Source organism: Pelophylax lessonae (genome assembly GCF_965119305.1).
Source record: "Pelophylax lessonae genome assembly, chromosome: 1".
Taxonomy (NCBI): domain Eukaryota; kingdom Metazoa; phylum Chordata; class Amphibia; order Anura; family Ranidae; genus Pelophylax; species Pelophylax lessonae.
Genome location: NC_138768.1, coordinates 275,874,433 through 276,018,611, shown reverse-complemented (window position 1 = coordinate 276,018,611; position 144,179 = coordinate 275,874,433). Strand labels below are relative to the sequence as shown.

Genomic DNA, 144,179 nt, shown 5'->3' with positions numbered 1-144,179 from the left:
TGCGCGGGAGTGACGTCATCGCGGCTCCGGCCAATCAGATGGCCGGATGCCGCGATCCCGGAAGACGGGCGACTGGACATGTCGCCCGTCATAGAGGTGAGTGAGCGGCAAGGCGGGGGCTCGTTCTAAGGTAAGTATTGCATAATGAGCTAGTATGCGATGCATACTAGCTCATTATGTCTTTCTCTTGCAGGGTGTAAAAAAAACCCAAAAAAAACAAACGAGTTTACAACCTCTTTAAGAGGTTCTGCTGTGCTTTGCAGAGGTTTAGTTGAGACTTTTTGGTTTATGTCTTCCTCACCAAAATATATTTGCTTATACTTCCCCATAAATTTTCAAATTTAATGTAATAAAAGTGGAACTATGCTGTATTTGATCACTGAAAACCAAGTATGCTATTTAGCAAAGGGGTGTGTGTGATTCCTGCGCTGTCCGGAGTGATTAGAGACTCCCTGATGCTGCACCACTGATATTGATACTACACAGTTAGACAGATATTGTTATGGGGGTGGTGGTGCGCTTCAGGGGCTAGGTGTTTTATATATCTCTAAATTTGATTGGTGAGTATGTATAAAATATGGGTGTGTGTCAATAAATACTATTTTGAGGAAAGTGCTGAGTGCTGAAATGTTACAGATGTGCTATATTGTTGAAAAAATGATGAATCAAAGTGCGTTGTGTTACCAAAAAAATCTGTGAAACCTCGATCGATATATATATCAACTTGATATCCAAATACACTGACAGTGTTTGTTACACAAATTCAATGAATAAATATACCATCAATACATACATCATCATAAAGGGGTGAATAAATCAGATAAATCGATCGATAAAAATTGGATATATATAGGTGCTCATTTAAAGTGCTGCATGCCTCCTACAATCACCGTATAAAATCTTCCAAAGTGCTCCCAATAAGTGAAACTAAAATGAATAAATACAGTAGAAATACATATATACATATATAAAATCGTTTCCAAAAATAAAGTCCAAAGTGTTCCAAATTATAATAGGCGTTCTTCCTCTTTATGGACGTGCTTAAATGTGAATAAAGTGACTTGATATCCTCCACCTTGTGTGTCACCTCTATGTGCGCTAAACTCTCACCTTAAAGGCAAGAAAGATATGCCTCTGGTATATATCCAGACTATGGGTAGATGTTGCTCCCTTTGGCCTCTGTTCGTTTTGAATCCAGGTCACCGGTGCTATTTCCCCTTAAGTTAGAGTATCCTGGACTCCTATCCGTAGATGACCGATTTGGTCCACTTTCTTTGTACTATCCTCCTTGTTTGGCTCAAAAACAAAGGACTATCATGGTGCAGTAAATCTATACTTTTATTGCCATATACGTAGATATGCACTTACAGTATTTAGAAGATCAATCAGCCTAAACCACAACAACCGCCGCTGTGGAGATCGAGTTCCGTTCGTAACGTCACTTCCGGGTATAGGGCTCCTCCTTTTTAATACTTAAAGAAAGCTCACCCATTCATCCATGTCTCCATAACTTACTGTGCTGAAAAAAATCACTTTTAAAAACACCCCCTAGCATTTCTGGCCGTGGCCATCTTGAGTAAGGCAGAAGATTCATATAGCATTTCTTTCCTGGAATCCATCTGCCCATAGCTCAGGCATGCAGACATGAGGGTGTGCTTAGCTGAGGACATCCCCTCTTCCCCTTCTAAGGACTCCTGGAATGTATGACATAATTTGCCTAGTAATAGAAACCAGGAAGTAACTAAAGTAATGTAAAAAAAAAGAAGTTTAAAACAAGTAAAAATAAAATATACTTTCCTAGCTAGCTAGGAGCATCAGGATTAAAAATAGTTAATGTTGATTGAGAGAGTGAAGTTCCACTTTAAGACACACACACCAACTCCTGTTCTGTAAAATAAACCATAATGTTTTCTTTTATTGCAAACTCCTAAAAGTGATTGTAAGCGATCACCTTGTAAAACAACTCATTCAGTTTAAAATAGAAGTGAAAGGCAAAATATGTGTGTATAGATATAAAGAAACCATTATAAATACTTTTATTTTCATTTTTTATAAGTGATCACATTCCCTCTGTTCTGAGCTGCATAAGAGCTGGAGGGAGAAGAAGCAGCAGCAGCAGAGCAGCACGCTGAACTTTCCAGTGAATGGCTGTGCAGAGGGGGGGGGGGGATGTTAGGACAAGTGTGATCATTGGAGGAGAGCACACTGAGTTCCTAACTGACCACAATGTGCTCTTCTGCTAAGTGTGGTCAGTTTTTAATAGGAAAGCAGAGAGCCTAGCAGGAACACCAGGGATTTCACACAAAGGAAGCAATACAAAGAGAACAGGATACTTTTTTATTCAAGCACATGGTAAAGCAGGCACATATTAGTAATATGAAATGCTGGGGTAACAAACACTTTACCCCTATGTAAAGTTGACCTTGCAGTTAAAAGCAAGGTCCTTTAAATATAGCTGGGCTTCCTCCCGCATAATACATAGTAGTTTGAAAGTAAAAAAAAAACAACTTTAGATTAGATTAGATTAGACATTAGTAGATTTTCTTACCTTATCCCCAGCTCTTATACAAATAGGGTTGAATCAATATTCCTTTTTGTGTGATTGCGGAGAGGCCAAATACCCAAAATCTAATGAGATTTGAAATCCTAAACACTTTTCCATCATAGCTTTCCGCTAAACATGAACTGAACAGAGTAAGCACAATGGTCATTGTATAGATCAGTATTCCGTTCTGTTTTAACCACTTGCTGACTGCCCCATAGCAGATTTACTGCTACAGGGCGGCCACACTGCGCAGGATCATGTATATATAGGTGGTCATGCACTTCCGGGTATCGGGTGTGATTTTACACAGCGGGAGCTGATCAGCGTGTCCTGCGCACCCGATGTCTGCTGGGACTCGCTGATCGTTCGGTACACTGACAGAATTCCAATCTGCCAATGTAAATGTAGCACCCTCCTAGGTTGGTGCTAGAGAGAGAGAGTATAGTTTTGGATCTTTTCTGCTTTCCAGAAGGATTTCCAGGTAAATCTATATTGCTCTCTGCCTACCATAAAGCAGGATCTGCTAGTGAGGTCTGCTCAATATGCTCAGGTGCAACTCAGTCTGTCTGCAGAATGTATCACACTGATCCAATAGGGAGGCATATTGAACAGTTGGAGGCAGGGCCGGACTGACCATTGGGCACACCGGGCATATTCCCGGTGGGCCACGGCGCCGGCTCTCACTTAGTCCGACTCCTCACAGTAGAATGTAGAGAAGCCAGACATTCATTTTCCCTCACTGCGGCGGCCGCGGCCGGTGTTCTTGCCAGCTACACTGGCTCCGCGGCCAATCAGCCTTCTGCTCAGGGGGGGTGTGAGTCACACCCCCCTGAGCAGGAGGCTGATTGGCTAGGGAGCCGGAAGTGAAGAGAAGTTCGTCTGTGTGTTCCTTCCCGCAGCAGCCGGTGTCCTGCCCGGAGCGGCCAGCAGCACAGCCCGCACTCGCAGCATCGGCCATCGAAGCAAGCAGCTGCAGATGGCAGCTCCTTCACTCTGACTCCGGGCTGCTCGCGGGGCAGGAGCGGGGGCCGCGACGGGCCGTAGAGAGAAGGTAAGTGCAGCTCCTCACGACGCCAGTGTCTTCAGTGCTGTGCAGCCCCGGTGTCACCGGCCGTGTGTACTGCTACTAAATAGGAGGGGGATGGGGCGGCTTCATATAGAGGATTTGATGTTTCCCTCTTCCGGATCCTGCTGCCGCTGGATGGATGCCTGATTCTCCTCCTCCCTTCTGCAGGCATTCTGCGGCTGCAGGAGAAATATCAATTTCTCTATATGCAGCGGAGCTGTCCCATCCCCCTCCTATTCAACTTCTTTTACTGCCCCCCCCAGTGATCTTAACCCTCCCCCTGTGCTCTTTAGCCCCCCATGCTTTTCAAGTTCCCACAGTGCTTTTCATCTCCCCCTATGCTTTCTGGCTCCCCTAGTGCTCTCCACCCCCCTGTGCTCCCTGGCTAAGTGATTTCCAGTTCCCCCCAGTGCTCTCCAGTCCCCCTACCCCGTGCTCTCCATCCCCCTGATTTTCCCTGCCCCCCCCCAGTGCTATCCACACCCTGCGCCTTCCTTAATTCTCTCCAGTCCCCCCCCCCTTGCCCTTCAGCTCCTCCAGTGCTATCTGCTTTCCCTGTGCTCTCCAGCCCCCCTAGTGTCCTATCTTCTATCATGTCTGCAGTCTCTGACCTTCTCTTGTATCACATCTGCAGTCTCTCAGGTATCATGTCTGCAGTCTCTGACCATCTCCTGTATCATGTCCGCAGTCTCTGACCATCTCCTGTATCATGTCCTCAGTCTCTGACCATCTCCTGTATCATGTCCGCAGTCTCTGACCATCTCCTGTATCATGTCCGCAGTCTCTGACCATCTCCTGTATCATGTCCGCAGTCTCTGACCATCTCTTGTATCATGTCCGCAGTCTCTGACCATCTCCTGTATCATGTCCGCAGTCTCTGACCATCTCCTGTATCATGTCCGCAGTCTCTGACCATCTCCTGTATCATGTCCTCAGTCTCTGACCATCTCCTGTATCATGTCCTCAGTCTCTCAGGTATCATGTCCGCAGTCTCTGACCATCTCCTGTATCATGTCTGCAGTCTCTGACCATCTCCTGTATCATGTCCGCAGTCTCTGACCATCTCCTGTATCATGTCCTCAGTCTCTGACCTTCTCTTGTATCACATCTGCAGTCTCTCAGGTATCATGTCCGCAGTCTCTGACCATCTCCTGTATCATGTCTGCAGTCTCTGACCATCTCCTGTATCATGTCCGCAGTCTCTGACCATCTCCTGTATCATGTCCTCAGTCTCTGACCATCTCCTGTATCATGTCCTCAGTCTCTGACATCTCCTGTATCATGTCCTCAGTCTCTGAACATCTCCTGTATCATGTCCGCAGTCTCTGACCATCTCCTGTATCATGTCCTCAGTCTCTGACCATCTCCTGTATCATGTCCTCAGTCTCTGACCATCTCCTGTATCATGTCCTCAGTCTCTGACCATCTCCTGTATCATGTCCTCAGTCTCTGACCATCTCCTGTATCATGTCCTCAGTCTCTGACCATCTCCTGTATCATGTCCTCAGTCTCTGACCATCTCCTGTATCATGTCCTCAGTCTCTGACCATCTTCTGTATCATGTCCTCAGTCTCTGGCCATCTCTTGTATCATGTCCTCAGTCTCTGGCCATCTCTTGTATCATGTCCTCAGTCTCTGACCATCTCCTGTATCATGTCCTCAGTCTCTGACCATCTCTTGTATCATGTTTGCAGTCTCTGACCATCTCCTGTACTATGTCCAGTGGGAACACTCTGCAGCCACACCGTACAGCACACCCAAGGTAAGTGGAGGACTGGAGAGAGGAGTGACTTCTACTTAGGGATTTCTTTTGCAGATAGGCTGGACTGGCACTGGCAGCAACAATTTTATTCAAAGAAATCAGGATTTCTTCTGCAAATTGGCTGGCACTGGCAGCAACAATTTAATTCAAATCAGGATTTCTTCTGCAAATAGGCTGGCCTGGCACTGGCATCCAGGCATAGTACTAGTCTAGTACTATGCCTGCCAGTGCCAGGTCAGCCTATTTGCAGAAGAAATCCTGATTTGAATAAAATTGTTGCTGCCAGTGCCAGCCTACCAGGGGCTGATCTGAGGTGTGAAGGTGCAGGAATTGGGGTGATCTGAGGTGTGAAGGTGCAGGAATTGGGGGGATCTGAGGTGTGATAGTGCAGGAATTGGGACTGATCTGATGTGTGATAGTGCAGGAATTGGGATTGATCTGCTTCATACTATTTTTAGGACTCAACCATCAAAACAGGATTTAAAGTAAGACAAAATAAACAGCATCATATGGCAGCTCTGATCTAAATTGAAGATTAAACTAAAAAAGGTACCATAATCGAATCCAGACATCCTGGAACATTAAATCCTGTCATCAACCATCTCAACGAACGCCACGCCCCGCCACGCCCCCCCCCCCCCCCCCCTCGCGGGCTGCTCAGTCCAAAATGCCCGGGCCTATTTTTTGTCCCAGTGCGGGCCTGGTTGGAGGAAACCTGACAAATGAGTGCATAGGCATTTAGTACAGCCCTTGTTATTAGCAGAAGAAAGTGCCTCGGTGCATGCTGGGATACTGTACAAATGTCAGGATCACATGTGTTTGGGGTCTTTCAGCTGGAGAGCAGAGTCCCAGAGGGAGGGGGAGGCTGTCTCCTACTCTGTAGAGGTGGCATGCGGCCTCAGGTGATTGACCGGAGGGCCTAAAGAGCTAGAGAGGAACTGAACCTGGAGGTCCTGTAAAACTGACTGAAAGGGGAGACACTGGAGGATCTGACTCTGCATACAGTGAGTACAGATCTGTGTCAAGAGGCCTGACCTGAGGGGGGCCATCCCTGTAGCTAGAAGAGTCAGTGGATGGGTGTCAGTAAAGGGGATGCTAATGAGAGTCCTGAAGAGAGTATAGTTCACCAAATCTATTGCTGGAGAAAGAGCAAGGAGACTTAACCCTTTCCATACATGTGGCAGTATGGTTCAAGCAGTGTGGCTGCTTCCACAAGCAACCCGGTGAGGCCAAGTGAGAGTTGTCCTTATCAACTGTATATAGTTCCAGTTAGAGTATCTCACTATTCCCTTTTCCCATCCAAGTACCACAATAAATACTAAAAACCAAATACCCTGGACTGTTTATTGACTAACAAGCCATCAGGAGTAAGGAGGGATGTGTGAACTGTCCCTAAGTGACTGTCGGCAGGTAATCAGAGGAGGCCTAAGAAGTCATCACACAGCAAGCCCTACAGGGACAGTGCTACATAAACATAGCAGACTGCCGTTCTGTCAGTACAGAAGGCATGTATCCTGTGTTTCTGTAAAGCAAAAGCACCGATCCATGCCCTCCACTAGTAAAAGCACCTCCACCACTACACTGAAACATTAGCTAGGCACACAGTTAACCCTATGATCGCCCCTAAAATTAACCCCTTCCCTGCCGGTGTCATTAGTACAGTGACAGTGCATATTTTTAGCACTGATCACTGTAATAATGTCACTGGTCCCCATAAAAGTGTCATTTAGGTGTCAGATTTTTCTGCCACAATATCCCAGTCCCGCTATAAGTTCCTGATCGCCGCCATTACTAGTAAAATAAATAAATAAAAATATCCCATAGTTTGTAGACGCTATCGCTTATGTGCAAGCCAATCAATAAATTCTTGATTTCTTTAACAAAAATATGTAGCAGAATACACATTGGCCTAAATTGATAAAGAAATTTGATTTTTTTTTTTTTTTATTGGATGTGTTTTAGAGCAGAAATTAAAAATACATATACATTTTTTTTTTTCAAAATTGTCAGTCTTTGTTTATAGCGCAAAAAAATAAAAAATTGTCAGTTAAAGTAAAGCAGTGCTATATCGCAAAAAGTGGCCTGCTCAGGAAGAGGGGTAAACCTTTCCTTAGGTTGAACAATGACATTTAGCAATGGGTTGAATTTTATTCGTTAAGGCGCACTCCAGGCTCAGGAAACATATGCTTTATTGAAGTATAATCATAACATGACATACAAGACAAAAATAGAACAGAACAATCTGTGACATTGTATTTTAACAAGAGTCATCATTGGCACATTGATATATACAGAGGTCCGATCCAGGCTCACTTTTCATTTTGGAACATACAAAACTCCTTACTGCCAAGCCTGATATAGAAATGCCTGTACTTGGATAATGCTCACCAGGGGTTGCAGGGGTTGCGATTGCAACTGGGCCCCATGCTCCAGGGGGCCTGTGCTGTTCCCCTGTACACCTGGATAGGAGGGGGCAGCATGTAGAGAAATCATTGTAGCTGCAGGAGGAAAATGAAGGAGATTGATTCCCTTGTACGCTGCCTCCACCACTCCTCTCATCCAGTTCACTTGTGTTCTGCTGTCTCTGGGCCCCTGTGTGCTCCCCTGGTCCCCCCCCCCCCCCCCCACCACCACCACTGTGCTCCCTTCCCTCTCCTGCTGTCTGCTGCAGGGGTTGTGTCATGAATGATAGAGAACCAGGAAGGGTCGGTAAATATGTAATTTACCAGCTCCTTCCTTTTCTGAATGGACAGTTATAATCACTGACTTTGTCAAAAATAAAATAAAATGATAAAAAATAATACAATTAAAATACCAAAAAATAAAAACTACTGACACCAGTGGGTGAACTTCCAGGATCGCAAAGATCACACTTGCGACAGGGCCCTGGCATTCCACCACCGTGGGGAGTCGCCAAGATGGCAGAAAGGGTCCAGCTGCAGGACCAGTAATAAAGGGCCCAACAAAGAGAGTAAAGGGCCCCAGGATCAGTGGGAAGAGCCCCAGGCTTGAAGGGAAGGGCCCCGGCCAGGGGTCCGGGGGGCACTCATGGTTTTTTGCACCGGGGCCCTGAATGTTCTAGTTACGCCTCTGATGCTCACAATCACCACTCAGATCCAAACCCGGCTTGGAAGATGGAATGTGATTTTTGTTGCCTGAAGCAGAGAAAATGGATGTTACACAGTACTGCCTACAAGAACTGCACTCCTACTACCTACTGTACCGGTTAGGCCGTCTATATAACTTGGCTGCAGTAGACTATATAAAACTCTTGCCAGGGCTTTTTTTCTCCGTGAATAGGTGCAGGTACTCCCCTCTTCAGAGTCACTCCTTCTCTCCACTTCCTACCCACCTCCGAGCGCTGTCCTTTGGTTTCACCCCCTACCCACCTCCCAGTACCCCCCCCCCCCTTTTAGAGAATACAGAACCAAGTATCATGTTGCGGTTCTAGGTAATTTGTATAGAATTTGTTAATGATAACTAGAAAAGCAGTAAAATAGATCCCCTGGAATCAGCAACAATAGCCCCCCCCCCACCCAAATAATAGTTCCCCCAAGCAACAATAAATCCTCCACTGCAACAATAGCCCCCCACACAACAAAATGCCCTCCAGCAACAATAGATTCACCCCAGCAGCCAGCATCAATAGGCCACTGACCCCAGCACCCCTTTGCCATTGCATACATTCAGACTGGAGGTGCCGGAACTGCGTTCCCCCTCGTTCCCGCTGAAAAAAAGCCCTGACTCTTGCTAAGGTAAACTGACTGAGTACACTTGTTTATTTTAGCAAATATATGGTGTTTCCTTCATATCAATAGTGGCCCATTTCTGGTGCTTATGGTTTTACCATATGTTCAGATATACTTCTAAGTTAATGCTATCCAGAGGAGTGACAGCTCTGCCCCTAATGTATCTCATCACTCCAACAGAGAAATCATGAAGAGTTAAGTTGTGTGAATTCTGCTTAGATCAGAAACGTCATTGACTGGTAGCATAGCATGAAAACTTTAGAAACACCATAGTGTAACTGGAGTGAAAACTTTTTTTTTTCATTTTGAATAGAGTAAGCTCCCTGAAGAGTTAACCTCCCTGGCGGTAATCCCGAGTGTGGCTCGGGGTTAATTTTCAGTACCAAAAGCGGTAACCCCGAGCCACACTCGGGATTACCCTGAAGTGAAATGTACCTTGTGCCTATGATCCCCCAATGTCCTCCAGCCGATGCCGGTGTTCTATCAGAATACCGCTACCAGGGCTGCTGTTAGAAATCACGGGGCCCTGTACAGACTACCTGGCAGGGCCCCCCCAAGAAAATAATAAAGATATATTTAGCTAAAATTACAACAAAATCACTATTAGCAGACACAATTATAACATAACTCGCATAATTCCTGCTAAATCTAAAAAAAACTATGTTAAATAAAAAAGATGAGATGAGAAAAATATACATGCTTGGCAGTTGGAGCTCAGTGATCAGAGAGATAGAGAGAGAGAAACAAAGTTACAATTTACAAATAAACTCCTGAGCAGAGATAAGTGCTGGGAGGGGGGCCCACACAAGGGAGGGGGATTAGTGAGGGACAACTGTCTCTTTCTCTACAGATAATAGCAGGGAGAGGGACAGATCAGATTCAGGTGCTGGAGGAAGATTTCTGTATTTGTTATCCATCACTAATCCCCCTCTCTGTGTGGGCCCCCCTGTGTGCTCGGGCCCCCTACAAGAGGGCTGGTGGTCCCCCCCTATCAGCGGCCCTGACCGCTACCTATCAGTCTCTGCAACTGTAAGTGGCGTTGGGATGAGAAAACTTACTGTGCATGCGTCAAGCGTTCCAACATGGGCACTAAGCGTTCCAATAGGTTTCCTAATGTGACAGAACATGAAGTAGCAGCAGACATGTTCTTACACCCAACCAACTTTTGAATTTCAGACTGATTTTAGCAGTAAACTCACCTTTTATAATGAAATAGACTATTTCACAACGACCGAATGAAATAGTCTAGTCCACTAAATAATCAGTTTGTCGTTGAGCAGTGCAGGGTGTACCAAGATGGACGCCGCCACCTTCTACTTGCAGGTTACTTGCTATATTTACTATATTACAATAATAATAGACACGTAATACTGTTTTTCAGTCTATAAAGTCAGTTTACTGGTAAAATAAATCTAAAATTCAAGACTTGCATGGGTGTAAGAAGATGTCCACAGCTGCTTTGTTTTCTGTCACATTAGGAAAGCTATTGGAATGCATAGCGGCCATGTTGGAATGCATGGAGTATACGCAGTAAGTTTTTCTTTCCGAACGTCACTTTCGGTTGCAGAATCTGGTAGGTAGCGGTATTTTGATAGAACACCGGCATCCGTCCTCCGGGTTCCCCTCCCTGCGAGTGACGCGAGTGGAAAATTAAAAAAAAAAAGTACACAAAACATGACAGGACACATTGTAATCTGCTAGGATTACATTACTGTATTAAACCATTTCACCTCAGTTTTGTCCCTAGTGCTTTGTCCAGTGCCCTGCCTGCAGTTTTACTGTTTTTTTTCTTTTATTTTTATTAATAATTTTTGATTAATAGTTTATTCATTTAATTTATTAATTCATTTTTTAATCAATGTTTTTCACTTTTACTGTTTTATTCCTAAGAATTACAGGCCTACAATATAAAACAACAGATTTCCATGCAAATGTACCACTTTGACATTCAAAAATACTGACATAATCAGACCGCCAGGAAGGCTAATGGTGTTTTCATGCTGTATATTCATCTCTATTATTCCTGCAATTATGCCTGATTTATAGTCATAACATCTTGTTTGCTCGGCTATGTCTGACTGCAGAAATTGTTTCACATAAGAGCATCTTGATAGGTAAATTTGTTATGGGAACAGTTTAAACTTGTGTTGTATGCCAAAAAGTTTCATGTGATCATGAGTCATACTGAAACCAAGCCCCATATTGCAAAATAAATTTTTGTGCTGTTCTAACTTTATATATGCTCGGGACATTACCTGAAATAAACGAACATGCTTTGACTCTACCCTTGTGTGTCTCTGTGTGTTCCCGAATATTCGAAGGGAGCCCATCAAGCTGTCTGATTCAAAAGTCCCTTACACTCCCGTTCATATCTGCACGGTTTGACATGCGCTTTGACAGGTCTAAGTGCATGTCAAATCGCAGCCTATTGCTGGCAATGGCACCGTCCCAATTGGTGTGACGCAGACTTTATGGAGCCGCGCCGATTTCTAAAAGTAGTTCCTGCACTACTTTCGGCTACTTCAGGGGTGACTTCAAAAGACATCTGTGCATGAACCAGCACAGATGTTTTTCAAGTCGCCTTCGAAGTCAGAATGAAATGCAGCTTTGATATCGTGCGAGTTCAGGTGAAGTCACACGATTTCTAAGCCATGTTCAATGTGAACTAGGGCTTGGGGAGGGTTATAACCCCTGTCAGTTTTTTTTGCCATCTGTGTCCCATTGGGAGATTTTCCTTCACTTCCTGTTCCATAGCCAAAACAGGTAGAATCCCTCTACTGTGAGAGAATCTCGGCATGTCACTAGGACCACCAGAACCAGTGTCCCTATTGGAAGTTTTCCCCTCTATTACTGTTCTGGTGTCAACCCAAAACTTGAGATCTTTTTTTTACTTTTGATGATTCCAGTAAACAGGACAAATGGAGAAGGTAAATCTCTCTAACTGGGTCAAAGACAGCAACAAAAACTGGCAGGTGTTCTTATTTTTCTCCACTCTATTCAAAACTAAAAAAAAAAGTAAGTAAAATGTCTGATATATGACTAAACTCACAAAATCCTATGTAACACTAATGCTGTGCAGGCAAATGCAATCTACCTTCTCCATTGCAGGTGGCACTCAACCACAAACATTGCAGAGGGAGAAAAAGTCAAGAGGAACATGGTTCCTCTATGGTTTCCAGGGTCACTGGGAAAGCTACCATCCCATGTTACTCTAGCAACCATCTTGGGTCGGGCAGAGCCTATATAAGACCCTGGCTCCCAGGCTTGGTGCGCATTTTGCATGTAGGGACTGGTTACTCGCCTGAGAGGGACAGTGATTAGCGGCAAGGAGAGGTTCCAGACGCGTAGGGAAAGGATAGGGACACGCCATCCTTCCTGGAGACCTCCCCAATTGGGTTTGGACCGGTCGCGCTGCAATTCAGCCCCTCAAGACAGATGGTGTTGGCACAACTGAGACCTGATCTGCTACACATTGCTGTTAAATGCTGTGAGTGTTCCCAGGCTGGTGCCTTCCCGCCAGGTTTGTTGTGAATTACTGAATTTTACAATATTACAAGTTCTGTGCTCTGCAACCAGACTCTAAGTGTTTACTGCTGCCGCACCATGCTGTACCTCCCCACTGATGTGCTAAATTTCAATTGTCTTGTTCAATTGATAGATATCCCTATACTTAGTTGTAAATGGTAGAATATATGGAATGTTATGTAAGTATTTTTATTTATTTCTTGTTTTTGTTTTTTTTTGGTTATGTTATTCTCTCTATTTTCTGTATCTTTACAAAATGTAATAAAATAAAAAACGCTTTTTAACAGCATGGATTTTCTCCTGGGTGACATCTGCCCTGATCTGCTTTCTCATTCTCATTTCTAGTAATTTAACACAGAGTTCAACCGAGAGTCACACTACTTGTGATAGAATGGATATGCCCGCACAGTTATTTTATCTCCACTGTAGCATCTATATGATCAGATGCAAGGTAAAACAAAATTCACCAGTATTATTAACCTGTCATGGAGGTATATCAGTTTCTTAGGAGGAAAAACGATATATGGCAAAAATCAATGCCAATACTTTACAGAAAAACAGCCAAGACTGTGATAATAGAAGATTCACAAACAAATACTGACATTAAAGTTAGTTCTGCCATCACTGATATGCAAAACCAAACATCTCATAGCGGCACATTCATATAGCACAAGGTACACCCTTTACAGAAAATTAAGTTTTTTTTAATGGAATCTAGAACGTTGAGCTCAGCTTTATAAATAGCAATGGATAAAACAAAATGGATGATTAATGGAAATTAATTATTAGCACAAACATTTGTATCTCAGTATGCATCTGGGTGTAAAACGGGGGTCCATTTTTATTTGGGGGGGGGGGGTAGAAAAATATACAGTGAGGGACTAGGACTAAGCAGCCTGTGCATGGCAAACAATAATCTTTTAGCCTTAATTTTCAAAGTTTAAAGTGGATGTAAACCCACACATATACCCAGTGAAGTGAACAGCCTCAGATGATACACAGAGATGAAACAAATCTCCCTACATAAGTTTTACTTGTATATCTGCTGTGTTCAGCTTTCTAGACTGTTTAGAAAGTGCACACCTGGTTAGAATTTTCTCTTCCTGATTCACCTGTGGGTGTGGATTCTTGCCATACACTATTAGACAGCTGATTGGAAGAAAAGGCATAAACCCCCTTTCCACATAGACAGAAACACGAAGAGCTGTGCTGTGAATAGACCGGCTCTCTGCTAATCCATTTATAACACCCACCCTGACACAAAATTCACCCTGGTTTTATCTCAGTTGACTTGTCAGAAGTTATCATGCTGATAACAGAAGAACGGAGCAAGAGAAAGCTACAGGACTTAGGGCTTTGAAGAGAGATAAGTAAACACTACAGATAGATGTGCCCAGGTCAAATTTCATGAATGGGGTTTACATCCACTTTAATTCAACACTTTATTGAATGGGGTTTACATCCACTTTAATTCACCGCTTTATGGTGGCAGGTCAGCCCATACAGGCACATTCACATAGCAGTACGTCACGGCTTTCTTCCGGGACCCAAGAAGACTGTGCTGTTATTCGCTACAGCACAAGCCGATCAATGTGTCCCAGTAAATGATTTAAAGCCAGGACCCGCTGATCGGCTGAGCGAATGACAGAAGAGAGCCCTGTGTTGATAAACAACACAGGGCTCTCTTCTGTCATTCTCTACAGACAGCATCGATGTGCTGTTTTTCTAATCCCTGCAAAGCAGATGATAAAAGCTTGCACATTGCTTAGTGAAATCATCACACAGTACATACACTAAACATTTCCTAATGATGCCTCTATAGGATGAAATGAATAGAGGTCAGGTTGCTGCCTGAACGCGGTGGATAACCATTGACGACATTTCCTGGGTAGTGGTGGAACGCACGTGGGTTGGGGAACAGGAGCTAACGATGAGAGACTGCAGATCCACCTCCTACGAGGGCTGGATTGCCGAGGGGCATAGTGCAGGCTTATCGAGCTGGGGCTGGTCTAGGCACTTTTAAATGTAAGCACAACTACTGCAGAGTTGTTTTAATCTTTAATTTTTAATTTATTAAAACGGTGTTGCATGATCACCTTGTCATTTGTTTTTTATGCCATTTACTATCCATTGCCTGAGGGGAGGACACCTGTTTAGGTGGATTGCATTTACTGTGGAAGAGTTCTATAAGTCCATATCTCTTGTATACACATAAAGGCGCAAGTGGTCCCTGTGACCTGGGGGCTCTGGTGAGTGCATTTATTTACCCGCATGTGGTGGAGCACTGCATTTATTGGAAGAAGAGCAATTAGATTGCACAGCATGGGTTTTTGGTTACAGAGACTGTCACGATTCATAGTGAATTGTCACCATCCACAGTGGACTGTTTAAAGTTATTTTTTTCTGTCATATATTTTTTGTTTTATTGTTTGATTTTGGATATACACATGTATGTTAGTGATCTCATCACTGAGGTCACAGTTTTTGGATTTTCAAATACTGGTGTCGTAAAACACGCATTTGTATCTTTTATTTTTTTTTAGTAGATCAGATTAGACTGTAGCATATGTAGTTTATACTAGTTTTTATTGACATTTTGCACTTTATACGATATTTTATAAACAGGGGTTTTGTATATAACACGTCTTACTTTACTAGAATTAGATAGTTAGGCACACATTTAACCCCTTGATCACCCTAGATGTTAACCCCTTACCAGCCAGTGTCAGTGTATAGTATTAGCGCAGGGATCACTGTATTAGGTCACTGGTGATGTCAGGGTCAGTTAGTAAGTCGTCCCCCCCCCCCCCCGCGTCATTTAGTGCCAGATTGTCATACATTGTTTATAGATGTTATAACTTTCATACAAACTAATCAAATTACACTTATTGGGATCTTGTTTTTACCAAAAACATAGAATGCATTTTGGTCACAAGGTAAATACACCTGTATATTTAGGTCAGAAAATAAATCAGTGAGTTTCAATATTTAACCTGTTTTCTGCAGATACATATTTGCCAATATCTGTTGTGCAGATTCCTTGCAGTTCCCATAGACAGGTGACATAAGAACACATAATGTTGAAATAGAAAATAGTAGTTCCAACTGTTTGTGAAGGGTGTGTGAATTACAAGAATGGCTGAACAGAACTGTAAATCCTTTATCAGGGTAAAGAAATGTTTAACTTCTTCCTGCCCACGCTATAGCCTGAAGACGGCTACAGCAGGACAATGGTCTCGTACACTCCAGACCCACTAATCAGTGCCCACCAATGCCACATACTAGTGCCCACTAGTGCCACATAGCTTATCAGCACTGCTAAGCAGTGCCCACCAGTGCCACTTATAATGCCCACCTGTGCCACTTATTAGTGCACCCATCAGTGCTGCCTATCAGTGTCCCCTACCAGTGCCTATCAGTGCCCTTCAGTGCTGTCTATCAGTGCCCATCAGTGCCACCTATCAGTGCAGCCTCACCAGTCCTGCCTAATCAGTGTCACCTTATCAGTGCCTATCAGTACAGGCTATCAGTGCCCATCAGTGCAGCCTCATCAGCGCACACCAATGAAGGAGAAAAATTACCCGTTTGCAAAATTTTATAACAAACTATGAAAACTTTTTTTTATTCAACATTTTTGGTGTTTTATTGTTTGTTTAACAAAAAAAAAAAAAAAAAAACAGTGGGGATTAACAGCCCATTCAGACTGGCGCGACACGACAAAAATGTAATGTGGGTACAGTGTTGCATGACTGCGCAATTGTCATTCAAAGTGTGACAGCGCTGCAAGCTGAAAACTGGCCTGAGCAGGAAGAGGGTTTAAGTGCCCAGCACGTGGTTAAGTATATGTATTTCACACTGAATTTGCATACAGTTTTGTATACAGTTTCTTTTGCTTTTTGTAGATTTGGCAGCACAGTATTGGGCTTTCAGGCTGACCTATCTTCTGCAGAAACCCATAAATGAATCCCTTTTGTTTTTCGTAAAACTAGCGGCTTGAACAAAAAAAACCTGACCATATTATCCCATCCACACACTCAATGTGGATGAGGGAATCCTCCTACTGAGCTATTGTATTCCGACAACTGGGAGACTTCACCGCTGTCAGAATACGCTGATCAGCGCTGTTGACTTTTTTTCAGAATTGTCGCTTTTCTTTGTTTATAGTGCAAAAAATAAAAATCGCACAGGTGATCAAATACCACCAAAAGAAAGCTCTATTTGTGGGAAAAAAGGACATCAATTTTATTTGTGTACAGTGTCACACGACCGCGCAATTGTCCGTAAAAATTATGCAGTGCCGAATCGCAAAAAATGGCCTGGTCATAAGGGGGTAAAACCTTCCGGTCCAGAACTGGTTAACAAAGCCTTTATTTATTAATTTTTTTAATTCCTTTATTTAGTAAGAGGTTGCAATACAAACAGTGTGAAGGCACATCAGGTAAAGATGAAACAGTACAATCTGATAACAGCATCATAAACAGCGCTTCACCAAGGTTACCATAGCTGTAAAAAGAATATAGTCCACTGGAACAGAAAGGTGGGATCAGTCCCCCCCCCTGGATGTGCAAGAGAACAGACATGCCAAATGTTATAAAGGATGGCAGATTGGATAACAAGGAAACAACCTCAATTTATAACAAACTTATGGGTGTCAGGTACCAGGGTAGTACCAACGGACAGGCTCCTGTACAGAGCAGGAGCAGGAGACGGTAACTTCAAACCATGGAGTCAGTCAGGGAATGAACAGGTAGCAGGGATAAAAGCTATAGAAGATCCCAGTCTCTGGGAGAAAGTGCGAGTAGGTACAGATGGGAGAGAAAGAGAAAAGGAGCAGGAAACGCAGGGTTAAAAGAAAAAAGGTAAAAGAGAGAAGAAAGGAGGAAGGAAGGGAACAGGAATGAGGTTGAAGAGGCCGGCGATACCCGGGTCCCCAGTCCCCGTTAACCCCCCCCCCCTCCTCGCCCCCAGAGCCCTAGTCGAAGACAGAGAGCTCCCGCAGGTAAGAGTTTGTACATGTGAAGTAGTCCCACGGTCTCCATTTGTCCCGAAAAGCTTCTTCCTGATTGTACAAGGTAGCCGCTTTATTTTATTTTTAAATTATCCTGTCAGCACTTTTTCTATAGGACAGTTTTTTAATATCTGTTTTCAGCACTAAGCTCATGCAGTAGATAGGGTGACATTTCTAACACTTCTACTATGACAGGGAGAGAATACAAGTAAATAAACAGCAGCACTGATATACCAGGCCAAAAATGCAGAAATGCCCGTTGGTGATTGGTTCTTTTACACAGATACTAAGAACTGATTGCATTAAGGATTATGATTGCTAGGATTGATCACTTGTCCAAGAACATAACTGGCTTATATTAAATTATGTGCTGTCAGTATACATCTGAAAAAATATATTTTGAGCTTAAAGCGGAGTTCCACCCTGGAATTTTTTTTTTTTTTAAATACCCCCGGGACAGTCAGGGCTAGTGCATTCCACAATGGCTAGACTCTGATCTGTCCCGGGTTGCACTTACCTGTTAGGACAAATACTTACCTTGAAAAAGTCTTGTCCAGCGCTGCCATCTCAGATGTGGGCAACTTGAAGCCAGCGCGATCCTCTTCGGAGTCTTCTTCCGCCTTCTTCGGTTCCACGATGCCCTTCGCCGGCCCCGCCGTCACTTCTGGGCGCGCGCGTCATCCCTCCACAGCTTCTGGGCATGCCCAGAAGCTGTTTAGAAGGGGATGATGCGCGCGCCCCGGAACTGACGTCGGGGCCGGTGCAGGCGCAATGATTCCTGGGAGCGATGACGTTCAGCTCCCAGGAATCATTGCAGAGCCAGGAAGTGACGACGGGCCGCGGCCGAGGAAGGAGGAAGAAGGAAGTAAGGTAAGTATATTTTCTTTGCTACGAGGTAAGTAAAAAAAAAAAAAAAATGCGATTAGCCATTTGTTTTTCAGGTGACCCGGAGCGAGAAGATGGAGGTAAGTATAAAATTATTGTGGAACTCCACTTTAAGGGTAAAGCTGTCCATATACAGTAATATCAGGCTGCTGGACACTTTTGCACCTCAGCTGCCTGCGGCCTGATCTGTAGTAGATTAGGTCATCGGTAGTGATGACCAAATGTGACAGATATGGATGTCGTGCATGATTGTGAAATGCCCAAATTATACAGGGAAAGTATAGACAATCAAAACCAGATATACATTATATTGTCAAAAGTATTGGGACGCCTGCCTATACACACACATGAACCTTAATGGCAACCCAGTCTTAGTCCATAGGGTTCAATATTTAGCCCCCCCCCCCCCCTTGCAGCTATAACAGCTTCAACTCTTCTGGGAAGGCTGTCCACAAGATTTAGGAGTATGTCTATAGGAATGTCTGACCATTCTTCCATAAGCGCATTTGTGAGGTCAGGCACTGATGTTGGACGAAAAGACCTGTCTCACAGTCTCCGCTCGAATTCATCCCAAAGGTGTTCTATCGGGTTGAGGTCAGGACTTTGTGCAGGCCAGTCAAGCTTCTCCACCCCAAACTCACTCATCCGTGTCTTTATGGACCTTGATTTTGTGCACTAGTCAGAATCATTTGGTGAAGGTGGGGTTATGGTGTGGGGTTGTTTTTCAGGGGTTTGGCTTGGCCCCTTATTTACATTAAAGAAAACTCTTAAGGTGTTAGCATACCAAAACATTTTGGACAATTTCATGCTTCCAACAGTTTGGGAATGGCCTCTTCCTGTTCCAACATGACTGCGCACCAGTGCACAAAGCAAGGTCCATAAAGACATGGATGAGCGAGTTTGGGGTGGAGGAACTTGACTTGCCTGCACAGAGTCCTGACCTCAACCTGATAGAAAACCTTTGGGATGAATTAGAACGGACACTGCGAGCCTGGCCTTTTCATCAAACATCAGTGCCTGACCTCACAAATGCACTTTTGGAAGAATGGTCAAACATTCCCATAGACACACTCCTAAACCTTGTAGACAGCCTTCCCAGAAGAGTTGAAGCTGTTATAGCTGCAAAGGGTGGACCAACTCAATATTGAACCCTACAGACTAATGGCACTTTTCCACTGCAAGTACCGGCTAGTACCGACTCGGCTCTACTCGGCCCGGTTTGCTTTTCCACTGCGGTACCGCATGGTATAGTGTCGGAACGGTTCGGTTCGGTACGGTACGGTATAGATTTGCTTTTCCACTAATGGCACTTTTCCACTGCAAGTACCGGCTAGTACCGGCTCGGCTCTACTCGGCCCTGCTTGGCCCGGTTTGCTTTTCCACTGCTGGTACCGCATGGTATAGTGTCGGAACGGTTCGGTACGGTACGGTATAGGTTTGCTTTTCCACTAAAGTAGTACTAAAGTTAAGTGGGTGGGATAACAACGGGGTGGGTGTGATTCTCTGACCAATCAGTGGCTAGTAGTGACTGCATGCAAAGGATTGTGGGATATGGTACCAGTTTGGTACCTGTTGGAACCACAATCGAGTAGGTACTGTTTTTTCAGAGCCGTACCGTTCGGTTCCATGCAGTGGAAAAGCAAACCTATACCGTACCGTACCGAACCGTTCCGACCCTATACCATGCGGTACCGCAGTGGAAAAGCACAAAAGCGTGCCGAACTGGTACGGTTCTATGCAGTGGAAAAGCGCCATAAAGTAGTACTAAAGTTAAGTGGGTGGGATAACAACGGGGTGGGTGTGATTCTCTGACCAATCAGTGGCTAGTAGTGACTGCATGCAAAGGATTGTGGGATATGGTACCAGTTTGGTACCTGTTGGAACCACAATCGAGTAGGTACTGTTTTTTCAGAGCCGTACCGTACCGTACCTTTCGGTTCCATGCAGTGGAAAAGCAAACCTATACCGTACCGTACCGAACCGTTCCGACCCTATACCATGCGGTACCGTAGTGGAAAAGCACAAAAGCGTGCCGAGCCGGTACGGTTCTATGCAGTGGAAAAGCGCCATAAGACTGTGATGCCATTAAAGTTAATGTGTGTGTAAAGGCAGGCGTCCCAATACTTTTGACAATACAGTGTATGTGCCTATGTGGCTTTGTGACATGCCTATATTATATGGTGACAGTAAAGACAATCAGAAACATATGTATACATGTCTATGTGACTTTTGAGCAATCACAAAAATTAATGTGTTAACATTACTTTTTTATATTAAAATGGTTTTATTTTATATACTTCTCCCTCTTGCATCCTTCTTTACTCTGTATATTTACAATAATAAAAAAAAGACCATTTAATTTGATTATTTGCAAAGTGTGTGTTAATTGGGTTCATGCACAGATATCTGGAATGCCCAAGGGTCTGCCCTCAACACCACTAGCAGAACTAATTAGTCAGTCAGCACTGACAGCAGTTATTATGATGACTGGACATGTTACAATGTTGCCCTACTTCTGGAAACATGATGCAATCAGGTAACCAATCACACTGTACTGGACTGGAGACATGAAGAATAATCACATTACAATAAATCAGACTACTTACATAACTGCAAAGCATTCTTAGCAGTGAAACAAATGTATCTCTAACTATTCACTTTAGACAATGTGTCAACTCTAAGGTCACATTTTTTTTTTTTTTTTGTGGTGCAATACCACATGCACATTAATGTGCAATATGTTGCTCTTTCCTTTTTTTTTTTAACCATGCATGGTTCACATTTGTGCATTATGTAAATTTCCTTTTTTTTTTTTTTTTAACCATGCATGGTTCACATTTGTGCATTATGTAAAAAAAAATTGAAAATGAATGGCATCGCAATACAACACCATGTTTAATGCATAATAAGCATTCATTCACCACATTTCTTTCATATTAGCATTTTACCATGTGTTACTGTATTGCAAATATTTGAATCTAGCCTAAAGCAAACCTGTTCTAGGCCTATTTAGGGCACAGCAACTAGTTTGCTTTAAATCTCCACCACCAATCTCAAGCAGTTTATACTTACCTTTCCTTTGCTTTATTCAGTAACAGGAGCCAAACGAAATACCCAGAACTTCCAGCTATGCAGGAGTATGTGACTACATGTGATAGTACTGGACCCTGACCCTGTGTAAGAAATGACTTCAGTGACTTGTAACTTACACAAGACTTTCTTTTTGCCCCCTTCTGCTCCATCCAACACCGTCATGGGGGGTATGTATCTGCTGCTGGAGGGGTTTGCACCAATGATGGCAGTAAAGGGGTTTAAAAGAATGAGTGCCGACTGTTGGCTTTTGGATGAAAGTGATCAGGTGCCTCTACAACCAACTGGTCGCTTTTACAGACCACCAAAAGTGCGCCTCCCCCCTGCCATGCATACCAGGCTCTGTTTTCTCACCTGTATGCCAGGACCCACATGTCAGGTGTCACTGGGTAGAGGGGAGGGAGATCAGTGAACATCCCTTTGCTGATCTCCCTACCTAGTAAGAACCTGGAAGCAACATTTATATTGTCACTCTCATTTTCATCTGTCACCTTCCCCAGACGATGGAGCGTCAGTGGATGGCAGGTGGGACATCAGGGATCTAAAAAACTCCTGATGTTTCATTGTCACAACATTATATCACGTAAAGGAACTTTTGGTCCCATGTGTAATAGAAAAAAAGTTTTAGCGAAAAGGAACACCACTTCGTTAGCTTTAGTGGAAGGTAGGTGGAACATCAGGGGTCTAAAAGACCCCTGGTGTCTAATTAAAGTGAACCTGCGAAAACTAGTGGTGCACCGAAATTTCGGCAACCAAAATTTTCGGCCGAAAATGGGCTAATTCCATTTCGGCCGAAAATGGGTTAAAGATGCCGATACTAAAGATGGCCGCCGCGGGCGCAGCGCAGGTTTCAAAAGACCCGCCTCTGGCCGGCGGCCCTCCTCCCGGTGATGTCTCTACTACTACGATGTGTATGAATGAACTAACACACTGGGCGGGCGGGCGGGCGAACGAGCGGCCGCTAATAGCTGTAACTATGTGAGCGCTTCACTTCCCTATCAGGCGGGAAGAATTACCAACTTACAGATAGCTAAAAGGAACAATGGTGTCATTGAAAACTTATCTGAGAGGCAGAAATTGCCCATTGCTCAAGGAACCCCTAGCAACCTCAGGAGGAATACTAGGATTCCACAGAACCCTGGTTGAGAAACCCTGCACTAGAGTGAGAGCAATAATTCATGGTTCAGATGCTCAATATTCAGGGTTAACTCTGAAACTTTAAAGTTAAAGTGATGACCTGTAGGAGCTTTTAAAGTTTTGCCTATGGAAACATTTAGGGTACTAAAGCTTTGTGCTGTTTCAAGGACACACACAATTTTAAGGCTTGACATTTTGGGTATCTATTTACATAGAGTGCAATCTCATCTAAAGATTGAGTGTGTTTGTGTGTCCTTAAATTAACTTTGGTGGAGTTTTTTTCACTGAAAATTTGTGATTGATAAACCATTGTGCTAATGTTGTGTGCAATAAAAAAAAAAAAATTGGAACAATAAAAATATATAAACCCTACAAATATATCTTGATATCAATTCCTACCACCAAACGCACAAAAATAAATAACATAAACATGGTAAAAAATGATGTTAAAAGGCCAAAACATATTTTCTTTAGCAGCTGGGGTTAAATGCTTGGCTCTCTGCCTCTGCTCTTTCCTCCTTTCTTCTTCCTCAGTAACTCAAAATAAAAGAAATCTGACAATAGTGTATACATTTTTTTTTTGGAAAAAATGTTAAAACCACTCACATACTCACATTTAAAAGCAAATCTGAGTGTGCACCAAGTTGTCAACACAGAAAATGTGGCTGCTTTTCCAAGAGAGCACCATTAACAATCACTGCTGCCTATCCTGGATTATCCAGCAAGATAATATCACCAACAGCTCCGCGGTACACACCGCAATGAACTTTAAAATGTGAGTAGTAATTTGTGATGTCAGAAGGGGGTGTTGTCCCCGGGTGACGTAACCTGGTGGCCCTGCCCCTTGCCTATAAAAGAACTGTCAAAGCTCAAGAGCGTCATTCGGTGGGTATGCCTCAATTCTTTTCTATTTTTCAGATGCGACGAGCGTCGTGATTGACAATGGATTTGTACGGACTGTACATTGAGGGAAACTATTTTTTTATTTTTACTTTTGACTAAAGGACTTGTCAAAAACTGTCTTTTGAGTTTATTTTTTTTTTTGTACACTTTTTTGGTGAATGGCTAGGGGTACGATGTACCCGATACTCATTCACATGGGGGGGGGGATCTGTGGGCCCCCTTGTTAAAGGGGGCCTTCAGATTCCGATAAGCCCCCAACAACCACAGCCCAGGGTTGTCGGGAAGAGGCCCTTGTCCCCATCAACATGGGGACAAGGTGCTTTGGGGGACAAGCGGCCTGGTATGGTTCAGGAGGGGGGGCACTCGCTAGTCACCCCCCTTTCCTCGCCCACCAGGCTGCATGCTCGGATAAGGGTCTGCTATAGATTTTGGGGGGACCCCATGTCTTTTTTTTCCCATTTTGGCATGGAGTTCCCCTTAAAATCTATACCAGACCCAAAGGGCCTGGTATAGATTTTGCGGGGGACCCCAATGCGTTTTTTTTTCAAAAACTCTGTTATAGGGTTCCCCTTAATCACTTAAATACAGGGCACTTTCACTCCCTTCCTGCCCAGACCAATTTTTAGCTTTTAGTGCTCATTGGCATCTATGGGAAATATTGGTCAGCTTGACATGGCACTGCTCCCTGTCTTTAACATTGGCATCTATGGGAAATATTGGACAGCTTGGCATGGCTTCTGTATTGCCAGGAGCCAACAATACATTACAGACGAGCAAGTTTGAATTACATATTTTCCTTTAGAAATGTCAGTATTGCTGCAACAGGCTCCATCGTACAGATGCGCCACTTTACAGACACATTAAAGGGACACCCCCAAGCCCAATATTTAAAGGAATATTTCATTTTTATTGTTTCACTTTAAGCATCATTAAAATCACTGCTCCTTTAAAAATGATTGTTTTAAAAAACATTTTTTGCATTGATACATGTCCCCCAGGGCAGTACCCAGACCCCCATACACTTTTTATGGCAATAACTTGCATATAAGCCTTTAAAATTAGGATTTTTGATTTTTAATGTTCGTGTCCCATAGACTTTAATAGGGTTCGCATCTGTTCACTAGAACTTTTGCCCTGTTCGAGATGTTCTGGTGCGAACCGAACAGGGGAGTGTTCGGCCCATCACTAATGTAGAGTACACTATGCTCGGATTTGTTTTATTTGGATTTAATGCAATGGAAAAAGAAGTAAGAAAGAGCCCAAGCAGAGAGGCAAGGATTTAATCCCAGTTGCTGATAAAAACGTGTTTTGATCTCAGTCTTTTAACATAAGGTCCAGCTTAAAAAGTGAGCAGGTTTCCAATTTTAGGTGGAGGCGTAATACCTTGTCACCTAGGTGGCATTGCACAGGATTGCAAAATGAAGCTGGCATGTGTAGGGCATGAAAGTATCTCAGTCCCAATCAGTGGCTGCCGGTATACTGAGGGCGCCGCCCCCCATCCATGCATAAGGCCCCCTAATCTGCATGCAGGGGCACTGGACGCATGGAGTTCAATGGGGATTTTTTTTTTTTTGGCATCCCCTGATTAGAGCCAGAGGCTCTAATAGGGCGATGCAAAGGGAATGAAAATTAGCTATTGTCACACCGATCCTCCTCCTAGCCAATCAGGAAGCGCGTCCGATACGCGCTTCCTGATTGGCCGCAAGGCAAACCCCATGCCATTGGCCGAGGAGGAGGCGGGGGCGGAAGAACTGGAGGAGACGCGCCGCCGGTCACCGGGACTGAGGAGAAGCCGCCTGCCCACTGCTGCTGCTCCAGGAAAGTAAGGGGGCATGCACGCTGATCTCTGCATTGGAGGCAAGTATGCTGGTCACTACATTGGGGGCACGCATGCTGATCTCTGCATTGGGGGCATGTATGCTGGTCACTACATTGGGGGCACGCACGCTGATCTATGCATTGGGGGCATGTATGCTGGTCACTACATTGGAGGCATGTACACTGGTCACTACATTGGGGGCATGTACGCTGGTCACTACATTGGGGGCATGTACGCTGGTCACTACATTGGGGGCATGTATGCTGGTCACTACATTGGGGGCATGTATGCTGGTCACTACATTGGGGGCATGTACGCTGGTCACTACATTGGGGGCATGTATGCTGGTCACTACATTGGGGGCATGAATGCTGGTCACTACATTGGGGGCATGTACGCTGGTCACTACATTGGGGGCACGCATGCTGATCTCTGCATTGGAGGCATGTATGCTGGTCACAACATTGGGGGCATGTACGCTGGTCACTACATTGGGGGCATGTATGCTGGTCACTGCATTGGGGGCATGTACGCTGGTCACTGCATTGGGGGCATGTATGCTGGTCACTGCATTGGGGGCATGTATGCTGGTCACTACATTGGGGGAATGGTATGCTGGTCACTGCATTGAAGGGGGCATGTATGCTGGTCTCTGCATTGGGGGCATGTATGCTGGTCACTACATTGGGGGCATGTACGCTGGTCACTACATTGGGGGCACGCACGCTGATCTCTGCATTGGGGGCATGTATGCTGGTCACTGCATTGGGGGCATGTATGCTGGTCACTGCATTGGGGGCATGTACGCTGGTCACTGCATTGGGGGCATGTATGCTGGTCACTGCATTGGGGGCATGTACGCTGGTCACTGCATTGGGGGCATGTATGCTGGTCACTGCATTGGGGGCATGTATGCTGATCTCTGCATTGGGGGAATGGTATGCTGGTCACTGCATTGAAGGGGGCATGTATGCTGGTCTCTGCATTGGGGGCATGTACACTGATCTCTGCATTGAAGGGGGCATGTACGCTGGTCACTGCATTGAAGGGGAATGTACGCTGGTCTCTGCATTTAAAGGGGGCATGTACACTGGTCACTGCATTGAAAGGGGGCACGCTGGTCACTGTGCATTGAAAGGGGGCACGCTGGTCACTGTACATTGAAAGGGGGCACGCTGGTCACTGTGCATTAATAGGGGGCACGCTGGTCACTGTGCATTGAAAGGGGGCACGCTGGTCATTGTGCATTGAAAGGGGGCACGCTGGTCTCTCTGCATTGAAAGGGGGCACGCTGGTCTCTCTGCATTGAAAGGGGGCACACTATACCTTAATTACTGAAGGCCCCTTTCACACTTTTGCGACCTCAAAGTCACGCAATTTTTTACAGCGTTTTTTTCCGCAAAGCAATGCCTATTACATTTTTCTGTTTGCGCCCCCCAAAAAATTTTGAGCACCAGTCGCCACTGGTCCCAATATAGAAACATACAAAGAGAAAACTGCCCAGGGGACTTGAACGAGACACAAAACCAAGAAAAGATTTAAAATATACAAAATTTTCTTCGACATTTAAAAATATTCAACACATACTTTTAAAATTGTTCTGATAAACATCGGTACGGAAAACATATGAATAGATATCCATAGTTACATAGGTCACAGAATACAGCTGATAATCCAGAATGCTGATATTCATATAACAAATTCCTCTCTATAAAAAAGAAAGAGTTACTATATTTGGAAGTCTTTCACTGAAGAGATTTGATGCAGGGAAAATGCATGAAAAGGAACAGTGTTTGACATATGTTAAAAGATGTGAAGGAGTTTTGGGACATTTGAAGCACTTCTTGTTTTTTTGTTATATTAATGTTATTATATTTTGTGTGTTTGGTGGCAGGAATTGATATTAAAGTGGTTCAAGGTTTTTTTTTTTACCTTAATGCATTCTATGCATTAGGGTGAAAAACCTTCTAATTGCAGCTCCCCCCAGCTCTTTCCTAATACATACCGGAGCCCCAATCTCGATCCAGCGATGTACATGAGAGCAACGGGTCTCTCTCTCATTGGCTCACACAGCAGCAGTGAGCCAATGAGGAGAGAGCGGGGGGCGGAGACCCATTGCACAGAGCAAGTAAGTTTAACATTTTTTTCTTTCTTTTAGAATCGCTTTAAAGCGTAACTCCACTTTTGTGGGGGAAAAAAATAGCAAATACCGAAAAAAGAATATACAAGTGCGACTTTTTCTAAAAATGACCTTTCCTTTTCAATCTGCAGCTCTGTAATTTTCTAAAAATGCAATGTAATATTGCAATCTGGAGGTGTTCTAATCACAGAATGTGTACAGAACAACCCCCAGAAACATCATGTCCTGCTTGTATGATTGGCTCACCAATTTACCCAGAAGTCTACTCTAAGATACAAGTCAGATTGCAGGCATTCCCTGCAACAAAAATGTCATTTTTGGTGAGATACTTCTAATAGGAAATCATGGCTAAAGGGATGCAGACCCAGCAGCTTTACTCATTAGAGCCCTGCAGGTGCAGCAGCTGACTGATAATTATAAAACCACTCCCATTAGACTTACTTTTCCACATGGACACAGACAAACACAAAGGGATTTCTTTAGAATAACTAAAGGTAGGAATCTGCAACAAAGTTTGTTAAAACCCTTGTAATGTACATAGATCACCTAGAGAGGACTGTTTTTTTTTCCAACAAAAGTGGAACTACGCCTTAACTACTTGCGAACCGCACCGCCCCCAGTGTACTGCAGACAGGGGGCCGTAGAGGCAAAGCGACGTACAATATGTCAATGCCTGTTTCTGGGTTTAGAGTGCCCCCCCCCCTAACGTGACACCCACTGTCATTGGTGTCTGCAGGTAGGGGCAAGGGGGGAAGATGCCCCTCCCTGGAATCTCAACTTCTCCTTTCAAGTGGTTGTTAAGCACTTTTTATACCATCCTGTCTGGTCTGTTTAATAATCCTGTGTGCCTATGTGTCTGTGTATGTGTTTTAAACAATAAGCTGTTCTTTACCAGTTTTCACAGGGCCGAGCACCGCTCAGGTGACCCGTCAGCCCTCTCCTATCCCTGTCTGACAGCTGCCTGCAGCAGGCGGGGCCGAGGATTGCTTACTAATGTCAGGACGGGGGGGCGGGAGGAGGGGAGGAGGAGAGGATGAGAGAGGCGGCAGGTCACGTGAGCAGCGAGTGGCGCTCTGAAAACTGTTTGAAAAGATTGCTTATTTTTATAAGACACAGGGGCACACAGGATTATTAAACAGACTGTAGACAGGATATGAAACTTTAAATTAAACTACAGCAGCAGGAGAGAGGGGGGTGGGCACTGACACAGGAGCACACAGGCAGGGAGGGAGGGGGGAGAAAGGACAGAGGAGGACAGGAGGGCTGCGGATGACGAAGGCATGTAAACTGATCACAGTGTCAGGGCTCAGCAGCCATGGTACACCGTGGTCAGTTTACAGAGGGGAGAACATAGCCAGGCAGGATCAGCCAGGTATTTTAGGTGATAGAAGGGGCCAAATTACACAGCACAAGCACTGTGCTGTATAACATTTTTTAGGTTAACAAATGCTTAAAAATAAATGCTGCTGTTTGCTCCTTAAAAATAAAAACTCAAAATAAGTATAATGACTAAGCCCCTCCCCTTCATGGCATTGTTGAAAAGGGGCAGAGCATGGGTGACCTTAAAATTATGCCCCCCTGAAAAAAGTTCTGCGGACACCCATGCCCACTGTGATTGTACACAGTGGGAGTCTTTCAGCAGGTCCTGGCCAATAATTCATGTCTAATCACAGCCCAGAGCCCTGTGTTGACAATCAATCTCTACGTCTCTTATTCCTTATAAGATAACAAAGAGATTATTAGTAAAAAGCAAAACATATTGCACACATTCCACATTTTTAGGCACACAGTTAACCCTTTAGTCCCCCTAAATGTTTACCCCTTCCCAACCAGTGTCATTAGTACAGTGACAGTGTATAGTATTATCACTGATCACTGTATTAGTGTCACTGGTAATGTCAGTCTCAATTAGTCAGTTCCCACCCAGTGTAAGTTAGTGTCAGATTGCCCGCCCCACATCACACCACTATAAGTCGCTGATCACCGCAATTAGTAGTATATAAAAAAAGGAATTCCAGTATATATACACTATTGTTGGGATTTTTTTTTACCAAAGACATGCAGTAGAATACCTTTTGGCCTAAATTTATGAGAAATTAGATTTTTTAAATTTTTTTAATGGATATGTTTTATAGCAGAAAGTAAAAAATATAGATTTTTTCTTCAAAATATTTAGTCTTTTTTCTGTTAATATAATAAAAAATAATAAACCCAGTGGCAATCAATTACCACCAAATGAAAGCTCTACTTGTGTGGAAAAAATGATGTAAATTTCATTTGGATACAGTTTTGCACGACTGCGCAATTACCAGTTAAACAGGGCCAGCCCTACCATGGGTCCCGCTGGGTCCATTGGACCCAGGCGGAATTTTTGGAGGGGCACCAAATTGACGCCCATGATTTTTTTCCAGCAGTTTTGTGTGTCATCCAGGAGCAGAATGGGCCAGGGGGCAGGGTGACAACTGCCCTCCTGGCCTGCTTGGCTGCCCTGAAAAAAGGGCGCCCTGCTGCCCTCATCACGCATACTCATAATTGCCGGGCACGAGGGTGCTCGTACACAGTCGGCAGTTAAACACCCGAGCACACATGAAGAGCTCAGGTGTGTGTGTTCCGGGGGGTAGGGTACCCAGAGGAGACAGAGAGCAATGAAAGATCCCTTCCCCACCGCCTCTGCCAGCAGCCAATGTTCGGGCGCAGCTTGTGAGGCTTGCATTTCTATTGGGTGGAACTGGAGGAGGGGTGCGGCCGGCCTTGCTCCCCGCCTGCCTTCTTCTGCTCTGGTGCATGCCTAAGGATAGGCACTGAAGACTGTGGGAGCACTGGGAGAGAGGAAGAGAGAGGTAATATAAGTTAGTTCTGTGTGACCATACACAAAGGGTGTCCATCATTTTTTCTAGTAGTGGCTACTGATCTGCTGGATGGCCAAATGTTGCATAACCTGTCATGCTCAAAAATCACTAGATAGCCCTAGCTTGCCATTATACTACCCTAGCTGCCCCTATACTACTCTAGCCCGCCCTATACTGCCCTAGCCTGTTTATATACTACCCTACCCTGCCCTTATACTGCCCTGGCCTCTCTATATACTACCCTAGCCTGCCCTATACTGCCCTAGCCTGCCCCTATACTGCCCAAGCCTGTCCATTTACTACCCTAGCCTGTCCATTTACTACCCTAGCCTGTCCATTTACTACCCTAGCCTGTCTATATACTACCCTTGCCTCTCCATATACCACCCTAGCCTGCCCTTATACTATCCTAGCCTGTCCATATACTACACTAGCCTGCCTATATACTACCCTAGCTTGCCCCTATACTGCCCTAGCCTGTCCATATACTACCCTAGCCTGTCCATATACTACCCTAGCCTGTCTTTATACTACCCTAGCCTGCCCCTATACTGCCCTAGCCTGTCCATATACTACCTTAGCCTGTCCATATACTACCCTAGCCCGTCTTTATACTGCCCTAGCCTGTCCATATACTACACTAGCCTGCCTATATACTACCCTAGCTTGCCCCTATACTGCCCTAGCCTGTCCATATACTACCCTAGCCTGTCCATATACTACCCTAGCCTGTCTTTATACTGCCCTAGCCTGCCCCTATACTGCCCTAGCCTGACCCTATACTGCCCTAGCTCGCCCCTTGGAATTGAACTTAATGGGGTATCATATAATTTTGCATATAGACAAGGTGCTGTTGCATGTAAATCTGACTTCCTCATAAATTTGATTTTTAATTTTAGTTTTAATTATCATTATATAAAATAATGGATGTAGGGGCCTTTTGGTGGGTGTGATTTTTATTTTTTTTTGGGTGGAGGACAGCATTTTATTCTTGGACAGCACAATATCCAATGGCCAGCCCTGCAGTTAAAGTAACAAAGTGCTAAATAGGCCTGGTCATGAAGGGGGTAAAACCTTCCAGAGCTGAGTTAGTTAAGCTCTATTGTTGGTGTTTATATATTTATATGGTTGAGATGGATTGATTATATATGTGCTATTTATATATGAGTGTCATGTTTGTTTTATATAATTACACATACAGTATTTACTGTAGATATATATTTATTTTAGTGCTGCACTATATAAGTTTAAAATATATATATTTTTTTATATAACTAAGAGTGCTGACGGCTATGGCTGCAAAGGCAAGAAGGTAGTGCAGATTTGTTTTAATCTTATTGTAAATGTGTGAAAAAAACCCCTGCAAAAAACAGCTCTGGCAGTAAAAGTAGGGCTTTTTTCTTAGAGAATATGTGCAGGAACTCCCCTTCAGCAACATAAGGCCCCCCACTAGCAACAATAGACCTACCCAGCAACAATAGACCTCCATGCAAAAATAGATCCCCACCTGCGATAATAGATCCCCCAGCAAGAAGCTTTATCCCTCCAGCACACCCCAGCACTCCTTGCAATAGCATACATTCATTGCTGGAGGTGTCGGAACTGTGATCCCCCACATTCCTGCTAAAAAAAAGCTCAGAGTAAAAGGTTTAAAGTGAACTTGGTGCTTTGCCCTACAAGAGAAAAGTAGAGGTCCACTTAAAGTGATATTAAAGCTTCCCATATTTTTTTAATTAAAATAATAAACATGCTCTGTACAATGGTATTGCATAGAGCAGACACGATCCTCTTCTTCTCAGGTCTCCTGGCTCCTCCTGTAATTATGATATGTTTGTTATTAAAAAAAATAATGACTTTACAATCATATTAACTTTAGAACAATAATGGAACAATCAGCCATACAGGGTTATGGCTGAACAATACTTGAACAATGTTTTAGCAGTTCCAAAAATACAGAGATAAGGAGAGAGGAGAGACCTGTGCTCTAGCAGTGGGTGGAATATAGCTCTAGCATTTCTCCCTGGGGGAAAATGTAGCCTGTTTTACATTCCCCAAGTGGGAGAGGTCCATTTTAGTGCTAACACTAAAATTGCTTCTGCCCAGGGCCATCTTAACACATGGACACAACTGGGCACTGCCCAGGGGCCCCAGGTGCATTGGGGCCCTAGGATAATCTTCGGAACATATCATATTGGACAACTGTCCTGGATTTGCTGGGACAGTCACGGTTTTTAATAAGCTGTCCAGGGATGGCTGTGTCCCAGGCAGCATTCTGGAATCTGAGCTGCGGGTACAGCAGAAGCCTGTCACTGGGCTAAATTTACGTTAGGAATAACATCTCCCCAACTCTACTTTCCTCCCGCAGTTTCCTTCGCTCTTCTTGGGCTTTGTAGGGATTAAGAAAGAACCCCCAAGACAGAGCATTTTACAATTGCTACAGCTTGTGTGTAATAGAAGTGGACTGCTGGCAGGGATAGGACCCCAGTGAATTACTTTTCCCAGGGACCTAGGATGCTATTAAAAGGGCCCTGCTTCTGCCTACTTCGTCTGTCCCAAGTGGGTCTAAGATACTCTTTGCTCTTGCTGCTTATTTAACTCTCAAGGAACACAAATGTCTGGTAGGGCACATTGACCAAAAAACCTAAGATGTAGTACCACCTTAACCACTTGCCGACCGCCGCAAGTAGATATACTGCGGCGGTCAGCCCCGGCCAGGCAAAGTGACGTATATATATATACGTCACTAGTCTGTGACCGGCTTGTGAGCCAATAGCGGGTGTTCGCGCGCCCGCTGAGGCGCGCGCCCGCCCCGGCTCGTTCACTGAGGAGTCCGCGCGTGTGACCGGCGGACCCGATGTCCGCCGGTCACACTGCAATCGTCGGTAGAGCGGGAGAAAGGTGGGCGGCTTATGTAAACAAGCCGCCTGTCATTCTCCCCTGTGTAAAAATGGAGATCAGACGGTTCTACTATGTAGAACCGTTGATCTCTGTTTTTACAATTGTAGACATGTCCCATCACAGTTAGAAGCACGCCCCTAGGACACACTTAACCCCTCCCTCTCCAATACAGTTAACCCCTTCCCTGCCAGTGTCATTTTTACAGTAACAGTGCATATGTATAGCACTGATTACTGCAGTAATGTCACTGGTAACCCCAAAAGTGTCAAAAATGTCAGTCAAGGGTCCGATCTGTCCGCCGCAATGTCAGAGTCCCGAAAAAAAAAAAAAATCGCAGATCGCCGCCATTACTCGTTAAAAAAAAAAAAACACCAAAAATGACATAAATCTTTCCCTTTGTTAGTAAACGCGATAACTTTTGCGCAAACCAATCAAAATACACTTTTTGCGATTTTTTTTACCAAACATATGTAGCAGAAAACAAATTGGCCGAAAATGTTAAAAAATTTTGATTTTTACATTTTTTTGGGGGAATTTCATATAAAAAAATGTGAAAAATATTGTTATTTTTGCAAAATTTACGCTCTTTTTTTGTTTATAGCGCATGATCAAAAAATCGCACAGGTGATCAAATACCACCAAAAGAAAGCTGTTTGTGGGAAAAAAAGGACGTGAAATTCTTTTAGGTACAGCGTCGCACGACCGCGCAATTGTCTGTTAAAGTCACGCAGTAAAAAATCGCAATAAACCCCCTGGTCAGGAAGGGGGTAAAATCTTCCGGGGGGCTTAAGTGGTTAAAGGGCTCCTATCCCAGTGACTGCCCAATATACAAACACTCATCACCACTGAAAAGGGACATCTTGTGGTGGCTAGTAGAACTACAATGAGGGGGGGGTTCCATGTACATATCACACTCCCCTACATTGCTACACCCCCTGGTCCCCCATGGCTCCTGGCCACAGCCAGCAGTACTGGAAAACCAAGGCTCAGGTCTGGTTTGAGGTTTCCAGCTAGTACTAATCCATATCCCCATTGCACACGTTACTGGGGATAGCTCTAGGATACTGGGTGCTGTAGCAACCACCAGCTGGAGACTGGATTGTGAAAGCCACAATGAATATATTTGCCAGCATACCACAGATCTTGAGTCCAAACGTTTTTTAATTAAAGCATGATCACATCACAAGCAAGAGAGTGCGACATTTCGGAGTCATGCAGGACCCCTTTGTCAGGCATTTGATGAAAACCGTTTGGACTCAAGATCCATGGCATGCTGGCAAATATATTAATTGAGGATTCCAGCTAATGACACCCATTCTATTGCATGCTTGCCCCCCAAACTCATATATTATGGCCAAGAACAATATGGTCTATTTTATAAAATAAATTATACAGTATTAATATTTTATGGAGGATTTCATTCATGTTTGCACCACGAATACAAAACATACTGTAATAAAATTCTTCCAGACAAACTGGGTCACTGAACAACCTTTTTTATAAATTAGCATAATGCTGAAGGCACTCGGTAATTAGTAAAAAAAAAAAAAAAAATCAGTGTAAAGCCTAATATACGGTGTTTCAGAGCACACGTTGCGTAATCATTTTCTTGTTCTTTCGTGACTGACTCATTTCTGTCCCTTCTCGTGTCTTGCACTACAGGTCTGAATATGTTAAACTCACTTCCATCCCTCAAGGCCTGAGAGTGTCAAAAGCGGAGCTTTATTTAGGGGGTGGGGAACTGGCAAGCATGCTATTTATAGAAAACTGCGCACAGGTTCAAGGCACCCGTGTTTGTGTGTTCCCGCGAGTGTCTACACAGCCTGCAAATATTTCCGCACACCTGAATGCTTACGCACATGTGTCTATGCGATGACAAAGGCACAAACATACATTTCTTTGTCCGCATGGTTGCATGCTAGACTGTCTCTGGCAAATGGAACTGGCATTCTGCCAAGCAGTCTGTGCTTTTCTACAGATAATAACACACTAAGGAAGACGTGATTACATGTAGACAAATCACATAACTATACCCTCTGCATGCGTCTTCTCTCTAATTTAAGGAATTTTTCACTTTTTCCAGAATTAGAGTCTTAATCATGAGAAGAATAGGTTAAAGTATTTAGTTGGATAATTTTTCAATCTAGATAATACCTTCTTACACACTAAAATTCTCCTTTTATGATAGGTTGATATGCTTTTATAGTATATTTTCCAGGATTGAGATACAACAGTACCCCATCACATTCTCCACCCTAATAAATCCCATGCAGTCAAGTCCTGCCCCAGTTACATGCTTCCTAAAGCCTAATGCTGGCCATACACTATACGAAAAACTCATTTCCGAAAAACACTCGGCCGTGAGAGAGAATGATAGTGCCATCATGTAATGACCGATAAATCGCTCAAAGGACAAAAGAATTTGTTTTTTGTTCATTTTTCACATTTACCTAGTGCAAACAGTTTGGACGAGAAACAAATTAACCTTTTAATTTATCATTTATTCAGCAGAAAATTTCCAAACTTGTCCTTCGCTTTTTCGACTCAAAAACGTCACAACTGATTTGTGCCCATTTACTGGTCGAAAACGAACGAACTGTCCAAATGATTGAATTTTGGCCGTTTTTTTCGTATAGTGTAGGGCTGTGAGAGTTAATATATTGAGCTAGCCCTTCAAAAGGCACTTGTCAGCAGCGCTGACTATGTCCACCCTTTCCACCCCCCCGCCATTCATTGAAGTTGTACTGTAGTTTCCACCAATGAAAAGCTTTCTATGAATAGAGGTCAGACGGATAAATGAAGTTCCGCCTCCTACATTCATGGAGCACTTTGAATTCATGGAAGCTATAGTAAAGTTTCTATGACTAGAGGAAGGGGGCAGAAAGTGTGGGCACTCTTGAAGAGCTGCCTGGGACAGCACCACAGCACAGGAGGATTATGGCTGTAAGCAGTGGCGTAGCGTGGGTTGTCAGCGCCCGAGGCAAGGTAAGTAATTTGCGCCCCCTACACAAATCTACTAGACCACTACACTGACACCTACACAGACCTACCTGATTACTACACAGACCTACCTCACCAGTACAGAGACCTACCTGACCACTACAGAGACCTACCTGACCAATCTTATTCCTACACTGACCTACCTTATTCCTGCACTAACCAACCTGATCACTACACTGACCTACCTAATTACTATACTGACAATTACACAAAATGAAATGAATGGGCTGCCTACATGCAGAACACAGGTAGAAATGTTATAAAGCTAGCCTCATATCCCCCCCCCCCCTCTTCACATTACTGTCCTCAGCAGCCCACCTTCATATCCCCCCCCCTTTACATTCCTATCCTTATGCCCCTTTATATCATGCCCCTCCTCCTTCACATTTCTGTCCTCAGACCCCCTCTGCATTCCTGTCCTTAGCCCCCTTTATATCACCTCTCTTCCGCCTTTACATTCCTGTCCTCACCCTCCCACCCATTTACATTCCTGTCCTCACCCTCCCACCCCTTTACATTCCTGTCTTCACCCCACACCCCTTTACATTCCTGTCCTCACCCTCCCACCCCTTTACATTCCTGTCCTCACCCCCTTACCCCTTTACATTCCTGTCCTCCCCCTCCCCATTTACATTTCTGTCCTCACCCCCCCCTACCCCTTTACATTCCTGTCTTCACCCCCCCATCCCTTTACATTCCTGTCCTCATCCCCACTACCCCTTTACATTCCTGGCCCCCACTACCCCTACATTCCTGTCCTCACCCCACAACCCCTTTACATTCCTGTCCCCCACTACCCCTGCATTCCTGTCCCACACTACCCCTTTACACTGCTGTCTACCACCACCCCTTTACATTGCCTTCCCCCACTACCCCTTTACATTCCTTTCCTCACCCCACTACCCCTTACATTCCTGTCCCCCGCTACCACTACCCCTTTACATTCCTGTCCCCCCACTACCCATTTACATTCCTGTCCCCCCACTACACCTTTACATTCCTGTCCTAAGCCCCCCCCCCCCATCCTCAGCTCCCCTCCCATCTTCAGGTTCCAGTCCTCAGCTCCCCCTTCACAGCACCCTCAGCTTCCTCCACAATCCACATTACTCACAGATAAGACAGCAGCTGGACAGCTCTGCATGGACGGCGGCAAGCAAGCATGAAGCTGACATCAGAAGCAGGACATCTCTGGAAGGAGGGCGGTATCTGCATAACTTTTCCAGGTAGCCAGCTTGTGATTGGTTGCTAGCAACCAATCACCTGCGGGTAACTTGAAGTCCCGCCCTACACTGGCTCTGATATCAGCCCCCTGCCGTCCATGCAGGGCTTGTTCAGGATGGCTGAGCAGGCTCTTAAATGGCAGCATGACACTGTGCCCCCCCCCCAGATTTTGCGCCCGGTGCGGTTGGCCCCCCCAGCACCCCCCACGCTACGCCACTGGCTGTAAGGGGCTTGGTGAGATGGGGGAGCAGCAGAGAACTTCAGATTTTAAAGCCGGGCTAAAGTACCTCTGTCACAAACAGTGAGCTGGCAGGCTCTATATACACCTACCTGCTTGCTCACTGTTTTCTCTGGCATGTAAACTGAGCTGCACATGTGCAGGAGAGACGTTATCCTGCGTCGTCCAATGAAGATGGCTGAAGAATGACACAAAACAGAAGATATCAACACCAGCAAGGGACAAGCCTGCTGAGACAAAGGTAAGTTTAGATCAGTCCAGCTTTAAAATGGTAGTAAAGTCCTACTGTTAATGTTTTACCTACAGGTAAGTCTATAATAAGGTTTACCTGTAGATACTGTAAATATCTCTTGAATATGCACCGTGTGACAGTACTCACCATCACTGGGATAGAAAGACAGGTACTTAATGAACACTGAGAATATGGTTTGGATTACTTCAAATGGAACAGTAATATTTATCAACCATATATCTCAAGAAACATATGAAGACTGCTTCACACAGTCAGACCATAGCAGATGCTAATATCATCAGCTCAACCACCTGTCTTCCACACATTGTTGAATATGCGGATTTACTCATCTGCTATCTACAATGGGTTCTGTGTTTACACTTATGATAACATGTATTATATTTCATGAGCTCGATAACGGCAGTCTGCTAGTTAATTGGCCCAGGTTGATTGAATCACTGTCATCTGTTAGCTGCTGAGTGGAAATAGTATACTGTTTGTGTTGGTTGTTCCTTAGATATGTTAATTATATTTCTGTATACAATTTCATCTGCATAGGATAATGTAATCAGGCACTTGACCTGGTGGGGTAATTTTATCAGAAGGGGGATTTCCTCATGTGTGTATAAATTGTGTGAGACTGTTCAATAAAAGAGAAGGTTCCAGAACTTGTACAAGCTATGTTGTTGGCTAGTTTTGTATGGGGGTGGCTAGAATATTTGATATTTATGTTCCAGACTGGAGGAAGCAGTATACTGACGGAATCCCACAAACACAGTGTGGGTCGCCGATCGGTTACATTGGTGGCAAGCAGTGGGATGCTTCCTGCAGTCTGGGACATGCAAACCTCCACCGGATCCACGGTCCGGATAGCAGAAGAGGAGAGGTACAGATATCAGCCACCATGGAAGAGGAATTTGGAAGGAGGTTGCGAGAGATGCAGATACAGCACAGGGGACCAGTGTCAGAGCAGGTCCTGCTAGGATGGTATGATTCTGTGCGCTTGAATCTCTGGAAGGAAACTCTAGCCCGTAAGCAGCACCACCAGGGAAAAGTCCTCCACTCCATCCAGAAAAGGTATTGGTCGCGGTATGCATTGCGTGTATTTGGGAGGTACACCGCACAAGGAGAAGACAGCTGAATTAAGCAGGCTGGTCTGGGCAGAGATGCAGTTGGAAGAGAGCTAACATGCCCTTGGATAGTGGATGACAGCCCAACGGAAGGCTTTGGCTATGGCGACTGTTGTACGAGAAGCTGTCAGGGAACCCTAACTTTGGAGCTATTTGGAGCGGTGGTTAGAGGAAATTATGGATTAAAGAGAAATAATTCTGAATATCTCAGAAGTGCTCTGGGCACTGGAAGATATGGAGTTTCTGGCCGTTCAGGAATGGTAGCTGGAGATCGCCTACAGACAGCTGCTAGACTCTGCTCAGCGCCAGGCCTGGGTTCCCCTTGCCTGGGAATATCCAGAAGTACCAGCTGACTGTCCAGGAAATTCTGGATGAAGAGTTGGCAATGTGGCACAGTAATAGCGTGCTTTGCTCACCTGCACCCACGATTTTGGATGCGGAGGTCCTATGGCTGATGCAGCAAGTGTTGACCCACCTTAATGAACCTGTTTCTGCACAGGACGAGCTTGGATGGAGGGATTCATCTGTTCAGCAGCTCGATAAAGGTACAGGAGAGAAAACAGCCAGCTCATCTTCCCAACTGCAGTTTAAGAGCTAAGGAGAAGAGCCGTCCTCATTCCCCAGCCACAGATCACAGATTTAAGTGACTTTCTAACGGAGGATGATATGGATGATAAATCACCCACCAAAGTATTGGCACTGGGCCCAAAGGCCACCAGCCCGTGCCATGGACTTTCAGCAATTCCAGAGACTGGGGATTTAACAGACTTTTCTGCTGAGGAACATCCCAGTGAGCCTACAGCAGAAGAACAGGCATCCAGGCATAGTGCTTCTGACCTCTGCCTGCAACAATTGGTGACCCAGGAAGATGTGTGCAAGGCCACTGACTTTTCAGTTTACATCCCTGCTGAACAGCTGGCATTAGGGACTAACATTACTGATCTCTGCCCAACACCAACAGCAGCTTCAGCCTCCCTGAGAGAAGAGGCAGCTGACCTTTCTGCTACACCACTGACAGGGACATGGGATTTCCTGCCAGAAGCATCTGTGAAGGTACAAAAAAACGTCTTCAGCTGAAGCGCCGACAACTGGACAGAGGGTCCAAGATCTCTGCCCCACACCTGCGGCAATTCCAGAGGCCCAGGGTGAGAAGGGAGAGGACGTTGTTGTCCTCCCTCCTCAACAGTCAGTCAGAGGGGAGGAAACTGTCTTCCCTCCCCAGTCAGGATCTGTACACCTTGGAGATGGTACCAGAGAAAGGTTGTGCCAAAAGCCAAACGAGGGTAAGGAAGATGGAGCAGCTGACTCCCCTTCCCAGCAGCAGACGGCGCCCCAGAATGATGACACCAACTTAGCAGAAGAGATGGCAACAGAGCAGAGTGCGGCTAGCCTCTGCCCTCAACTAACAAAAGATAGAGTTCCTGTGGTAGTGGATGGGACTGCGGTCTTCACCTTTATAGCCCAGGGATGCTGGGCAGTGGGCCCATGTCCCCAACAGCATGAGGGAGTGAGCCCAGCCACCCTGTTTTCTCTCCAGCGGCTGAAAGGACTCCAAGGAAATGGGCCAGTCCACGCTTCTCCCCCACAGCGGGTGTGTTCTACAAGAGAGGCAGAGGTTGGCTGGATGAATAATGCTCTGTTCGGGACAGTTTGTTTGGGGTACTGTGTGGGTACAGACATTGGGGGACTGGAACTATAGACTAACTTCTAAGTCAACCCGTTTGGGGTCCCCTCCTGTGTTAGTCTCCTTCCGAAAGGGGAGAAATGTGACGGGAGTCACTTTGGTTGGGGGGGGGGGGGGGGGCGGTGGAACACAGCTTACTTTAGAGAGGTTGGAAAATCCCTCTCTCAGCCCCCTAGGCCCCTCTTATGTGTAAGTCACCCTGTGTCTATTAGGGACACAGGGTGACCAAGAATCCCAGTCTGGCCTGCCCAAACCAGACTTCTGCAGACTGATCGGCTATAAGAGCTCCATGCGCCCTGCTGGGACAAACTTACACACTATGTGGAACTTTGTCAAGGAGGCTGCCATGATGGATTGACTCTTTGGGACTTGTTACCCGACTAACTCTGATTGGAGGTCTGGTACCTGGTTAGTCTACCTTTGGGGGGGAAGATATGTGACGGTACTCACCATCAGAGAGAAAGACAGGTACTTAATGGACACTGAGAATATGGTTTGGATTACTTTAAATGGGACAGTAATATTTATCAACCATATATATCAAGAAACATCTGAAGACTGCTTCACACAGTCAAACTCATAGCAGATGCTAATATCATCAGCCCAACCACCTGTCTTCCACACATTGTTGAATATGCTGATTTATTCACCTGTTATTTACAACTGGTTCTGTGTTTACACTTATGATAACGTGTATTGTATTTCATGAGCTCGAGGGCGGCAGTCTGCTAGTTATTTGGCTCAGGTTCATTGAATCACTGTCATCTGTTAGTTGCTGAGTGGAAATAGTATACTGGTTGTATTGGTTGTTCCTTAGATATGTTAATTATATTTCTGTATACAATTCAGACTGTTCAATAAAGAAGAAGGTTCCAGAACTTGTACAAGCTAAGTTGTCGGCTAGTTTTGTATGGGGGCGGCTAGAATATTTGATATCTATGTTCTAGACTGGAGGAAGCGGTATACCAATGGAAACCCACAAACACAGTGTGGGTCGCGGTTCCGTTACACACCGTTTAGGAGATATTTACTTTTGTAGCAGCCAGTGATGTCACCGACACGTGCGCTCTGGAGGAACGGCATACCCGTGCCAAAGCTCTGTGCCATAAACAGTGACTCCTGTGAGCATGTGCGGGTGTGACATCATCGTGGCTCAGCAGGGAAATATTTTTTATCTTTCAGTATACTACTACTTTAATCAAGAGAGCAGCCAGCAGCACAAGGGATATTTTCATTCAATGTAAGTAATGTAATCCTTTGTGCTGATTTTTAAAAAACAAACATTTTACCATTTTACAACTATGGCTTTTTTTTTTTTTTTTTTTTACAGCTTTGACTTTAAATATCTGATTCTAGATACTTTCTTTGACTATGTGTCACCAGTTTATCTTTTTTATTCTGCCTATTACAGTACCTGTAATTTTAAATCAGTGTTATTTCAGCGCTCATCACAAGCTGTTATGCAATATGCATTCCATGTCACCAATCACTATTGTCAGTCATTTATATGACCTTGTTATTCTTACCGGTACAAAGCTGTACACAATGAAAATATTTCTCTGTGGATGTCTCTTTTTTTGTTAATGCTTTTTACACAGAAGAGTTTTACTTATTTCACACTAAAATAATAATGATAAATTAAAGTGAATCTGTCATCAAAGTTCACAATAAAAAAAATAACAAAAATCAGTATTGCCCATATCTCCATAAAAACATAATAGAAATGCCTTCCTCACTGAATGAATAAAAAAAAAGACAGATATTAAAGCTGAACTGCAGTAATTCATTTTTTTTATATACTTATGTAGTCCAGTCTGCAGTACTGTCAGGAATAGGATTTTGTCTCTGGCAGCTGAGGAGACTTTTAGGCAGACACAGCTACAATAGGGGACTCTTATTGTAAAGCTGTGTACAGCCAGTGCTGAGCCTTCCCTCTACCATGTAGGAAAGCATACACAATGTGGACTGCAAGGACTGTGGGAGGTGTAGTTCTGACAGACTGAGCTGGATTTGTGAGCTGGAACAAGTAAACTGCTGTAGCACCCTCTAATGTGAGTGCTAGAAGTTAGTACAGGGTGTGTTAGAAATTAGAGTAGGTAAAATTTAGTTTGGTTCAGAGCTAATTCTGAGCCATGGAATCTGGGTCAGGATTTAGTGAAGTTCAAGGATGGGTACCTCATCCTGACAGCTCTCTGGTGCTTCCCCCTGGTCTAGAAGGTTGGAGAATCTTCTAAAATTAGTCGGTGGAGGTTAGGAGGAGCTGCCTTGAATATTTATGGAGCCTCAGCCATTCCTCAGAGGTAGGCTGGCAGGGAGCTGAAACCACTCCATAAATAGACATGGGCCATGCCAGAAGGGCAGTCAGATGAAAGATAGAGATACAGTGTTGAGGAGGCTGTCAATGCGGTGGCCCTTGAAGTGAACCCCCTAGTCTGGGGGGGAGGGGGTGTCCTGCCTCGGGCCGGGGCTCAGGTGCTGGAAAATCCTGCCATAACACACAGAAGGAAACCCTTCCTGAAGGCATGGGTGCAAGAGAGGACAGAGTGAGTGGAACAGCACTGTTGGGGACTGACATGGGAAGACTGCCACATGTAGCCAGTCCCCCCTGAAGACAGCAGTGTGCTTAAGTCTTCATTCTTCCCTGACAGATCTACTGAGAGTGAGCCGGGTGGACTCTGAGAGTCAGCCGGGCGAGCTGGTGATGAGTCAGTCTTGGAGACTGCTGTGAGAATTAGCCTGGAGGGGTAGTGAAAGGGGCAGCTGCACGGGTTGGCAGGGCCTGAAGAGGTGGCGCTGGGAGCAGTGGCAAGATGTTTCACTACATTTTTTCTACACAACAAGGGACTACAAGTTCCTGCCTGTAAAGGACTATTGCTAAAATCTGACTGGGAGCCTGTCAGATTATTCCACAGTGATTCACCTGGAGCAAGCAAGCAAGTGTGTGCAGGAGGCAAGTGAAGGAGATTGTATATAGACTTTATATAGAAAGATGTCCCAGAAGTTGTTGTTGAAGTTTTGCTGAAGTCAAGTGGGCATCCCATAACCTCTCATCCATATCCAAGTTATTAAACCTCTAATAAATGAATAAAAAAAAAAAAAAGTCACGGATTGTTCTCTGACCCTGGGTGCCTATGAAAATTCAGTGTGCCTGGCTATGCAGGAATGGGGATCCAAGTTCATCAGCAGCCCCTACAGGGGTGTGCTACACTAAAAATCCCACAAGGCATTGGGGCATAGAGGAGAGGGGGTATGCTGCTGTTTTCCCAGGCTGAGAAGAAGAAGTGTGGAGGCTGCTCTGAGAGATATGATTGCACATTAGGCTTCTAACAGACCATTCACCCCTGCACTTGAGAGGGAGATAAATACAGCAACAGGCATTTGGGGACATTGGAGAGTGATAAAGATTCTGATAGAGCCCGCTGCCTGATCAAGGGGTTAGGATGTTGCAGACACTGACCAGCGGGACTTTCCAGAGTGAGAAGGGGGAAGTTATTAGTTGCTGACACAAGAGTTGGTGGCCAAAACCACATTACACTTTGACCACAGAGGAACAGTGTTGTCTGCAAGTTGAACAGAGTTAGTGCCTATATCAGTTCTTAAAGGGACCAGTGTCCGTGCCATTATCAGTGCTCAAAGGAACTTGAATCAGTACCATCATCAGTGCTTAAAGGGACCAGAGCCAATGTCATCATCATACTTTCCAACTGTCCCGTTTTTGCAGGGACACTTGTGGCAAATAGGAGCCTGTCCTGGGTAATTTACATTGTCCCGGCAAGCGCCCGTTAATTGGGCTGCCTGTAAATGCCCGTTACGGGCAGCCGCTGCCTGTAAAAAAAATGGTTGCGGGCCGACATCATATTTGCGCATGTGTCGTTCTGACGCCTGCCGGGCTCGGAAAGGCTCATGCAAGCTCGGCCGGGCAGGCGCATGTGCAGTTACCTAATGGTGCCGCCTGGCGCCATTAAACCTAACTATACCAGATAGTATAATTAGGTTTTATCGTACTTATATACACCTTGTACTTTATTTATATTTACATATTACATTTTTTGTATGGTCACACCTGAGCACATTTGACACTTTAGATTCGCAGGGAATTGTGATGAGAATTCTAAACTTGCGGCAGAAGTAGTGCAGCTGAATGGGAGAATTATTCCAACTCTGCTACTTTGGCCTTAAGTTTGAAATTCCCTTTTCGATTTCCTGTAATTCTCTCTTTATTGAGTAGACGCTATAATCCGACGATAAGTAGGCGAAGATTAATTATGCGGAGTGGGCGGAGCTTCAGGGAAGTAGGTGTGGTAAGTAATTGATAGCTGTGCTTCAAAGTGTCCCTGGAATTTTTTTTCAAATGTTGGCAACTATGCATCATTAGTGCTTAAAAGAACATTAACTGGAGTGCTATGTCAACAATTGGGCCCCAACCAGCTGGCCAGTTGGCAGAAGTATATCACTGACTGCTGAACTGTTAGAGCGGCACAATTCTCCTTAGTTAGGATTACCCCAGTATAGAGATTAGGAGAAGTTGCTCCGTTCACCTATTTGCAATATATTCCTTTGTTATAATTGAACTGTTTGCTGTATCTTAGCTGTTGTTTCATATTGCTTTTGCTACCAGGGCGCTGCACTAAATATTCCCCACCCAGCCAGTTGTGTCAGAGTGTGTAGTGTTATTTATATCGTAGGCACAGGAACAGGGAATCCAATCCATCCACCAGCTCCTTCAGGGTAAGCACTATACTTACATTGGGCCAGCTTGCATTGGTGTACTGTAAATATCCAAATCTGATACTTTGAAGGCTGCTGAGGATGCTGAGCTACATACAGCGAGATTCATGATGATATTTCAGATCTTTCATGTGCTGTTCCAGCAGTTTTTCTTCTGCACACTGAACACAGGGGGTTGCTCGCTCAGCACCTCCACCATTCAGAGAATTTCTTGTATTTTTATTAATGAATGAGGATAAGAGATGGGTAGTAACATCACAAGGTCCTCCTTATCCAATCTTGGAACGCCTTGTATTCATTGAAAAAAATACAACTCTATGAATTGCAAAGGTGCTCAGTGTGCAAAGGGGAAGCTGCTTGCACAGAACCCGAATGATAGTGCTTTTCAGTATATAGCACAGACTACTACAGTGACTTTCAGCTTCCTCAGCAGCCCTCCGGATATCAGATATGGATACTTATATTGAGCCAAGATGATATTTAGTAGTGATCAACCGATATCGTTTTTTTAATGCCGATACCGATATTTTGGTCATCGGATATCGGTATCGGCCGATATCTGCCGATATTTTCAGACATTAAAACATTTTTTTTTTTTTTAGGTTCTCCTTGTTGAGGGATCTGGGGGTTTACATGGAGACCGGCGCATGCGTACTTGCGGCAGGGATACCAGCTTTCACGGGGACACATCTTCATGCTACACCGGGTCTTCTCTTCGGCGGCAGCGGTGGAGGTAAGATGCCCGGGTCTCCGGGTGAGCCGTGGAAGGTGGCGGGAGGAGAGGGACGTCCCCTCCCGCTCCTTGTAATGACAGCTGAGCGGCTTCTCAGCCGCATCAGTTGTCATTACAAGTCAGCCGACCGTCGGCTATGGACACCGGTACCGGGGTGATGCCTCTAGCTGCAGGCCTTACTCCGGTACAAGCACTTTCCCTAAATATCGGCAATATCGGTAACCTCAGGGGCCGTATGAATGAATGAAAGTGAATGTATCACTTTGATAACAATTAATATATTTAGGGAAAATGTGCGTTTTGCGTGGTTTTTGTGCGTTGCTGCACTGCATTCAAAGGACAGCCCATTCATTCCAATAAGCTGCATAACGGGATAAACGTGGCAAAGTAGCTCGTGGATCTTTTGTAGCCTCAAGCTTGGCACTTTGCCTCATGCACACTGCAGCTTGAAAAAGATTTTTTTCACTGATCTAAAATGCAGCTTATTGTTTAAAATGTGCCTATGTATACACAGGCAAGTAAACAAGCGCTGTGTATTCTTGAGTAAAAAAAATTAAATAAAAAAAATCTGTGTTAGCAGTCAGTATTTTACACCCGTACGCGGAAATGCGCATATGAGCATAAATATGAATGCATTTTCCCTATTAATTTATTTATTTATTATTTATATATCGGGGAAAGTGCATATCGGCCCCCGATATATCGGTGTTGCCGATAATCGGTCCATCTTTAGGTATGCAAAAAATATAATTCCTAGAGTTCAACTTTAAAGTTTTTACTTATTCTCACCATGCATTAAAGAGCTATACAACAAGCCCTACCTCTCTAGCTGATTGAGCTCCTCTAAGAACACAGTAAAGACTCAAGTTAGGTTTCAGTCACTTTATAGCAGCTTACAATCACCTGCTTTGTGCTTACATTACAGGACTGGTAGGCTGCCAAGATTCTGCTGTGCATACTGTAGAAATTAAAAAAACACATCAAAATACCAGGAATATGCTCTGATCAGGTAAGAATGCAGGTTAAAGGGTAATTTTTAATTGCCTATGTTGTGATTTTTTTTTTTAATACACGTTTCTCTACAATGCCTTTAGCTACAGAGGTGATTGAGGATGTGTTTTCCATTTACTGCTTGTTTAGAATAGTGTATGTAAATACTTTAATGTGCATAGTCTGGGCACATGCTCACTGTAAAGAATGTATCACTTTGATAACAATTAATATATTTAGGGAAAATGTGCGTTTTGCGTGGTTTTTGTGCGTTGCTGCACTGCATTCAAAGGACAGCCCATTCATTCCAATAAGCTGCATAACGGGATAAACGTGGCAAAGTAGCTCGTGGATCTTTTGTAGCCTCAAGCTTGGCACTTTGCCTCATGCACACTGCAGCTTGAAAAAGATTTTTTTCACTGATCTAAAATGCAGCTTATTGTTTAAAATGTGCCTATGTATACACAGGCAAGTAAACAAGCGCTGTGTATTCTTGAGTAAAAAAAATTAAATAAAAAAAATCTGTGTTAGCAGTCAGTATTTTACACCCGTACGCGGAAATGCGCATATGAGCATAAATATGAATGCATTTTCCCTATTAATTTATTGTGCGCATGAATGCATGACCGCACATATGTGCACAAATATGTGCATAAATAGGCGGGAATACTCACAAAACAGATGCCTGAAATTACGTTTAAACAGATGCCCAAACATCAGAATCGTGCGCAAGAGGCCTTTGATGTATTTGTTGCATTTTTCTTTAAAATGAATAGCAAACGACTGCTGTGTTTGGGGTGCTTCTACCAATGAAGGACACCACAGGTGCGACATGTGTTTTTATTGCGTTTCATAAATTGTGTGATTTTGGGCATGTTCACAAAATGCTATAGTATAGTTAAATAAAAGCTATTTGCAGAGTATAATAATCTGAACAAACCACATAACAATCATCATTTATCAGACTTAAAAACTTGGAAAGGTAAACACTGATTGGTTGATCAGAACATTGTACATAGTCGCTCCTTGCACTGTCTTATTAAAAAAGTGTAACTATTATCCACAGGTAGCTCTGTGAGAGCTGAATCATTAGTTAGCAGAATATATCAATTCACTTACAGTTTTTCTCTCTGTAGGATGAGTCACTCTATGTTTTATGCCACACTGATGTCACAAGTCTCTAGAGACATGATGGGCTGCGTACACTGTAATTTTGATTTAAAGGTACATTCAAGATCAGACATCCCAACCTGCAAAAACTCATTTTAGGTAGGTGGCACTCCGTGCCCCCCCTCCCCCCACTAATTTAACACAACTAGAGGATGATCAAATGAAATGGAATCGGTATACAGGTTTACGTCTTCTGAGAGATATTAAAGGAACACTCTAACCACCATGACCCCTTCAGTGATTTGAATCATGGTGGTAGGAGTCAGAAACACTGCACATGCTGGGATATTTACAGTTATGTGCTGGGGGCTAGTTGCACCCCTAGCACATGTGACCTAGGCAGCCAGAAAATGTCATGTCCTTGTTCATACATGTATGAACAAGGACTTGACATTTTATTATGACAGAACACAACTAGTTATTAAAAAGCATGCACAGACCGATTGTGTGAAAGAAGCCTAAGGCTTCTTTCACATGGATGCACTGCAGTTTACCTGCACCTTAACTGACTGGTTGACACGAGTACTGCTGGTGAGTACTGCTGGCAGGTACTGACGGTGGGTACTGCTGGCTGGTACTGCTTGTGGGTATTGCTGGGGGGTGCTGCTTGCAGGTACTGCTGGTGGGTACTGCTGGCGGGTACTGCTTGCAGGTACTGTTGGTGGGTACTGCTGGCTGGTACTGCTGGCAGGTACTGACGGTGAGTACTGCTGGCTGGTACTGCTGGTGGGTATTGCTGGTGCGTACTGTTTGCAGGTACTGCTGGCTGGTACTGCTGGCAGGTACTAATGGCGGGTACTGCTGGTGGGTACCGCTAGCTGGTACTGCTGGCAGGTACTGATGGTGAGTACTACAGGCTGTTACTGCTGGCTGGTACTCCTGATCGGTACTGCTGGAGGGTACTGCTGGTGGGTACTGCTGGCTGGCACTGCTGGCAGGTACTGATGGTGGGTACTGCTGGTGGTTACTGATGGCTGGTACTGCTGGCTGGTACTGTTGGTGGGTACTGCTAGCTTGTACTGATGGCTGGTACTGCTGGTGGGTGCTGCTGGCTGTTACTGCTGTCTTGTACTGCTGGCTGGTACTGCTGGTGGGTACTGTTGGCTGGTACTGCTGGTGGGTACTGCTGCCAGGTACTGCTGGGGGGTACTGCTGGCGGGTACTGCTGGTGGGTACTGATGGTGGGCACTGATGGTGGGTACTGCTGGCTGGTACTGCTGATTGGTACTGCTTGTGGGTACTGCTGGCTGGTACTGCTGGTGGGTTCTGCTGGCTGGTAGTGCTGGCTGGTACTGCTGGCAGGTACTGATGGCTGATACTGCTGGTGGGTACTGCTGGCTGATACTGCTGACTGCTGGTGGGTACTACTGGCTGGTACTGCTAACGGGTACTACTGGTGGGTAATGCTGGCAGGTACTGCTGGCAGGTACTGATGATGGGTACTGCTGGTGAGTACAGCTGGTGGGTACTGCTGGTGGGTACTGTTGGTGGGTACTGCTGGCTGGTACTGCTGGCTGGTACTGCTGGTGGGTATTGCTGGTGGATACTGTTGGCGGGTACTGCTGTTGCTATATAAATGTCAGGGGTTTTTCTTGCATACTTAGAGCTCTTAAACATGGCGGAATATTTGGTGTTACTGTGGCACCTGGAAGCCAAAGCTGCAGAATTAATTTGCCCATAGGTATGCATCACAAAAAAAAAAAGTTGTACACAGCTATGCACAAGATAACTGTGTATTCCTGTAAATGTTCAGGAATATTTTATTTATATGCCAAATTTAACAGTTTGAAAAATACACGAAAAGTGTGCACACATAAACATGAGTGTCAGCATTTGCCTGTGCATTGCAGACCACAACAAGCGTATTTCACTCTGTACAGCTGTACATACAGTATACTATACCTACAAAATAGGTCACCTTTTACCCAATACCTACTACCCATGCACAGGGCCGGTGCTTACACTAGGCAAACTAGGCAGCCGCCTAGGGTGCATTGCCACCTAGGGGCGCAGCCACAAGTCAGCACTCACTCTCTGTCATGAATGATCCTTGTGAGCTGAGGGGTGGGGCGGCAGTGGGGGAGGAAGGAGGGACAGAGGAAGATGCCAGGTGTCTAGGGCAGTAGAAGAACTACCATTCCCTGGCTTTCCACCATTGTTGGGTGAGCCCTAAGGGGCAGGAAAGGAGCCCATCGGAGTGCTACCTGCATAATGATCCTCTTCGTCTGGAGCTTAGCAGCCTAAACCCTGGGCGGGAAGTGACTCTCTACACTGAGCTGGTGGGCAGCCGTTCATTTCCCTGGGTCGGTATTAAGCATGGAGTGGAGGAGAGATGAGCCTAAGCCGGAGCTCGGCACTGGAGGGCGGCACCTTTACTGGAGCAGAAGCGACAAGGCACCGGAATGGTCTGAAGATGTTGGTGATGAAGGAGGTGTGGAGCTCTCTGACTGCTGCTTCTCCCTCCACCAGGAGGCGGTTGGAGCTGTGGTGAGCACTGTGGTCCAGGAGAGGAGCGTCCTGGGAGAAGGAATAAGCAGGATGACAGCGAAGGAGGGCAGAGTGCAGGCCACTCTCTTCATACTGCCCAGTGAGTATTCCCAGAACAGGGGATCAGGGTCCCTGGGTGTGACATGGAGGATCCCTGGTGTGAAAGAGAATTGGGGTCACCAGGTGTGCCATAAGGAACTGGGATCCCTGGGTGTGCCATGGGGGATTGAGGTCCCCAGGTGTGACATGGAGGAACATCAGGGTCCCCAGGTGTGACATGGGGGAGAGGGGTCACAAGTAGAAACAGGGGTTCGGGGTCACCAGGTGTGCCATGAGGAATTTAGAGTTAGGACCACAGATAATGGGGTGCCTTGTCAGGGCTCTGTGGCTCACGCATGTATTTGCAAATGTGTGTAACTAAACCCCTGTTTTTAAAGCGTACTGTTGGACAGGTCAATTCGGTTGGTTGCAGACTGGTCGGTATGGAGAGCTTGGAAACCTTTTGTATCTTGTCAGATACAGGGCGGGCAGTCCTCTTTCACATAAAAGTGGTCCCAGTGGCGGATTTGCAGCAGGATCACTTTTATGTGTGGCGGGAGAGGTGCACCCATCCCCCACCGCCGCTTCTCAGTTGCTTTCCCCTCTTACCAGAGCCATCGGTAGCGGAGGAAAGGATCCGGTCCTTTCCTCTCCTAGGCAGAAAGTCAAGTGAGGGCAAGCCTCAATCGCACAGGTGATCAAACACCACCAAAAAAAAGCTCTATTTGTGGGGAAAAAAGGACATAAATTTAATTTGGGTACAGCATCGCACGACCGCGCAATTGTCCGTTAAAGTAACGCAGTGCCGAATCGCAAAATATGGCCTGGTCAGGAATGGGGTAAAATCTTCCAGTCTTAAAGCGGTTAAAAATACGCTCATTGAGAATTTTTTTGTCAAAGACATGTAGCTACATACATTTTGGCCTAAATATATGACATAAATTGAATATATTGGATATTTTTTAACTGTCAAAGTAGAAAAATATTGTTATTTTTTCAAAATTTTTTAATTTTTTTTTATTAATATCGCAAAAAATAAAAAGCGCAGAGGTGATCAAATACCACCAAAAAAAAAGCTCTGTTTGTGGGAAAAAAAAGAACGTAAATTTCGTTTGGGTACGGTGTTCCGTGAAAATTACCTACCCGTGAGAAAAACCTACCCTCGTCACTTCCGGTGCACCCTCAGTGTGTATAACGCGGCCGTTACATTAAAACAGCTGCCCTACAATATGAATCATCTCCGCTCCTGTCCCTGACCCTACACTGATGTTGGCTAGTAAATATAAAAGCGGCAGCGGGTGTATGAGAAGATACATAACGGAGCCGCCAGCCGCTTTTATATTTACTAGCCGACATCAGTGAAGTGTCAGGGATAGCAGCGGAGATGATTCATATTGTAGTACAGCTGTTTTCATGTCACCGCCGCGTGGGTAGGTTTTTTTCACGGACACCCTAATACTTTCATACTACTGCGCATGCCCTGTAGTCAGCTCCTTATCTTTTTCATTAGGTCTCCGGGGCTCTGAGCATGCGCACTGCTGCGCTGCTCAGCTGTTCATCCCCGGAAGTGACGAGGGTAGGTTTTTCTCACGGGGTAGGTAATTCTCACGTTACAACGGCGTTGCATGACCGCACAATTGTCAGTTAAAGCGAAGTTCCACCCTAAAATTAAACTTACCTCCATCTTCTCGCTCCGGGTCACCTGAAAAACAAATGGATAATTGCAATTCTTTTTTTTTTTTTACATACCTGGTTTAGAAGAAAATATACTTACCTTACTTCCTCTTCCTCCCCTCGGTGGCCTTGGCAATTCGTCACTTCCTGGCTTTGCAATGATTCCTGGAAGCTGAACGTCATCGCTCCCAGGAATCAATGCGCCTGCACCGGCCCTGACGTCAGTTCCGATGCGGCACCTCATTCCCTGCTAAACAGCTTCTGGGCATGCCCAGAAGCTGTGCAGGGATGACGCTGCGGCACCAGAAGTGACCGCGGGGCCGGTGCAGTGCATCGTGGGACCGAAGAGGACGGAAGAGGACACAGAAGAGGATCGCGCTGGCTTCAAGCTGCCCACACCTGAGATGGCAGCGCTGGACAATACATTTTCAAGGTAAGTATTTCTTCTTGCAGGTAAGTGCGACCCGGGACAGATCAGAGGCTAGCCATTGTGGAATGTACTAGCCCTGACTGTCCCGGGGGTATTTTTATTAAAAAAAATGTCCCAGGGTGGAACTCCGCTTTAAAGTCGCACAGTGCCGAATCGCAAAAAATGGCCTGGACGTACAGCAGGAAAATCCTCCGGTGGTAAAGTGGTTAAAGAGGACTTGTCCTGCTTATTTCTATTACAAGGGATGTTTATATTCCTTGTAATAGGAAAAATAAAAGGTAAAATAAATTTAAAAAATGTAAAGCGCCCCCTTCGCCGTGAGCTCCGCACGAAAGAAAACGCATATGTAAGTCGCGCCCACAAATGAAAACATGTGAGGTATCGCTGCGATCGCCAGAGCGAGAGCAATAATTCTAAAAAAGAACTCCTCTGTAACTCTAAACTGGTAACCTTTAGAAAATGTTTAAAGCGTTGCCTATGCAGATTTTTAAGTACCAATGTTTGTCACCATTCCACGAGCGTGCGCAATTTTGCAGCATGACATGTTGGGTATCTATTTACTCGGTGTAACATCTTTCACATTATAGAAAAAATTGGGCTAACTTTACTGTTTTCCTATTTTTTTTATGAAAAAAAGTATATTTTTTCCCTAACAAATTACGTTTGTAAGACAACTGCGCAAATACGGTGTGACATAAAGTATTGCAACGATTTTAACTTGTAAACAACAAGTGTCAGAAACAGGCCTGTTTCTTAACCACTTGTCGACCAGTCTGCCTATATACGGCGGCAGGTCAGCAGGGTTCTGCGAATCGCCGTACCTGTACGGCGGTTCGCGAAAGCAATCCTGGGGACGCGTGTGCGCGCTTCTGGCGCCAGCAGGGCAGCCAATGCACGAAGCCGGCGACTGCAATTGCAGGCGGTCACCCGCAATCACTCCCCATGAAGAGGGAACGGCGGTCTGCTCTTGTAAACACAGCAGATCGTTGTTCTCTCAGGAATCAATGCAGAGCTCCTGTGCTCCTCCTATTTAGTAACACAGGTCTCTGTAATGATTTCAGAAGCCCATCCCCTCCAGAGTTAGAAAACACCATCTAGGCTCACATTTAACCCTGTGATCGCCCCTGGGTTAACCCCTTCCCTGCCAGTGTCATTATTACAGTAACAGTGCATATTTTTAGCACTGATTACTGTAGTAATGTCACTGGTTCTCCCAAAAGTGTCAAAAATGGCAGGTGGGGGTCCGATCTGTCCGCCACAATGTTGCAGTCCCGCTAAAAATCGCTGCCATTACTAGTAAAAAAAATAAATAAATAAATAAAAATTCCATAAAAATATAGTTTGTAGGCAATTGTATTGCTTGTAGTGGGATTTTTTTTTTGTTTTACCAAAAATATGTAGCAGAATACATATTGGCCTAAATTGATGAAAAAATTAAATTTTTGACATTTTTTTTATTGGCTGTGTTTTATAGCAGAAAGTAAAAAAATATTGTTTTTTTTTTTTTTAAATTGAAAAAATGACATAAATCTTTCCCCTGTTTTGTAGACACAATAACTTTTGCGCAAACCAATCAAAATACGCTTTTTACCAAAAATCTGTAGCAGAATACAAATTGGAGTAAAATGATTCAATTTGATTTTAACTTTTCTTTTTTGGGAATGTTACATAGCAGAAAGTGAAAAATATTGTTTTCTTTTTCAAAATTGTCTTTTTGTTTTTTTTTTGTTTATAGCGCAAAAAAAAAAAATTGCACAGGTGATCAAATACCACCAAAAGAAAGCTCTACTTGTTGGGAAAAAAAAGGACATCGATTTTATTTGGGTACAGCGTCGCACAACTGCGCAATTGTCTGTTAAAATAACACAGTGCTGAATCGCAAAAAATAGCCTAGTCATTACGGGGGGGAAATCCTTCTGGTCCAGAAGTGGTTAAATGGTTAAAGTAACGCGGTGCTGAATCGCAAAAAATAGCCTGGTCATTACGGGGGAAAATCCTTCCGGTCCAGAAGTGGTTAAATGGTTAAAGTAACGCGGTGCCGAATCGCAAATAATGGCCTGGTCATGAAGAGGGGTTAACCTTCCTGAGCTGAAGTGGTTGAATATAAAGACATATTAGAGATCTAGATGCATAAACATAAACCTAGATGCAGGGATGAATGTGTATGTGACATAAGCAGGGCATTGTGAGATCGCTGGACTTTTATTGGAAATGATGGGGGAAATGATGTGAGTCCTCTCCTCCTCTCTGCCATATGCGATACGCAGGGGGTGTCAATTAAAAGTTAACGACACCCCCAGTTCCGATCGCATATCGCAGTGCGATCTGCAAGTTCGCACAGAACCACTATGCGATCCGATTCTGCTGCGGCTCAAAAAAAGCCTCATGTGCAAGTTTGCTGCGGATGCACTGCAAATTCTGCCATACAAAGTGTATGGCTGAACTCGCATCCGCACATGAGATCGCATGTAATTTAGGAGCAGTGCGCACCAAATTACATGCGATCTCGCAAACCGCACAAGTGTGAACCGGCACTAAATGGTTAACGTAACGCGGTGCCGAATCGCAAAAAATGGCCTGGTCATGAAGAGGGGTTAACCTTCCGGAGCTGAAGTGGTTAAATATAAAGACATATTAGAGATCTAGATGCAGGGATGAATGTGTATGTGACATAAGCAGGGCATTGTGAGATCGCTGGACTTTTATTGGAAATGATGGGGGAAATGATGTGAGTCCTCTCCTCCTCTCCTCCTCTCTCTCTCCCTCTCCTGTGTCATCCACCTTCTGATCCTCCCCTCCCTTCCCACTCCAGCTCCCTCCTCCCTCCCATTCAAGCTGTGTGCTGGAGCTGTCACTGGCTCGGTGGTACTGAACAGACGTGGCCGGTAGAAGATGTCTATTCCTCGCCTCTCTCTGTGCTGAGCATCCTATGGCAGGACTGAGCAGGATCCAGAGCAATGAACGACAGCGGCAGCTCTGTGCTGAGCACTGGGGAGAACAGGAGAGTTCATCACAGATACCAGCTGCCCCATGAGACTGATCCAAGCTTCAGGAGGCCTCTATGCCACCCCAGGGAGAGTGGACTTGCTGGGGGACGGAGACGGCAATCGCCACGGACGACCGAAAGCCCCCCAATAATGAGAAGACTCCCTCCGCAGGAGGGGGCACGAAAGCCTAGACACCCCAGCAGCCCGCAGTATGTCCAGTACCCCGCTAATCCGCATCAGTACCCTTCCATTTATTCCCAGTACCCTTCCAGGTACTATCACTCTAGCAGCCCACCTCCTGACCACCATAGTCATATTCAGCACCATCCTAATCATCAAAGCCACCATCCACAGACCCCCACTCACCACCCTCATCCTAGTCACCAGCACATGACTCCACATAGGCAGACTCCCAGTCCCAAGCAACAGTCTCCCAGTCCCAGGCACCATTCACACAGTCCTAGGCAGCAACCTTCCAGTCCCAGGGACTACCCACCCAGTCCTAGGGAACACACACCTAGTCCCAGGCTGGTGTCTCCCAATCCTAGGGAACAGCCAGAGACTAGAAATGAACAGAGAACCAAGAAGAAAGAGGCTGAGAAGGTTTCAGAAGGAGCTTCACCCCAGCCAACCAAAGTCAGTGACCTTCCTCCGGCCAAGAGCAGTGACAGTGACCCCGATCCAGACTCGGAGCCCCTTTTCGTGGAGCTGCACCCAATTCTGAGCTCTGTGTTTGGTCAGGTGAGAGTTCTAGACTCATCAACTTTTTGTCCTAGCCTTAGCATCCCCAAAACTTCAATGCCCTCCTTTGCCCTCACCACCCTGTATGCATGCTGTGCAGTCACTCTCTGTGTCTAGTATGCAATGTATATTTTATCACCATCCAGGTTTATAGTCTATGTTCCAAGTAGATATGTCGTTTTACAGTCCTTGTGTGTAGTCCCATGATTTGAATATTAATACATCTCCGCTTATACGAACATGTATGTCACTCTTGTGGTCTTGAAATGCACAGCCTATAAGAAAACTGGGTTAACTACCTTGTCATTGTCTTGTCAAGGGCATTGGCGACATAAGGTCTATTTAAGGTGACCATCCTAAAACTTTGCAATTTTTACATCTGTTATTAGCAACTTCACAGCTTTTTATGAGTACTAATGAAATAAGGCATAAACATATTTTATTGGTATTATATTATTGTAACCGCAACTGTATGGAAAACCTAGATTCTCCTCCTCTGGATTGTAAAAACCTTCAATGTCTTTGCTGTAAGAATGCAAATAGGTATTTGTTGTGGAGTGATGATATTTATCTCTTGAATAAGAAGTAGAAGCTGTGGCTAAAAATGACTGAGATGATACCATACATAGCTGATATATTGCACTGACATTAATGCATATAACAGTCCTTAACCTTGACAAACATGCAACAAAACTTGGGCGGCTTAATTCACATAGCTGAAGATAACAATCACTTTCCTATGTGCTCAGTGACAATCCATACAGCTAAAACTCATTTGCAACTATGCTTAGTCCCATTACATTTATCATTTGCATTAAATCAATATTATTGCCCCGCTTTCATCCAAGGGCCATTGGGGCTGTGACTACAGCATGGCACACTAATGGAAATTAATAGTTTTTTCCACATTAACCCACTAACAGATCAATCAATAGTTTGCTTCATCTCTTTTAATACACATTCGCTGATTAGGACCATTGCAAACATTTTTACATACAGTGTATATATGTATGTATGTATGTATATATATGTATATGACATGCTCCCTCTGTGTCTCTTCCTGGTTCGGCGGCTCCGGCGCTGTGAGTGGCCAGAGACGTGATGACTTCACTCCCGCGCATGCGCGTGGAATTTTCACTTTCCGGCAAGATCCGGCAAGGAGCTCTGAAGGTCCGCCGGACCTTCAGAGCGCATGCGCCGCAGGCGTCAGCGGGTGCATGCAGGTTGAATATCTCCTAAACCGTGCAGGTTTAGGAGATATTAATTGTACCTACAGGTAAGCCTTAATATAGGCTTACCTGTAGGTAAAAGTCATATAGCGGAGTATACTACCGATTTAACTTACAGGCCTGGAAGAGGGCTCTACTAATGGCTTGTTTGGGAATATCTTCAATTGGAAGATCATCTAAAATGCTCAAAATGCAGGGTTTAGGATCTGCCTGAATATTTAATCGATATTTAAACAGTATAAACACGACATGGAAACACTGACAATACCCATAACAAGTAATTCTGCCTGATTTACACAGAAAAAGTCAACACAGCATGACAAATCATCAGCCCCTGATATTTACAGACAGTTGTATAAATCACTTATTTTTACAAACTGTCTGTAAATTTACTGACAGTTGGCAACTCTGCATGCTTACAGAAGCTAATGGGCCATGCACACTATAAGATTTTCTGAAGACTTTTTCCTTTAGACTTACCAAAACCATATAATATGAGGTCAAACCTAAACACTTACAATTTGTATGCAATCTAGCAGGCCCTTGTGCTACATAGAAAAGATAAATCTGAAGGAAATCTAACCACAAAAGTTGGATAGTGTGTATGCAGCTTTAGGCCCCTTTCACACTATCCGTCCATCGGACGGATTCCGTTTTTCTCAGCGGGGGATCGAGCCGCCGATCCCCCGCTGAGCAGGAGGATAACAGCTGTGTCTCCTTGCTGTGTGCAGAAACACAGCTATCAGTTCCCCATGCATCTCTATGGGGGAAATCGGATGGGAACGGGCCGTCGGTCCGTTCTCATCCGATCCCATCCGATCCGCTGGACGGATGGAAAATAGGGTTTCCATCCGTCCAGATTTGACAGATCGGATCGGATGTCAGCGGACATGTCTCTGCTGACATCCGATCCCCCATAGAGATGCATGGGGGGACCGTTCAGATCCGCCAAAAAGCGGACAGGCGGATCTGAACGGTCCGCCTGTGTGAAAGGGGCCTAAGAGTACAAAGATGCTTAATGGGCTACTGCTGCTCCTTCATTGTCCAATCACAGGCTGAGGTAGATCCTGGACTAAATTGCCTAACTGCAAAGTAGTCTGTAGAGTGTAGAATAATTACCCCTGAGTGTAATTATTCATTTGTCTCAGGATCTGAGAGGGTTTGTAATATGCATATTAGCTGATCTGCGAGAAGCAAGGAATTATTTGGAGTTTCAGGTCACAAGCTTGTCACAAGGTTACAGTGTTAAAAGCAGGATGAGACAGCGGAAATGATTTGTGGAGAATCAGCACCTCCGGTACCCACCTTGCTTTTAGAATCTCTAGTTTTGATGCCTTGTTTTTTCGTTTTTTCTTACAGCTTTGTGGAAAGCTGTATAGCGTCAAATATCTAGACATCCCGTCTGATTGTGGCGGATCCAGCATTGCTGCATCCAGATTGCACTTAAAGTGTAACTCCACTTTTGTTGAGAAAAAGACATTCTCCTCTGGGTGACCTCTGTACATTGCAAGGATTTAAAAAAACTTTGTTGCAGATTGCTACCTTTTGTTATCCTGAAGAAATCATTGTTTGTTCCTCTGTGCTGAGTGGGTCAAATGGGAGTGGTTTCATAATTATCCATCAGCTGTGGCAGCTGCAGAGCACTAATGAGGAAATCTGCTGGGCCTGCATCCCTTTAGACGTGTTCCTATTGGGAGTATCTCACCAAAAATTACATTTTTATTGTAGGGGATGCCAGAAATCTGACTTGTATCTTAGTGTAGACTTCTGGGAAAGATGGTGAGCCAATCACACAAGCAGGAAATGATGTTTCTGGGGTGTGGTTAGTACACATTCTGTGTACAGAACAACTCCAGGTAGCCATATTGCATTGCATTTTCAGAAAATTACAGGGCTGCAGATGGAAAAGGAAAGGTCATTTTTAATAACATTCAATTACAATATTATTTGTGTCGCAATTTTATACGCTATATTGTTTTTTCTTTAGTTGCTTTTTTTTTTCACCATGAAAGTGGAGTTACCTTTTAAACCCTTAAAAAATGTAATTTATTGCAACCTACCAATCATTAAATGTGGTAGCTGCATTTGTTTTATTTGTTTTTTCCTTTAACCACTTGCCGACTGCTCACAGTATATTTACTGCGGCAGTCAGCCCCTCACGGGCAGAGCGACGTAGGTCTACGTCGCTAGCCTGTGAGGCTCTGGGGAGCGTCACGGACCCCCCCCCCAGCGCGTGTGACCAGCGGACCCGATGTCCGCCGATCACTCGGCGATCGTCGGGGGAGAGGGAGAAAGGCAGGCGGCTGATGTAAACAAGCCGCCTGTCATTCTCCCCGGTGTAGAAACGATGATCACACGGTTCTACTATGTAGGACCGTTGATCATTGTTCCTACACCTCAAGCCACAGCCAATCACAGTTAGAATCACGCCCCTAGGGACACACACAGCCCCTCCCTCTCAAATAAAGTTAACCCCTTCACTGCCAGTGTATTTTTACAGTAACAGTGCATATGTATAGCACTGATTACTGTAGAAATGTCACTGGTAGCCCCAAAAGTGTCAAAAACATCAGTCAAGGGTCCGATCTGTCCGCCGCAATGTCGCAGTACCGCAAAAAAATAATCGCAGATCGCCGCCATTACGCGTTAAAAAAAAACAACAAAAATGACAAAAATCTTTCCCTTTGTTAGTAAACGCAATAACTTTTGCGCAAACCAATCAAAATAAGCTTTTTTGCGATTTTTTTTTTTTTACCAAACATATGTAGCATAAAACAAATTGGCCGAAAATGTTAAAAAATTTTGATTTTTACATTTTTTTGGGGGGGAATTTCATATAAAGAAATGTGAAAAATATTGTTATTTTTGCAAAATTGTCGCTCTTTTTTTGTTTATAGCGCATGATCAAAAAATCGCACAGGTGATCAAATACCACCAAAAGAAAGCTCTGTTTGTGGGAAAAAAAGGATGTCAAATTGGTTTAGGTACAGCGTTGCACAACCGCGCAATGATCCGTTAAAGTCACGCAGTGCCGAATCGCAAAATACCCCCTGGTCAGGAAGGGGGTAAAATCTTCCGGGGCTTAAGTGGTTAATTTCAACTTCTGATCTGGCCAGGGCCACACTTCCTGTCCTAGGCCTCTCATACAGGTGGTAAAAACTGTTTTACTAGCCCCCAGCTGCCCACCAAAAGTGTAAAAATACAGCCAGAGGAGGCTGTTCATGGCACCGCTGCAGTGCTTTGCTTTCAGGAAAATTGAATGCAAAATGCCAAATAAATGACATTAGCTAAGAAATTAGGAGAATCAGTGTTCTGGGGAAAAAAAAAAGTGTTTTCATACTTAAGTCTACTTATTTGATAAAGTAGTATTACCACCATACATTTGAGCATGTGGGTCATTGGTATGCATACCTCCCAACTTTGTAACTTGGGGTGGAGAAGATAAGCAGCATGCTCCATGGCAAAAATGGGCATTGCTAAATTGCATTACACATTGGGCATGGCTTAAAGTGGTAGTAAAGGCTTTTTTTCTGATTTCTACCTATAGGTAGGCCTCTAATAAGGCTTACCTGTAGGTATAGTAAATATTTCCTAAGCGTGTACCGTTTAGGGGATAATTACTTTAGCAGCGCCAGTGATGTCACTGGCGCATGCGCACTGCTCTCTTAATAGAGTGACGCCATCGCGGCTTGGCCATGCAAACGCCAAAGACTGGGTGAAAACAGAAGGGCTTCGTTTTCAGGTAAGTCTTTCATAATGTGCTAGTATGCAATGCATACTAGCACATTATGACATTAATTTGCAGGAAGAGGATTTTTTTTTTGCAGTTTACTACCGCCTTAAAGGAGCATGGGTAAATATAGTTTAAACCTACACACAGTATATATTGTACACAGTCTGCACTCCTTATACCCACAATATACTCAAACTCACCCATTCAGTTAATGGGGCTGCGCAACAGCTGCGAGCCAAGTGCTTGTCCTGCGCATTTCCTCTGTTATAAACTTCCGTTCGGCAAAAGAAAAAAAATAAATAGGCATTCTAAAGCCTGACTGTGGCTGCTTAGCCACTCTCTGAAAAGGGATCCACCATGGATGGCTTTTCAGAGCATTGGCTAGTGTGAACATTACTGTAGGGGAAAAACCCCAGGTGCCCACCCCCCCCCCCTTGCTATGTATCCTGTGCTCCGCTTGCCCGTCTGCGGGCCTGAGACCGGCATAGCGGGTGCTGCTGGGTATAGGGGAGAGAGGAGAGTGTCGTCACTTCCGGGTCTTCGGTGACAGTTTCCCCAGCCATCAAGGCTGGGAAAGAATGTAATGCAGTGTGATGTGGATTGCATTACATTCAGTGAAGCACAGGGGAGACATGCAGGGTCTTTTAGACCCTGGATGTCTCATTAAAAAGAACCTGTCACCAAAAAAAAATCATCACATTTTGTTCCCTCTGTGATAGAAAAAAAAATGTTAAGTAAAAAAAAAAAAATTTTTCTTTTAATTGTAAAAAATTAAAGCTACACCCAAGCACATAAAATTCCCCCCTTCCGAAAAAAAAAAAAAAAAATTGAAGCCCTGTATAAAAAAAATGCACGCGGCGGAGCGCCTACGCCTGAAAATGTTGATTGCGATACACAATGTTACATATCACCGCACGTCGGAATGAGAGTAATAATTCTAGTACCAGACCTCCTTGGTAACGCTAAACTGATACCTACAGGCGGCTTTTAAATCCTTGCCAATGGAAAATATAGGGTACTGAAGTTTGTCGCCATTTCACGGGCGCACGCAAATTTAAGCTTTGACATGTTGGGTATCTCTTTTCTCGGTCTAACCTCGGCTTTATATTCTACCAAAAAATTAGGTAATTTATTGTGTTTTTGTGCCCCCTAAAATTATTTTTAATGTGTTTTTTACTGAAATTTTGTGTTTCCTAGGCCTAGACAATATTGTATGACATAAAAAATTGGAACTTCCACTATTTTTTTCTCTAGGGTGTCTGTTTTTAGAAAATATTTCATGTTGAGGGGGAGGGGGGGGGGTTGGGGGGGTTGTTATGTAATCTTTAGGCCTGATTTTTTTAAGTGTGTGCAAAAAAAAAGGAAAAAACTGTTCTTTAGATGGATTTACTAACAAATTTAGGCTGAATTCCTGCTAACACTTTATAAGCAATTACAGCAACAATTTTGGAATAAAGGTTTTACTTTAAAAAAAAAGCTAAAAAAAAGCTTGTGTATGCACCCCTATCAGTGTTCAACGATTTGTCTCTAACAGACACTTTTGCTGGGCAGCTTGATCTGTTAAAATACGTTTTAATAAAAAAAAAATTTCTGTCCGGATAAACAGGTGAAAATAATGGAAAAAAAAAAAGAAAACAAAACACAAAAAAATACTACTCGCTGGCTATTATACCTAGTATTGTTGTATTTAAATTACTGTTAGACTTATGGTTTTCAAGTGTTCACAGTTTTCTGGATTAGCACAGAAGATTTTACAATGAATTTTAGTCTGCAGCTATATGATGAAACCCGGGCTGCTGTTAGAAACCATGGGGCCCCATACAGACAACCCAATATGGGGCCCCATACAGACAACCTGACACAGGGCCCCATACAGCCAATGCTTCAGTTATGAATGAACACAGTGAGTGATTGGTACCGATCACTCATTGCGATCATTCAGGAAAGGAAGTGGCTGGTAAATAAAACATATTTACCTAACCTTTCCCCCACTCTCAGTCTTGAAAGATCCAAATGTGTGCTTTCAGCTGCCAGCGGTAAGAAGAAGAGGAGGGAAGTCAGCAGCACTGGAAAGGTGGGGGGGCACACAGGGGGGCCTGGGCAGCAAGGGGAAACGTATGGTGCACAGGTAGGGTGATCAGTGCGGGGGGGGGGGGCACAATTACTGGAACCGATCCTTTCTATGGCCCTCTCTGCAGCAGCTGAAAGCCAATGGGAGGGAGAGGAGAAGCCAGCTTCCAAATGTTGCAGAGAGAGCCATAAAGAGGATTGGCTTCAGTAATTGCAGCCCTGCCACACCAATCACCCTCCCGGCCCACATCCGATTCACCCTGCTGCCTGGGCCCCCCCCTGCTGGCCAGGGCCCTGTACAGGAGAACTTGTGGTTCGCCCTTATCTACGGCCCTGGCTGTAACTAACTGAAGGATGAATGAAGAATGAATTTGCAAATAAAAAAAAAACATAATACCTTTTTGTTTTTGGGTTTAATACCGCTTTAATATGACGTGGGGAATGCAGATACTGGAAAAAGGTAATTTATGTAGTTAGTGACCTGCTGCGTGTTCAGTTGCTCTTTTGTTGTTGACAGATTCCCTTGAGGATCAATGAGAGGCAGTAGGAATCATGCTGTTTCTCTGCATGCCCCCACTAGGGCATCATTATGACAGACGGGAGCTTAAAGCCTAAGATACAGGAGTGAGCAATAGCTGGAGCTAGAAGGAGGGGGCAGGATAGACGCATTGGAAGCAGACAGATGATCTATTCTGTGTTTTGTTGCTCTTTCCACTGCTCTAATCAACGCTGCTTAGAATAGCCTTGTCAGTTACATCATTCAGTCCAAGTAGTAGGAAAGATTTTCTCTAGTTTTTCAAACAAAAATCATGTCTCAGATCCAAGCCTAGAGCTACTTCCTACCCTGGAAATATCATTGCCTAAAGAGAAAAGACCTGGCTGGCGTGGTTTCTTTCCTCATCCCTGTCTTGGTGTGAATACCCTGATTCCCTTTTTTTGAATGATCTCTCATAGTACTTTTTCTCTGTATTATCAGGCTTTATACACTCACCTGCCACTTCATTAGGTACACCTTGCTAGTACCGGGCTGGACCCCCTTTATGCGTTCAGAACTGCCTTAATTCTTCATAACGTAGGTTTAACAAGGTGTTGGAAACATTCCTCAGATTTTGGTCCATATTGACATGATAGCATCACCCAGTTGCTGCAGATTTGTCGGCTGCACGTCCATGATGCAAATCTTCTACCACATCCCAAAGGTGCTCTATTGGATTGAGATATTGACTGTGGAGGCCATTGGAGTACAGTGACCTCATTGTCATGTTCAAGAAACCAGTCATGAGATGATTTGAGCTTTGTGACATGGTGCATTATCCTGCTGGAAGAAGCCATCAGAAGATGGGTACACTGTAATCATAAAGGGATGGACATGGTAAGCAACAATACTCAGGTAGGCCGTGGCATTTAAACAATGCTCAATTGGTACTAAGGGGCCCAAAGTGTGCCAAGAAAATATCCTCCGCACCATTACACCACCAGCCTGAACCATTGATACAAGGCAGGATGAATCCATGCTTTCAGGTAGTTTATGCCAAATTCTGACCCTACCATCTAAATGTGTCAGCTGAAATCAAGACTCATCAGACTAGGAAACGTTTTTACAATCTTCAATTGTCCAATTTTGTTGAGCCTGTGCGAATTGCCTGCAAAATAAATTTGGATTTTAACTTTTTGCATCTTCAACCGGTTGTGCGGCTTTTTGTGCTCTTCCATTTGCTGCTATCAGGACTGCGGATCCGTGCCTGCACCTGGGTTGGATGTGTTTGGAACTATCCCCTCACTTGAGCGGTTCTTTTCCCTCTTGACCGTTTGTTGCTGTGCGAATTGTAGCCTCAGTTTCCTGTTTTTAGTTGACAAGAGTGGCACACAGGGTGGTCCATCTGCTTCAAGGTGTAGCACCCTACAGGTAGGTGCTAGGTAAATGTATAGTGGGCCTTGTCTGCCTAACAGCAGGGCTGTGATCTGTCTAGATAGGGTGTCAGGGCTTCCAGATGTGCCTGCTGAGGGGAGAAGTATCCCCACTGGCTCCTGTGAGAGGCTTCTCATAGGGCAGTGGAGGAAGCCCAATCAGGGGACACATCCCAGCTTGTAACTACCCCAGAAGGCAGATTTTATTGCAAAGGATTCTGGGAGTGTGTATAAGTTTGGGGGGAAGTGCCTGGCACGATGTCTTTGGCGGGAGCAGAGTCCCAGGAAGGAGAATGCGGCTGTCTCTCCTCCTGTCTGAGGAAGGTGAATGTTTCGGGGTATCGCCTGAGTGTCCAGAGAGTGCTGAGTTGAGCTGAGGGGATCCGGTGTGCTGAGAACCTGTGGAGGGAGAGAGGGGTCCAGTCCTAGGAAAGCCTACACAGGTCGTGTGAGTACTGAGGATTGCCCTGGGGGTCTGCCTGAAGTTAGAGGGGACCACTCCGGAAGAGGTTCTGGGATCCAGTGCCAGCTAGCTGTAAAGGGGGTACCTAGGTTGAGGACCCTGAAGCTACAAAGGGGGCACCTGCAGTTTGGGCCCTGAATTGCACAGAGCCTGCCAGTTACAGTGACAGCTATACAGAGTTCTACTACATACTACCTCAAGCTGTGCCAGGCGGGGGAAAGTACTCAGTGACTTTCACAGTGCAACAGTGTCAGGAGTTCTACAGTTCTCAGTCTTGGATCTTCTGGACTATAAGTCAAGGATTCAGCACTTCTTCTAATTTACAGAATATTCTCAGTGTCAGTGAGCGTTGGCTGGCGCCGGCTGGCATCACGGAAGCGCCAACGGGCATTTCAGAAGTAAAGTCCCAATTGTAATTAGTTTAAGCCTCAAGGAGTATCCCACTCATTCCCTTCTCCCATCCCCTTAATTCCAATAAAAACCACAAACAAAGATGCCAGAGTTGTCGCTGCTTCAGTTATCACACCCAGGGTCACAGCTCACATGGGCTGGAGAGGTTACCGGTACTAATGGCAGACCCACATCAGGCCACAGGCCTGGAAACCTTGCTACAAAGGTTTGATGTGTTGTGCATTCCGAAATTGTATTCTGCATACCTTGGTTGTAACAGGTGGTTATTTGAAATACTGTTGCCTTTCTATCATCTCGAACCAGTCTGCTCATTATCCTTTGACCTCTGACACCAACAAGGCATTTTCGTACAAACAACTGACGCTCACTGGATGTTTTCTCTTTTTCTGACCATTCTCTGTAAACTCGAGAGATGGTTGTGCGTGAAAATCCCAGTAGATCAGCAATTTTTGGAATACTCAGACCAATCCATCTGGCACCAACAACCATGCCACATTCAAAGTCACTTAAATCCCCTTTCTTCCCAATTCTTATGCTTGGTTTGAACTTCAGTAAGTCGCCTTCACCACATCTAGATCATCTAGTAGATCAGCAATTTTTGGAATACTCAGACCAACCCATCTGGCACCAACAACCATGCCACATTCAAAGTCACTTAAATCCCCTTTCTTCCCAATTCTTATGCTCGGTTTGAACTTCAGCAAGTCGCCTTCACCACATCTAGATGCTTAAATGCATTGAGTTGCTGCCAATTGATTGGCTGATTAGCAATTTGTGTTACTAAGAAAATGAACAGGTGTGCCCAATAAAGTGGCCAGTGAGTGTATATTCTGCTCTCTACTACTTCTTACCTTAACTTTCTTGCTTTATCTTCTTTTTTTCATTATTTGCCCTTATTTCATTTTTAAAAGAAGTTATTGTTCCTGCCTTAACTGAATAAGCAAACACTGTTCAATGCTGTGGCCCCACCGCCTACCTCTCTTTCCCACACTCCATTCACCCACTGCAGACAAAGGCCATGGGTGAATGGCGCTGAGAATCCACAGCTATGGACAATTAACCACTTGACGACCGGCCGCCGTGTATTTACAGCGGCAATGTTGCTCTATTGCACGAAATGACATACCTGTAGGTTGTTTCGTTCAATAGCCACTAGATGGCGCGATCGTCCGCTGGCCACCTGCGATCATCCCCGGGAGAGGCAGAACGGTGGTCTGCCTATGTAAACAAGGCAGATCGCCGTTCTGCAAGGGGACAAGATGGAGATCTTGTGTTCCTGCTAAGCAGGAACCCAGATCTCTATCTTTTCCCAATCAGTGCAACCCCCCCCCCCACAGTTAGTAAGCACCCCCCAGGGAAACATTTAACCCTTTGATCACCCCTGATGCCAGTGTCATTAGTGCAGTGACAGTGCATTTTTTTCTAGTACTGATCGCTGTATTAGTGTCACTGGTCCCAAAAAGTAAAAAAGTGGTTGAAACAAACTAGAGAAAGCTCCAAACACTCGCCCAGCGCTTCTTATTAAAAGGGATAAAACCATACAATAGATATAAAATTATAAAATTGTAAAAACCGCATAAAATTTTGCTGATCGCAGCCGCTGTAATAAAAAGCAATATATAGGAGATGTAAAAAATACTGTAAACAACACTTCAGACTAGTATAACTCAGTACTTAGTCACATCCAGCAGCGCCTAATATATCCAACATATATATGATCATATAGTCCTCATAATTGAGTGAGACACTGTCTTTCAGCTTGATTATTGTTCATAACATAGCCGAACAATCCACATTCTAGTGATCCCCGGTGCTTTGATGTATATTCGGAATCAACCTTCACCACACCCTACGTGACCCCCTAAAGTTCTGGTGAGTGCCCACTCTTTAGGGGGTCACGTATGGTGTGGTGAAGGTTGATTCCCAATATACATCAAAGCACCGGGGATCACTAGAATGTGGATTGTTCGGCTATGTTATGAACAATAATCAAGCTGAAAGACAGTGTCTCACTCAATTATGAGGACTATATGATCATATATATGTTGGATATATTAGGCGCTGCTGGATGTGACTAAGTACTGGGTCCCCAAAAAGTGTCAAAAGTTTCAGTTAGATGTCCGATTTGTCCGCTGCAATGTCGCAGTCCCACTAAAAATCTCTGATCGCCACTATTTATTTTTTTACTAGTAATAGTGGCGATCAGAGATTTTTAGTGGGACTGCGACATTGCAGCGGACAAATCGGACATCTAACTGAAACTTTTGACACTTTTTGGGGACCCAGTACTTAGTCACATCCAGCAGCGCCTAATATATCCAACATATATATGATCATATAGTCCTCATAATTGAGTGAGACACTGTCTTTCAGCTTGATTATTGTTCATAACATAGCCGAACAATCCACATTCTAGTGATCCCCGGTGCTTTGATGTATATTGGGAATCAACCTTCACCACACCATACGTGACCCCCTAAAGAGTGGGCACTCACCAGAACTTTAGGGGGTCACGTAGGGTGTGGTGAAGGTTGATTCCGAATATACATCAAAGCACCGGGGATCACTAGAATGTGGATTGTTCAGCTATGTTATGAACAATAATCAAGCTGAAAGACAGTGTCTCACTCAATTATGAGGACTATATGATCATATATATGTTGGATATATTAGGCGCTGCTGGATGTGACTAAGTACTGGGTCCCCAAAAAGTGTCAAAAGTTTCAGTTAGATGTCCGATTTGTCCGCTGCAATGTCGCAGTCCCACTAAAAATCTCTGATCGCCACTATTACTAGTAAAAAAATAAAGTAAATAAAAATTCCATAAAATATTGTTTGAAGACACTATAACTTTTGCGCAAACCAATCAATTTACACTTTTTGAGATTTTTTTACCAAAAATATGTAGCAGAATACATATTAGCCTAAATTGATGAAAAAATTAGATTTTTTAAATGTTTTTATTGGCTGTGTTTTATAGCAGTAAAAAAAATATTGTATTTTTTATTTTAAAATTGTCGCTATGTTTTTGTTTATATTGCAAAAAATCAAAACCGTAGAGGTAATCAAATACCACCAAAAGAAAGCTCTATTTGTGGGTAAAAAAAGGACATCAATTTTCTTTCGTTTCACCACTGCGCAAATGTCAGTTAAAATAATACAGTGCTATATCACAAAAAATAGCCTGGTAATTAAGGGGGTAAACCTTTCGGTCCAGAAGTGGTTTAACCACTTAATCCCCGGAAGATTTTACCCCCTTCCTGAACAGGGGTTTTTTTGCGATTTTTTTTTACTGCGTGACTTTGACGGACAATTGCGCGGTCGTGCGACGCTGTACCTAAACGAATTTCACGTCCTTTTTTTCCCACAAACAGAGCTTTCTTTTGGTGGTATTTGATCACCCGTGCGATTTTTTGATCATGCGCTATAAACAAAAAAACAGCGTAATTTTTGCAAAAATAACAATATTTTTCACTTTTTTTTATATGAAATTCCCCCCAAAAAAATTTAAAAATCAAAATTTTTTAACATTTTCGGCCAAATTGTTTTACGCTACATATGTTTGGTAAAAAAAATTGCAAAAAGCGTATTTTGATTGGTTTGCGCAAAAGTTATCGCGTTTACTAACAAAGGGAAAGATTTTTGTCATTTTTGGTGTTTTTTTTTTAACCAGTAATGGCGGCGATCTGCGATTTTTTTGCGGTACTGCGACATTGCGGCGGACAGATCGGACCCTTGACTGACATTTTTGACACTTTTGGGGGTACCAGTGACATTACTGCAGTAATCAGTGCTATATATATGCACTGTTACTGCAAAAATGACACTGGCAGGGAAGGGGTTAACTGTATTGGACAGGGAGGGGTTAAGTGTGTCCTAGGGGCGTGATTCTAACTGTAGGGGGACAGGTCTCCTAGTGTAAAAACAAAGATCAACGGTTCTACATAGTAGAACCGTCTGATCTTCATTTTTACACAGGGGAGAATGACAGGCGGCTTGTTTACATAAGCCGCTCTGTCTTTCTCCCGCTGTACCGGCGATCGTAGTGTGACAGGCGGACATCGGGTCCGCCGGTCACACGCCCACACTCCTCTGTGAACGAGCCGAGGCGGGCGCGCGCCTCAGCGGGCGCGCGCTCGCCCGCTATTGGCTCTAAAAGGAGTGACAGGCGAGCGACGTAGACCTACGTCACTCTGCCTGCCCGGGGCTGACTGCCGCAGTAAATATACTGTGAGCAGTCGGCAACCGGTTAAGGACTGAAGCACTTTTCTTAGCTTATTAATCATTTTTAGAAATATATCCCATAGGAGTTGATTTACTGAAGACTGTTCATTTTACAAAGTGAATGTACATGTAACTTCCTAACTATATCAAATGGCATACATGCCAAAATCTCTCCCACAGGCTTATTCCCACCTTGTACCACCATCCCTGTTACTTTCATTGGATATTTCTAAAAACAAATGGGACCTTGAAGGTACTCAACTTCTAATCTTTATGAAAAACAATCATTTATTATTTCTCTTCCATGAACATTATTCCCTATAAAAAAAACATATAAACGTAAGGCTGGTAATGTTTTTCATATACAGGGATACAGTAAAATGCATACATCACTGCCATTATTATTATTATTATTATTATTGGATGTTTTACATATGAACCCCTTCCTGTCGCCTCTCGCCCTTTTAAAAGCATAGCAAGACATTGTCAAGGTCTTACCTTGCCCTCCTGTTGGCAGCCATCTTGGACATGTGCAGACTGTCACCTCTTATAAACTCTAATTGCATCATCACTTGCCTGCTGCCTAGGTGTTGCACAGTGATGATGCTGCACACCTGACTATATCTATCACCTGATGGGTTGCAGTCCTTGCCCTTGCGTTTATTTTCCAAGGTTCATCTCTGCTAGCAGTCTTCTGTCCTCCGTGTTTCTCCATGTATGACCTGGCTTGGCTGATGACTCTCCTGGCTCTTGACCTGCATTGACAGGCGACCCGGCATCAGCAGACGACCCGGCATCGGCAGACTACCCGCTTCTGGACACGACCCCGGCTTGGATGACTACCCGATTCTGGGCTTGACCGTGGCTTGTTCCTGCTCTCACTTAGTCATTCTTGCTGTGCGTTTATTGTTGTTTGCTCAAATACACTGCTTTATTTTACCTGCATCCCTGTGTGATCTGGTTTCCTGGTACCCTGACAGTATGCAAGAGTCATAAATCCTGACGATGCAGGTGCTCCTACGCTCCCCATGCTGGTTACCAGGCTCAATCAACAAGATCACCTTTTGGGTTAGTTTACTCAGGCGTTGCAGGCGTTGCTTGCATACACAGCACACCTTGCTCCTGGTGCTGCTAGGCCAGTGGTTCCTCCTATTGTTGCTCCTGCTGCTGCTTCTGTTGCTGCTCTTGTTGTTGCAGTTGGAATCACTGTTACAAGGGGGATGACTGGTTCAGCCTCCCTTCTGCATCGCTTTGGGGATGAACCAAGTCAGTGTTGTGGCTTCCTAAGCCAAGTGGGCATTTATTATAAGACGTTTCCTTCTGATAGGTCCAAGGTGTGCTTCCTAATCTCGCTTCTCTCGGACAAGGCTTTGGCCTTGGCGAATCCCTTATTGGAGAATGATAATCCTGTGATACTTGATTTCCCAATTTTTGTTGCCTCTTTTCGTAGGGTATTCTATGTGCCTGCTTGCTCTGCCTTTGCTGCAAAGCAGCTCCTGTCAGTTCAACAGGGTATACGAACTGTTGCCGAGCATGCCATTGAATTTTTCACACTGGAAGCAGAGGTGGGCTGGAATAATGAGGCTCTGGTGGCTGGTGTCTTCTCTCATGGTCTCTCCAATGCATTGAAGGAAGAGATCGCGGCCAAGAATCTCCTTGACGAGTTCAAGGCTCTCATTTCCTTCCTGATTTTTATCGATACCAGGTTCAGGGAGAGACCATTATTTAAGGAGCGCCTGCAGAGGCCACCTACCAGATTGGCTCCGCTGTCTTCCAGGAGTTCATCAATGATGTCTTTCGTGATATGTTGCAGCAATGCATGGTAGTCTATTCGGATGACATCTTGATTTACTCGGACTCTATTGAATCACACTACCTGGATGTCAAATGGGTGCTGCATCGGTTATGTGAGAATGGGCTTTTCTGTAAGCTTGGGAAATGTAAATTCCACCTGTCTCAGGTTGCCTTCTTGGGCTACATCATTTGCGCTGAAGGTTTCTCCATGAACCCTCAGAAGGTTTCGGCTGTTCTACAGTGGCCTCGCCCCAAGGGTCTCGGTTCCATTCAGCGTCTCCTTGAGTTTGCCAATTACTATCGAAAACTTATTAGGAACCTTTCCTCTTTGGCCAAACCTATCTCAGATCTGACCAAGAGGGGCAGTGTTTCTCACAATTGGACGCCAAGCTTTCGAGGCTCCAAAGTCTGCTTTGCTTAGACTCCTATTCTGTCTCATCCCAATCCTGGTTTGCTCTTTGTCCTAGAGGTGGATACGTCCTTTCCCCTGTCCTCCTGTCTCAGCGTCAGAGACCTGATGGACCCTTACTTCCTTGTGAGTTCTACTCCAAGAAGCTGTCTCCAGTTGAATGCAATTATTAGATTGGAGACAGTGAGCTCTTGGCCATTATCCTGGCTCTCAAAGAGTGTAGACACTTGCTCGAAGGTTCTGTGGTACCAGTTCTCATTCTCACCGATCATAAGAATCTGACGTATCTCTCGGAGGCCAAGAGGCTCACACCCCGTCAGGCCAGTGGGACTTATTCTTGTCTCGTTTTAACTATGTGGTCTCCTATTTGCCCAGCTCCAAGAATGTTAGGGCTGATGCCTTGTCTCGCCAGTATTCTGAATTGTCCAGGGAGGACTCCGTGCCAATACCGGTCATACCTTCAGATCATATCCTGGCTGCCATCCACACCAACTTAACCTCTCCTCTTGGAGAACAGATCTTAGATGCCCAGTTTGATGCTCACACAGATAGACCAGTTGACAAATGTTTGCTACCTGAGGGGTTGCGCATCAGACTGTTGCGCATGTACCACATTTCTGACTCGGAACTCCAACATCTGGTTCTTACCGGTCATCCTGGTAAGGACCAGATGTCCTGGGCTATTTCCTGTCAGTTCTGGTGGCCTTCTGTCTGCACTGATTTTTCTGCGTTTGTGGCAGCTTGTTCGGTCTGTGCCCAGAATAAATCTCCTCTGCACCTTCCCTTCACTTGGTCATGGATTTTATTGTGGAACTTCCCACGTCTCGAGGTTACACGGTTATTCTCATGGTTGTCGACCGGTTCTCCAAAATGTGCCACTGTGTTCCATTTAGGAGGCTGCCTACAGCTTAGGAACTTGCTTAACTTGCACCTACAGCTTAGGTGTTTGCCAAGGAGGTCTTCCGTTTACACAGGTTGCCTAAGGAGACTGTCTCAGACCGTGGGAGCCAGTTTGTCTCTAGGTTCTAGCGAACCTTTTGCTCCTAGTTGGGTATTCAACTTTCCTTCTCTTCGGCCTACCATCCACAGTCCAGTGATGCCACTGAGCACTCCAACCAAGCTCTGGAGCAATTTTTCCGCTGCTATATCTCTGACCATCAGGACAATTGGGTTGATCTGCTACCCTGAGCAGAGTTTGCCAGGAACTCTGCCATCAACTCGTCTTCCAGAATGTTTCCATTCATGGCCAATTATGGGTTCCAAACTGCTTTTTTGCCCGAGTCGTTCTCTCCACAGGAAATCCCGGCTGTTGAGGACCATCTTCGTGCCCTCCGTTCCTCTTGGGTGCAGATTCAAGAGTCTTTACGGGTCTCTGCACAGCGTCAGAAACTCCAGGCAGACCGGAGATGTTTATCTGCTCCTTCGTACCAGGTTGGGGAGAGGGTGTGGTTGTCGACCCATAATCTCAACCTCAGGGTCCCCACTCCAAAATTGGCACCCCATTTTGTTGGGCCTTTTCGCATCTTTCGCAAGGTGAACCCGGTGGCCTATGCCCTTGGTCTTCCCCCTGGCATGCGTATCTCTAATGTCTTTCATGTGTCACTTTTGAAGCCACTGGTTTGCAATTGCTATACTTCTTCACTTTCTCACCCTTGTCCCATTCCTGTGGGCAGTCATAAGGACTATGAGGTTAGCAGCTGCTTGGATTCTCGTCTTTTCCGAGGTCAGGTTCAATACCTGGTGCAGTGGAAGGGCTATGGTCCTGAGGAGTGCTCCTGGGTTCCCTCAACTGATGTTCATGCTCCCGCCCTTCTCCGCACTTTCCATGCGGTTCCTTTAGAAACCGTTTTTTGCTCCGTGGAGGAGGGGCCATTGAGGGGAGGGTACAGTCAAGGTCCTACCTTGCCCTCCTGTTGGTAGCCATCTTGGACATGTGCAAACTGCTGCCTCTTATAAACTCTGACTGCATCATCACTTGCCTGCTGCCTGGGTGTCGCACAGTGATGATGCTGCACACTTGACTATATATATCACCTGATGGGTTGCAGTCCTTGCCCTTGCGTTTGTGCTCCAAGTTGCATCTCTGCTAGCAGTCTTCTGTTCTCAGTGTTCCTCCGTGTATGACCTGGCTTGGCTGACGACTCTCCTGACTCTGGACCCCGCATCGGCAGACGACCCGGCATCGGCCGGCTATCCGCTTCTGGACTCGACCCTGACTTGGATGACTACCCTCTTCTGGACTTGACCCTGGCTTGTTCCTGCTCTCACTTCCTCACTCTTGCTGTGCGTTTATTGTTGTTTGCTTCCATACACTGCTTTATTATACCTGCATCCCCGTGTGGTCTGGTTTCCTGGTACCCTGACAAACATTTTGGACAATTTCATGCTCCTAACCTTGTAGGAGCAGTTTGGTGATGGTCCCTTCCTGTTCCAACATGACTATGCACCAATGCACAAAGCAAGGTGCATAAAGACTTGAATGAGCGAGTTTGGGGTGAAGGAACTTGACCAGCCATTACAGAGTCCTGACATCAACCTGATAGAACACCTTTGGGATAAATTTGAGAGGAGACTGTGAGCCAGGCCTTCTTGTCCAACATCAATGCCTGATCTTACAAATGCGCTTCTGGAAGAATGGTCAAACATTCCCATAGACACACTTCTAAACCTTGTGGACAGCCTTCCCAGAAGAGTTGAAGCTGTTATAGCTGCAAAGGGTGAGCAAACTCAATATTTAACCCTACTGATTAAGACTGGGATGCCATTAAAGTTCATGTGCGTGTAAAGGCAGGCGTCCCAATACTTTTGGTAATAAAGTTTATATGCTCCACGTTGGTGGGAAGTGGTTAATAACATATTCCAACAGCATAGATTGCATCATTCTTTACTGACGTGTAATAGTCCTTCTTGTGTTTCATGAAAAAGGTTCACTTCTTCAGGACAGTATAAATACATGGTGAGTATCTAATTATTCAGACAGTGAGAGTTTTAAAGTACGTCTACAGCTGTCTGCACATGCCCTTGGAAGGTATAATAAACAAACTTGGTGATTTTATATTGATATCCTGGGCCAATGTTAACATTACCAAAAACTTGGCTAACCTTTACAGGTAAGGAGTCCTTTATCTCTTGTGACCTTCATCAAGTGCCCAAATGGAAAGCACTCTAGTCTTCAAATCCCTGAAGGCTAAGCTACACTATATTGTCAAAAGTATTGGGACGCCTGCCTTTGCACGCACATGAACTTTAATGGCATCCCAGTCTTAAGCCTCGTACACACGCGTCGAAAATTGGCAGGAAATTTTCGTCCTACGACCGATCTGCCGATTTTCGGCTTGTTAGTATGATGCTTCCGACAACCGACTCCGACTTTTCGGCCAAAAAAAATCTGGTGTGCGGACTATAAAATTTTTGTCCTCCGTCAAAACACGGCCGATTTTCCTGCAGTCAGTACAGATTTCGACAGGGAAAAATCTGATGAGCAAGTCTGGGCATGCTTAGTGAAGAAAGAACACAAAGAAAGCAAACCAACACATGACATCACTTCTGAAGTAGATTTTTGTTGGGCGAGAAAATTCGTGTGCAGTTTAGGCACATTCCAACCAACAAAACACAACTCTGGACAAAAGTCGGATGATCGGTCGGCCGATAACGGTTGCGTGTGTACGGGCTATGGTCTTTAGGGTTCAATACCGAGTTAGCCCACTCTTTGCAGCTATAACAACTTCAATTATCCTGGGAAAGCTGTCCACGAGGTTTAGGAGTGTGTCTATGGGAATGTTTGACCATTCTTTAAAAAGCGCATTTGTGAGGTCAGGCACTGATGTTGGACGAGAAGGCAGTCCCATTTTAATTCATTCCAAAGGTGTTCTTTCAGGTTGAGGTCAGGACTCCGTGCAGGCCAGCAAAGTTCCTTTACCCCAAACTCACTCATCCATGTCTTTATGCATCTTGCTTTGTGCACTGGTGCGCAGTCATGTTGGAACAGGAAGGGGCCATCCCCAAACTGTTCACACAAAGTTAGGAGCATGAAATTATCCAAAATGTCTTGGTATGCTGACGCCTTAAGAATTCCCTTCACTGGAACTAAGGGGCCAAGCCCAACCCCTGAAAAACAACCCCACACCATAACCCCCCCTCCACCAAATGATTTGGACCAATGCACAAAGCAAGGTCCATAAAGACATGGATGAGGGAATTACTTAGCTAATATAATTTATTGCAGCTTGCAGTCTTTAGATGTGGTGGCTGCATTCCTGTTTTCTTTTTCAGGTGTTTTTCTTTATTTTCACCTGGTAATCCTGCCTGTAAAACACATACTGCCCTAGGATGACAACATTGACTCACTGCAGTGTACCAAGATCAACAGGTATTTTTTTTACTGAATATAAAAAAAAAAAAATAGCGCTTAATTAGTTTAGGGCTTAGTAAGGCCCCTTTCACACGGGCACCTCCGTTGCATGGAATCCGCTTGCTCAGCTGGGGATCACTCCACTGACTATGCAGAGCGGAGACAGACACACTCCCGCTCTTCCCTATAGGGAAATCAGGTGAAAACAGACTGGCTGTACGTTTTCATCTGATCATATCCGATCCGCCACACTGATGGGAAATAGGACCACTATCTGTCTGGATTTTGCAGGCAGGATCAGATAGCAGCAGATGTCAGTGGATATGTCATCGCTGACATCCGCCACTCAAAAGGGTAACTGCAAAACTGACAGGCGGACCTGATAGGAAAACCCGTGTGAAAGAAGGGTAAAGGCCCGTACACACGATAAGATAATCAGAAGTAAAATTTCATGCAACGAACGATCTGCCGAATTTTGGATCCTTAGTATAGTACTTTCGACAGCCGATTCCGAATTTTTAACGATTGTTTTTTCAGATGCAGTGATTTTATCTATGCTTAAAGTGCAACAATAAAAATGAAAAATTCCTTTGAATATAGAGTAAACCCCCCTCCATTGCGGGGGTTACGTTCCGGACCCAGCCGCGAAAAGTGAAATTCCGCGAAATAGAAAAACCCTATTAAAATGCATTGTAGGCATGTTTATTTTACTGTCACTGTACGTGTAGAAGCATTTTAAGGTCTTTAAACACACTTTTAAAACAATAGAAACTCATTTAAACACATAAAAGATACTTAGAGACAGAGCAAGAGCTATGAAAAACACAAAAATCTTTCATTTTTAATGATTTATATAGTAAAATAACATTACAAAAAAAAACGCGAATTACCGGGACCGCAAAAACTGAACCGCGATGTAGCGGGGGATTACTGTAGTGCCTGGGAGGTACACATGCTACAAATGCGCCACTTTACAGGCACATTAAGGTGATGGCATTTCTAAAGAAAAAAAAATAAAAAATGACTCGCGGTTACAATTGCCGACTATTGCTGGCTATTGAAACAATAAACAAAAAAAATTGCACAGGGTACCCCCAAAGTCCATACCGGGCCCTTTGGGTCCGGTATGGATTTTAAGGGAAACCCAATGCCGAAATTAAAAAAAAAAAGGTGTGGGGTCCCCCCCAAAATCCATACCAGACGCTTATCCAAGCATGAAACCCGGCAGGTCTGCAAAGGGGAGGGGACGAGCAAGTGACGACGAACTTATACCAGACCACATGCCCTCAACATGGGGAGTGGGTGCTTGATGGGGACAAGGGCCTCCTCCTGGGCTGTAGTTATCGGGGTCTGCGGGCGCGGGGCTTATCAGAATCTGGAAGCCCCTTTTATCAAGGGAGCCCCCATATCTCGCCCACTGGGCAAATGGGTATCGGGTACATCATACCTATACCCATTCACCAAAAAAGTGTCAAAAAGTAATAAACACAAGAAACTGTTTTTGACAGGTCCTTGTGAATCCATTGTGTTGTCAATCCATTGTCAATCATGATGCCCGCCGGACCTGAAAAGTAAAAGAATTTAAAATGCTGTCACCTCCTGGGAGGCCTCCCGACGTCTGCCCGCTCTGCGCTTTGACAATTCTTATATAGGCAAAGGTCGGGTCACCTGACTATGTCACCTGGTCGCACTGCCCCCTTCTGACGTCACGTCACCATTGGCTGAGAGTGCTGATCTGGGTCCAATCACCAGTCCTTATTCGGTCATGCTCCTTCGACAGAAGTCGGCTAAATGTAGTTCACACGGGCCGAATGTTGGCTGGTTTCTATTGAACCAGCCAATTCCACCCGACATTCGGCCCGTGTGCACTAGGCTTTACTTATGCAGCATGCATAGTGTAACATGTTTAGCACACTCCACTTTTTCATGTGTATTTGTGTTTACGGTGTAGGCGGCAGCTGTTACCCACCCTGATTGCTTCCATCCAACAGCCCACAGTCAGAAAAGGGTTAAATCACTCACGAGATGATAAAACCCCACACTAACAAAGGTCAATTTTTGCAAAGGCAAATAATAAGTGACACCCTCGTGCTAATGTTACATTCAAGAGCCCGCCACCAAGATGACACATCTGGCAATTCATGAAAAACAGAGAACCCAAATACCATGGAGGTCACTATGAGCATACTCCAGTGAGAGGAAGATTCTTCAATTGTTTTTACGAATCAGTGAATCAGAAGCATTTTTTTTTTAATCTCTTGCAAAATTTTTCTATCTGGAGATCCTGGCAGTAACAACACTACCATGTGGACAACACTAAACCCCTGCTTCACCAGTGCCTATATAGGCCAGGCCAACAGTGAACTGATAGAATGCACAAACAGGCTGACAACACTGCTGCTAATTGTAAGGCAGTGGCTTGGTGTTGTCAGCCGCAACAGGAAGTGGTGTCACTGGCAAGATCTCCGAATAAAATCTTTGCAACAGATTTATAAAAAATCATTTGTTTAAAGAGGTTGTAAACCTCAAAAAAAAAAAAACCTGAAAGACAAAGGCATTATGAGCTAGTATGCATCGCATACTAGCTCATTATGAAATACCTTAGAACGAAGCCCCCGCAGTGCCGCCTGCTCACCGCTGACACAGCCCCCATGTTCAGCTGTCTTACTTCCGGGTTCACATCCTCTGGCCATCTGATTGGCCAGAGCCGCAATGACGTCACTCCCGCACATGCGCGCAGGGGCCGCCGTTCACAGGAAAGGGTTCTGAAGGAATGGGTGTCAATAGAAAGTTAACAACATCCCAAACACAGGTTGTAAATGCAGTGCTTTTGCCCTCACTGCATAGTACTTTTGATCCTGTTATAGTGTGTTTGAGACATAGTGCACACACTACTTTGGTGCGGTGCAGTGTGATTATAGCCCATTCAAAATGAATGTTCTGAAATCGCAACGCATGTGAATCACTCAAGAATGCACAGCACGTTCCTGTGCGATTCATGTGCGGGCATGGCATGAACTGCCTCTAAATGTATTGGACCCCAGATCTCATTACATAGGAAATTGTAACTAATGTGTAGTGGTAGAAATCAAACTCATGTATAACAAAAGAGAATTTAGTATTCCATAGCACGATCGCGGACAGTAACAGAAGAGAAGACGTCCTATTTTATCTAATTAGTGAATGAATGCTGCGTCTCCAGATTTTATTTACTATGACTAATGCACTAAAAATATCCATTCTAAAAAAGTAAAAAAAAACTTTGCAGAGATCTACAGACGTAAGAAAAAGTCCAAAATGAAATATATGTGAACAGCTTTTCTCCTGTTTATACTTCATTTTTTTGACTGTACCTTTGGGCAGTAAAAACCTAATGGAGTACTAAACGATATCCTTATTCTCCACAAATAATCCATACACATCCATTACTTACCCTCTCAATGACCGCCCAACGCAGTTTTACTGCGCCAGGTCGGCTCTGTCCCGCGAAATGACGTAACTGTACGCCGCTTCGCAGGACTGCTAGCGGGGGGCGCACATGCACCCACTCGCCACAGGGGAAGCCGATCAGCAGGTCCGGCGGGCCGCAAATGGCCACTGGGCACCCGAGATCGCTCCCAGTGGAGACAGAACGGCGGTCTGCTGTTGTAAACACTGTCAGTGATGAACACAGGGATCCTGTGTTCCTCTTATTTAGGAACACATTTCTCTGTGTTCATGCAGAAAGACCATCCCCCACAGAGTTAGGAAACACCCCTATGGACACATATAACCCTTTGATTGCCCCAGGTATTAACCCCTTCCCTGCCAGTGTCATTAGTTCAGTAACAGGGCATATTTTTAGCACTGACTACTGTAGTAATGTCACTGGTCCCCCCAAAAGTGTCAAAAATGTCAGTTAGGGGTCCGATCCGTCCGCCGCAATGTCGCAGTCCCACTAAAAATCACTGATCGCTGCCATTACTAGTTAAAAAAATAAATAAAAATGACATAAAACTTTCCCCTAGTTTGTAGATGCGATAACTTTTGCACAAACCAATCGATATACACTTATTGGGATTTTTTTTTTTTAAAAAAATATACGTCAGAATACAAATTGGCCTGAAATGATGAAAAAAAAAATTGATTTTTACATTTTCGGCCGCAGGTTAAAGGTGATGGACTGGCCAAGCATGTCTCTAGACCTAAACCCTATTAAGCATCTGCGAGACATCCTTAATGGAAGGTGGAAGAGCTCAAGGTCTCTGACATCCACCAGCTCTGTGATGTCATCATGGAGGAGTGGAAGAGGACTCCAGTGGCAACCTGTGAAGGTCTGGTGAACTCAAGCCCAAGAGGGTGAAGGTGTGGCTGGAAAATAATGGTGGGCACACACAATATTGACACTTTGGGCCCAATTTGGAATTTTCTCTTAGGGGTGTACTCACTTTTTTTGCAAGCGGTTTAGACATTAAGGGCTGTGTGTTGAGTTATTTTGAGGGGACAGCAGATTTACACTGTTATACAAGCTGTACACTCACTACTTTACATTGTAGCAAAGTGTAATTTCTTCAGTGTTGTCACATGAAAAGATATAATAAAATATTCACAAAAATGGGAGGGGTTTAGGCCCCTTTCACACAGGCGATCTGATTCGTCTGTCAGTTTTTCAGACCTGATCGGATGCTCAATGCATCCCTTTTGGGCAGCGGATGCCAGCGCTGACATTTACGCTAACTCCCGATTCCGATCCTGTCCGTAAAATCCGGACGGATGGAAACCCTATTTTCCATCCGTCTGGAGGATCGGATCGGATGAGAATGGACAGGCGGTCCGTTCTCATCCGATCTCCCCATAGAGGACAGCGGGGCTCTGACAGCAGAGATGGAGCTATCATGCGGCTGCTCAGCGGGGATTGGTGGATTGATCCCCCACTGAGCAGAGAACGGACCTCGTTGGGCGGTGCGCTGTGTGAAAGGACCCTTACTGACTTTTGTGAGATACTATATTTATAATATATATATATATATATATATATAGATATATAATATAGATATATAATATATCATAAACACCGTTATTTGTTTTGTTTTTTTAAGTGATCACATGACCTTTGTTTTAACCACTTAAGCCCCGGAAGATTTTACCCCCTTCCTGACCAGGGGGTATTTTGCGATTCGGCACTGTGTGACTTTAACGGACAATTGCGCGGTCGTGCGACGCTGTACCTAAACGAATTTGACGTCCTTTTTTTCCCACAAACAGAGCTTTCTTTTGGCGGTATTTGATCACCTGTGCGATTTTTTGATCATGCGCTATAAACAAAAAAAGAGCGTCAATTTTGCAAAAATAACAATATTTTTCACATTTTTTATATGAAATTCCCCAAAAAAAAAAAGTAAAAATCAAAATTTTTTAACATTTTCGGCCAATTTGTTTTATGCTACCTATGTTTGGTAAAAAAAAAAAAAAAAAATCGCAAAAAGCGTATTTTGATTGGTTTGCGCAAAAGTTATTGCGTTTACTAACAAAGGGAAAGATTTTTGTCATTTTTGTTTTTTTTTTAACGCATAATGGCGGCGATCTGCGATTTTTTTTGCGGTACTGCGACATTGCGGCGGACAGATCGGACCCTTGACTGACATTTTTGACACTTTTGGGGTTACCAGTGACATTTCTACAGTAATCAGTGCTATATATATGCACTGTTACTGTAAAAATACACTGGCAGTGAAGGGGTTAACTTTATTTGAGAGGGAGGGGCTGTGTGTGTCCCTAGGGGCGTGATTCTAACTGTGATTGGCTGTCTGTTGAGCTGTATTTACACTGATCAACGGTCCTACATAGTAGAACCGTATGATCGGTGTCTCTACACAGGGGAGAATGACAGGCAGCTTGTTTACACAAGCTGCCTGACTTTCTCCCTCTCCCCCGCCGATCGCAGAGTGAGCGGCGGACATCGGGTCCGCCGGTCACACGGGCGGGGGGGTCCCCAGAGCCTCACAGGCTAGTGACGTATATTTACTTGTCGGCAAGTGGTTAAGCTGCATAAGAGGCTTAGGAAGGGTGGGGTGGTGACTGCAGGGGGGCATGTCAGCAGGAGACTGAGAAACAGCAGTACACTGATCCTCCCAGTTTTGATCTATGTAAGCGGCATGTTAGCACAAGTCTTGGCCATTGCAGGACAGGCAGGCTGTTTTCCCAGCACAGCTAGAAAAATGACCACACTGAGATGGATGTGCTCTCATTCTAGCATGGTCAGTTTGAAGCAAGAAAGAAGGTAGACTGACAGGATCCCCAGGTATTTCACAAAAAGCAAGCAATCCAAAGAGAAAAGGATACTTTCTCTCGTAGTACAACAAATCCATATCAGGAATATGAAATAATGGAGTGACGTACTCTTTAATACTATTGACACACTGCATTGTGGGAGTCATTTCTGACTTTGCGCATCGTTTCAGTTAAGTCTTGCGGAGTATACAGTATATATTACTGGGGAGAATTGTGTTTTTCTTAACAAATATGGAGCATATTTTTTTTGTGCTTTGACTGGAACCCTCCTTTAAGTTGTTTGAATATGAAGCGTACATGTAGGCATGCGATATTAATGTAAGATCATGAGGGAACGATACAACATTTTCAATGACTTTGTTCTTTGGAAAAGATTTGCTCTCCTTTTCAGAGTATGCGTTAATGCATTCTGTGCCCTTGCCAGAGATTACAGGTGACTTCAGTAAGAGACTGCAGAAACTGCCAGGCAATGTCTAAGTGATGTATGAAATGCGCTTTGATGTACGATCTCCTGAGAAATCCTGAGTGTCCTCAATTTTTTTGTTACATTGTACAGTCAGTCTCTGTGAATTTTCATCTGTCAGCTTAGCAAAGCTTTGTAGTGTCACCCCTAGACAAGACTGCAGAGTGTGATATGTCATGGGCACGCCCTCTACTGTTCTAAGCAAGAACAGCTGCTTCTAGCACAATTAGCCTTTTCAGGAGATATACTATATATATATATATATATATATATACAGTATAATATATATATATATGTGTATATATATATAGTATTATATATATATATATGTGTGTGTGTGTGTGTGTGTTATATATATATGTGTGTGTGTATATATATATATATATATATATATATATATACGCATATACAATTAAAATGTATGAAAATCCAAGTTCCTTTTTTTTTCAAAGTGTTTGACATCATGCCTCACCGTATACACATTTTTATAGGTACTGTATATCATTTTTTGTGAATCTTTTTTTTCTCCGACCGGTAACAGCGCTTCCTGTTGCAGACTGACAACACCAAGCTTCTGCTTCGCAATTAGCAACAGCATTGTCAACCTGCCATCCAAGCTTCTTAGACTCTTAGGTCTTAGGTCTGTCTATTATAACAAGGCACATGCAGAACTAATAGACAGCCCAACAGCCAACTAAAGGAGCACGCGCGGCAAGTTAACAATGCTGCTGTCAATTGCAAGGCAGGGGGTTTGCATAGTCCAGCCTGCAACAGAAAAATGCTGTTACTGGAAGGATCTCGGAGTAAAAATTTTGCAAAAGATTCACAAAAATGTATTTGCTTAAAAAAAAAAAAAAACTGTATGCAACAAGGTATGATGCCAGACCTATTGGAAAATAGATGCATACATTTTATTAGTTCTATTTAATAAAGAATTTGCTGTAACTATGCTTCAGTATTCATACAGTAGTGACAAATTATGCCCATCATTTCCCATGAACGTTCCGTCTAGTGGCCATAATGCAGTAATTTCCTAAAATACAGCAATCAGAAAAATATTGCATTATGACCACTAGGTGGAGCTGACGATCATAGGAAGTACACATATTATGAACTTCCTGGGGGTTTGCGGCATTCACACAGTACATTTTTTATAAATAGCCTCCTAGTAGTTACTTTTGCCTTCCATTTTTCCATTTTTATTTGCAGTTGAGGTTAACAAAAGAAGAAAAGAGGTGAAATGATGATCACATTTACAGCTCTATTTTTTATCATGGGAAAGCAAACCAAAGGATTAGCTAGTACTTTTCTGTAACATTGCCGCCTTCACTGTTGGCTGGTGTGTCTAGTCCCACTTCAGTAGACTCCCCAGTGTACTATCAGATGGGGAACAGCTAGTTATTAGGGGTGCAGGTAAGCATCATTTCACATTCAAACTGAAATTTATATATATATATATATATATTTTTTTAACCACTTTTGGACCGGAAGGTTTTACCCCTTTAATAACCAGGCCATTTTTTGCGATTCGGCACTGCGTTACTTTAACGGACAGTTGCGCGGATGTGCGACGCTGTACCCAAAACAAATTGATGTCCTTTTTTTCCCCACAAATAGAGCTTTCTTTTGGTGGTTTTTGCCCACCTCTGCAATTTTTATTTTATGCGCTACAAACAAAAAAAAGAGCGACAGTTCTGAAAAAAAAAAAAAAACAATATTTTTTACTTTCTGCTATATAACATTCCCAATAAAAAAAAATGTAAAAATCTAATTTTTCATCATTTTAGGTCAATTTGTATTCTGCTACATATTTTTGGTAAAAAAATAAATCCCAATAAATGTATTTTGATTGGTTTGTGCGAAAGTTATTGCATCTACAAACTAGAGGAAAGATTTATGTCATTTTAATTTTTTTTACTAGTAATGGCAGCGATCAGTGTTTTTTAGCGGGACTATGACATTGCGGCGGACAGATCGGACCCCTAACTGACATTTTTGGGGGGACCAGTGACAGTACTATAGTAATCAGTGATAAAAATATGCACTGTAACTGTACTAATGACACTGACAGGGAAGGGGTTAACACCAGGGGCGATCAAAGGGTTAAGTGTATGCCTAGGGAGGGTTTTCTAACTGTGTGGGGGATGGGCTTGCTGGGAGACATGTGCTCCTAAAAAGGAAGAACACAGGATCCCTGTGTTCATATCTGACAGAACAGCGGTCTGGCATGTTTACATGGGCAGACCGCCATTCTGTCTCCACGGGGAGCAATAGGGGGTGCCCAGCGGGCAATTGCGGCCGCCGGACCCGCTTATTGGCTCCCCCTGTGGCCAACCGGCACATGCAAAGTGACATACATGTACGTCGTTTCGTGGGACAGAGCCGACCTGCTGCAGTATAAGTACAGGGCGGCTGGTCGGCAAGTGGTTAATGGCATCCCAGTCTTAGTCCGTAGGGTTCAATATTGAGTTGGCCCATCCTTTGCAGTTATAACAGCTTCAACTCTTCTGGGAAGGCTGTCCACAAGGTTTAGGAGTGTGTTAATGGGAATGTTTGACCATTTTTCCAGAAGCAGATTTTTGAGGTCAGGCACTGATGTTGGACGAGAAATCCTGGCTTGCAGTCTGTGCTTTGATTCACCCCAAAGGTGTTCTATCGGGTTGAGGTCAGGACTCTGTGAAGGCCAGTCAAGTTACTCCACTCCAAACTCACCCATCCATGTTTTTATGGACCTTGCTTTGTGCACTGGTCAAATTCATTTGGTGGAGGGGGGATTATGGTGTGGGGTTCCTTTTCAGGGGTTGGGCTTGGCCCCTTAGTTCCAGTGAAGGAAACTCTTAAGGCGTCAGCTTACCAAGACATTTTGAACAATTTCCAACTTTGTGTGAACAGTTTGGGGATGGCCCCTTCCTGTTCCAACATGACTGCACACCAGTGCACAAAGCAAGGTCCATAAAGACATGGATGAGCGAGTTTGGGGTGGAGGAACTTGACTGGCTTGAGTCCTGACCTCAACCCGATAGAACACCTTTGGGATGAATTGGAGCGGACACTGCAAGCAAGGCTTTTTCATCCAACATCAGTGCCTGACCTCACAAATGGGCTTCTGGAAGAATGGTCAAACATTCCCATAGACACACTCCTAAACCTTGTGGACAGCCTTCCCAGAGGAGTTAAAGCTGTTATAACTGCAAAGGGTGGGCCAACTCAATATTGAACCCAACAGACTAATGCTGGCCATACACGCACAGAATTTCGGCCGAAAATGTTTGTTTTAGGAAAGATCGTTCGAAAATCGGGCCGTTAGTGAACACAAGTTTACCAATGATTTTGATCATGTGCCCGGCTAATGTCGATGGATCCATAGCGAAAACTTTTATCGTTTCTACAAACGTTTTTATGTGTATGGTAAAATTGAAACTAAAATAATATTCTGACTCATATTGTGCATGTTATTGAACGATCATTATGATCATGAAAACGATTATGTAAAAGAGTTTATTCTGTAAGTTAGTGACCAACTCGCTTTCGTTTCAATAATTTTTATTATATTTTGCATATAAGTTTACCAAACAATATGTCAAACTACGTAACAACTGGAACAGTAAACAAATCACGGTTTCATGTCAGAAGAAATTGTATACAACATTTCAGAGGTACCATACAGTACTAAAGATTCAGTAAGAAAAAGACTAACCTTGCATAACACAACTTTAATGGGGTGAGATAAGTGCACTTAGAAGGGTTTCACCAATACCTTGTGCGAAGAGTGTGGGTGTTAACATTTGTTCTCAAAGGACTGAGGTGTAATATTTACTGTTTATCCAAGGGCACCAGTTGTGGGTAAACCTGGCCCCCCGGGACGCAGACAAAGCATGTGCTTTTTCCATAGAGTAGTGAGTATTGACCAAGCGTATAACCTCTAAGTGTGAAGGGGGATCAGGATTTTTCCAATTCCTCGCTATGGCAGATCTGGCCAGTGTTGGGGGTAACTAGTTACAAAGTAACGGATTACAGTAACTACATTACTTTTTTTGGTAAAGTAACTAGTTACAATACTAATATTGGTAACTACACTACTTTACTAGGCTATAGGAGGTAACTACACTACTTTACTAGACTATAGGAGGTAACTACACTACTTTACTAGGCTATAGGAAGTAACTACACTACTTTACTAGGCTATAGGAAGTAACTACACTACTTTACTAGGCTATAGGAGGTAACTACTCTACTTTACTAGGCTATAGGAAGTAACTACACTACTTTACTAGGCTATAGGAAGTAACTACACTACTTTACTAGACTATAGGAATGCGCTTTCCTGTGTTACCCAAGCCGTGCGATACAATCGTTATTTTGAAGAATAGAGAGGGATGAAGTTTATGACTTTTTGTTGCACTTTATATTTTATTCTGTTTTTTTTCAGATTTTGTTCTCATGTTTCCCAAAGCCTGTGTTTATACAATAAACTCTATGCAGAAAGAGTGTCATGTATCTTCTTCTACACGGTCAATTAAGAAAGAGGAAAGTAAAGTAATAAGTAGTGAAGTTGTTTTTCAAATGCAGTAACTAGTAAAGTAATTTCATTACAATTTACAGAAGTAACTAGTAACTAGTAACTAGTTACATTTTTTGAGTAACTACCCCAACACTGGATCTGGCCGCTATCAAGATATGAGTATACACTATGCGCAGGTCTACAGGGAGGTCATCTAAACCAAGAGATAAGAGAGCCATGGCTGGACTGATGGGACCAAGTATACCGGTAACTGTTGCGAGGATCTCCGACACCTTTCCCCAAAAGCCCAAAAGGCTTTTACAAGACCAAAAAAGTGGTGGATGTTGCCAACATGGCCACAACCCCTCCAGCATAGTGGATCAGATTGTGCGTAAAATTGAGACAAGCGATATGGTGTTAAGTACCATCTACTTAGAATTTTTTGGGATTGTTCCCAGTGTGTCACACATCTAGAGGCCTTGAAGGTGCTACGAATGGCAGTTAGCCACTGAGTGGCTGAGAAGGAAGTGCGGAAATCCTCTTCCCAGTTAGTCATGTGAGAGGTCTTATGGAACGTTAGTTTGCCATGGAGGTGGTTGTAAAACAGGGATATACCCTTAGTTTTAGTGAGAGGTGAAAACAAATATTTTCCATATAGAGGATGGAAGGTAGGTCGAAGGAGGAGGGTGTCTCAAGAGAAAGCTAGTTATGGAGTTGTATTGAAAGTTTACTGAGTCTGGGAGGTTAAATTCGGTCTGAAGCTGAGGAAAGCTCTTCAGTGTATTGTGTGAATATAGTTGGGAAATGGCTTGTACATCAGCCGTAGTAAATTTGGAGATTGAGGTAAAGGGAAGAAGAACCTGGGGAGTTTGTAGGAGACATGAAATTGGAGTATTCGGGGATCCTAAGTCGGGTCCGGCACGTAAAGATCTCCATGCCTTTAGCGTCGTTTGGGTAGTGATGGGAAGTGAAGTCAGGGGTATAGGTTTCCAAAGATCCGCTATGAGTAGGAGGTGAAGATCACTAGATTTGGACAGAGTGGAGTCTATTATCACCCATGGCGGGGTGGGTGAGTGAGGTGCCCATTGCCTAATGGGAGCAAGCTGAGCTGCCTTACAGTAATCATGCAAGTCTGGAAGACCTAAACCACCCACAGACTTGTGGCGCATCATATGGGAGTAGTTGCACCTGGCCCTTTTTTTTTGCCACACTAATGTGCGAAGCAATTTAGTCAGTGTGTTCAAGTACGTGACGGGAATGTGAACCGGGAGGGTACGAAAAATATAACACATCCACACACAGGCGAGTCCTTGCGCCACCCTTAAGCCATCGCTGATGCCTTTGCAGACTACTATGGCTCATTGTACAATCTACTCTCGGATGACTCTACACAGCAACCTACTGACTCCGCCATATACGAATTTCTAGACCACATTAAAATCCCCACGCTCACTCCTACAGCGAAAGAGTTTCTTAACGCCCCGATCTCCCCACAAGAACTCTCCAGAGTCCTCAAATCACTTCCCACGAATAAATCCCCGGGTCCAGACGGACTTACGAATGAATACTACCGTTCTCTCTCTCTGACATTCTCTCCCCTCACATCCTCACTTTGTTCTCGGACACTATTGAATCCGGCTCTTTCCCCTCAGAAATGCTGCAGGCCCATATAGTAACTCTCCCCAAGCCGGGTAAACCCCCCACTACCCCCGCCAATTTTCGCCTCATTTCCTTGTTAAATACAGATGTGAAAATATACGCCAAGTTACTTGCAAATAGACTTGCCACGGTTTTGCCCGATCTGGTCGGTCCTGATCAAATGGGGTTTGTTAAAGGCAGACAAGCCCCAGACGCCACAAGAAGAGTCATCAATCTTATGCACCAGGCAGAGCGCGCTCGAATGCCTTCTCTGCTTCTCTCTATTGATGCGGAGAAGGCATTTGACCGCGTTCACTGGGGATACATGCGGGCAGTGCTCACTAAATTTGGGTTCTCAGGCCCCATAGCCTCGGCCATCTTGGCGCTATACTCCTCCCCATCTGCCAAGGTTCTCTCCTCGGGCCTACTTTCTAAAGTGTTTACAATCACGAATGGCACCCGCCAAGGATGCCCCTTATCCACCCTCATTTTTAAATTGGTTATAGAACCGCTGGCTATCTCCATAAGAGAACATCCCATGATTCAGGGCTTCAAATTCTCGCACTCGCACCACTCCATCACCCTCTTCGCTGACGATGTCATACTCAGTCTCACCAACCCCATCACATCCCTTCCCGCAGCTCTTCACCTTCTTCAAGTGTTTAGCAATGTCTCTTACTATAAAGTAAACTTCGCTAAATCCCTCATATTGAATATGGGTGTCCACCCGTCTACCATTACACACCTGCGATCTACCCTTCCCTACACTTGGACGTCTGAGGACGTTCCTTACTTAGGCCTAAAGCTCACCTGTCCCCTAACCAAAATGGTGTCGTCTAATATGAAGCCTCTTATAGCATCTATCTCAGCCGACACACAATCCATAGCCCGCTCGGAAATATCATGGCCAACTCGCTTTCGACCAACGAATAATCGTTCAGTCTGCAAACGGCCGAAATTCTGTGCGTGTATGGCCAGCATAAGACTGGGATGTCATTAAAGTTAATGTGCATGTAAAGGCAGGTGTCCCAATACCTTTGGTAATATAGTGTACTTTAATTCTGAGGTTTACAACCACTTTAAAGGACTCAAGTAGTGCAAAGAAGATTTTGTGGGTTTGCTCCTTGTAACCATTTTTTCTCTCTTTCATTCTGCATCCTAAAGACCAAATCTTGGCTGCCAAACACAATATTGCTGGTTTAAAGGACATTTGTATATCCAAGCTGTGAAGCGTTCGGACTCAAATGTTTTCTGACGCAGATTCCAGCTTCTGGTTAGAGCCAGATTACATACCGGGAGTCCAAAAGGCCTACAGCCAATAGTGCTTAAAGTCCTGTTTTCTATTCTTATAGGCTGTGTGCACACAGACATCTTTTACTTCAGTCTTTTATCCATTAACATTGCTGAGCTTTCTAGAAGCTGGAAGGAAAACTCAGCTCACAGCAGGTCTTCTTTCCATTATGTTTTCTCTCCTGCTTTAAAAATACACAGCGTGGCATCTCTGCTCCTGCTGGCGTCTGTCTTTGTACATAGCAGCCAATGGGGAGCAGATGGAAAATGCAGGGTCCATCCAGCTTTCTTGCTAATTATAATCCATCTTTTCTATTTTTGTGAAATGACCTGTGGAAATACAACTAAGAGCTCAGCGTAAACTGAATTGAACTGCAAACATTGGTTAAAGTGTATGTAAACACTAACAATGAACTTCTTTTATCTGCTCCCTTTTAGTCTGTTAAAGAGTAACTCCACTTTTGTTGAGAAAAAATCATTCTTCTCTGGGTGATTTATGTACATTGCAAGGATTATAATAAACTTTGTTGCAGATTCCTACCTTTTGTTATTCTGAAGAAATCCCTGTGTGCTCCTCTGTGCCTCTCTGGGTCTGATGGGAATGGTTTTATAATTATCAATCAGCTGTGGCAGCTGCAGGGCTCTAATGAGGGAAGCTGCCTGGTCTGCATCCCTTTAGATGTGTTCCTATTGGAAGTATCTCACCAAAAATGACATTTTTTTTGCAGGGGATGCCAGAATTCTGACTTGTATCTTAGGCAGACTTCTGGGAAAAATTGGTGAGCCAATCACACAAGCAGGAAATGATGTCTCTGGGGTGTGGTCAGTACATATTCTGTGTACAGAAGGACTCCAGATAGCCATATTGCATTGCCTTTTCAGAAAATTACAGCAGCTGCAGATTTAAAAGGAGAGGTTATTTTTAATAACATTTAATTACAATATGATTTGTGTCGCAATTGTATACGCTATATTGTTTTTTCTTCTATTTGCTATTTTTTTCCACCCACAAAAGTGGAGTTACCCTTAAGATATCTTTCTGAGAGCATTTTTATATCTGTTCGAAAAAAAAAAATACCTGTTGATCCTGCCAAACATTAAGGGTCCTTTCATACGGAGCGGACCGTTTTTTGATCTGCTCCGGCACTTTTTTTTTTTACGGACACAGATGACACTTGCGTCATCCCGTCCGTATGTCCGTTTATCATCCCATCCGTTTGCGGATGATAAACGGAGATAATGCATGTCAATGGGATTGCGGATGTCAGCAGATGACACCGCTGACATCCGTTTTTAGGGTTCTCTTCTGTTCCAAAAAACGGAACTGATAGGAAAGGATGCAAATCAGATGTCAGCGGATGGTCATCCGCAATCCCATTGACATGCATTATGTCTGTTTTTCATCCGCAAAAAAATAGGATGAAAAACGGACATACAGACTGCCCGTGTGAAAGGACCCTTAGTACGGACTGCCCGTGTGAAAGGACCCTTAGTACGGACTGCCCGTGTGAAAGGACCCTTAGTACGGACTGCCCGTGTGAAAGGACCCTTAGTACGGACTGCCCGTGTGAAAGGACCCTTAGTATGGACTGCCCGTGTGAAAGGACCCTTAGTACGGACTGCCCGTATGAAAGGACCCTTAGTACGGACTGCCCGTGTGAAAGGACCCTTAGTACGGACTGCCCGTGTGAAAGGACCCTTAGTACGGACTGCCCGTGTGAAAGGACCCTTAGTACAAACTGCCCGCGTGAAAGGACCTGTGACGAGACCCTTGCTCGCTCGCTTCCGCTCTCCCGACACTCCTCTGTTTCTAGTGAGTCAGCTTGCAGATCGCAACGTCTGATCCGAACTATAGCTATGTGCCATTCGGAATCCATTAGAACAAACACCAAGCAGGCTGTATGTAAGTTCAAACAGGAAGACCATTTATTGGAAGCACACAGCACACTTTTATACAGAATTTGGAACATCCTGCCCCCAACAACCGCTTTCCCATTGGTCAATTGCACAGTACATGCTGTTCTCCTTGAGGTCCTCCTTAGCCATGCAAATGAGGACTTGAAAATGAGTCAGCAGGGATTGGTCAGATAGCTTGAGTAGAAGGACTGTTATGTGTAATGAGACAGAAGCCCCCAGTGGACAATCAATGTACACAATAGCCAAACACAGAACAATGGTTCCATAACGAGCCCCCAATACACATTACTCTGAGTGTCAATACATCCCTTAGTAGACAACAGGTGAGTTCATTAGCACACCCAACAATAGGTGAATGGAAAGCCACCTCAGACAAAAGCAAAATTGTTAGACAGTCAGTCTCCTCATTGAGCTTCCTGGAATGACCATATTAGGAGTTGTACTTCCTGGTCAGAAACCTCATGGCAAATGGGAACAAATCTCAATATTTCTACATGGAGACCTTGCTGACAAATATGAAGCAATCCAAACCATCACCCATCTGTCCTTAAATTCCAGTGACGGTGAACACCATCACAGTACCCTTAGTACAGACTGCCCGTGTGAAAGGACCCTTAGTACGGACTGCCCGTGTGAAAGGACCCTTAGTGAGATGACAACATCCTGTGTCCTCTGCTTATTATTTACAGATAGCATGGTTCCTAGTTATCTATATGAACTATAGACCAACTCCCACAATATTAGAGCATTGAATGGGGGGGGGGGGAGGGTGTTTCTGTAGTCCTCCTAACCTAACCTAATGTGACAATGCTGCTCCTCTGTAGATAAGGATGAGTTTGGGTTCAAGTCAATGTTGGATTTGCAATATTGAACATGCTTAGCTGTGACAGGGAGTGCTGCTGATAAAGTCATAGAGAAAAATTAGGTTAGGGCTTGTAGGCAGGCACTGGTGAAGGTAACTATAAAACTTTTACTGAATGTGTTTAAGGCCCCTATCACACTTGTGAAACTTGTCATGCAACTTTGGACTAGAGTTGCACGACACATTGTTCTCCATGTTTTCCAATAATACCCATTCATATATGCGCAACTGAAAGTGGCAACAACTTCAAAGTAGTTCATGCACTACTTTGGCCTGACTTTCATGCAACTTGAGGACCATAGACTTCAATGTTAACCCTCAGAAGTTGCATGAAAGTCATACCTTAATGTTATACAATGCAACTTGTGTGCAACAGTTGTCCATTAAAACTGGTCAAAGCCAAAGTTGTATCCAAGTTGCACCCATCCAAAGTTCCGTCAAAGTTGCAGTCATACAAGTGTGAAAGGGGCCTTAGGGAGAAAAATGCTGTGTATCTTGGGGAGAAGGGAGGGAAGATTTTCACATTTTAAATGATAAGTACCATCAAAGCTCGTTTGGCTGTACATCCCCTATGGATCACAGGAGTGCAGTTCATGTTGCACTCCTGTGACCCGTTTTCAGCAGAGAGTGGGGCTGAAGTTCGCTCTCTGCTGAGGTCACAGAGTAGGTCCAAGCACCACATCACCACGACCACGGAGTAGGGATCCGCCTGATCCCTGGACTGACACCTGGGTCAGCCTCTCAGCTCCCCACTGAGAGCCTGAGCCGGCCGCTCCCTGCCCCTTCACAGCCCAGCGCTCCAGTGAGAGAGGAGGGGGCAGAGCAGAGAGCTGTGACTGACAGTCAGCAGCTCTCTGCTCTGGGAGCTGTGAGAACTGAGCAATCCGCGGTGTTTGATCGCTCCGTTCTCAGTGTAGAGGCATCGGGGGACAGATGCAGCATTCACCTAGGTAAAGCGATTGAAAAGTCACTTTACCTAGGTCAAAATAACAAACATGGTATATATACCTTCTCTGTGCAGTGGTTTTGCACAGGGCAGCCTGGATCCTCCTCTTCTCAGGTCCCTTGTTGCTGCTCCTGGCCCCTCCCTCCTATCAAGCAGCTTGCTATGGGGGGCACCCGAGCTGAGCTGCAGCTCCGTGTATCTATTCAGACACGGAGCTGCTATTCGGCCCTGCCCCCTCTCTTTTGATTGGCTAATTGATTTTAATTGACAGCCGCAGGAGCCAATGGCGCTTGCGGCTGTGTCTCAGCCAATCAGGAGGGCAGAGTCCCTGACGGCTGAGGAACTCGTAGACATCGCTGGATAGAGAGGGGGTTCAGGTAAGTATTAGGGGGGCTGAGGGGGGCTGCTACACCCAGAAGGTTTAAGATAAAAAAAACTTCTGATTTTACAACTCCTTAAGTATGAATTAAAAAAAACAAAAAAACAAATTTCTCTTTTAAAGACCAATTCCACTTTCTGACCATGTTGCACCTTGCACCCAAATTTAGCATAAAACATAAAACTTGGTTTTATTCTGTGGTTCCCAACCTCAAACCATCCCCCTTCCCCTTCCTAAATTGGAGGAAACATCACCCTGCAGGATTCCATATTTATTTTATATGGTGCCACTGTGCATGGCTCCACCTTTACAGTTACATCATCCATTCACAGATCCATTTACACTGATCTGTTATGGAGGACTACAAGTCCAATGTGGCACCACAGCAGTGGGACTTACAGATCTCAATGGAGAGCTTACAGACCTGGGGTCTGAGGAATAGTTTGTATGAGCCTGTGCATTGCTCCTGCAATGCACTAATCATGGTTGCAATGTTTTGAAGGCTCCAATGCAAAAAAGAAAAAAATTACATATACACATTTTTTTTCCTTTATTTCAATGTGCCTAAATTAACTATTTTTTTTTTTTTTTTTTACAAAGGGTGAAATATGCCTTTATTATGCCTTTAATGCTGCTGCGTGATTATTTGTGTCAAGCAGCTCCTTCATAGCATCTTCACATGCACAGGCTGCATTTTTAGTTTACAAAGGGAATATTTTCTATTTTTTGCTGGATGCATTTTTTTTAGCCAGTGTAGCACTGCCCCCTAGGGAGCTGTTGAGAATTATACTTCTTGGGTTCCCCTGGGTTACCATTAGCAACTGAAAGCAGACACACGGCATTAAAAGTTCTTGGCTCAGACTACGAACAATCCGTGGGATTTGTTTTTTTGTATTTTATTTTAGAACTTGGATGGGAGAAGGGAATGAGTCGGATACTCCAACTTGAATTATGCACAATTCCTGAGAACAACTGACTGTAGAATGCGGCAAGGCCGCTGCTTCACCTTGCCACTAAAGTGAAGATAAAGAATATGTACTCTCACTTAGATTACTCTTCAGGGTCTAACTTGGCACCCCCTTTCTCACTGACTGTGTGCGCTGACCTTCTGTCCACTGACACTCTCCTGGAGTGGTCCCCATCCTGGGCAGACCCCCAGACAAGCTTACCAGTACTCCCTGGCTCGCTCTGCCTCCAACTCCCTTGTCAGCATCCACTGGACCTCCTGGCTCAGCACCACACTTGTGGTCTACAAGGCCGACCGCCTGTTACCACCTTCCTCAGCAACAGGAGGAGAGACAGCCGTCACCCTCCTCCTCGGACCTGGCTTCCCCTCCAAAGACACCCTGTCACATGTGCCCGTGGCTTTTATAACATATCCCAGGATGCACCACTGTTGTGCCTACCCACAACAGTGGTGCATAAAAGCCTGTGTGTCACTGGCTGGGTTTCCTCCACTGTCCAACAGGCTCCCCTATTAGATACAGTGGGGACACTCCCTCAGACCAGATGAATCACACATGGACACATGCAACAAGCCTAACTACTACTGATCAGGCTCCCCTGTGAAGCAGGCAGAGCAAACTATACTTTTCCTAGCACCTATCTAGGAGGATGCTACACCTGTCTGTGATTTCATTGCTAATCGGCTGCATGTCTGTTTTCATAGGGCACATTTTCCAATTTGTTTTTGTAAGAACAGTGTACGGGTGCATCTCATAAAATTTGAATATCATCAAAAAAGTTAATTTAGTTCAGTAATTCAATTTGAAAAGTGAAGCTTCACACTGGACCTCATGCAACTTGGATTCTGTGCCTGCCCCACTCTTCCTCCAGACTCAGGGACTTTGATTTATAAATGAAATGCAACATTTTCTACACTGCTGAGATGCTGAATTAATTTCCAGCAAGACTTGGCACCTGCCCACACTGCCAAAAGTACCAATACCTGGTTTAACGATCGTGGTATCGCTGTGCTTGATTGTCCAGCAAACTCCCCTGACCTAAACCCCATAGAGGATCTATGGGGTATTGTCAAGAGGAAGATGAGACACCAGACCCAACCTGGATTTCCATAACACCTCAGCAGTGCCACAGGCTGATCGCCTCCATGCCATGCCGCATTGATGCAGTAATTCAGGCAAAAGGAGCCCCGACCAAGTATTGAGTGCATACTATTATGTATTCGGACATTTTTTTCAGTTAGCCATTATTTCTGTATTAAAAGTCCTACTTTTTTATTGGTCTTATGTAATATTATAATTTTCTGAGATACTAAAGTTTGGGTTTTCACTAGCTGTAAGCCATAATCATCAAAATTAAAAGAAAGAAATGCTTGAAATATATTACTCTGTGTGTAACACATCTATATAAAATAGATGAGTTACGCTTTTTGAATTGAATTACTGAAATAAATTAACTTTTTGAAGATATTCTAATTTTATGAGATACACCTGTAATATTCCTGGGCAATGTGCATCAACAAAAACGTTAATTTTTGCCTTTGAGAAGGCATATGACAGGGTGGTTTGCAGGCAGGAGATCGTGGGGACCCAACAGGACCTTTATATCAAGTACCCAACAGGACCCTTATATCAGTATCACCAAAAGTTACAGTTATATGAAATTTTAGTGGTGAGGTCTACTTAAAGAGACTATTGAGTTCCTTAAATTTCAATGCTGGGGTACATTCATTTATGTGCCCCATCTGTTCAGAGATCTGCACAGCCAAAAACTCTTTATCTCTTTGCAATGACTTGATAGCTAGCTATTCAATTGTCAACATCTGAACTACTTGTTTTATTTGAAAGTTGTTTTACATCTGAGAACAATGAACAGTGTACAGATAAAGGTAGGATGAAGGTTGCCTTGCCTATCTTGCTTCAATAGGGCAGAAACAGCTTTATGATTAAAAAAAATAATAAATTAAAACATAATTGATTAAAAAAAAAAAAAACAACTCTAAATACAAAATACTTTTTAAAAAAAAATAAAAGACCTACTACCTCAGCCACGACATGCCTGACCTTGTTTTTTAATAAATGGTATTTCCAATATTTAAGGGCAACTATGACAGACATAAAGATAGCAATATTGTACTAAAGCACCCTCCTAGTTTAGAGTAGGCTGCTAGGTAAATTTAGTTATAACCTCTGTAATCAGTGGAGCAGGGGTTGAATGCTTTGGGATGTTTAGTGTCTCACAGGCTGCTGTTCTGACACCTCCTCCTGACTTCTTGAGAGTTCTGAAAGTTAAGTGGGAGGGAGAGCAGAATAGGCAGCCTGAATATTTATGGTTCTCTGACTAATCCCTTAAGGGGTACATCCAGTAGGTGGTTGTAGAGGCAATAAATATTCTGAAGCCCTGCAGCCAGGGTGCACAGTTCCAGGGTCCAGCCTTCTGAACGAGACCCAAGTGCTGGGGGCTCTGCTCCTGGGGCAGAGAAGCAGAGGAGAACCTCAGGAATCCTTACTTTTGGGAAGACCTCATGGTCTTAGCTAGGCTTAGCTGGGGGCTACTACCAAAGAGAGAAGGAAAGAGCCTGGATCAGAGTCTAGATAGAAGCCAATAGGACAAGAGTGAGAAAGCTACATTATTTTAGGACTGGGTACTTGATCCTGCTACACAGTGGAGAAGTGACTGTGGGGTGATCTTTCAAGCCAGTGTGTGATGCAGCCAGGAGCTGTGCAAGACAGGCAGCAGTTGTGCTAAATAGGCAGGAGAAAGAACAAAGCAGCCTAAAGTTGTGCAATACAGCTTTTAAATTGTACAGAGCAACCAGAAACCTAGCAGTCCTCAAATTCTACAGTTCTACAATGCAGGATATCCCATGCTCCCATCACCATCCAAGTTGAGTTCAATAAAAACCCTAAAAAGAAAAACCTGGACTGATTCTTGAGCCAGTGGAAGAATGGCAAAAATGCTGTGTGCGTGGCTGTACTGGCTGTGAATGGGGGAAATGGGCTCAGATTACAGGTGCCCCCTACGGGGGTAGCATTACAGTAGTTTGGTGCAAACAACTATACTGCATAAGTATGTGGTGATGTTCTGCATGTGTCAAACCAAAGCCATCTTGTGGAAGGATGGTCATTCTTTCTTCCTGCAACTATGCTTACACGGGATCTAGCCACTATCTGAGAAAGGTGGCAAAAAAGTTTAATTGCAAAAAAATTCTCAAAGTAAGTCCTTTTGTGCCCAGTCTTGGGTGGTAGCAGTAGATCCCCTTTATTTTTCTCCTATCAGGGAGGGGTAAAATGTCCCCCTTGAAGTCGCCACAAAAATGTCCTCCTCTTCACTGCAAACACCCCAACACTTCTCCTCATTACTGCAAGCACAATTTCCCTGCCTCATTTGCTGCTACCGTCTCTACCCCTTTGTTGTGGCAGAGTAGGAGCCTATGGACATTGGCTTTGGCCCTGCAGCTATGCATCCAGTGTGGGGGATCCAGCCACCATCAGGAAATGTGTTAAATAGTTTATCAGCACAGCCTCCTCAGAATGTCCTCCTAATAACACCATAACACCAGAACTGCCATTCCTCCTTCTCAACACCAGTACCTCAAGCCTCATTACCTCCAGCGCCCTCAACACCTTGAGGAAGAGGAAAGGGTACATTAGCAGGTACAAAGTAAATAGCTGGTATGCCACAAGAGGAGGAGGAGGAGTAGAAAAGGAGCCAGGGATTCTATACCATTTTTATGCTATGCACTTTTTAGTAGGAGAAGAAAAATGGCACATTAGCAAGTTAAACAAAAATGACTGCTATGTGCCCTTGAGGAGGGGTAGAAGGAAAAGGGCACATTAGATGTACTCAAAAAGAAAGTGGCTGATACGCACCCTTGAGAAAAAGGAGTGCCTGCATTTTGCTAAAGAGCTCTATGGTGCCTAGTCATGTGTTTTCTCATGTGTAAGGAACCCAAATGGCTGGTACTTTTGCCATGGCTGATACTTTTGCCATGGCAAGCAGATGCTGTAAAGAACATTGCTGCTATGGGCAGAAGATACATTAAAAAGGCACACACCAAAGAGCTCTTTCTTTTTGTGCTTTTTCAAGTGCTCGCATACTGTCCTGCCACTAGCTAATTTCTACCAAACACATACCTGAAGTCTATTTTATTTTTTTACATACAGTAGGGGTGCGCAGCCTAATGCATTAGGGTGTGCACCCCAAAGCTCAACTATATACAGTATTTCACGAAAGTGAGTACACCCCTCACATTTTTGTAAATATTTTATTATATCTGACAACACTGAAGAAATTACACTTTGCTACAATGTAAAGTAGTGATTGTACAGCTTGTATAACAGTGTAAAGTTGCTGTCCCCTCAAAATAACTCAACACACAGCCATTCATTTCTAAACCACTGGCAGCAAAGGTGAGTACACCCCTAAGTGAAAATGTCCAAATTGGACCCAATTAGCCATTTTACCTCCCCGGTGTCATGTAACTCATGTTACAAAATCTCAGGTGTGAATGGGGAGCAGGTGTGTTAAATTTGGTGTTATTGCTCTCACTCTCTCATACTGATCACTTGAAGTTCAACATGGCACCTCATGGCAAAGAACTCTCTGAGGATCTGAAAAAAAGAATTGTTGCTCTACATAAAGATGGCCTAGGTTATAAGAAGATTGCTAAGACCCTGAAACTGAGCTGCAGTGTGGTGGCCAAGACCATACAGCGGTTTAACAGGACAGGTTCCACTCAGAACAGGCCTTGGTATTCTCGACCAAAGAAGTTGAGTGCACACTGTCAGTGTCATATTCAGAGGATTTCGTTAGGAAATAGACATATGCTTTGCTGCAGAGGTTGAAGGGGTAGGGGGTCAGCTTTGCTGCAGAGGTTGAAGGGGTAGGGGGTCAACCTGTCAGTGCTCAGACCATACGCCGCACTCTGCATCAAATTGGTCTGCATGGCTGTCGTCCCAGAAAGAAGCCTCTTCTAAAGATGATGCACAAGAAAGCCTGTAAACTGATTGCTAAAGACAAGCAGACAAAGGACATGAATTACTGGAACCATGTCCTGTGGTCTGATGAGACCAAGATAAACTTATTTGGTTCAGATGGTGTCAAGCCTGTGTGGCAGCAATCAGTTGAGGAGTACAAAGACAAGTGTGTCTTGCCTACAGTCAAGCATAGTGGTGGGAGTGTCATGGTCTGGGGCTGCGTGAGTGCTGCCGGCACTGGGGAGCTACAGTTCATTGAGGGAACCATGAATGCCAACATGTACTGTGACATACTGAAGCAGAGCATGATCTCCTCTCTATGGGGACTGGGCCGCAGAGCAGTATTCCAACATGATAATGACCCCAAACACACCCTGAAGATGACCACTGCCTTGCTAAAGAAGTTAAGGGTAAAGATGATGGACTGGCCAAGCATGTCTCCAGACCTAAATCCTATTGAGCATCTGTGGGACATCCTCAAATGGAAGGTGGAGGAGCGCAAGGTCTATAACATCCATCAGCTCCGTGATGTCGTCATGGAAGAGTGGAAGAGGACTCCAGTGGCAACCTGTGAAGCTCGGGTGAACTCCATGCTCAAGAGGGTTAAGGCAGTGCTGGAAAATAATGGTGGCCACACAAAATATTGACAATTTGGGACCAAATTTTCACTTAGAGGTGTACTCACTTTTAATGCTAGCGGTTTAGACATTAATAGCTGTGTGTTGAGTTATTTTGTGGGGACAGCAAATTTATGCTGTTATACAAGCTGTACACTCACTACTTTACATTGTAGCAAAGTGTCATTTCTTCAGAGTTGTCACATGAAAAGATATAATAAAATATTTACAAAAATGTGAGGGGTGTAATCACTTTTGTGAGATACTGTATATATATATATATATATATATATATATATATATATATATATGTAATAGATATATTCTTATAAATAAATGTAAATAATCTTTTTAAAATTAAAACCTGAACGGTGTCAGTAGGGAAGAGCATGGTGTCAAAAGCTTTTTAGGAGAAAGGGGTATATTGCATACTGTCCTGATTAAGGCACACCTTTCACACCGTCTATGCACACCTGTCATTTTTTTGGGAACAATTGGTTATACGGGGTTCAAAAGTAGTTTGGGGAACAGGAGACCGTAGGTTTGAAGTGTTTTTGTCATCTGTTTTGACATTTTTTATTAAACTTGGGGTGCTGTGGAAAAAAAACTCACAGACTGTACTAAACCTGTTGTGCCACTGGCTAATTTGTACAGTATGAATAGCTATTAGATCTGTTGGGGCTGCTACTTCCATTATCAAGTTAAGCCAATTATTGCTTGATAAAAAATCAGTTGCATCCAAAGCTACCAAAAAGCCTTTTTTCAAGTTGTAGTGAATTTTATTGGGGTGCTGCTGCTGTCCTTAAGCCATGCAAAAATGTAAAATGTAAAGAATCAATTACACATGCAAAATATGTGATGCCAGATTATAGTGTTGCTGATGCTGTCCTTGGGATTCGTACTGTTCAATAACATCACATACAACTTCAAGGCATCTTCCAAGCATGTCATTTGAAGGATTTGTGTTTTTCCTTGTCAATATCGAAGTTGCATTAAAAAAGGACCCTTTGTTCAGTGTACAATATTTTTTCCCATTTTTCTTTTTTTTTTTTTTTTTTTTTGCATTGGTACATTTCCAGCTGCCTGTGCCTTTTTAGGAAATCTGTTGTCTATTAGCCTTGAAATTAATTTTTAAGATTCCTCCCTCCCCTACTATAGACTTCAGTGGGCTCAGATTTAAGTTCACAATTTTCCGACTTTACTTTGAGATCAGCAAATGCCCTGTGAACTGAACCTAGACACATACGCGTATCCCTATCCATAGATACAGTACAATGAGTAGAATGTACCTCTAATACAGGAAGTGTATTACTTTTAACAATATATTTCATTAGTCGAAAAGCAATTGCAGCAAAGTTTAAAGTGAAGGCTCATTTATTCTCTTATCACAAACAAATGGCCACTGCCCTCATAACTGGCCTTTGAAGCAAAGAGCACATGGAAGGGCCACATCGCCCTTCCATGTGCTCCTTGTTGCAAAGGCCAGTTATGGGTGAGGGCAGTTGCCATTTGTTGGTACTGTTGAAGTATTGGTGAGGGAATGCACTGGACACCTTTGCTGCCATGGTGCTATATGCTGGGTGTCCATTGCACCATGCGCCTTTAAGTTGTGGTAAACTCCCTCCAGGTTCACCTACGCTGTCTCCATTATAACGCATGTATTTCCACTGTGGAGGCTCTAAAATTTAGAGTTAGGACTACATAAAATACTGGGGTGCCTTAACGGGGCTCTGTAGCATACGCATTTGTTTGCAAATGTGTGCAAAGGAAACCCCTGTTTTTAATGCATACTGTTAGACAGGATAATTTGGTTGATTGCAGGCTGGTTGGTAAGTTGAGCTGGAAATTTCATTTATTCTCTCATCCTAACTTAGTTTTGCCTAAATTGGAGAAGGAAGAAAACCTTTAGTGTTTAATGCTTTGTCCCCACAGGATACAAATACACCAATAACATTCTTACAGAAATTCTCCCTTCTTTACCCTGCTAGACAAAAAAAAAGTTTTTTTGTTTTCAGGGTATCCATTGAAGAGATTTTCCCTCACTTCCTGTCTAAGACTGTTACTGGCACAGGAAGTGAAGGAAATTCTCCAAAACAAGGGGAAGCAGCGGCAAAGCCGCAGTCAGCAAAAATAATCTTTAAAAGAGATTTCCTGTTCTCCATTTTCAAAAACAAAAACTTTTGTCAAAACCTGCACCTTAAATAAAGCGAACAATCACAGTCATTTTTCTTTTTTAAGTGGTGTGGAGAAAGGGCGTCCTGAATTAAGACTAGTGTTTTTTTTTATATAGTGTAGTTTGGAGACAAGGTTTATTTACTTGGATCATCATTATAGTATATGTAATTTCCCACCCTCGCCATCATAGATATTTCAGTCTTATACCCTTGACTTATATAATATCGGCAACTACTCACTGGGGATCTTCCACTGCATTTGAAGGATATCTTAAATGGAAACCTATTCACAACTCTCTAATCTTTGGTGATCTACGCAATTCTATTTTCTATCGGGATGCAGGACAAAATGTGTATTCATAGCTTATCAGCAGCAACCTATTCATGCCACTGTATATTTAGCCTACTGGTAGACTTTGGGTTGCTCTTTTGTAGAAATGTAGCATTGTGATGCAGTGAATTGTATAAAAAGACCAGAGCCAGCTATTAATAGCATCTTGGATCAATGCTTACCCTTTCATGTGTACTATATCGGCCATTGACCTAGAAAACACAATTATTGTGTACCTCTGTTTTGAGTGAGAGGTTGTTTTTCTATTCAATCTTCAGCGCTGACATCCTTTTCTCATCTTTCCCAGTACAGGCAGACCTATAATTGCTTTTTTATATAGAACTACACGTGATCCAGCAGGCAGCCTTATCTTGAATTGCATTCTCTTTTCTTCCAGGAGTTGTGATTGCAGACACTATGCAGCAAGTCCTCGCATATGTTCGACCTGGATATGTAGTGCTTTTTTAGTCATGAGCGGGACATGCTCAGTCTGATTCTTTTATGCCAAGCATAATGCTACGTTGTCCTTTCTTTGACATGCCTCTTTGGTCTACATTGTGGCTGTTGGCGAGCATGCATCCTTGAACAAGCAGCCAAAGGGAAGCCAAAGCTTGTTAACCATTTCATGACATCACTGCCCACTGACAACAATGTAGTTAATAAAAAAATAAATAAATTCCAACTATATCCCAAAATCAGAATATTCCTGGTGCTGTTCTGAGTCGACGTCAGTGTCATGAATGCTGTGTATGCCTCCAGCTGATCTGTCCCACATCATGTCATTGAAAAGCTGTAAGGCTCATGGGGGAAGGGGACCAGCTCCAAATTAGCCGGATTCTCTGAGCTCATCAGGGAATAGTTTCTGCTGCAGTTTATCTGCTGTAATCAGAGGCTCTATCAGAGAAACAATCTGCGGCTCAAAGGGTCTAATCTGTGGGACGCCGCTGACTGCCCCCCAGGCTCAGAGGCGCTCACTGTGCGGGATGCCTCGCTGGCTGCTGCCCTCTCTATCTCTCTTCCCTCGGGAAAGCTCATCCTCTGTTCTGGGTGGTATGGGGAATTGTGTCAAGTCTCCTCTTCGAAACCTCTCACAGAAGGTACGTGTCCCCATAGCGTAGCACCTATAGCGAACGATGAGATGGGGTTGATGGCTTGAAAAGAAACACAAGGAGAAGGTAGCTATAAAATAAATCCTGTCTGGGAGGGTGATTTTGCTTAGATTTTATGTTTAAAGACCCTTACCTATGTAAATCTGAATGAGTCTTATTTAATCCCCTGAATGACCGAAGACAAGTGTTGGTCTCTCTGTTGAGTCTATTTTACACTTGCAGAATTTCTCTTGACTCTTCTCTCAGCCATAGCATACATATAGCCATAGATTTCACTCTGTCTGGATATTATTTGGGTGGTCTGTAAAACTGCTTGGTTTTATTTCCATTTATTTTTAAGGCTGCGATGAAATCCTAAATGTATTATATGACCCATGAACCAAGTTTTGCATTCCCAAAGGAGGCATACAAACAGTAAGGAGAATGATGTCTTATAAAGGCGTGGGAATGAAAGGTCCGACAGTACTAGACTAAAACAGTTCCTTATATAGAGAGGAGATACAGGGGAGGAGGGAAAAAGAGATGGCAAGGGAAAGAGAATCTGGAAAATGTTCTTTTACCAATTACTAGGTACACAGAGAGAGATAGGATAAAAAGAGAGATATTGTTTTGGGGAAGCTAGAAAAGTGATATGAAAAGGGTCTGATCTTAGGGAAGATTTGGGGGTAAAGACTGAAAATAAAAAAGATCTGGGAGGCTGCAAGCCTCTTAGTGACCCATAGGTCACATATATAGGAAGAAGTAACAGGACAGGTGAAAGCCCTTTTTCAATATTGATCCTACAGTATCCTTTGGTAACACTCTGTATGTTGTAAGATGCACCAGGAGGAGCGAAGCTGTCTCAGATCGGCGCAGTCTGGGGAAGAGGGTGCTCAGGGGCCTCTAATGCTTTTGGCTCAAAACTGCGCAGTGATGCACAACCTGCTGGGCCCAGCCTGTATATTTCTCCGAAAAGGATTCGCTGAGAATCGACAGCCTGTACGTGAGTTTTGTCCCTTCCCTCTCCCCCATTATTGTGTAACTGGACCCATCCTGTACATTTTAATGTTATCATAAACCATGTGACCCATCATCCATTTTCATTGTGTCCCTTATTGCAGGTTGTAGAAATTGTTTCTTATTGCTGAATGCATTAGTTTATATAGTGTTCTGGTTTAAGGGTTTTTTAAACAGTAACAGTAAGTAATAATCATTTCTACCTTACAGAATTACACTAGGCAAGCATGAGGCTAAATTCTGGTACCTGCCTTAATATACAGCAGTCTTTATAACGCTCTGTTGGCGTTGACCTGTGTTTGAAAGTCCTAGAGGGACCTGCATTTTCACACTACAAAGTTTGGGTGATTTTCCACTTAACAGGAACAGAGGAAAATGACATACGTATTTATGTAAATCTCTTTATAATTTATTTGGGAGATCATAATAATGAGTTATGCTATAGGGAAATTAAGAAATTAAGAATGCATACATCTACTTTTCACGTCTCCGGTGATTTTAATAAATATGTATTAAAAAATGCTCAATAGACTGCTTTTTAGCTTATTTGGGATTTCACTCCAGAAAGGCCCGGAGTGAAATATGTGAAACAATAGACAAAGGGCCGGCATGACAGGGGTTAAAGGGGTTTCGGTATAGGAGGGGGTCAGGAAAGTGGAAGCTGTAATATAAATAGGTAAAAAGGATTCATTGGATTGGGGGTAAGGGTGCAGTTTGGGAGGAGGTAGAGTGCTATCTAGGTGGGGTGGTCTTCAGTTGGAGGGCAGCCAGCAGGGAACATCTTCCCACCCTCCCGCCCTGTATATTGTTGTTGATATGCCGTATTGGGTAATTGAAGTGGTGAGAAGCCGGGAATGGAGACTGGCGGGTGTAAGGTCCTTTTAGGTTCATATGGGCTCAAAATGGTACGGTGTAGGGACCCGTCTGAGGTACGGCTTCCTGGTGGTGGAATGTGTATATGCCAGTTGTCTCTGAGCTGGTGGTTTTGTGGCTGGAGGCCTGAGAAGTGGCACGCAGATACTGTCCTTATGTTTTGATGCCTATTAGGACCTGGTGGCTCCATTCTTTATGCACTGTATATTCAGGTTATGTTATTTATCATTATTAATTTGGGATTTATGTTTTTGGTTATTAAAAACTGCATTAGCCAATTAACTCCAATATGTTGTGATGTAGGTATTATACCAAAGGGTGGGGATATTGGTATAGCAGTTTTTCAGTACAAGCCATATTTAATACCTTAGTCATGCATTGTTTCATATAATATATCATGCTTATCAATTAGTCATAGACTAAAGTTATTTTGGGGTGTAGCAACAATATCTTTAGATTTCTCATGACATGAAAGAAAAAACTTGGCTTCTCTTTCCATCAAGTCCTATAAATATCCTTTTTTTAGATAATTAAAGAATAGTATAGACATAAGATGTGCTACACCAGTTGTACTCTTTGATTGCATCTACAGCTAAACTGCTTGCTTGAATCATTGTCATTTAATGTTCTTAGCTAACTGTTGTTGTCTGGATGTTACTGCTTTAGGGAATAATGCTGCTGAACCACTGTGCCTAACAATTGTAACACATCATCAGTTTTTGTTTTCTTCCTGAACACTTTATAAATGCACTGAATAATTAAAACAGCAATCATTTTTAAATGCAGACATGATTTCGTTATGAATGGTGATTTATTAAACATAAACTATACATTGTTGGCCAATTGTATTTATAATAATTTGTAAAAACTTTTATTTAACAAGCATATTTCTCTGTTTACAGAGTTTACTGGACTTTCAAATTAGAAAGTCTAGTTCTATCTCTGATCATGTTGACTTTACTGCTTAAAGAATATCCAAATGAGCACCATCTGGACTATGACATAGGGAGGGATGCATCTCATTCAGTGTTTCAATTGCATGTTTGCAATTTTTTTTGCAGCATAGCGGTAAACTCTTTCTGAAACTTTCCTAAAACTAGCCCTGCACTCAACATCAGCTGGCTGCAGGAATTAAATATGAAATATTATGCAATATATTTTTTTACCAGGAATTTTTAAACATTTTTTTTTCAGTCTTGAACATAATTAATTGATTGAAGAAAATATATGCAAAAAAATATATACATGCCCTTTAAGAGACCTAGCATTGAAATAAATTGTCACCTACAGCTCCCTGCTTTAAAGATCTGCTGCTGCAAAATTTCTCTGTCCAGTTCCTCTTTTTGCTGTTCCCACTACTATGTCAAAGCACTCTTTACAGAAGTCAGCAACAACAGTAAAAAAAAGACAATATAACCTAATGCTATTACTTTTTATTATAGCCACATCGCCAAATTTAACTGTATACACTACGTCCCTTATGCCACAAAATCTAAACTAATGTTTTTTGTTCATATTACGCAATGTACAGCCTAAACTTTTAATGCTCTGTAAAGAAAGACCACACATCTTTCTTCATGAAAGTTTTAGACCAAATATTCTGTAGGCACATTTAAAAAGGTATGGTCTTACTGTGGCCATGCCACTGCTTCAAGAAATAATATGGCACATTTTTGAGGCACAGCAGCGAGCTTTGCAAATGTGCATAGTCCTCTGCTGGCTTTGGGATTTTGAGTGCAACACTATTAAAATGAAAGAGTACAAAAAAAAGCTGGGAGGAGAGCCCAATCACATGACCTGTCAAAATGTTTTGACCGACTGTCCTCTAACCAGAGAAAACGCCATAGGACTCCACCTGCTGTAAAGTGAAAACTCCACACCTCAGCCTGCATTTTACAGCTCATTCATAAAATGCAGGCAGCAGTGTGGAGCCTGTGGGTAGTGAACATTATGGAGTATTACAAAGAGAGGATACCAGTATCCATTCTTTATCTAAATGGGCCCCTTAAATGGGCCCCTTAGTAACTGTACAAATACACACTTGTCACTCTGTGAACTAGCCCAGTAAAGTCATCTTAGTGTGAAGATGCTAACGTATATTCTACAGTAATCCTGTTGTTTCAAGTGTACAATTATGACTGAAATCACTTTATTCATGAATAAACAATAAAGTCCGCAGCAACCTGCAAATAACAATATCACATGTAAGGAGTAGAAAAATGAAGATTGACAAATATTCTTTCTAGATTAGATGCACTCATAAAAAATATAATAAAGCTGTTATGTAACTTGTTTTTTGCAGTCTATAGACAGACACCAGTATATAACTTTAATCAAAAAATCTAACTAAAATTATAAGCTGTATTTTGCTATACAAATAAAAATGCAAGTCAAGAACAGTTTACAAATCAGATTTGCCAATCTTTTTTTTTTTTTTTTTTTTTATATAAAGCAATTGTATACGATCACCTTGTAAAACAACCTATTCAGTTTAAAATAGAAATGAAAGGCAAAACATTTTGAATAGATATATAAAAAAAACATTATATATACATTTTTTCCCTTTTTTTATAAGTAATCCCTCTGTTCTCAACTCTATAACAACTGGAGGGAAGGGAAGCAGTAGTACACTGAGCTTCCCAGTGAAGGGCAGTAAGGGGGGGGGGTGTCAGGACAAGTCTGATAATTGGAGGAGAGCACACTGAGTTTCCAGTATATCTAGAGAACTGACTACGGTGTGTTCTACTGCTCAATGTGGTCAGTTTTTATCAGGAAAGCAGAGGGACTATCAAGCAGGAGTGCCAGGGATTTTACATAAAGGAAGCAATATAAAGAGAACTGGATCCCTTCTCATACAAGTACATGGTACAGGAGGCACATATCAGGAATATAAAATGTTGGGGGTAACAAATGCTTTCAAAATTCTCTCCCTGTATACATTTGTCAGACACAACAGACAAGAAATGGAACAAGTGGCGCAAGCTGTTAGCACTACATAAAAACGGTAGTCCATATAATAGCACATCAAGGCTATGATAAAGTCTTAAGGTGAGATGAGGTGGTATCTCCATAACATGAGGGCTGTATCTGACCCATGCTACTAGTTCCCCACAAAAGTAGTACAGAAATGAAGAGGAAAGGTGTTATTTACAAATGATCTGTCCATGAGTTGCTTAAAAAACAATACAGATACGGTTCATTATTTAGGATGCTCACCAACACTAACCCTACACAGATAGTGGATACAAGGTTTTTATGAATTGTTTAATAAAGTAAATACCTGCTTCAAATAGGTAAGGATACAGGATCATTGGGATCCTTTGACCAGTTAACCAGAGCATGTATAGGAAGTTGTAATTAAAAAAACTGCTGTGCTTGTCTTTATTGTCTAATTGAATATGGGGCAACAGTGCTGCTCGGGGGGAAAAATGTGTATACTACTTCAAAATGTATTATAATGAAACCTCAGAGCACCAAAAAAATCTCTAAACAAATACATTGATTATGTGAAAAATGTTGCAAAATATTTATATATATATATATATATATATATATATATATATATGTATATATTTCTCACTCTAGTATATACACTGATGTAAATAGACATATAACATCCAATAAACGAAAGCATGTGTGATAGAACCATGTAATCCATAAAATGTATCAAAGTAAAACAACTGCAAAACAAACAAAACATAAAAAAATCAATTAATAGTTTTCTTTTCTTCTTAATAAAGTCTGTGCTTCCTCAATCCATGCGTTCATTCTGCCATATACATAGCTCCCAACTTTCCGAATTGGGAAAGAGGGATACCTAATAGCAAAAGGTATGTAATGAGAAGGAGAGAGAGAAAGATAGACTTTGTTCCAAAAGAGGTACAGTCCCTGATTTGGAGGTTTGGGAGCTATGCATATACATTTGCCATGAACAATGTGCTCAGATCCACCCAGTGAGCACAAAATGACTCACCAAATCAAAATGACCTTTGAGTAAAAAAAAAAAAGGTCTTACAGCGCTTGTGTTATTGAAACTCTGTCAGCTACAGTGACTCCTTCACAGACTTTAATGTAATAAGCTCCAATAAAAATCAAACAGGAATGTACTGTAGTGTAGTATAAAGATGAAAACACTCATACATCGCTCTTCACCAACATATAGAGGATAAATTGTAGTTAGACATCGGATGAGCAAACACTGGTCTAAACCTATGTCCTTCACCACTCTGACCCTAATTCTCGGGTGCATTCACCTGGCCACTCCTCCCAACGTGTTTCATCATCATGACTTTGTCAGGGGTTCAGAATTTTCAAGAGTTTTTTCTGAGTTTTGACATATGAAGAGCACTCTGAGGTTTCATTATAATGTATAGGATATTATATATAGGCACAAAGACCAAACGTTACAAAAAATAATGAAAAAATGTTTCAAAATATGTCAATTCAGGCCAAAATCCAAATTCACAGGTGGCTTAACCACTTTAAGACCGTAGGATTTTCCCCCTTAATGACCAGGCCCTATTTTGCGATTTGGCACTGCATTAACGGATAATTGCGCCGGTCGTGCGACGCTGTACCTAAATAAAATTGACATCCTTTTTTCCCTACAAATAGAACTTTCTTTGGGTGGTATTTGATCACCTGTGCAATTTTTATTTTTTGCGCTATAAACAAAAAAATAGCGATAATTTTGCAAAAAAAAAAAAAAAACAATATTTCTCACATTCTGCTATATAACATTCCCAAAAAAAATTTAAAAATCTAATTTTTTTAACATTTTAGGCCAATTTGTTTTCTGCTACATATTTTTAGTAAAAAAAATAGCAATAAGCGTATTTTGATTGGTTTGCGCAAAAGTTATCACGTTTACTAACTACGGCGGACAGATTGGACCCCTAACTGACATCTTTGACACTTTTTGGGGTACCAGTGACCTTACTACAGTAATCAGTGCTAAAAGTATGCACTGTTACTATAATAATGACACTGGCAGGGAAGTTGTTAACATTGTTGGTGATCAAGGGGTTAAATGTAAGCCTAGGGGAGTGATTCTAACTGTGTGTGGGGGGGGGGGTTAGGCTTGTGAGATGAACACAGAGACATGTGATCCTATCTAGCAGGATCACATGGGCTCTATTACCATCCGAGGGAGAAGGACGGACGGCTGTGTTTACATCAGCCAACCGTCCTTCTCTGTCAGCGGGGAGAGATTTGAGAGTGTCAGGTGGATTTCCTACCATGGCAGATTTAGGAACGCTCCTTTCTGTCAGCTCACTTCTTTCCCAGCGGGAAGCAGCAGCACTCAGTTTACACCTTTGCATTGTAAGGCCTCATGCACAATCTATGCTCTTGATGTTTATTTCTCCTACAGGAGTTTAGCAGGAGCAAAAACTTGGTAAAAAGCCATGTTTTGCATGGGTGTTCCCATGTCTGGCAATAATGCATTCTATTGCCCGTAATTCTGGAGCTTTTGAGCATTTTTTGTGCTCAAACCTCCTCTCCAAAATGTACAAGTGATGTTTTTTTTTTTTTTTTTTCCTGCCATTAAACTCTCCTGCCACTAAACTACTTAAACCACCTTTAGTGTGCATATACACATAAACTAACATGGAGGGGAGTTAAATTGGTTGTAAAGGCAGAAAGTTTTTTTTTATCTTAATGCATTCTGTGTGCAGTAGCTCCCCTAATACTTACCTGAGGTCCATCTAGATCCAGCCCTGGACTCCCCTCCTCATTGGCTGAGACAGCAGTGAGGTGCCATTGGCTCCCGCTGCTGTCAATCAAAGTCAGTCAGCCAATGAGGAAAAAAATGGGGGCGGGACTGGGCTGTGGCTCCATGTCTGAATGGACACAGGGAGCTGCGGCTCGGCTCAGGTACCCCCATAGCAAGCTACTTGCTATGGAGGCACTCAACAGGAGGGAGGGGCCAGGAGAACTAAAGAGGAACCCGAGAAGAGGAGGATCAATGGCTACTCTGTACAAAAGCCACTGCACAGAGCAGGTAAGTATAACATGTTTGTTATTTTTAACTAAAAAAAAAAGAGACTTTAGTATTACTTTAACAGGCAGAGAAAAAATAAGCTCAATCTCTCAAAGAAGCAGCTTCTTTGAGATGCAGTGTGAGTGAGGCCTAAGACATGACCATAACCCTCTGTACTGTATGCCCCGGGCCATAGCATATGGTGTGATTCTGCAGAATACACTTGTGGCACTACCCACGCAATGGAAATGACAAAGACTAGTGCCATTCAGGCACCAACTTTCTTTTCCTCATGTCCAGGATAATGAAGAGGGAAAATATCACTTTGACTATAATTATTTATTACGTAATTATGTTCAATAAGCAGGGGCAATATTAATAACCTGCATATACTTTGGACTTTACAGAAAATCAGTCAGCTGTGGGTTATACAAGAATTCAGTCTTAATTTGTTATAAGTTTTCAGGCACCTCCATGAAAGATTTATATTTCCCAAGGTTTTTTTTTAGCATTGCCTAGTACAGTATGTCAGAAGAAGAGTCTTGGAGTCAAGAGCCAGAGATAGGAGGCCTCCTGTGGTCTGACATTTGCTCCATGTCAAAAGCTTGAACTTGATAGTACGCACTCTCCCCCAGCTCCTAAGTATGCATAGCAGTATTAAACACAGAGCCTTATAATTGTCTACATTCATCAGCTACTGTTGTGTGAAGATGTTATGTACACTCAGGAGACTGCATATGTAGCAGTGTAAAAACAGGCAGTTGGCAGAAAGGCACTTTTGTGATAATGTAGGATGGAATGTTCAGATTTTTCCATGATCCCAATTGTGACTGGTTCTCCTTACGTGCCAATGGCACTTTATGCAAGTAATAGCTGTATAGTAAGCCTGCCATCTGAAAGTGTGCGGAAGCAGTCAACGTCTGAGTTTTGTCGTATCATAGGAAAAACATGTCCCCTTGAATAATTCATTCAGCATTTTAGGATTCAGCATGGAGTCCAGTGATCTTTATAATAAACTCAGCCAGAGGCTTTGTGCATTCACATTGCCTGTGAACTTGTGTGTGAATCGTAGCATCCTTATAATTTACTGTAGGGCTTACATTATTCCATGTATAATATGAATATTTTTTAAATAATACAGTTGTTGACATCATACTTACGTTGAGTGTAATTGCTTTTGCATGCTTTTATGTCGGAAGGCTATGCATGCATGGATAATTATGCTTTCCTTATTGCAAACCTAATGAGGTGACAAGTTAGTACAAAGTACAACCTACATATGATTAAAATCACAGAAAACATTTAAGGCTCAGCAATCACAGACCTTTCCCTTGTACCCCACAGACATTTGTGCATGATTATTGTACAGATTATTGTAGTTCAGCCATTTAATCCTGTTCATTCACCAACTGCAATGCTCTCTTCTTTCTCTAATCTGTGTTTCAATATGTTCTGTTATAGGACAGAGAGCTGCGTCCAGAGGAAATAGAAGGTAAACAACATTTGTATGCAAAAATAAAACAATATAATATAGTAGATAATATAATATGTTTTATGGTCTATGAATAAAGGGGAATGAATGTAATAATATATCTTTACACAAACCTTTGACCATATGTGTAAAACACAGTAATATCGATTACATCCCTTAACCACTTAAGCCCCGGAGGATTTGGCTGCTAAACGACCAGAGGGCATTTTGCGATTCGGCACTGCGTGACTTTAACGGACAATTGCGCGGTCGTGCGACGCTGTACCGAAACGAATTTGGCGTCCTTTTTTTCCCACAAACAGAGCTTTCTTTTGGTGGTATTTGATCACCTGTGCGATTTTTTGATCACGCGCTATAAACAAAAAAAGAGCGTAAATTTTGCAAAAATAGCAATATTTTTCCCTTTTTTTTATATGAAATTCCCCAAAAAAAAAATGTAAAAATCAAAATTTTTTAATATTTTCGGCCAATTTGTTTTATGCTACCTATGTTTGGTAAAAAAAATCGCAAAAAGCGTATTTTGATTGGTTTGCGCAAAAGTTATTGCGTTTACTAACAAAGGGAAAGATTTTTGTCATTTTTGTTGTTTTTTTTTTTAACGCGTAATGGCGGCGATCTGCGATTTTTTTTGCGGTACTGCGACATTGCGGCGGACAGATCGGACCCTTGACTGACATTTTTGACACTTTTGGGGTTACCAGTGACATTTCTACAGTAATCAGTGCTATACATATGCACTGTTACTGTAAAAATGCACTGGTAGTGAAGGGGTTAACTTTATTTGAGAGGGAGGGGCTGTGTGTGTCCCTAGGGGCGTGATTCTAACTGTGATTGGCTGTGGCTTCAACTGTATGCAGAGTGATCAATGGATCTACATAGTAGATCCATGTGATCAGCTCTCATACAGAGAGGAGAATGACAGGCAGCTTGTTTACACAAGCTGCCTGACTATCTCCCTCTCCCCCGCCGATCGCAGAGTGGCCGGCGGCGATCGGGTCCGCCGGTCACGCGCGCGGGGGGGTCCGTGACCACGCGGGAGCGGGAGCGCGCCTCCGGCGGCGCGCGCTCGCTCCCTAAACCCTCACAGGCGAGCGACGTAGACCTACGTCACTTTGCCTGTGAGGGGCTGACCGCCCACGTAGATAGTCGTGCGGCGGTCGGCAAGTGGTTAAACTTAAGTGATATTTTCCCCATTATTTTGAGTACAGAAGTCTGAGACATGATCTCGGTAAAGTGATGCCACATCCCAATAAGTAGATAATAACGAGCTGAAAGGGGAAATAAAATAGGATATCTTCATCCACTTATAAAAAGTAGGACTTTGAAGGCATCCATTGACTGATCTCAAGAAGAATGTACACTTAGAAAAAGTATATCTCTGTCCGGCACTCCGACACACAAGCATGGTTGGTAGTATCAGCGGAGAGCTCACTGCTGATACCACCAACCATGCTTGTGAACCGGACGGAGCGCATGGCAGAGACATATACTTTTTCAAAGTGTACATTCTTCTTGAGATCAGTCAATGGATGCCTTCAAAGTCCTACATTTTATAAGGGGATGAAGATATCCTATTTTCTTCCCCTTTCAGTTCCTTATTTTCCCCATTACTACTTCCCAGGCATACTTTATCAATGAGAGAACTTGATTATCAATGATCACTGTGTAAAAAAACAGACCCCCTGACACACGCCTTAAGGCATATCATTCGCTCTGCACATATGTTCATACCTCTTTGCTAACCTGTTTATCTGGCCTCCATAGGGCGAGTACAGCATGATTTACCTGTAACCACAGCTTCCCATTTTGTCTCTGTTCCCTGCCACCACATCATCCACTGTTCAATTGCCAGCACCATTGGCATCACTTCCTGTAATATTACCACCACTGGTAGAGCCAATTCAGTGAATGAAATAATAAGGAACATACTGTAATCAGGAATGAAATAAAGGTTCTCCTACCTTCTGATCAGCTGAGCTTCCCAATACCATCAAGATAAGTACATTTTGTTCTTTTGGGCCCTGCTACAGCAAAACAAGCTGTATGCTTGCCCCCAACCAGTGCTCCCAGCCCCTCAGGGTTTGTTCTGCTGCTTCTATCCCAGGGCAGTCTAACAACAGTAAACTAACAGAAAAGAAAATCTCAAGGCAAAAGATAGGGGTGGTTTGTTGGTGAACTAATGCTGGGCTAAATATACATGGTGCAAAAAAGCAAACTATATGACCAATCATTACCAAATAAAAACACGTTGAAAAATGTCTGTCTGTAAGGATCCAGCAGGTCTCATTTTAGTTGAGAGAGGAAATCAGAATCGGTCCTATTACTTATTAATCGGTCTCCTCTGGCTCTTACCCCTTCATTAACCACCACCTACATATGACTGTAAGAAAGCTTTATATGTCTACCTCTCTCCCAGTCAGCAGTCTCATCATTCCACTAGATTGTCTGTTACATGTTTTAGTTTGTACTCTGGTTTCCTGCTTCTTGTACCCTTAATTCCTCTATCCTGCAGTCCACCGTCCTAGTTGTCTGTCCCACCTGTGTCATGTTCCCCAGTCCAGTAACCCACTTTTGCTTGAAATATCCTCTACATAATTGACTGCTGTAGTTAGTTTGTTCCTTGCTGCCCAGTTAGTTTGTTTACTTTCTCTGATATAATTGTATGTCTCTGTACTTAATGTCTGTGTGCTTCGTATCATTTTTGATAATTCCCAACAATTGCTGTGCTCACTTTCATTTTTTTGTGAATTTGGTTTTTCAAATGTACCCTAAAGTGTTACTAAACCCGCAACAGTAAAATCAGTTTGCATATGCAGTAAAGCATGCTTGTTATACTCACTGTGGAACCTAAGGGGTTAGTCCTCCCCATTGTGTAAAAAGACTGTTTGATCCTATCTTCTCTGATCCCCACTTCTTCCACAGTCCCCAATCCATCTCCTGATAGTACAGAGCCTTGGAGGCACTATGCACATTCTCAGTTTGGTGTGTATTGTATACATTTTTTTGGGGAGGGTGCATGTGATCAGCACAGGGCCAAACAGCACTGTACAGACAGAGGGCCAGGGGTCATGTAGCTTTATAGGACAGTCAGAGGAGAATGAAAACTCCTCCTACAAGCTTTAACCAGTGTTCAGCCAGGCACTGATAGAAGTCATAAGACTGCTACATACCGCTGATGAGAAAAGGTATATAGCAGTATATATTTACTAAAATAATTGCACTTCCATGTTCTGTGTATTGTGGAAGACCAGATATAGTGAATGCAGGGTCCTGGGTTAAGTAACAATTTAATAAACTTGCCTTTCATTTAGTTTGTGTATGTGTCTTCAGTGCAGACATATTACCAGTTGTCCAGGAGAAACTTACAGTGCACTTTAGCTAAACTCGAAAACGATACAATAGTACCTTATGTGCACAACATCCATTTATCTAATTTAAAAGAAAGTTGTGGCAGGTCCTGGTAATGCAATAGTCATTTAGAGGTGAAGAGCATCACTTATTATCAGTGAGTCATCTTCCCCTCTATTCCCACGGTGTTTTGGAGTACAGGTTGAATATATTCATTTTTCAACAATTAATTTTTCGTTTATATTCAACAACAAAGAAAAGCACAGTTGCCAGTGCTCTGAGAAGCTCTGATTTGTAAACAGCTTGAGTGGTATGGAATACACTGTGGATAAATTTAATATGGACATACTAAATGTAAAAACATGTATTATTGTGAATACTGTAAAGGGAAATATCTACTTATATATTACGATAAATAAAGATTTGCAGACGCAGATTGGTGTTGGAGTTCTAAAATATACAGGATGATGGATAAACAGCCACCATATACACAAATGGTACAATCTAGTTGACAGGGCAAGATGATTCCAAGTTTGTAGATCTATTCAAGTCATAAATATTAAACATGTTCCAACTAACTTCCTGCATAACACTCCTGGCAATTTTCATTATCAAAATAAAAATGACTATTTGGCCTCACATGTTATATATTTTGTTATCATTTTTTGTTCAGTCTCAAAAAAAGTCTGTGTAACTTTAATCCCTATATTGTTGTCCACAGAGCTCAGAGAAGCCTTCAAAGAGTTTGACAAAGACAAGGATGGATATATCAGCTGTAAGGACCTAGGGGATTGCATGAGGACCATGGGATACATGCCAACCGAGATGGAGTTAATAGAACTGTCTCAGCAAATCAATATGAACCGTGAGTCATGTCCCTCTCTTATTGTAAACTTCCTAATTTGCAGTAGGAATGTCTCATTACTCACTCATAGCAAACTGACCTCACATTTTTATCATGACTTGGAATATGAAAAAGGTTAATCAAATTTTAGAAACATAAGTTAGGGGCTGAAGAACTGAATTATAAATTCAATGAATCAGTGTTTGCAAGACGGAACTTATTTTCCCATTTTTCCTATCCTTTTTCATATTTACAGTTGGAGGACATGTTGACTTTGATGACTTTGTGGAGTTAATGGGTCCTAAGCTTCTAGCAGAGACAGCTGATATGATTGGCGTAAAGGAACTTCGAGATGCCTTCAAAGAGGTGAGGGAAGCCTTAAAAGCCCTATTGTGTAAACCCATCCTTATTTACAATGATTAATTTTACCAGTTGTTTAAATATCTCATTCATCTTTTTAGTTTGATACCAATGGAGATGGAGAGATTAGTACAAGTGAACTACGCGAGGCAATGAAAAAGCTTCTGGGACAACAAGTTGGTCACAGAGACATTGAGGATATCATACGCGATGTTGATTTAAATGGGGATGGACAAGTGGATTTTGAAGGTTAGTATATCTTATATCAGGATACACTGTTCTAGACTTAGACTAGGCTGGCCAATAAAATAATCTACTTTGAAAGTGCCTTGGCGAATAATGACCAGTGATATGTTTTCCAAAAGGGAAAAATGAAAGGATCCCATCTGAAAGAACCTCATTTAGGCCTGGGAATGAAGAAATATCTTATTGCATTAATATGATGATACATAATTGAAATTTCAGTCCTTTTATTGTTTTTAAAGAAAGTGCAAAGATAAGGAATGTAAATGTCAATATGCATAGTAGTGCAACATTAAAGAATTATTTGCTCCACTTCGATGTGTGAGGCTGTATAGATTAGCAAAAGCAATGTAATAAATAATGTTTATCACTCCAATCTATAACATTCTTGTGGTAAGGTGGTGTCTAGTTGCCATCTGTCTTTCTTTACAGTCATACATTTTGACTATAAAGAAAAATAATGTGCTGTTTGCATTTACTTTTTAATTATTTCCTTTTTTTTTTTTATTGACAGAGTTTGTCCGTATGATGTCCCGCTGACTTGTGAAAAAATGCCCATGTTACCCACTTGACTGCGCCATTTTGGTGAAGCTGTGCCTCAATCACTCCACTAATATTTGGACTTGAAAGGGCAGTGCCCACATTAGCCATAATGTCCCTTGGAGGCACCATGTCAATGCCATGTCAGTATTCTTGTTGTGGAATACAGCACAGGTCATTCTTCCTGCTTGATCCCGCTGCTCTGACTCATAGTGTGCCATCCCACTCCCAGAAATGTGATAATCAATGTATGGGACAACCATAAGGGGCTTACTTCTAACTGTCACACAGCTTGAAGAAGCCTTCAGGATGCTCAGAAGAACAAACTTGTGTGTGCATGAGACAGCTCACATCATGTGATTTTTAACTCCTAGAGGATTTGTGCAATAATAGAATAGAATCTGCTTCCTGGATTTTCAACTATATTAAATAAATAGTCTTATATATCTATAATCGTGATCTTGCAATGCAAGGACAGTGTAGAATACAGGTATGTACACAGCTATTACATACAAATAGATATGGCTTTACTGGTGTGTACTCAAGCATCTAATAACTTATCCTCCTACCTATGTCTCATTCACTAGTATCTTACTAGGATGTGATTTAAAAAACATCTGTTATTACCAAAACAGGATATCAAGGAGAATAGTCTGGGCATAGTGCCCACGGACAGGAAAACATTTAGGAGCAAGGACCAAATGTAATGCACTCTTAGAAACAGTGTAGTATTTTTTGGTTCCATTTTCACATTTACTGTATGTAATGCTTTATAAACACTTGACAATAAGGGGTTGATTTACTAAAACTGGAGAGTGCAAAATATGGTGCAGCTCTTCATAGAAACAGTTTTCAGGTTGTTTTTTTTAAAGCTTAATTCAACGAGCTGAAGTTATAGGTTGATTGGCTAGCATGCACAATTGTACCAGATTTTGCACTCTCCAGCTTTAGTAAATCTACCCATAATACTTTAACCATAAGGACTGTTATAAATAACACTGCTTCAAAAATTTAAGGGAATCCCACGTACATTTTTTCCTCAGTTCCCCACTGCAGGAGTGCTGAGGAACATCCGGTAATTCCGGAGATGGGGAACAATTGACCCTCTCTTCCAATGCACAACAAAGGAATAGAGAAGGTCATTAACCTGTGTAAGCTCTGACACAAATCAAGCTATCACGTGGTTTATACTTAGCACTCCTGCAGGAGAATGGAGCAGTGGGAAAGAACTGATAAGGTGAGAGAAAGACAGTTTCAATCAAAATTACACAGCTTTTATAACTTGAAAAATAATTTCAAAAGGAATGTGCATCCTTGAATACTGGATTGAGAGTTCATTGATTCACGACTCACTCATCAATCCATTTTTACCTTAAAAATGACTTTAAAATATATTTGTGACCCCTTGTTCTGGATGGCCTACGGTAAAAGTCCATATGTGACTGACTGGTGCCCAAGAAAGCTAATGGAACATTTTTAGTTTTGGACTAAAGTAGAGAAGGTAGAGTAGGTTTTTATTGCTGCCTTTGTCCTGGTTCAGTAGAGTCACATTTATTTACCCCTTTTTGTCCTGGTGACCACCATCACTAAAACAGAAAGTGATGGGAAATCCAAAATTTTAGAACTGTTACCAGAACAAGACCTTAACCAGAAGGTAAATCTGCCATTGGGGAAACTGTCTAAGAGGGGAATTTACTTTGAAGAAACGTCTTCTCATTTCCTGGGGTGTCTCTCCTATTGGGCACAAATAGCAACAAATAAACTGACAGGGGTTTTAACCTTTCTCCTCTATCCTAAATTAAAAAAAAAAATTTGGGCTGAACTATTTATAAAAAAAAAAAAAAAAAAGGACAAATTTTACATGCATTCTCCCAGCCATCACAAACTCACTTTTTTTATTTTTTTGCGTAATATGATCCTCAGCTCCATCTAGTGATCATATTACAGTATTTTCCTGATTGAGGTATTTTATGGAAAATACTGCATTATGGCCTCTAGATGGAGCTGACAATCTTAAGAAATAAAGGTATTAAGAAAAATAATGTCAGAATTTGTGATGGCTAGGCAAATGCTTTTGACATTTATTCAGCAGATTTTTTTTCATAAACGTATACTGTATACCCCTTTATGTTGGGTTAGAAAAATGATCTTCAGCAAATCTTAGCAAGCATGATATAACTGTCAAAGTTACCAACAGGTACTTTGGGCATTTACATGAGAATTATGAGTATTTCCGAGAAACTGCAGTTATCAGATAAATATTTATCTTCTTATCTGCAATTGAAAATTAAGTCTCCATTCACACTAGTCCGACTTCTCAGGCGACTTGGTCAGCCTGACAAGTCACGCACCATCGCGTCCCATAGTGTAGTACAGGAACGGTCCTAATAGGAGTGAAACAAGTCGATCCGACTTAGAAAAAGGGTCCTGTACTACTTCGGGGCGACCTGGAGTGACTTGCATAGACATTCATTTTCTGAAGTCCGTGCAAGTCGTGCCGAAGTCGCGGTGCACGCGACTTCACAGGTCGCCCCCTAAGTCGGATCGCCATAGTGTGAACTGAGTCTAAGTATTCAATTCTTACAAGTTTATTAAAAATAGGCTAATTTTGTATTGTTTGGCCGAGCTGGCGAAGCAAGAAAACTTTTTTTTTTCGTTATGTAAATTATTTTTTTAAGTAACAAAAAATATGTTGATTGTTGTGTATTTACTTTCATGTATGATCTTTATTGCACTGTGGTTCCTGGCTGGCTAACCAAAACCAAGCAGCGAGTAGCCATGAGCAAAAGTGAAGGTGTTTTCTTTTTTGTGAGCATGAAACTGAAATAGTATTTCTAAGAACATCTTCTAATATCACAATGTGAGTTCTTTTAATACCATTACCCCTCTAGGTCCCCATGACCCTGACAAATCAAATCAGCTTCATGTCTATCAGTAGCCTACAACATCATAAGTGTATCTTGTCTCATAAAATTGGACAGCACAGGAAACTTACCTTGAGGCTTGAACTGGCCATTCAAGTTACCAGCAAATCCACCATGGTCCTCGGGACACATTGGATCCCTCCAGCTAGAGTGAGACTAGGAAGCATGCAAACATTTTATCCTTGTGTCTTCAAGCCACTTCTCAACTTATTTCTATATTAAGTGATAGAATGTGCATGTTACATATTATATATGTCATAGTGAGCACCTATAACTAGATTTCCTTAACGCTCCTTGATATTTCCCTCATACAATCCTAGTACTTTGGATACTGTGTGCATTGATTTATGTGTTTGTTCTTATACAATAGTTTACCGATGCAGAATTATTAACGGACTATTCTAATGGTCTCTTTTTCATAGACTCAAACAGTGCCAACTGCATCAATACAGCATTATCATTTTATGTGTACTGCGTCTTTATAAATATTTAACTTTGTACTCAAATGAATGTTGTGATTACATTGCTACAACATGAAAAAATATGCACACGAACAAGGAAGAATCACAGAACAAGAACTTCTTCCCAAAGGATTGTGTGCAATCATTCACTATAATTAAATATTCCGCCGCTCTCATCAGTCATGACAAGGACAAATACAGTGTATCCCATATGGTTGAGTAAGGAAGCTCTAGGGATCAACAATGTCTAGTCTTCTTACGCTGAGAGTATTTATTTGATAAATACTTGATGGTTCATGCAGGAGATGGTGGTTTTAGCATTATTCAATGAACGTATGATATGCCAGGCCAGCTATTGTACAAAAACAAAATTTCCAGTGTTTTATTTAGAGTGGACCCTACTGCCTAAACACCTATTATAACTAGCATCAAAAATTCTGAGTTTTCTTCCAGTATTGCAACCTGGTATCTTATCTCTTCCAATCAGGCGTAATTATTTTCTACGAATGTTACAGAATATGAAAGGTCTAAGTTTATTTTATTAAGTAGATGTAAGTCACAGCAGAATGGGACCACTTAATAAGCATTTATGCATTTTTGAAGCTATTTTTGCTAAACCAAAGCTGATACCATTAACTTCAAAAGTCCCATTCAACGTAGCTGCCGTACAAATCATTTTGCTCTGTCAACTGACCCGGTCTCCTTTCCATGCCTGTCAAAGCCCACTTGCTTTGACCACAAAAATAAGAACCAGGAATGCTATGCTGGCCATAAGTAGCTTGGATATGCATATTACAATGGCCTGGAGGGTAACATATTATACTTAGCCTATTGGAAATCATCTGTGTCAGTGATGGGCTTTCTTTATTTCACATAGCTACTTGCAAATGGCCTGCAACACTGATGGCCTGCAACACTGATTTCTATATTATACTTGGCCTTTTTGGAAATCTGCTGTGTCAGGGATGGGTTTTCTATAAAACACCTGGCTCTTTGGGAATCCTCTGTGCCAGAGATAGGCTTTCTTTATGATGCATGGCTCCTTGGAAATCCTCTTTGCCAGGGATAGGCTTTCTAGAAGACACTTAGCACTTTGGGAATCGGTTGTGTAAGAGATGGGCTTTCTATAAGACACTTGGCTCTTTAAGAATTCTCTATGTCAGAGACAGACTTTCTATATGACGCATGGCTCATTGGGAATCCTCTGTGTCAGGGAAATGCTTTCTATATTACACTTGGTTCCATGGGAATCCTCTTTGTTGGAGATGGTTGTTCTATATTACATTCGGCTCCTTGGGAAACCTCTTTGTCAGGGATAGGCTTTCTCTGGCTGCTTGGGAATCCTCTCTGTCAGGATAGAGTTTCTATATTACACTTCAGTCCTTGGGAAGTCTCAGTGTCAGAGATAGGTGTTTTAAATTTACATTTGGTTCCTTTTGGATTGCCTTGAGTCAAGGATGGACTTTCTATATTACACTTGGCTCCTTCAGAATCCTCTCTATTAAGGATGGACTTTCTATACTACAGCTGACTCCATGAAAATTGGTAATTTGTAGAAATGGTATATTTTTTGAACATCTGCCATGACTAGGTTTTCTATTTCTAAAATGGAATGTAAACCGAAGGAAGTGGGTGTTATGACAACTATTTTTGAGGAAAATCATCCTCCTTTACCAATGATTCTGAGGAAGCTCTGCGGTTTGAATGTTTGAGTTTAGAACTGAGTGTGCATAGTCATTAAAGTGGATGATCTAGTATATATTATAAATCTTTCATAAAGCAAAAAATCTAAGTATGTGCTTCATTTGTCTGCACTAAAAATGAATATCAATAACATTATGTTGGGCATTTTGAAACAGAGGCAGAAGAGCTTGTTATGTAGAAAAAAATTATGATAACCACATGCAAGTATAAAGGACATGCAGATGTTACACTATTATATAATAAAAGATCACACAGCTGTGCATGTGCAGCTTAGTAATCTGGAAATATATTTAGAACAGTAACAATTAAACAGTAAAGCACATTTCGTTTATTAACAATAACATAGACTATGGGCAGCGTGCCCCTCATCTCCGTTTGCAGAAGGTCAGCATTCCCCTTTGACATCATTATCCAATTGGTCTGCTAATCTCAATGTGTTTATCTGTGAGCCGCTCTAGGAAAGAAGCCATCCACATTGAGATTACACTGTCTAACAACACAGCCTGCATGAGCAGCGGAGTCTCGGCTGGCATCAAACACAGTTCATACAGACCCTCTTTATTCAGGTCACTACACGGGTTACTGCAAGGACGTAAATAAACAAGCCTGAGCATAGAACCAAGCTGTGTTGATATTTTTATTCAGGCTGAAAATATAAGAAACGCATTTCTTGTTACGTGGATGACTCACATTCAAGGGAAACACATTTTATTAAGACCTGGATTACCACAATTTGAAATGCAGCAAAAATATATATTTTTTTCATAAACACATGTCAATTATTTAATTATTTAACAAAATTGATTAATTAATTAATAAATAAAATTAATTAATATGTGTTTAATTGATGCAAAAAAACACCCTCTATTGTATCCCAAGTACTAGTACTTCTTTGTAAATAGTTTGTAGCATTAGACTGTTGGGGCCTATTTGGTAAAAAAAAAAAGGAGCAGTGTTACCACACCAGTCTACCATATACTTGATTTTTTAAGAGGAGCAAATAGGAAGAAAGAGCCTGAATCTGATTTGTCACTTTGTCCAACACTTTCACTTTGCTTCAAACTAAATTGGAAAAAAGAGATGCTGTAAAAGGTAAGTGGATTTCACATCATATGTGAGCTAAAGTAAATCTGTAATGAAATGAATATTTAAGGTGCCTTTGCTAACCATATTCTAAAAAAAATGCTAGATGCCTGGCTGTCATGCTGATGCTCTGACTGTAGTGCTTTGAATCACTGACCTTGAACTAGTGGTGAGCTCAGGTTTTTATTGTACTTGCTGTATACTTGCTCTTGGTCAGTGGAATAAAATGCACTAAAACCAGAGAAGTCCAGGCAACCAACATTTGAAAAAGGAGGTCAGCAATGGCAGAGAAAAAGTGTTTCTCTCTCTAGTTCGCTAAACAGAACAGCAAGGGCCTCATCTACTTCACTGACTACATGTGCAGTCAGGTGTTACACTTGAACATTAGCATGACATATTCACGGAGACTAGGATCTATATAAAAGTCCTGGGTGCATGGTGACAGACTTGAAGGTGCTTCTGACCTTTATATTTCATACCCTTATAGAGGTCTCGAACGCATGCGTAAAATTTCAGCTTTGTATCCATCCATCCAATTTGCTGCTCACGAAGCCTGCAATAATCTTTCCTTTAGGTGAAAATGGTGCCAAGACTTGTCAATGACAATATAAATTCACATCGATGATCTTCTGTTGCTATGCTTGTATTTAGTCTATGGAATCACTGCAAACCATAAGAGGAGGATTCCCAAGATAACATTGAGGCTTTCTTTAACTACAAAGAAAGGTCTAAAAAATACTTAATAACCAGTCATTAGAAAAAGAAAAGTTCTATAATGAAATAGATTAGGCAGACATTGAAACGTTGCATGTCCTTAAACAACTCCATTGCAGCTGGGAAATATTTTCTTCCCAGTTTGCCTTATAGATAAAAAATGTAATACACACATTGTTGTATTTTTTCAATAAGTTACCAAATATGACAGTATATTGTCAGTTTCCCTTTCCTAGCAGGAAAATGGACTATTTGTGCATCACCTCCAAATATCAGCTGAATAGAAGAGGAGATTGAGTCGAAAGTAAGGTCCGACAAATCCCAAACTGTGTGGCGAGAATAGAGAAGTGGTGCTGAATAAAAACAGTCAGATTTAAATCTTGTGTCTGTGCTGAACAGCCAGAGAAGGTGACACAGGCCAGAGAAGAAAGAGTCCTCAAATAGCTCCTAATGAGACACTAATGTAAATGGCTCTGTCATAAACAGTTTAGAAAGCGATGCACATCTGTGGGTCTTGTTTTTTACCTAAAACTCAATTTTCATACATCACAAGCTCTCAAATGTAAACATGTTTCATAATTCCTGTTGTAATAGAGTTACCTTCATAAAAAGTGGTTTCACTAATGTATAAGATGCCATTCGGATAAACACCAAACATACCTAATTTACAAGGTCCAGAAGGCTTATAGGACACATTACACTTCCTAAGATGAAATATACATAACATCAATATCATATGTGGTATCTAATAAATCATCATTTCATTTTGCTAATTATTATATGCTAGTTGTCTGTTTGTGAAACTTGTCAAAGGGCGCTATAGATGTACTTAGAATAGTTAGCATCAAGGGTGTGTCTGATGAACATAATAAAATACTCTTCACTACGCCTCCAACACATCCCTTAGATCCTTTGAATGGGTAGAGTTCCTGCTCCAGGGTCAAGAGAAAGCTGTCTATTTGGCAGCTCTGGGCTTTCATTTTTTTTTTTTTTCAAATATTTTATTTTAGAAAAGGAACCACAGTTGAGAAACAAGCTGAAACACGTTCCATACAGATATTTGTAACTGAAATTGCATAACACAGATAGGTGAACAATAACATCACATCGAGATACACAGGATGACCCGATATAATCCAATAACCAACCCTAGATTCGGGGAAGGTGCGGGCACCTCCACCCTAAGTCATGAATGACCAGGCCCCACACAACTATGCGAGAAAACCGTATTATATGAGAAAGGAAGAACCGTTCCCAACCGCCGCTCCCTACTTTTTTCTAAGAGAAAGAAAAGGAAAAAGAGAAAGAGAACGGGGTCCCAGACGGGACCACAAACAAATACCACAAGAAGGGATAATGGAGGAAAGAGGACGAGAGAAAGGACAAGGGGGGGGGAAGGGGGGTGAGAGGGCCAGACGGGGAAACTCCCCGCATGGACGAACCCACGGGCACACCCGGAGCAGTAATCAACCGCAAATCAGAGACCTGCCCTTGTCGGATAGCACAAAGGCATTCCAGAAACCCCAAATCTGAGTATATCGTTCCCTGCGATGCTGCCTCGTGAGGGTGAGGTCCTCCATCCTGTTTATATCCTCCATCCTGCGCATACAGTCCCCAATAGTCGGCACTCCTGTCGTCTTCCAAAGTACCGGAATGCAAGCCTTCGCGGCGCTCAGAACATGAGGGATAATTGATTTTTTGCACTTCGAGATAGGCATAGGGGAAACCTGGAGCAGGAAGAATTCCGGGGTATCCGGGATCTCCCGATCCGACAATTCCCCCAAAAGGGCCCGGACGTCCCGCCAGAAGGGGCGTATTCGAGGACAGGACCAAAAGACATGGAGCATGGTGCCTACTTCACCCTGGCACCGCCAGCAGAGGTTCGACGTGCCGGGGTAGAATTTGCCCAAAAGAGAGGGAACCCGATACCACCGGGTGAGAATTTTATAATTTAACTCCTGCAATTTCGCGCAGGTCGGAGTCTTCAAAGCCAGGGTATACACCTTGAGGCGCTGCGCCGGAGTAAGGTGCAGCCGTAGATCCCGTTCCCACTTGACCAGCCCCGGCAGGACATAGTCTTCCCCCGGGGAGATCAGCAGGCTGTACGATTTAGACAGCGTGCCCGGTAGGTTCCCGCTCCCCACGCAGTATTCCTCAAACGGAGTGAGATCTCTGGAGAAAGAAGATGGATCCGGCAGGGAGCGAAGATAGTGGTGTACTTGGGCTGCATGCCAGAACCCCAGCACGAAGGGGCCGCTAGGCGACATCAGCTCCTCTATCGTTGGCCACCGAGACCCCCTGAGGAAGTGAGTGGCTTGGGAAACGCCCCGGGACATCAGTCCGCGAAATGCCGCTTCCTTCAGCCCCGGGGAGAACTCCGGGTTCCCCAGAACTGGGTAAAGCGGGGACGTCTGTGTGGAAATGGAGGGGTGGGATAAAGCGCGACGAACTGTCGCAAGCGTCACGCCTATCGTCGGGTGTTCTCGAAGGTCCCGTGGCAGGTCCCCCCTGATCCATGGCAGACCCTCCAGGGAAGCGACCGACTGCCCCCGCTCCAACTGCACCCACAATTTGCCTTCGCTATGTCTCCTCCAGTCAATCAGCCGGCCTAGGTGGACCGCAAGATGATATTTAGCAACGTCCGGAAGGGCCAGGCCCCCCGAGTGTTTCGGTAAAGTCAGCTGGGCACGAGATAGCCTAGGCCTCCCCTGAGCCCAGATGAATTTCAAAAATACACTGTGGGTTTGAGTAAAGAAAGAGGTCGGGATCCGCACCGGCAAAGCGTGCAGTAGGTACAAGATCTTAGGGAGAATCATCATTTTTATTAAATTGCACCGTCCGAACCAGGAATGAAGACCGACATTCCAGGTCTGGAGCAGGCCACGAATACGGGCCAGGAGGGGAGGGAAATTCAACTCGTATATCTTGGACAAATCCGATGAAATCTGGGTCCCAAGGTATGTCAGGGCACCCCGAGTCCACTTGAAGGGCAGCGTAGAGGACAAGTGCGTCATGAGGGGGGCCGGGACGCCCACCCCCAAAGCCTCGGATTTATGAAAGTTCACCTTCATATTGGAGCACTGGCCGTACAGGTCCAGTTCCCTCATTAGGTTGGGTGCCGAGATCGCCGGGTTTGAAATGGAGAAGAGCATATCGTCGGCGTAGGCCGACACCTTACACTCCAAGTCCCCAATCCGAATGCCCGAGATGTCCGGATTGGCCCGTACTCTGCCCAAGAGCGGCTCTAGAGAGAGCGCGAACAGCAGCGGGGACAGGGGACATCCCTGCCGGGTGCCATTTGTAATGTGGAAAGGGCTAGAGAGTATCCCGTTGCACTTCACTTGGGCCGATGGACAGGAGTAAATGTGCCCTATCCAAGACATCAACTTGTCACCGAAGCCCATTGCCCTCAATGTGGAAAGCATGAACCGCCAGTTGACGCGGTCAAAGGCTTTCTCCGCGTCCGTATTAAGTAGAACGCAGGGTGTGCCTGACGTCCGGGCTGCGTGGATAAGGCTCAGGACCTTGGAGGTGTTGTCCCTTGCCTCCCGAGAGGGAATAAAGCCCACTTGATCCAAATGGACCAAATGCGGCATATGTTGGCTGAGGCGATTGGCCAGAATTTTTGTAAACACCTTCAGATCCACATTCAGCAGAGAAATGGGCCTGTAGCTGCCACAGCAAGAGGGGTCCTTTCCGTCCTTGGGCAAGACTGAAATATGAGCTCTAAGCGTGTCGGGGGGGAAGGACGACTCCCCTCTGCCCAGCGAATTGAGCCAAGTCACCCAGTGAGGCCCAAGTACGTCCATGTAAGTGGAGTAGTAAGGCAGGGTAAAGCCATCAGGACCCGGGGCCTTCCCAGCCTGCAACGCGCCCACCGCCGCCTGAAGCTCCATCAAGGTAATAGGGGCCTCCAGCTCCTCTCTGGCCTCAGCCCCCAGGGACGGGAGGTCCACCGAGGCCAGGTAGTCCTCCACAACGGGCGAGGCTCCCCCACGGTCCGGGAGGTTGTACAGGGAGGCATAGAAGTTCCGAAATTCGCCCGCGATCTGCTCGGGCAACGTAGCCGCACCCCCCGACGGAGGCTGAATACGGGGTACGTAGGACGCAAGTCTTTGCGCCTTGACCGAGGCTGCCAGCAGCCTCCCGCATTTGTTCCCCTCCATGTAAAAGGCATGGCGCGCCCTCTGGAGATCCGCCCTGGCCCTGGAAAACATAAGGTCCTGCGCCTGACGACGTAGTACAAATAGTTCCTGTTCCTCCGTCCTGTCTAGACGTTGCTTATGGGAGGTTTCCAATTTGTGGATCGCCTCCAAGAGGCGCTGTAACTGTTGCGATCTCTGCTTCTTGAGCCGAGCCCCATGCTTCATAAACACCCCGCGAATGACCGCTTTATGGGCCTCCCATATAATCCCCCTGTCGCAGTCTTCCGCTGTGTTGGTGCGAAAGAACTCAGTAAGTTCCTTCAGGACGTCCGTCCGGACTTCCTCGTTGTTGAGGAGGGAGTCACTTAGACGCCAGAAGCGCGTCCTACCCCGTGTCCCTTCAGACAGTTTATAGACAAGTGAGATTGGTGCGTGGTCGGAGAAGGTCATCGTGTCGATCGTGGAGTTTAGCACCGCGTGAAGCTGTCCATGCGGGATCAGGAAATAGTCGATTCTGGAGTACAGCCTGTGGGGTGGCGAGAAGAAGGAGTAGTCCCGCTCCCCACTGTGCTGCATCCTCCATACGTCGACAAGTTGCGAATCATGAAGAGCACGAAGAATCCGCTTCCGGGCAGCGTGGGACACCGAAGAGCTGCCGGAGGAGGTATCCAACCCCGGGGACAGCGGGACGTTGAAGTCGCCGCCCAAGATCAACTGTCCCATCTGGAAGGAGGCCAGTCGTTTGAGGACCCGGGCGATGAACACGTCCTGTCCGTCGTTCGGTGCATAGACGCTCGCGAGCGTCACCACAGTCTCCCCAACAGTACCTCGTAAGAACACGTAACGACCATTGGGGTCCAGCAGGGAGTCCTGGCAGGTCCAGGGCACCCTGGCAGCCACAAGAATGGACACCCCCCTCGACTTGGCAGCCGCATGCGTGGAGTGATATGAATTAGGGTAGAATCTATTAGTCAGTCTCTGAATACGGTCTGTACGAAAGTGCGTCTCCTGGAGAAACGCGATATCAGCCCGCCGGCGATGCAGGTCGTTCAGAAGGACCTTGCGCTTCTCCGGGACATTGAGCCCCTTGGCATTAAGGGAGACCACAGTGAGCTCGTCCATGGCAAGGGGAAAGAGAAAGAGGGAACAACACCAAGGGAGCGGGGGGGGGGTCAGGGAGGAGATGGGTCCGACAATAGGAAAAGACAACGAGAGACAGACAGATAAGAGAAAAAGAGGAAACGAAAAGAGAGAGGGGTCGGGGAAAGTACCACCCCCCTCTAGCTAAAGGCAGCTAAGCCACCAGGCACTCAGAGACCCGTAGGGGTACACAAGTGCAGGCCTACGTGGGGAAGTGGGTAGATCAGGCACGGTTCGAACCGCTGCCTCCGGCCCCCACCCAGCCCATTACCAGGAGATGGCAGCGTGGAGAGAGAGACAGAGGCAGTAAAACAGTCAAGGGGGCCGTCATGGAGGCCTCTGATAAGCAGCACATGGAGAGACCCCGGAGACCGCCCCGAGACAAGGCATCCCAGAGGGCCGCTCCAGGACCACAGACATTCAAATCGGCAGCAAAAAACCAAAACTTAAATGTAAACTCTAAATTGCAGTATAAGGAACAGTAACAATAGCATCCCCCCTCCCCCCCCCCCCCACAAACCACAGACACGTAAAGACCCAGCGTCCACCAAAGTCCACCATCTCCCCCCGCCCTCCCCACACACCCCACCCCGCCTAGCCGAGTAAAGCATACGTCCACAGTCCCCCCACAACCAGGAACCCTGAGTAATACTGCGCAGCCCGCGGCCGCCACGCGGACCCCGGACCCCATCCCAGCACCCAGCTCCCCCAACCGCCACCCCCCCCCCCCGTCCATCAGAGACATTAGCCATTGCAGGTGGAGGGGTCCCGGGATCCCACGGGAACCCCCCCCACAGAGGTCTTCAGCCCAGGGTCACGAGGCGGCGGGAGGGCCAGAGCAGGCAGCGATATAACAGTCCAGATGAGGGGGATGGGATACCCCCAGGCTCCCGCTACAACCGGTTCGCGGAGCGCACCTCACGCCACGGGGCTCCGGCAGTTCATGGCAGGGGAGGCCATCCTGAGGCGGTGGGGTCAGCGCGGGCGCCCGGGCAAAAAACGCCTCGTGGATAAACCGAAGAGGGGGGCGGGTAAACAGCACCAGTGGGGTAGTGGGAAGTCAATGCAGGTCGGGCACCATCAGCCCGTGGAAGGGATGGAGGGGGCAGGGGCCAAACCGGGGGGGGGATAAGTACTCACACAGCTCACAGTTCCGTAGTGGAAGAAGCTCAGTCCTCCCTGGGAGCCTCCGAGGCACTCGAGCGCTGCCGCTGTCGCTGTGGTCGAGGAGGAAGAGGTGCAGCACCGCCAACGGGGCTCCTGCCCCGGCGATCCGACGGGCGCGGGAGGAGTACCAGCCAGTCCGGGACCTGCACCGGCTGCACCCCCAGGAAGGCAAAGAGGGCTGGTAAGTCCGAGGGGGAACGTAAAGTGAATGAGGTGTTAGACTTCCGGACAGTCAGGGCTAGCGGGTATCCCCATCGGTAGGTGGCTCCCTCCCTGCGAGTCAGGTCCAGGACAGGGCGAAGCAGCGCCCTCCGGTACAATGTGGCCCTCGAGAGGTCCGGGAGGATCCGGATCTGTGCTCCATCAAAGTCCACTGTGCGCGCCTCCCAGGCCTTCCGTATCACCAGCTCCCGGTGCGAATAACGGTGGAAACGGCACACAACGTCCCGTGGGCGTTCCGGATCCGGTGACCGGGGGCCCAGGGCCCGGTGGATTGGATCGAACTCCAGGTTTGGGGGGAGAGAGTCACCCAACAGAATGCCAAGGATCGCCGTCACGGATGCCGCCAAGTCCTCCAGTCCTGTAGCTTCAGGAATCCCTTTAAGGCGGACATTGTTCCGCCGACTGCGGTCTTCCATGTCCTCCATGTGAAGTTGCATGGCCATAGCAGTGTCCCTGTGTGCCGCCTGGGTCCGCTCCACAGCCAGAAGGCGAGCGTCCATAGCGGACAACGCCGCTTCTCCGGAGGACACCCTGTCCGCCACCTGTTGCACCTCCTTCCGCACTTGTTGCACCTCCCGCCGGTGCGCGGCCTCCAGGCGGCCGACAATAGATTCAATGTCCCGCGTGCTAGGCAGGGAACGTAAAATAGTCCGCAATTCCTCGTCCATGCCCAGCGACGGAACCATGCCGGTCGGCAACGGGCGGAAGGCTGCAGGAGTGGTCAGAGCTGTATCTGCTGAGGACGCAGGGGAGGCCGCCATGTCGTTCCCGCCAGATGGCCCAGGGCTCTCCACCGCCGCCATATTGCCCACGGGAGAAGAGGGTTGGGAAGCCACAAAAAAGCGCTGTATCTCCCCCGAGGGACGTGACTTCGTCGATGTCCCGGCTCCTCCAGAGGTCCCCTTGGTTTTCCTCTTCTTGGACGTCCGCATATCTCACTGCCAAGGCTGATTTTAGTCGGGCTGGGGAGGAAAGGCACGGAGCTCAGCAGAAAGACGTCCTCAGCCGGCCATGTCCAGACCACGCCCCGGGCTTTCATTTTTACCATCAGCTACTGTCACATTAAGAGGTCCAGTGACTCTTGCTCATCAAATTGGACTTACTCTACCAGTGACCTGAACTCTGCACTGAACCAAAGACCAGATGGACTCCACTTAAGTATTTTTCATTTTAAAAAAACCCTTTTATTTTACTGTTGCTTATGTCTCTTTTGTAATATCTTTTCTGTAAACATTTTTGCACCGTCTTTCTTTTCTTTTTCATTAAAACAATATTTAAAAATTGCAAAGCTTAATCTTTGAATGCTCTAACTGAAAATGAAAGAACTTTGCCTCTGTGAAGAGGTACTGTAGTGTAAACTGTTTTACTTTCTTGTGTGCACGTGGCAGCGAGTGATACAGACATTTTTTTTATGTTAGAATTGCAACAGCAGATGCTGTGAATAGTGCATGTCTAAAAACGTGGTGACGGCTACTGTGTGTGTAAAGGGTTAACTGCTTAGTTAACCTGCCCAAATGATGATCACTGTCAGTTTGCTAGTGCTTAGAATGTTATCCCACAAGCTGAGAAATTGCACATTGTGGTATCAGAGGTGAGATTTGACGGTGTAACCATCACAAAGATTTGGAATAGTCCTGGCACTCCAGCAGGGACATATCATGAAATCAGTGGGCCCATGTGCAAGATAAAAAGTAGGCCCTAGGCAAAAAAAAAGCACAGCTTAAAGTGCGCTAAATATTGGGCGGTAAGGTAAAGAGTAAGAGTCAGGTAAAGAGTGCGGAGTGTATGGCGGTGGGTAGAATGTGCAGGTGAGGAGTGCAGAATTTATGACGGTGGGTATTATGTGCAGGATGATGTCAGTAGGGCAGTGGATGGTGTCAGTAGTTGTTTATTTTTTCATTTTTAATTTTTTTTTTTTTACAGTTCAATTTTTTCACATTTTTTTTTTTTTCATTTTTTCAAAATGCTTTTTGGAGGCAAGTAGATGGTGTCAGTAGGGTAGTGGACGATTTTAATTTTTACAGTTTTATTGTTTAAATCATTTTTTACAATTTATTTTTATATTATTTTTTTCACAGTGATTTAGTAGTGATTTGGGAATGAGGTCAGTAGTTTTTGTTTTTTATTATTTTATTATATAATATTTTTTACCATTTGTTTTTATTTTTTATAATTTTTGAAATATATTGTTTTTTCACAGTGCTTTTGGGGAATGGGTGGGGAATGGTGTCAGTAGTTTTTTATTTTATTTTATTTTATTTTTATTTTTTCTTTTATCATTTTTTTTACAATTTTAATTTTTTAATATTTATTGATAGTTTTTTTTTTTTTTTTTATTAGTCCCGTTGGTGGGCTTTGGTGAGATATCAGGGGTTTAAACAGACCCCTGACATCTCCCCTTTGAAACAGAGAAAGGGACTGAGGACAGATATTCCCTTTCTCGGCACTGAAGATGAATGGACAGGAGACAGAGGCTCTTGTTTATTCATAAACTGAGGCATGATAAACACAGTTTACTCTGCTCAATTATCACAGGACACAGGAGCGATCAGTAGCGACCGCTCAATATTTTCAATTCAGAAAAGGAAGGGATTGGTAAATTACATATTTACCGGCCCCTTTCTCCACTCTCCATCCTGACATCCCCCCAGCAGCCAGTGGGAGAAGAGAAGAGGGAAGCCAGCTGCGGGGGGGCGAGGAGGGGACAGAGGAGGAGCACATGAGGCGGCCAGAGGAGGAGGAGTACGCGGCAGCCAGAGGAGGAGGAAAACACAGCAGCCAGAGGAGGAGAAGGACACTGAGGGCTGCCAGGAGAGGAGGACAAGAGGGACAGTCAGGGATGATCGGCGCATCAGTGGAGACAGTTGCTAGCACCAATCCCCCTGTGTGACCTTTCAGCTGACAGCCTCGGGAGGGAGGAGGAGAAGCCACTGTCACCTGAAAAGTCATACAAGGAGATCGGTGCTAGTGACTGTTGCACCAATCATCCCTGACTGTCAACCAGGAGATCATCCCTCAGGGGCCCATGTGCAGTGAACACCCTGCACACATGGATGATACGCCACTACACTCCAGCAATGTCTATGAATGCAGGATATGTCAGTGAGATTATTACCGGTCTATGGGTTGTGTAATATAGAGAATCTGTTAAATATACAGCATATAGAAAACAATATATGTTACAAACATATTGTTGTGTCATTTGGAGCAATGCAGTAGACAGACACGGAGGTGGCCACAGATTATAGAATACTAATCAAGCAACTGTCTTCTGGGCGGGAGATAAGCTTGGATTATGTGCCACATTCTACCAAGATTTTCTCCCTTCTTAATCCTTTACTATATCATCCTATCACCATCTCCTAAAAATTGCTTCACCAGTCCTAGACAAGTCTCTGTTAAAGTCAATGACAAGTGACAGAAATGAATTTCAGAGACTTGCCAACTGATTGTGTAGAAACCACAACATGCTTCAACTATCTGGTATACATGCAAACTTGCATACTCTCTGTAGTTTTGACACAGCCCTTACTAGCATGGCTACTTTTGTGGCTGATACATACACTTGGCATACATTTCTTGAACTCTTTTCAGAAATATTGTCTGAAACTGCTGTATTATAATCAGTAATGCCTATTATTTTGTCTGTTGACAAGGTTACCAAAAATGTGTTGTATTTTTTTAATGTGAAGTGTATTTCCATTTTTGCAGTCAAATTCTGAGTCTATCTCAATTGAAAGACAGGCTGAGTCTCCTCTTTTTAGCATACAATGCTAGAAGCTCAGCTTCTAAATCTTTAATTCTTTGTTAGGATTTGTCTGACAGGCAAAGTAAACGAGCAGGTCAATCTAGCGGATGACACGGGCTCACCGAAGGTGCGGGGTCCAAGCACTAACTAGTATTCACCAGAGCTCCTGATTGTGAAGATGGGTTTCACTGCTTGCTAGTGCCAGGTTGTGGTCCTCAGGATCTCCCCACCAGGAGGTGTGCAAGCCAGGGTCTATTAACAGATGTAGCAGGTAGGGATCAAGCAGAACCGTAGTCAGTAAACAAGCTAAAGTCGGTAACAAGTGGTTGCAGGCTGGGATCAATCAGAAGCATAGTTGAAGAACAAACCAAAGGTTGGTAAAAAATGGTAGTGAAGATAAGGGCAACTGAAGGTACGGAAGGAGCAAGATATCGTCTGGAGAGAGCTCAATATTGTGACAAACAGGAGGTGGAGAAATATGGCTTAAATCAGGAAGTTCATGGGAGGAGCAAAGAGTTCAAGGTTCATTAGAAACAAGTTACAAAGCAAAACTGTTGAGGTGGCACAGCAAGAGGAGCTACAGCCAGACACAACAGATCCCAGGTACAGATCAAGACCCTGACACTGCAATGTATGAATACTGTATGTCCTCCCAAAATACAATTTCTGCCCTGCAAAGAAAACCTATTTTCTTACTCTCATTAGCTCCCTCTCATCCAGTCCTCACTGACTCTTTTCTACCTTTAACTCTCTTGATTCTCCGCCCATTAATTCATGCATTGCCCATGACAATTGCAATCATGGAAAAACACGATTGAATCAATGATGTGATGAGCTTTGTAATGTCCAGATATCTCCTGCCAACATACCATGTCTACCATTACATACCGTACATTAATACTTTATTCTTTTGACCATGATACCATAGAGGAGGATGCTAAACTCTTTTATGATGCCCACCTGTTCACCTGCACTCTAGACCCTGTTCCCTCAAAACTATTCTGCTCACCCTCTTGCTCTAGTCTATTCTACTAATTCACATGTTCATCCCTCCCCCGGCTTTCTATTGGCATCTTCCCAATCCTTCTAAAATATGCACTGATCAGCCCCATACTTCAATTGAAACCAAACCTAAGCATTCAAAAACTTCAGGCAGGCAGTTTTTTATTGAAGAAGAAAGATGCTAGGTCTCATCTGCAATAATGCAAACTTACATGTCTGTTCGTAGCTTTCTACTAAATGCACATGCACAGCTCACGGTGTGTTCTCAGCAGACTTTGGCTGTGCCAGAATGACTGACTCCTATGCACTTACACAGAATGATATAATCCTGCGGCTGACCAATCAAGAGGTGGAGAACCCGACACCTGGGGAGAAGATAACAACCATGATGGGAGGTTGAGGTGAGTACTTTTGGGGGCTTAGTTCTGCTTTCAAAAGCCTTTGCTGGTCATAAGAGATGGGAAATAAATTTAGAAGAGACAAAGCCAAACCTGGCTGGCTAAACCGTAGCGTTAAAAAACTTATTAGGGGAAAAAAATTGGCCTTCAAGAAATATAAAGCAGAGGGCACAGTATCGGCTTTCATACAATACAAGGAGGCAAATAGGAAAAGTAAACACGAAATCAAGATGGTTAAATCAACTTTGAGAGACATATAGCGGAGGATAGTAAAAAAAAAACAAAGAAATTCTTTAAATATATCAACAGCAAAAAAACTAGGGCAGAGCATATTGCACACATAATTAACAATGGGAGGATGGTTACAGAGGACACTGAAAAAGCAACCGTGCTGAATTCTTTTTTCTCGTCAGTCTTTACACAGAAAAAGGAGGGGTACACTGACCATGACTGTATGGTTAGTAGTAATACACAGGACTTGCCACTATGGCTTACAGAGGGTGAAATCAGGGAAAGGCTGGATAAACTTAACACAAACAAATCACCAGGCCCGGATGGCGTACATCCGAGAGTACTCAAGGAACTCAGTAAGGTTATATCTAGACCACTGTTCCTGATCTTTGCTGACAGTATTAGGACAGGAGATGTGCCAGGGGATTGGAGGAAAGCTAACGTGATTCCGATATTCAAAAAGGGGCAGAGGCACGTCCCGGGAAATTATAGGCCTGTCAGTTTGACAGCGATAGTATGTAAACTTCTGGAGGGGATGATAATGGACTATATCGTAGAGTTTGCTAAAGACAACAACATCATCAGCAGTAATCCGCACGGGTTTACAAATGGGCGTTCTTGTCAAACCAATCTCTTAACATTCTACGAGGAGGTGAGCTGTGAGCTAGATAGGGGCAGACCAGTGGATGTGGTGTACCTGGATTTCGCAAAGGCATTTGATACAGTTCCCCACAAGCGCTTAATTTATAAAATAAGGTCTGCAGGTATCGACAGCAGGGTTTGCTCTTGGGTACGGAACTGGCTAAAAGGGCGTGTCCAAAGGGTGGTAATAAACAGCGCATACTCAGACTGGTCTGAGGTAGTAAGCGGGGTTCCCCAAGGCTCAGTCCTGGGACCAACCTTGTTCAATTTATTCATAAACAGCATTGAGGTCGGGGTCAGTAGTTCGATATCAGTTTTTGCAGATGACACAAAATTGGCCAGGGCAATAACTTCACAGCATGAAGCAGATATCCTACAGAATGACCTGGACAAAATAACAGAGTGGGCAACGACATGGCAAATGAGGTTTAACATAGAGAAGTGTAAGGTTTTGCACTTGGGGACTAAAAACATAAAATCACAATACACGTTAGGAGGGGAACCCTTGGGGGAATCAAAAATGGAGAAAGATCTGGGAGTCTTGGTTGATGATAGATTAGGCAATAGCATCCAATGTCAAGCGGCAGCTGCCAAAGCCAGCAGAATATTAGCATGCCTAAAGAAGGGGATGTATTCCAGAGATAAGACTATAATCCTTCCACTTTATAAAACTCTGGTCCGACCGCATCTGGAGTATTCTGTCCAGTTCTGGTCGCCAGTCCTCAGGAGGGATGTGTTGGAGCTGGAGAGAGTCCAGAGAAGGGCAACTAAACTGATTAGGGGATTGGAGGACCTTAATTATGACGAGCGTCTGCAATCGCTTGATTTATTCTCCCTGGAGAAGAGATGCCTGAGGGGGGACATGATAGCAATTTACAAATATCTCAATGGGGATCTCAGCTTAGAAAAAAAGCTGTTCAGTCGAAGGGATTGCACGAGGACTCGAGGGCATACAATGCGATTAGAGGAGAAGCGTTTTAACCTCAGGCAACATGGGGGGTTCTTTACTGTGAGGGCTACAAGATTGTGGAATTCTCTACCACAAGAGGTGGTTTCTGTGGGAAGTATGGTGGCTTTCAAAAGACTCTTAGACGTACATCTCAAGGATCAGAACATTCAGGGCTATGTGAGATGATTACAGCCACACACACCTACACAGGTTGAACTGGATGGACTATTGTCTTTATTCAACCTCATCTACTATGTAACTATATGTAACTATGAAGATATCCCTGCTTTGGGATGATGTGTATGTTAATCATATGATTTATAAAGCATTTTATACTCCACTGAAACGTTCCCGCAATCAACCCACCAGTAACTCGTCTCTGCCCTAAGTGTCAGGAGGAATCTGGATCTTTTTCACATATGATGTAGATCTGCCATGTACTTGATTATTGTTGGCAATAGATTCCTACAGCTATTGGTACTGTTGCGGGTACAGTGCCGGATCCTGCAGTTCTCCTCCTGGGGATGCTAGATGGTCTAGATCAGTGGTCTCCAACCTGCAGCCCTGGGGCCAGATGTGACCCTTTGCTTGCCTTTATCTAGCCCTTGAGGCACTATTCCTGCCACTGACACCAACATTGGGGCACTGTTCCTTCCATTGACACCAACGATGGGGCATACAGTGAGTATATAAAGAATCACCCCTTTAAAATAATCACATTCTGTTGCTTTGCAGCCTGAAATGAAGACAGACACAGATTTTGTTTTATCCAGTTATTTTTACTCAGTGCAACTCATAGCATCCAAATCAAAGATATAATATGAACATGTGAGAAAAAAAACATTTCAAAAACAGAAACACTGAGTTGGAAAAAGGATCACCCCTTCCTAAAAAGGACTTGTAAACTCAATAAAGTGTAGCTAATCACCTTTTTTAATGACACACAAAGCCATTTGACTTTTAATTGTGATCAACTGTGGTCATTTTGATCAGCTCAGTATGAAAAATGCTTTCCTAGACCATTTTTGTCCCTAGTAGTGCAACTAAGCAAACATTCAACTCAAGGCAATGTCAAATGTTCTCTGAGATAAAGTTGTGGACAGACACAAGTCAGGAGATGGATACAATTTTTTTTTCAAAGGCTTTATCAATGCCTAGAAGCACAGCGGAGTCTATTATTAAGAAGTGGAAGATATTTAGAACAACACAGACCCTCCCTGGATCAGGACGTTCCTCCAAACTGGATAAAAGAGCCAGGAGGAAACTGGTCAGAGAACCTACAAAGAGGCCTACAGCAATTCTGAAGCAGTTGCAGGAATTTATGACAAAGAGTGGTAATTGTGTGCATGTAACGACAATATCACAAATTCTCCACAAATGTGGTTTGTATGGGAGGATTGGAAGAAAAAAGCCACTGCTCAAGAAAGGCCACATGCAGCCACGACTGAGCTTTGCCAAAATGCATCTTGAAGATTCTGAGGCCACATGAAAAAAGGTGTTATGGTCAGATAAGACTAAAATTAAATGATATGGCCTCGACACCAAATGATATGTCTGGAAACCCAATACAGCTCACCATCCAAATACCACCATTCCTACAGTAAAACATGGAGGTGATAATATCCTGTTATAAGTTTGTTTCTCTGTAGCAGGGACTGGAACACTTATCAGAATAGAAGGAAAAATGGATGGGGCAAAATACCATCAAATCCTTGAGGACAATCGGCTCCCTCTGCCAGAAAGTTGGCAATGGGAAGAAGGTTTACCTTCCAATATGACAATGATCCAAAGCACACAGCAAAATGACCTGTGGTTGAAGGAGAAAAAACGGAATGTCCTTGCATGGTAGGGTGACCAGATGTCCTCAGTTTCTGGGTAAAGTCCCCGGACTGAGGACACTGTCCCCGGACCAAGTCTGTCCCTGGTTCTGTCCCCAGATTCAGAGGCGGTGCCAATAGCTATTGCTGACATCATAGCAGGATATTCAGCAGTGTGACCATCCATCCAGCACAGGCTGGGATTGGTGGGCAAGCTGGGGGCGTACCACCACAGTTACAGTGAGAGCGGAGCAGAGCTTTCAAATTGAAGCTTTGATGTTGGGGATGGGCGGGCCGATATGCAGAGCTCCTCCTCTCTTCCATCCACAGCCAGTCAACAGGCAGTATAACCCTCTTCCCCCTGCTCCCCTCCAGCCCGCCACATTAGACTGTAAACAGGTGCTGGAGTGGGGCTGAATGGGGGTGTCGGGAGGGAGATACAAGAAGGTATGACCACTACAGCAATACAAATCCTGCAGTACACACAACTCTAGCTGAATATAAACAGAATTGCTGGGAGCACTGTCACATGTAATGCTGGTCAGCTGTGGTGTTTGCCAGATATCTATGTGTTCAGGCAGTGTGCAGGTTACCAATCAGCCTACTCTCCCTCTTGTCTTGCTCTTTACTTTTTTTTCATCATCTGTCTAATGACCTGCACTTTGCATGAATACACTGATAAGATCTCTTAAAGAGCTGCAGTTGCATTCTATGAGACCAGGGACACATGGCTGTTAACCATTTCAGCTTCTATTCAGAGACAATTGAGTACAGTCCGTGATACTTTTTTTATTTGCACTAACATACAATTTTTCAGGACAAGCTTTCGGGGATGTCCCCTTCATCAAGATCCAAGCAGTACTCTTGAGTACTGCTTGGATCTTAAAGAAAGGGACATACCCCAAAAGCTTGTCCTGAAAAATTGTATGTTAGTGCAAATAAAAAAAGTATCACGGACAATACTCAATTGTCTCTGTCGCAAGTGCACTAATACGGCTACAATGACCTCAAGCTTCTATTCAGCTTTTTAGCCAGAGATATGTGTGTGCTGCATGTTATTTTTATGTTTTTTGGAGGATTTACTGCTGGTTCAGGCTAGAAGCTTCACAGACCCACTAACTGTTTACTGTCCTCCACTAACATTGAGCAGTCAACTATTTGTAAGACCATTTTTATTATTTTGGAATTTGGATGTACTGCTGTCTTCTGTCACTTGGTTGTTCTTTCAAAGGAGGATTACTGACTTGATCTTGCAGAGCTGGTTT

The 144,179-nt window shown here is 43.8% G+C and overlaps 1 protein-coding gene across 3 annotated transcripts; it reads left to right on the top strand.

Moving 5' to 3' along the window:
• The first annotated feature begins 55,945 nt into the window (after positions 1–55,945).
• CABP1 (calcium binding protein 1) lies at positions 55,946–121,013 on the top strand. 3 transcript variants are annotated; one of them, XM_082257668.1, is made up of 7 exons: positions 105,565–105,879; positions 106,708–106,869; positions 115,202–115,232; positions 119,302–119,445; positions 119,681–119,790; positions 119,886–120,033; positions 120,542–121,013. In XM_082257668.1, the coding sequence occupies exons 1-7, from the start codon at positions 105,766–105,768 to the stop codon at positions 120,565–120,567; spliced, it is 735 nt and encodes a 244-aa protein (XP_082113794.1). In that variant the 5' UTR covers positions 105,565–105,765; the 3' UTR covers positions 120,568–121,013. The 3 variants fall into 3 exon arrangements, with proteins under 3 accessions (XP_082113793.1, XP_082113794.1, XP_082113795.1); XM_082257667.1 differs by lacking the exons at positions 105,565–105,879; positions 106,708–106,869 and adding an exon at positions 55,946–56,860; XM_082257669.1 differs by lacking the exon at positions 106,708–106,869 and having other exon boundaries at positions 105,569–105,879.
• Positions 121,014–144,179: the final 23,166 nt, after the last annotated feature.

Coding starts and splice junctions, on each gene's coding strand:
- CABP1 (XM_082257667.1), top strand. CDS start 56,090: ATGAACGACAGCGGCAGCTCTGTGCTGAGCACTGGGGAGAACAGGAGA. Junction 56,861..115,201: donor TGAGCTCTGTGTTTGGTCAG/GTGAGAGTTCTA, acceptor GTTCTGTTATAG/GACAGAGAGCTGCGTCCAGA. Junction 119,791..119,885: donor TTCGAGATGCCTTCAAAGAG/GTGAGGGAAGCC, acceptor TCATCTTTTTAG/TTTGATACCAATGGAGATGG.